Source organism: Myxocyprinus asiaticus, chromosome 3, assembly GCF_019703515.2.
Source record: "Myxocyprinus asiaticus isolate MX2 ecotype Aquarium Trade chromosome 3, UBuf_Myxa_2, whole genome shotgun sequence".
In the NCBI taxonomy this organism is placed as follows: Eukaryota; Metazoa; Chordata; class Actinopteri; order Cypriniformes; family Catostomidae; genus Myxocyprinus; species Myxocyprinus asiaticus.
In genome coordinates, this window is record NC_059346.1 from 10195848 (window position 1) to 10320000 (window position 124153).

Consider the following 124153-nt stretch of genomic DNA (forward strand, 5'->3'; position numbering starts at 1 on the left):
GGGAGAGAGATTCTGAGTAGGAAATACAGCACATGTTGTGATTCCTGTCCAGATGTTGTGGTTATAACTCTCATATGAGGGGAAGAAAATATTAAGTTATTGTTTTTTTTAGCAGAAGCATTATGAAACTTGCAAACAAACAAACAAGACACCTTTTAAAGTCATTTAAACACACAGTTACCCATGCAACCATACACAAACTACACATTGTGAACTGGTCTCTTCTTTATTTTCTGTAGATATATACATATATAAAAAATAAGGGCATATGTACAATGATAATAAATATCAACTTTTTGTACAAGCAAAATAAATTACTTAACATAATTACTTTAAAAAAACATTTATTTTTTTTTAAATGCAAGAAAATAAAAAATTATAAAACAAAAATTAAAACAGCAACCACAAAGAAACAGCAGATTTAAAGCCATGTGAGATGAAATGAACTGAGATTGTATTTCTATTTATTTATTTTTCAAAGGAAAGGAAATACTGGGAAGCAGGTTCAAGTCAGTACAAAAAAAGCCATGCATGATGCTAACAAGCATATACAACACATTCTGGTTATCTCACTGAAATTGTCATTATTAAGTCTGACTTTAGGTCATTAAACAGGCTTATCAAAGCAATGAGTGAAATTAAGAATTTCAAGATTTCAAGAGTCAGAAGTCCACCCTGAGAAGTCCTTGCAGAAAGGGTTCTGTTTTTTTGAACATACCTTTTAGTACAAAGATCTTTTCTAACCAGTGTAAACTTCCCTTTTATGCTGTGCAGCACAGATTCGATCATAGACTAGAACAGAGTTAATTGCAGAATGGAAAGCTGCTTGAGAAAACTGTAAAGCTATCATGCCACAAAGAATAGCATTCCACCAAAACAAGATTAGTAGTAACAAAGATTTCAGACAACAACACTTTAGTTCTGTGCAATGGACAAACTCCAGAATATAAAAAAGAGAAGGATAAAAAAGAGAAAGAGAAGGGACATGTCTGCAGTCTGCTTTGGCTTCACCCATGGTGAAGAGGCACAGGTAAAGAAACTTGTCTTCTTTTTTTTAATATATAGTATGAGACTATTGTTGTATTGTTGAAACTTATACAATATATTTAGCAGAACATCATGCAACAGAATATGGGCCTGGTGATGACCAACGAAGTGCCTCTTCACCCGCAGGGTCATGAAAAATCTTTATCTCCTTCATTTGTCTTCACAATCATGGTCAATGGAATTAAATGTCCTCGGCTTTCTGTTTTCGCCTTGTTTTGTGTTTAGTCTCTCATTGTTAACTCACTCTCATACTATCCATGTTGTGTATGATCTTATTTCTTCTGCAGAATACAAACAAAGATTTTTAGAAGAATATATAGCTCTGTAGGTCTATACAATGCAAGTGAATGGTGACCAAAACTTTGAAGCCCCCAAAAACACATAAAGGTAGCGTAAAAGCATTCCATATGGCTCAAGTGTTTTAATCCATGTCTCCTGAAGCGATCCAATCGATTTTGTGTGACCAGACCAAAATGTTACACATTTTTTACTGTACATCTTGCCATTGCAGTCTCTAGGCACGATCATGATTTTAAGCTTGATTACACTTTCTAGTGCTTGACGCATGCGCAAGAGTGTTAGATGGCACTAGGAAGTGTAATTGAGTTTGAAACCATGTTCGCCAAGGAAACTGCAGATGTCAAGATGTATAGTAAAAAAGGAGATACAGTTTGGTCTGTTTTCACCCAACACCGATTGTATCACTTCAGAAGTCAAAAACTGGAGTCTTATGGATTACTTTTAAGCTGCTTTATTTGCTTTTTGGAGCTTAAAATTTTGGTAACCATTTACTTGCATTGTATGGACCTACAGAGCTGAAATATTCTTCTAAATATCTTCATTAGTGTTCTACAGAAGAAAGAAAGTCATACACATCTGGGATGGCATGAGGGTGAGGAAATAATGAAAGAATTTTCATTTTTGGATGAACTATACCTTTAAAGAGTTGCAAAGCCCATACTGAAAGAGATGAACGAGAGATATAACCTGTTAGTTGAGAGTTTTTATGTTATTTAAACAGTAACAATTCAGGGTTCCCATCCTTTTTTCACCAATAAAATTCCATGACCTTTTCTAGGCGTTTATGATTACTGGATACAGATTTTTAAAAATAATTTTGATTAAGACCGATTCGCTAATGAATCATTCAGACAGATTTGTGAACCTTTTTGACCTATTCATTGACAAGAATCAACTCCCAAAAAATGTTTTGCTCACCAATCGGACATCACAATGGCTTGTGAGCAAATTTGACTCTATACAAAAGCAAAATCTAGCTGATGAGATATTTTTAGAGCTGACCAAAAATAAAAAATGTATATTCACTATAGAAATGGCCATGACTTTTCCATGACCTTTATTATTTTATCAATTTCCATGACATTTCTAAACCTGGAAATCACTCTTTGAAAATACCCTGATATTTCCAGGTTTTTTATGACTGTGGGAACCCTGAAAATTAGAAATATCAATCTTTTTGGTGTAGTCTTACCTGTTTTTCATCAGCCTGATTGGTCATTTAAGCTGGACTAATTAACATACAACTCAGCTACTCGTAGTCCTTGAAGAAAGCTGTTCATGAATATTAATTTGGCTTGAGAACGTAGGCGGAGTCATCTAAACCATTCCAGAAGTTTCATTCCATTGTGTGTCTTCATTCACCTGGTTTATCGTGTAGGCAAACACTGTGGTTGTACTTAATTTGGCAGTTCAAGCCAAATATATACAATAATGCACTTGCTGTAACATCCAATTCAGTCTTAGTACAACATTCTGTTCACACCTCCCTCATGCTACAACCACTGGTAATCCTGGATTTTGATTTGAGGTGAACAAGAACAAGCTAATTCCTTTTCACATTTCAGCTGAAACTAATAATAGTAAAAAAAAAAAAAATCCTTCTTTAAAGGTTGCAATAAACAGACAGAAAAACCTCACAATATATTAATAGTGCTGCAAGTCTCAGGACACATTCTCTGAAAAAAAAAAGACAACATAAAAAAAAAGTTGAGCTGTAAAGAAAGGCAAAGCATTCGTCCATGATTCGAGTTCTGTTTCTGTTTTACAGCTCACTCAATTGTTTTTCTCTCTTCTCTTTAACAATTTCTCCTCATTTTCTCTCCTGAGAGAAAAGCGTGATTGTCATTTTGCAATTTAAGTTTTTGCTTGTCCACTTTGTCTTCTCTCATGCTTTTCCACTCACAAAGAGTGCAAGAAACCTGCCCAAACACCTGCCTGGACTGAGGCAAGCAATTTGGACGTCAAAATAGGAGCATAGAGCTCTGTATCCTTCAGCTTGCCAAATGACTATGATCTGTTGCCAGACTCTGCCTTACACAGAACAGACTGATAGCTACATTTGGCTCGTCGGGTTCCTCTTGGAGATGTACCTGTGTTTGCCTGTTAGCCATGCTCAACACAAGGCCCTGTTGTCTGGTCCTTTAAATACAGACATTTACAAAAGGTTTGTAAGATTTTTTCAGTCTTGGTTGAGGCTCATTCTAAGAGCAACTTTGAGTGTTAGAAGTGTGAGAACCAGAATAATCGGAGGGAGTGTTGTGAAGCATGGTGGCCTTGCGGCACAGAAGATGTTTGCCATGGCAAAAGTGTTGGCAGAGAAGGAATAGTTCGCAAGAAGAGAAGAGACGGATGGAGAGAAAGTTCCCCAAGCAGGAGGGAGGTAGGAGAGGTATTCTGTGGATTCTATAAGATCTACACAGAAGACTCCTCGGGGTTGGCATCGGGCAGGACGCTTCTCTGCTGCAGAGTTCTCCGGAGCTCCTCTTTAAATGGACTAGAGTAGTCGTTCTCTCGGCTGCCCAGCCCAAGTCCGCTCCCCATGCCCATACCTGTTCCCCCGCTCCCTCTCTCCTCCCCGGCAGTGCTTAAATTCAGGCGGATGTATCCATTGGTGCCTGAGTTTCGGATGTTGGTGAGGCTTAATCTACTTGGTGAGTGAATAGGCTGACCTGGAATGGTGCTTGGAGAGGCTGAGCTGCCGGTAGAGCACATGGCATGCCCGGGCACAATTTTCAGGGACCCATCTGAATAGTAATAATTAGCCCCAGTCTCCCAGAAGCGGTCATCATCATTGGCCATTTTGCTGGGCACAAATGGCGGGCGGCTGGTTGGCTCTTTGGGTAAGGTAATGGGGTACACTAAGGTGCTCTCCAGTGGCTTCATCTCAGCCCCTTTGCCTAGGGCTAGCTTCAGTCTTCTACGAAGGTACAGGGAAGCAATAAGCAGCAACAGACAAACAGCACCCAAGGTGATCACAAGTACCCAGAATAAACCCATGCTGCCGTCAGGCGCGCGGGCCTCCATGAAGACAGGCGCGCTGGCCACCACTGCGACCTGGTATCTTTCCATCTGGAACTTCACTCCCTGCTCCTCTGAGTAGCAGATGTAGCGGCCTGCTTGAAGGGAACCGGCTTGGGGGATAACAAGGGCGCGAAGGGCTCGGTCGAATCTTGGTCCCATGGCCTCACCTTCTACCAGAGCGAGTTCGCGTTCATTTAGTTCCCAGAAGGGTTGAGCCAAGTTAGAAACCAGATTGCAAGGTAGCACCAGATCTGATCCAACGACCACTGTGACATTTCTCAACCTAGAATGATCTGAAAAAAAGACACAAAATGTATATATCCAATCTATTTTAATATGTTCAAAGCAGTGGTAACACTTTACAATAAAATTCTATTAGTTAACATCAGCAAGCGCATTAAGTACACTGATATATATATAGAACTGGATTGCTCATGATGTCATATCAGTGAAGCCACTGCGCCGCCATATTGCTATGCCCAAACATTCCAATTTCCCTATTGACTTAATAGGAAATCATCTCATTTCAGCAAGTATACGAGTCATTCAGTCACCAATTTTATATCTGAAATCTATATGTACAGTACATCCCTACAACGCAAACATCCCACTGTAATTTTTCCTGTTTCTTGAAAGCCTGAGCGAGTTATGTATATCCATATCAAACAGTATCCACCTCTAACAAACTTTTATCAGTGAAAAGATCAACTGAATGTCAACAAGTTCACTGAAACTGAGGTATGATAAAAACAGACATTTTCAGACTTACAGTATTTATTGTGAACATCAAAGTGTTTGTTCAGAGTTACTTATTTTATGTTTTTATGAAAAAGTGCCTTGTTCTCGGGGTCACTTGAATAAGAGCGCGTGCTCTCTCTCCCTCTATCACATGCGCAGCGGGTGCTGAGATTGAGGGAGACACGCAAAGCAAAGTTGGTTAAAATTAAACTGATACACTAGATTTAAATGGCAAACGAACACGTATTTATGACATGTATCCATGTATGACTACAGAGAGCACTTCAGTATGAAAACAAGCAAATCCCGGGCATTTAAGGCGATTTAGAAATCCCGGTATGACTTTTTTTAAATCCCTTTCGGGGGTAAGGACATATTTTCAGCCTAAACAAGCAGATATTACAACTTTTCCTACTTAAATTACAACTTGTGGACAGTTTTCCCACTTCCTTTGGTGATCGTTGTGCTGTCCTGATAGGCTGAACATTGAGGCAGGTGAATGCTCTGACATCGCGATCGGCGTATATCTTCTCCCTCCTAACGAATATTATCCATAACAAGCTAATTAAACATTAAACATGATTGTCACTAGAGGGCGAAATGCAACTGTCATATCTGCAGGTCGGAGATGGTGAAACGGGGGTATTTTCGCCTGTCAGTCATTGATGCTCTATGACAGTTTGGGCATACTATGATGGCCGCTCGAACACTTCCGGAGGCTGCTAGCAGTTTAACGTTGCGTCAGCGATGCAGTTCTATATACTCTATATATCAGTGATTAAGTATCATGAACTAACAATGAACAATCATTTTTTACAGAATTTATTAATCTTGGTTAAAGTTGTCATTGTTAGTTCATGTTAGTTCATATTGCATTAACTAATGTAAACATATACCATTTCAAATGTTAAATGTATTAGCAAATGTTTAAATTAACAATAACCAAGATTAATAAATGCTGTAAAAGTATTGTTAATTGTCAGTTTATCTTAACTAATGTAATTCACTAATGTAAAAAAGGTAACCTTATTATAAAGTTTTACCAAAAGATTTATTTTCACTTTTTTTATATGGTAATGTTATTTTAATGTTTTTGTACTTGTCCCATTCACTTCCATTGTAAGTGCCTAATTGTAACCACGTTTTTTGCTTTTTTATAAACAAGTGAGGGACGAGTTGACATTATTATTATTTTTTTTTTTTTTTTTTTTGTGGTAATCAACATTATGCCACAAGTACTGTCAATTGAGCTTAACATGAATTGAACCCAGAATATTCCTTAAAAGGGATGGTTCCCAACATTTTTTATATATATTCTGTCATAGTTTACTCACCCAAATGTTGTTCTAAACCCCTAAGACTTTCTTCCATGGAACACAAAAAGGCAGAATGTGACATGATATGCAGAATGTTAGTCTCCATCGCCATTAACGTTCATCGCATCTTTTTTCCATACAATGAAAGTGAACGGTGACTGAGGCTGTCATTCTACTTAACATCTCCTTTTGTGTTCCATGAAACAAAAACAGTCAAATGGTGAGTAAATAATGACAGAATGTTCTTGTTAGGGTGTGTGTGTGATCCCTAATGAAAGACTGCTAACTGCAGCCTGTAGGGGGCAGTGTATGCCTGACGTACCAGGGCTGGGGATGGAGGCCGGCTTGTCAAACTTGGCTTTTCCTCGGTTGAACCTCTCCAGCATGAGGTCCTGGGAGAGTGTGGATGTGGAGCTGTGTGGGAGCACAAATATTGACGATGTGTAAGAAGGCTGTTAGACACACTGCTTTTGGGTTGCAGCTTAAAAATACGAAAAGAAATCAGGGGAGGAGAGGAGAGCTGTTGCAAAGTGAAGAGTAAGTTTAAGTAATAGGAGAGCAGGTGGCACTTAGCAAGGGAAGAAATGAAGGGAAATAAGGGGAGGCAAGGGAGAACAAAGAAGACATGAGGAAATGAGTGAGGCTTAGAGCTCAGTTGAAAAGCGTGAATGGATCATAGCAAAAGCGTGTTAGTAGAGTGGTACAATGAGGGATGAAGTGAATACATGGAGGACAACCGAGAGATACTGTAGATGACTTTACCCGCGGTGGAGGTCGATGCGGACGCAGGCGCGTCCCTCGCTGTCCCAGGCACAGTACGGGTCTCTGGATAGCAGGCAGTCTGGCTGAGAATGATACCGGCTGCAGTTGGCCAAGGGCAGCTGAAGAACCTCAGAGCGTGAGCCAATGTACAAATACTTCTATAAAGACAGAAGGAAAGACTCAATGGAAAGATATGGGAATATGTTCATACACTGTAAGAAAACTCAAAATTCAAACTAGTCTTTTATGTTAACTCATTAACTTTAACTTTAGTTGCAAAAACTATGTTACCACTTAAACAGATGAGTTGTTAAAAACATCAATCTAACTCAATTAAACAGGTTTTGCTGTAATTTCTTATCTCTCTCTATGTGTTCAGCATGTGTACGTGGACTCAGCATCAGTGATCAAACTGAGCATGCTCAGTAGCTTGTTTTTGCTGACTTCATGCCCAAACTTAACATTGTAAGTTTGCTCTGTTTTCTTTGTTTGAAATGTAAAAGAGATAGTTCACCCAAAGATGAAAATTGTTGTTCCAAACCAATATGACTTTCTTTCTATCATGGAACACAAAATAAGTTGTCAAGCAGAATGTTAACTTCAGTCACTAATCACTTTCATTGTATGGAAAAAAGATGAAAGTGAATGGTGACTAGGGTTGCTCCGAAAATTTTGGCTTCGGTACGATACCAGCCCTGGAACCTCGGTATCGATACTAACTCAACAAATAAAAAAACCTCAGATTTTTTATGAAATTACACAGAAAATTACTTGTCTAAAAGAACTGCATAAAGTTTTAATTTGTCTGGATTCCATGTTATATGTTTTAATTAAATGTTATGATCAAATTGTGTTTAATCAAATACATACTGTACAGCTTTAATCAAGAGAAAATATAATACTTTTCAACTATATATATATATATATATATATATATATATATATATATATATATATATGCACATCAGAGCTTTACAGTATTAATGAAAACATTAACTGAAAACAATCTGATTACCTGAGGCAAAAAACTGCCATGGCTGAATCACAACATGCTGATATTCAGTACACTTGCTTATGTGATATTGATTAAAGATAATAATACTAAGAATATAACCATTTAATATTATATTATTGTAACTATGAGTATTAATGCGACTGCTTTGAATATTACACTTTTATACAGTAGTAATATTTTTCAGTCGTAATGTCTTCAATTTTACACAATCAGTTGAATAGAGCTCTTATTTCAATGGGTTCATTATATCAAACTTCCCGCGACTCACAAGCTGAAATCTCCGAGCTACAAGGAGAAAGAGTTAATTTGAGTGTTCACAGCCGTTTATACACTCAGCACACTGATCTGTGGCTCTGCAGGTGGATACTATTGGACACACTGCATGAAAATCAAGCATTAGTAGTGTGTGTAGCATGCCTTTGTGCATGTGTTCGTATGCGTGCCTGTGAGTGTGTGAAGAAGATGATAGGGCAGAGAGACGCCTCTTATTCATACTGTGGCATGCAGCACATGCGACTGTGTATTATTTCATTAAATGACATTCTTCTGCTCTTTAATGATCACACTTGGCCATATAGAGGCTTTTTTATTATTATTTTCAAATGGTCTTTGATTTTATCTCAAAACTCTCACATTACATTACATTTAGCTAATGGCAGCATACTTTAATATGGTACCGAAATGCTCAACAAGATGATATGTACATTTAGGCGTTTGACAGATGCTTTTATCCAAAACAACTTACAGTGCCCTTATTACAGGGACAATCCCCCTGGAGCAACCTGGAGATAAGTGCCTTGCTCAAGGACACAATGGTGGTGGCTGTGGGGTTTGAACCAACAACCTTCTGCTTACCAGTCCACTACACCACCACTCCTTGATATTGTACTGTTTTAAATTGTTTGGTATCACGATATTTTGTTAGTACTGGTATACCGCGCAATACTAATGGTGACTAAGGATAACATTCTGCCAAACATCTCCTTTTGTGTTCCACTGAAGAAATAAAGTAATACGGGCTTGGAACAACATGAGGGTGAGTAAATGATGACAGAATTTTTATTTTTGGGCAAACTATCCCTTTAACATTTCAAACTATCCCTTTAAATTGCTCTTACTTAATAACCTTGATTTTCATTTGGAATCTTAACTTTTAATAGATTAAATAGTTTAATGTGTAACATATACAGTAGTTTGCCCCTTAAAATAGAAGTTGGATTTTTTTTTTTCAGTATCATTATCATAAGCATGAAAAATATAGAAATGGTATTTGTAATCTGTGAATTTCTGAGGTTAATGTGATTGCACGTGAGAATTGTACCAGTTTTTTTTTTTTGAATATGTATAAATGTGTATATATACACCGATCAGCCACAACATTAAAACCACCTGCCTAATATTGTGTAGGTCCCCCTTGTGCCGCCAAAATGACAAAGTATTACGTCAAAGTCTACGGTAACTCAAATAACCACTCTGTACAATTGTGGTGAGAAGAATAGCATCTCAGAATGCTATTCTGAGATGCGGGTTGGCGCTGTTTTGGCAGCACGAGGGGGACCTACACAATATTAGGCAGGTGGTTTTAATGTTGTGGTTGATCAGTGTATATACTTTATTATATTTACATTTCTGATTGTCTTTTGACTTGAGTGTACAGAGTATAATGGCCTGTTCCAGTTATTGTAACTTATTGAAAAACAAAATACAAATACGAAAAAAGGAAGAATTTATTTATATGGTGTACAGGAAATAAAGCAGACAGTACAGGTGGAATTGTATTGGGAAAATAATTTTCAGTTATAAGTGCATTGCGTTTTCCTTCTCTGTTATGGTTTGACCAAAACCGGTTAGTTCCAGTGAGGCAATATAGTTGGGATGAAAGAGAATAGCTCAGGATCAGTATCAAGAGAGAAAACACACAGAGATGGAGAGAAATCTGAAATTACTTTGCTGTGAGAGATGGTGAGGCTGTCCACTGGTTGCCGTCGATCAAACAGCTGGATCTCTTCAATGACATGGGCCTCTGAACCCAAAATCACAACACGCTGCAGCCATCCATCCGCTGAACGACAAACAAAGAGAGAGAAGAAAAATGGGGGAAGGATGGGAAGGAAGAAAAAAAAAGACAAGAGAGGAGAGACAAATAGTCTATTAATATATCATCTGCACACGCCATATTTTTCTGTCATTGGATTTTAGGAACAAGGTTACACAAATTACCAACAGGAAAATTGAATAAGCCCCATCTGGTGCCATGACCCATCATAACTCTGTGTGTGCGTGTGAGTGTGTACTTTATCCTGTCCTCTTACACAGTGGTTGTTACAGATAATGTACCACTGACCCGTCGCAGTCTGGGAGTACAAGGAAGAGTGTGGCAAAGGGATAACGGATGAAAAGAGTGGAAGTGCTACAGGGGTCCTTTATAAATCCACATTGCTTCAAGTCAGAGTATCAGTGTTCACTCTTAATCCCAAATCCAAGACCCACAGAAACCCACAATCTGCCTCTTGACTCCAGCCCAAAATGGCCTTTTTCTCTAGGTGTTTATTTTGTCTTTAGCTCTATTCCAAAACCTAATAAGCTGCCTCACTGCCTACACCTGCCTTTTTCCTGACACTGACATTTTTCTGGTCTACAGTGTTCTGACTCACAATGGCATATGTTTTTAGCGAATACTGTGATGTTAAGCGTATTGAATCGTTTTGACAGCCAACAACTGCACAAGTTGAGCCTGAACACATTTTTGCGAATGCGCCTGGAATTTTTTGCATTAATAAGTCAGTCCACAAGGTGGCAAGACTCATAATTGAGCTGTTGCTTTCACGAAGAAGCACTAGATTTAATCGGCAGTAAACAACAGGAGACGAAGGTACCATATTGTTAAAACAACAGTGCAGCCGCAGCCCGTGCATTTGAAGTCTATGTCTTCAGTGCGATTCATGCCATTAAGAAAACACAGTTTCACAAAGAATACCGTATGCCTATCATACATTACGTGGCAGTCAACTAATAATACCAATTGACATTTTAAAAACACGTCCACACATGAAAGCCAGAACCAAGGAGGTCTAATACCAAGAAAAAGCTCTCTAATAATTTATGCTATTTAAATTTTGCTTGCTATAAATTTTGTTTCGTCGGGGTACACGGTTACTTTTGAAAACTTGATCTGACACTGAATGCTCAAGCAGCCTAATTTACACTTAGAAAACTCCTGATGTTGCTAGAACAATGCAAAAAGCACTTATCAATTTACTTGAAGTGAAAATCAGTCCTCCTTTCATGTTTAATTAATCAATCGCACGCTCATGCAGAACATCTTAGGTTTTTAAATCTATAAGGATCTCTTTCTCAATGGCAATAACAGCAGTGATGACAGCCGACTTGTCAGCAAGATCTTGCACTCTTCGCTTTCAAATAATGTACATCACTTAAAGTGTGATTGCGTCACTCAAGGCCAGCTAGAAGGCCTGGACTGGGATATATCCTAAAGACCACACCCACAATAACAAATAAATCAATCTGATTGGCTGATGAATCTGACAAACTGACTTTAGATGCCTATTCACTGCAGTGTTGAGGGTTTCTGTAGAAATTCTGAAGGCCTGATGTGGTAGAGCTCAGACTCACACGCTGCTTCGGCTAACAAGCTCAGCTTCGGCATGAGATTTGTGAAACAGTTGTCACACATTGCTTGTAAGCATTGAGTAATAAATTCTGATTGGATAAATTTTTTTGTTTTTTGCTATTCATTTGTAGATTAATTAGGAGTTCAAAGCGATTGAAAATACATAGGCAAAAAGGTCAATGAGAATGAAAGGATGAAAAAATATTTATTATTTAGGCATGTAACGCCAGCAGAGAAGGCTTTGCTGGCCCTAAGAAATTGCCACTGCAATAGTGGATATTCACATCAAGAACGCATGTGTGAGGAGTTCAGGAGATACCTGCATTTATATAACTTGAGTCTGTAGGAATATAAAGACATCTTTATGGGTCTAAATTCCTGAAGAGAAATAGTCCAGTATCTCATAGCAGTCATAGTGTGCATGCGCCAACCACCTGTGTATGTGCGCACAGTACTTTGAAAGGCACTTATAACAAAATGCACTAACATTTTTGTTTTGCTAACAAAATGCACTGACATTTTTGTTCTGCTAAGGTGTTCGTTTGGTGATATTTCCTCTGTTCGTGCACATGCCTGAAATTCTTGACCTAGGAGAACTCGGCTAGTCGAAGAGCGTTAATGATTGGTTAAAACTAATCATGAGTGTGGTTTGGATGTGACGTTCTTTACTAGAGGAGATTGTAGCTAGCTATGTTACTGGCTGCAATTGAAAGCTTAGGCAGTTCAACTGCTGCACTGTGCTACCTAATCACTTAAATGGCTTAACCGACAACATTTTTGAAAAAATTGAACTCTTAAACAAAATGGTCTCAGAACAGTTCTAAAGGCACATTTTTTTATCCTACCAACTTATACAGCTTCCGAAGGCAGCATTTTCCAGCTTTCGGATGCAGCCACTATTTAAAAACATTTTCATATAAACGCAGGCTTCATTCGCCTAGGGTACTTCAGTTAATAAAAAAAGTTTGGCTTCTTCCATTGTATAAATTAGGCTTTTTAAGTGAGTGATATGGAGTGCTCTTCATAGGCAGCAACTTCGCAAGCCACACAAATATCGCTCCTCACGTGAAGGGCACAGAAGATTCAACTCAAAATTGATTACCATAGAGATGTGACGCTCTAACAACACAATACTCTAATTTGCATAAAAATACATAGCACACACAAAATTGGGTAAAATAATACATTTTTAATTGCACTAAACTATTTTCTGTAAATAGCTTTCAATAGAAAAATGAATGACTGCAATATAAGTTGATTTATAGTTTTTCACACTTTGGCGGCCAAAAGTTTGGAATAATGTACAGATTTTGCTGTTTTGGAAGGAAATTGGTACTTTAATTCACCAAAGTGTCATTCAACTGATCACAAAATATAGTCAGGACATTACTGATGTAAAAAACAGCACCATCACTATTTGAAAAAAGTATTTTTTTATTTTATTTGTTCCCTTTTTCTCCCAATTTGAAGCGCCCAATTCCCACTACTTAGTAGGTCCTCGTGGTGGCGCGGTTACTCACCTCAGTCTGGGTGGCGGAGGACAAGTCTCAGTTGCCTCCGCTTCTTAGACAGTCAATCCGCGCATCTTATCGCGTGGCCCGCTGTGCATGACACCGTAGAGAATCACAGCACGGGAGGCTCATGCTACTCTCCGCGATCCACGCACAACTTACCACGTGCCCCATTGAGAGTGAGAACCCCTAATCGTGAACCCATTTGACTCTATCCTCCCTAGCAACTGGGCCAATTTGGTTGCTTAGGAGACCTGGCTGGAGTCACTCGGCATGCACTGGATTTGAACTCGTGACTCCAGGGGTGGTAGTCAGCATCAATATTCACCCTGAAAAAAGTCATTTCTGATCAAATCTAGACAGGCCCCATTTCCAGCAACCATCACTCCCAACACCTTATCCTTGAGTAATCATGCTAAATTGCTAATTTGGTACTAGAAAATCACTTGCCATTATATCAAACACAGTTGAAAGCAAGTTGGTTCGTTAAATGAAGCTTAACATTGTCTTTGTGTTTGTTTTTGAGTTGCCACAATATGCAATAAACTGGCATGTCTTCAGGTCAATATTAGGTCAAAAATGGCAAAAAAGAAACAGCTTTCTCTAGAAACTCATCAGTCAATCATTGTTTTGAGGAATGAAGGCTATACAATGCTTGAAATTGCCAAAAAACTGAAGAGTTCATACAAAGGTGTACACTACAGTCTTCAAAGACAAAAGACAACTGGCTCTAACAAGGACAGAAAGAGATGTGTAAGGCCAGATGTACAACTAAACAAGAGGATAAGTACATCAGAGTCTCTAGTTTGAGAAATAGATGCCTCACATGTCCTCAGATGTCAGCTTCATTGAATTCTACCCGCTCAACACCAGTTTCATGTACAACAGTAAAGAGAAGACTCAGGGGTGCAGGCCTTATGAGAAGAATTACAAAGAAAAAGCCACTTTTGAAACAGAAAAACAAAAAGAAAAGCTTAGAGTGGGCAAAGAAACACAGACATTGGACAACAGATAATTGGAAAAGTGTTATGGATCTTAACCCCATTGAGCTTTTGTGGGATCAGCTAGACTGTAAGGTGCGTGAGAAGTGCCTGACAAGACAGACATATCTATGGCAAGTGCTACAGGAAGCGTGGGGTGAAATATCACCTGAGTATCTGGACAAACTGACAGCTAGAATGCCAAGTATCTGCAAAGCTGTCATTGCTGCAAGTTTAAGTTTTTTTTTTATTTTTTATGAGAACTCTTTGAAGTAGTTTAAGAAGATTTTTTTTCAAATTGTAATAGTAATTTTTCACGTTATTAATGTCCTGACTATACATTGTGATCAGTTGAATGCCACTTTGGTGAATAAAAGTACCAATTTCTTTCCTTAAGAACAAAATCTGTACATTTGTAGAGCCGAGGAGGGCGGGGCCGGGCTGGAATGACACACGCCTGGTCCCCAATCAGCCTGATGGGGCGCGCGAGGGATAAAGGCGGCCTGGGACGACAGTTCGAAAGAGAGAGAATTACAGGCAGCTGTACTGTGTGTGTGTTTACGGTTGTGTGTTTTTGTTTAAGTTGTTCATTAAATTATTATTTAAGTTGTCAAGCCAGTTCTTGCCTCCTCCTTTCCCTCTAACCCCCCTTACAACATTATTCCAAACTTTTGGCCGACAGGGTATATATATATATACTATATATATATATATATATATTTGCCTCATCTGACTTTTTGGATTTCTTTTTCACTTTGTCACAATATACCTACATGTTTGATGCCTTAAAGGGATAGTTTACCCCAAAATTTAAATTATCTCATTATTTACTCACCCTCATGCCATTTCAGATGTGTATGACTTTCTTTCTTCTGCTGAACAAAAATGAAGATTTTTAGAAGAATATCTCAGCTCTGTCTCTCTTTCACTTTCAATGCAAGTGAATGGTGGCCAGAAATCTAAAGGTCCAAAAAGCAGATAAAAGCAGCAACAAAGTAATCCATATGACTCCAGTGGTTAAACCCATATCTTCAAAAACGATATGAATAAATAAATAAATCTCTACTTTCACATCTGAAAGTCACATGTGGCGATTTATAGTAAAAAAGGACTTATTGATCTGTTTTCTCACCCACACCTATCATATTGATTTTTAAGATATGGATTTAACCACTGCAGTCTTATGGATGAATTTTATGCTGCTTTTATCTGCTTTTTGGACCTCCAGATTTCTGACCACCATTCACTCGCATTAAAAGGACCAATAGAGCTGAGATATTCTTATAAAAATCTTAATTTGTGTTCAGCAGAAGAAAGACAGTCATACACATCTGGGGTGGCATGAGGGTGAGTAAATGATGAGAGCATTTTAATTTTTGGAAGAAAAAAATATATTTGCCAAAAGGGTAAGAAAATGAAACCTTTATTTTTCTTACACAATTGGTAAATAATTTTTTTGGGTGAACTATCCCTTTAAACTGCTGCCTTTGTAGGCAGCTGACTAGGTTTTGGAACAGAGCAATAATGTACAATCTGACAAGATATAAAACTCATTCGATGCACCAAATTAACACACACACACACACACACACACACACACACACACACACACACACTGCAGTGGCAGTCACGGATGCGGCATGCACTTAAGTGTAAGTGTGTGTATTTGAGAGTGCCAAGGCCAAATACATCTTTTACATTTTCGCTTCAATGATTGACTTTCCTGCTTGACAAGAATCAATTAGCAGAGGTGACATTACTACTTAGATACAATATTACCACTTATAAAATGGCTTCTATAGCTGATCTATCCATATTGGTGGACACAAGGACACAAGAACAAACAGGACAGTGTAAATCACCAAAATAACCCATTTAACAAACAGATGCTGCCCTTGTTAGCTGTGCTAAGCTTCATCCATCCATTTATCCATTTCACCAGTCCATACAAGCATACCTGTCCCTATGAAGAGCATGTTGTAGGATCTTTGGTCCAGTGAGCTCACTCTGTCCACAGCGAGGCGGGTGAAGTTAATCCCTTTAGTAAGGAGCAGGGGGCGAGCTTCCGCCTTCAGCTCCATTAGTGGATGCTTTTTGGCAAAGTTCAGAGTAGCATCAGGCAGCTGAAGAGAACTGTTGTAGCCATTTTCTCTATCAAAGTTTGTAATACACTGTGGAAAGACCAAAAGCAAGAAATAACTTTTTTTAAAATGTCTTTGTACATGTATTTTTTTTAACATATATTATTTAATATAGTGTTTAATTTAAGATACTTTTATATACAGTTGTGCACAAAGGTTTGCATACCCTTGGAGAATTGCTAATATACGTACCATTTTTAAAGAAAACATGAGTGAGCAGGCAAAACACTTATCTTTTATTTCTTATGGGATTCATATTCAACTGTAGGTTGTAACAGAATGGCACAATCATAAAACAAATCATGGCAACAAAGAAAAAAATGAAATGACCCCTGTTCAAAAGTCTGCATACCCTTAGTTCTTAATACTGTGTATTGCCCCCTTTAGCATCAATGACAGCGTGCAGTCTTTTGTAATAGTTGTCTATGAGGCCCCAAATTCTTGCAGGTGGTATAGCTGCTCATTCATCTTGGCAAAATGCCTTCAGGTCATGCAAAGTCTTTGGTCGTCTTGCATGAACCGCACGTTTGAGATCTCCCCAGAGTGACTCGATGATATTAAGGTCAGGAGACTGTGATGGCCCCTCCAGAACCTTCACCTTTTTCTGCTGTAACCACTGGAGGGTCAACTTGGCCTTGTGCTTAGGGTCATTGTCGTGCTGGAAAGTCCTAGAGCGTCCCATGCGCAGCTTTCGTGCAGAAGAATGCAAATTGTCTGCCAGTATTTTCTGATAACATGCTGCATTCATCTTGCCATCAATTTTCACAAGATTCCCCGTGCTTTTAGAGCTCACACCCCCCCAAAACATCAGTGAGCCACCACCATGCTTCACAGTGGGGATGGTATTTTTTTCACTATAGGCCTTGTTGACCCCTCTCCAAACATAGCGCTTATACTTGTGACCATAAAGCTCTATTTTGGTCTCATCACTCCAAATTACAGTGTGCCAGAAGCTATGAGACATGTCAAGGTGTTGTCGGGCATATTGTAACCAGGCTTTTTTGTGGCATTGGCGCAGTAAAGGCTTCTTTGTGGCAGCTAGCAAGTATTGTCGTATTGTGCTCCTTGAAACAACCACACCATCTTTTTCCAGAGCAGCCTGTATTTCTCCTGAGGTTACCTGTGGGTTTTTCTTTATATCCTGAACAATTCTTCTGGCAGTTGTGGCTGAAATCTTTCTTGGTCTACCTGACCTCGGCTTGGTATCAAGAGATCCCTGAATTTTCCACTTTTAATAAGTGACTGAACAGTACTGACTGGCATTTTCAAGGCTTTGGATATCTTTTATATCCTTTTCCATTTTATAAAGTTCCATTACCTTGTTACGCAGGTCTTTTGACATTCTTTTCTGCTCCCCATGGCTCAGTATCTAGCCTGCTAAGTGCATCCACGTGAGAGCTAACAAACTCATTGACTATTTATACACAGACACTAATTGCAATTTAAAAAGCCACAGGTGTGGGAAATTAACCTTTAATTGCCACGTAAACCTGTGTGTGTCACCTTGTGTGTCTGTAACAAGGCCAAACATTCAAGGGTATGTAAACGTTTGATCAGGGCCATTTGGGTGATTTCTGTTATCATTATGATTTAAAAAAGAGCCAAACAACTATGTGATGATAAATGGCTTCATATGATCACTATCCTTAAATAAAAGACTGCATGATCAGTCATATTTTCAAAATCAATGCCAAAATTTCACAATTTCTGCCAGGGTATGCAAACTTTTGAGCACAACTGTATATACACAGTATCTTGCAGTATTATTTTTATCATCATATTTTCATCGATACTATGTTCTAATTTAAACTGTTTGTTTATCATAATAATACATGTTTTTCAGCTAGTCTTTGTTATCAAAAAACCCTTCGTCAACAAACATTTTCATCAGTAATTTCATGACGAAATGTGGCATAATCTCAATCTATGCCTCTGTTTAAATGTTGATGTTTGTGAAATGTCTGAATGAGTACATACTCATAAATTCAGATTTTTGGGATGAAAAATTACTGTATTACTATATTTTCATATGAAAAGCTTTTGCTATTTTTAGCAGTCTGTTTAGTCACGGACACCCTCTTGCCCTTCCATCTCACCGCTCCAGGTCGTGGACTGGGCACGGTGCCAGTGTACCGGCCCCATCTCTGAGACGACTCCCTGTATTCTTTATACGGCCCGTCAAACACTGTTTTCACCTCCCCAATCTGGTACTGACACACAGCAGACACATCCACATCCCCCCTGAGAGAGAAAATAGAAAAAAAGGAGAGTGCAAAAGAAAAAGTAGTCAGTCAGTCTGAACTAAATGACTGCACTACATTGGTTGGTATATTAGAGTAATAGCTTTACTGTCAAAATAATGACAGTGCAGCATTTTCTACAGGTACACGGCTGGATGTTTGGCAAAGAGGCACTTTATATAAGCAGAGGACAGAATGACTTTCACAAGTATGTCAGAGTGAGAAATACTAATGAGACAGGCTGGTATGGCAGAAGATCTCACTCACCACTGTGCATGGAAGATTCCGTAGAAACTAGTGCTCCTCCAGTCCGCTCCAGGCAGGGTAAAGATGGCCCGCAGGTTATTAAAGGTGATGTGACGCTCTGGGAGAGAGCACATTAACTGAGCCTTCTGGAAGGTGGTCCACTTTTTCTGCAGGGTCCGTGTGCCCCCCAGGTCTCCCTGATAAGAGATGTAAGAAGTCATTTAACAGACATTTTTATCCAAAGTGACAGGACAGTTATATTACAGAGAATTCCCATACAGGGTATCTACATGTTTAAGAGGATGAAACTTGAGACCTTTTCGGACTTAAGCACTATAAATTCTCCACCCTGCCCAGTAGGTGGCGATATGCACAAAGAATGCGAATCACCAAAGATAGAAGAACTCGTAGGAGAGAAGAGCGTTTAAAGGCTTAAACATTGATCTTTTTCTCAACCACAACTATTATATTTCTTCTGAAGACATGGATTAAACCACTGGAATCGTATGGATTACTTTTATGCTGCTTTTATGTGCTTTTTGAGCTTCAAAGTTATGGACCCTGTTGACTTGCATTATGTGGATCTACAGAGCTGAAATATTCTTCTAAAAATCTTTGTTTGTGTTCAGCAGAAGAAAGAAAGTCATACACATCTGGGATGGTGTGAGGGTGAGTAAATGATGAGAGCATTTTCATTTTTGGGTGAACAATTCCTTTAAAAAAAGACTTTAAAGTCCAATTTTAAAACTTATCAAAGATACAAATTTTAATTCATTAAACAGTGAGGTTTTAACAGGGAAATAGCTTCAAACACCACAATATGATTAATTAAATTTTTTTTATATATAGATAATCAGTGTTCTGTGATGCTTAAAAGGATTATTTTTCTGAGAAGAACCATAATGTATACCAATTGATGCGTAGTAGATCAAAAATGTTTATTACAGGGCTCTCTGGAATACTTGATCCTAAACTGGTCATCTGGGGATAAAGTGATATTTCAGCCGGTCATCAGGGTATTGTGAGCCATCTTTCCTACATCTCACATCACTCTGCAATCTCAACAAGTAAGCTTATAAAATAATTAGGTCCCACTTTATATTAGGTGTCTTTAACTACTATGTACTAACATTCAAATCACACAATACACTGTATTTATTGTGTAAATACATGTTGTTCTGCAAAATACTCACAAGAGCCACATTTGCTGCTACTGAGGTTGAGGTATGGGTAGGTACCCTAAGAGTAGGGTTAGGGTTAAGGGTAAGGGTTGGAGTAGGGTTCGGTTTAGTGGTAAGGTTAACAGTGTAACTACAGATGTAATTAAATGCAAGTACATTAAATGTAAGTAAAATGCAACAACATGTACTGTATATACATAATTAGTACATTGTATCTAATGCTAAAGTACACAGTAGTTAAAGACACCTAATATAAAGTGGGTCAAATAATTATGTCTGGTCACTTTCAGTTTTTACCACTATGCCACACAACGACAAAAGAAGCAATTACTCCATTGGTTGAGGTTTGGGAAAGATGTATTTGACTTCAAAGAACCAATTGTGATTCTGTAGCACCGAAGAAGCAGGCGGTTTATGTTCTCACCTTACAAACACGTGCCACCCGTGCTACTGTCAGATCACTGTCGCAGTCCAGCTCCACTGCTCTCTCGCTAAAGAAGAAGTAGATCTTATCGTCATCTCCATCTTTACTGTTCCGGCTCTCCCGGACCAGCGCTGATCCCACAAAATTTGGCTCTGGACCAGACAACAGAGGAGGAGGTGAAAGGAGAATCGAGAGGAACAAAGAGTTAGAATTGGGGACACGGCACTGTAGAGACACCAGATAAGAGGCTGGCGATCTGATGAAACAATTACAGTATTAAGCAGGGATGTGTTACATTTTGTATATGTGTTTGTGGACTTACCATTGAGCCAGGAAGGTAGGTATTCACTCTTCATACTGTAATGTTGCTGTCCCAGGTTCCTTAGGATCACGGGCTCAGTGCCCAGAAAGTTATTAAGGGTGGCGGAGTACAACTCTTTGTCTACAACAGATGAGATGAATGCTTAGAGCTGGAACAGATGCACACGCACACACACCAGTTTATAACCATACAGTTATGAGATATTAAAGAGGGACTCCATTCATTCCCAAGTGTGGGAAGGAAGAAAGTAGGCACATCTGCAGTGTGGGAAGGAAGAAAGTAGACACATCTGCAGACGGCACCGAACAAAATAGGACACCCACACACTGATACACACACAAGAATAAATATAATACAGTAGCAGGGTTGAAAGATATGGTACATACAACAATCTCACATGTCAGAAACATGTACACATATAGATGACTCACCTACAATGAGGCCTGTATGACCCTTGGCAGGGTCGTAAGGGCACTTTCCTTTGCCGTCCTCCAGGGTGGCGCTGTCCAGAGTGAAGTGATCTGCATTCTATTAGACAAGACAGAAACAGTCACATATGGCTTGAACATGCACGCACACACACACACACACACACACACACACACACACACACACACACACACACACACACCCTTACACACTGTGCCACCGGCCATGTTTGCCAACTAGAGTTTCAGCTGCAGCTGAGCCCCTCTACATTGTCCTTCTGCCCACACACAAACCTTCATCCAACACTAAATCGTATCACAACGGCCCGCACTGTGTGATAACACAACCTCATTTACATTTGAAATATTTAATTTTGACATACTGGAAACCACCCGTGGAGACATACAGCACACACTAAAAACTCTGTCTTAAGGGGATAGTTCATCTACAAATTACAACTGTCATCATTTATTAATCCTCATGTTGTAGAGCAATTTAAGATATCTTAAAAGGCTTTATTACTAGTTACAATCACATTACATATATGTTAAATTTACATTGCCACTGGTAAAAACCAAATTACAGATATTAAAAATTAGATAGATGTAATTCAATTGTTCATATCAGGAATGGACATTTGTAGTAACAATGTAATTAATGATATGAAAAATGAATTGCTGATTTGTGAAACTGGGATTTCAACTAGCAAAAAATGTATTACAGATTTTTGTAATTGCATTCTGAATAAGAGTGAATGACAAATAATTGTGAAAATTCTACTAGACAAAATGCAATTATAGATATCAGTAATTATGTTTTTTTACTAGATGAAATTCCATATTTTTATCAAGAATGTGTATTTGTACAAGTTATAATGTCATTTTTGATAAAGAATTAAACTTTTTATCACTGAAAATGTAATTACTGATATCAAAAATTAGCACTCGCACTAGTAATTCCATTCTTTATTTCAAGAATTAGCATTTTAACTAGTGAAAATTGAATTGTTGATATGTATAATTCATCTCCAACAAGTGATTAAATGTTGAAAGGGCTTGCGATACACCATCATATTGCAGCTTGCCTCACTTGATCATGTGGGTCTGACAGATTTATCGGGTAGTAGACAAAAATCAGAGGGGACACTCACAATGTAGGTGCATTTGGGCTGGAAGGCATATGTTCCACATGTGTACAGGTGAGTGTGGTTGTAGCTCTGCAGGAAGCGAATGTAGTTGAAGCACTCAGTCTGAAAGACACAAAGAGAAAAAGGTAAAAGGGAGGGGTGAGTAAATGCAATTCACAAGGGCCATACAAAGTAAAGCTGTTATAACATAAAGGATGCAACATCAGCTAGTACCTGGTTATTCTTCCCCTTCGCTGCACACTCTTTTTTCTTTTCCAAAGGAGCAGACCACTCAATCTAAGAGAGAGAGAGACAGAGAGAGAGAGGGAGAGAGAGAAAGACAGACGTGACTTTTGCGAACAAATAGCACTCTGTATGGAAAATGTGTACTCCCTTTTGACTGCCGCAACCCGCAATTTACCGCAAATGGCTTTGGCATTGAAAGAGTGAGTCATTTTTAAATGTTGATATTTTTGAATGATAAAATGTTAATGGTCTCGTCAGTTGATGGTTTGTGGATTAGTATTTAGTGGGTGCAGAGCTTGTTGAATGAGGAAATAAGAAATGTTTTTTCTTTGTTGAAGATACCTGCGGTCGGAGCTGTCGGCTGATGTCATTGGGATCCAGAGCGAAGATGTGCTCTCGGGCTCCCACGTACAAAACTCTTTCATGTTCTGCCAGGGTCAGCGTGGTGTAGTTCCACACCCCAATAGAGTGAAACCTCGCCATACTGTCATGCACATCTGAAGAGAGAGATGATGCAATGCTATTGGGGGGTATCAAAAGGTGATCAAATGTCACGATCCAACTTGACTTATGGGCCTAAAAGGGAAAGTTCACCCAAAAATTTAAATTCTGTCCTCATGCTGCTCCAAACAAATTTTCTGTCTCAGTCATCATTCACTATAATCATATGGAAAAAAGATGCAATCAAAGAGAATTGTGACTGGGGCTAACATTACGCTTAACATCTGTTTTTGTTTTCTACGGAAGAAGAAAGTCATACAGATTTGAAACAACATGAGGAAGTAAATGATGACAGAATTTTTATTTTTGGGTGAATTATTCCTTTTAAAACTTTAATTTTAACAGAACTCCAAGCTGTAAAGACCAACTTAGACCAGCATAAACTCCCTCACAAGTTTTCCTGCTGGTCCAGACTGGTCTATGCTGATGTTGTTCACAAAGATAATTTAGCTGATGAAGTTAGTCAACCACCATGGTCTTTTTGGTGTTCCAAGATAGTCTTCTGGTTAACCCTTTAAAATCAGATTGGCCCGCGAGAAAAAAAAAATAATCGTCAAAATATTAATAACTACAGTCTTGACCAAAATAGGTATTGTTTGAAAGCTTAGAAGCTCTACTTTCATTATGACCAAAACTGAACAAGTTTTTTTTTTTTTTAATGTTCAGACAAATCGGAAGTGTTCTGTTTTGAAATTTATAAAAAAATAAAATAAATAAATAAATAAAAAAAAAAGCCACTGTACATATTTTTACAATCAGTAAAAACATCAAACTGATCAAATAGCCATGTGTCATATGTTGTTGGAAAGCTCTCAAAGAGTGGAATACAACCATCCTATTCGTTTTACTCACAGACAAATATATAGCGAGTAATAGCTAAGTATATGTCTTTGACAATTATATTGCTGTTGCTTATATGCCGCGTTTTCACATATAACTTCACAAAAAATAAATGGAACATAAAATATCACATACTGTCACATAATTAGAGTGTTTATCCATTACCATGTGATTATTTTTCAAAGGAGCCCACACACAAGGTAATCGGATGCATAGAACATTAGATAATCCACATGAAGCACAATGTTACATATGGCCACCAGGAGATGGCGCCAAGTAAATGACACAAACTCAATGCATTCTTTTTGAGTCATAAGGCACTCAATCTCATAACTAAAATCATGTCTCCATGCTATGCATACCTTTGCATGTGTAATTAGTTCTTATGTACAATTATTTGTCCTAACCCTATTTGTTTAGAGAGGCTTTTGAACACTTGGAGATGTTTTTGGACACTATGATAAATGATATTTGTAATGCTATAACTTTTGATTTCTTTGTCGTATCAACACAACATTTTTCTCAAATACAGTTGACATGATTGGGAACAAAACAACAGCAGTTTTTCGGGGCCACCTTATTTACACCCAGAGATAAATATATATATAGTATAATGTCAAATAAGAAAAATAAGAAAAAAGTAACATTTTGTCTCACTTTTTTTCTTTTCTTTTTTTATATTTCAACAGTTTCAAATGCTGAGGGTCTCAGAATGTATCATAATCTATATCATAAAAAAAATTGAAAGGTTTTCTTTACAATGATACCAAACACTTGACACTCCTTGTTTTTTTTGTTTGTTTGTTTTTTCTAGTTATAATCCTTCAATTTTGCGTATGCAACTGAAACAGGAAATCTTTAAAAACACCTTCAGAGCTTAAAGGGTTAAAGGGAAAGTAAATAATTTAATGTTGACTTTTTGCTGGCTCTTATCTGTATTCCTAAACAACTAATACAAGAGTAGTGAATTGACAAAGTTTTAGTTTATTAACTTGGTCAAATTATAAGACACAGTTGGTTATGTTACCTCAACATGGAGGTGACCCACAAGTTTTTTCAAGGTGACCGATTTGACTCGAGCCTTGCAGAAATTGTTCACCCAAAAATGAAAATTGATTCCAAGCCCATAGGACTTTCTTTTTTATGTGCAACACAAAAGGAAAAATTCGAATGTATATTGCATTCTGTCAGTTCAGTATAATGGCAGTCGATAGTGACTCACTTCAAAGATGAAAATAAATCACCTAACAAATGTATAATAGTCCATGTGGGTCTTGTGTCATATTCTGAAATATGATACACGGCCCAAGTCTTCTGAAAGCATAGGATAAGTTTTGGTGAGAAACAACTCAAAATTAAAGTCACTTTTCAGTGAAAGTCTTGACGTCCTTTGCACATTTATGAGTACATGAGAAAAGCTTGTTCACAGTGACACGCATGTTCATGCGGGAACTTGTGTTGTTTTTAGCACTAAACAACACACATTCTCGTGTGAACCAGCAAGCCATTGTAAACAAGCTTCTCTCAAAGCGTTTATGGACATGCAAAATCCTATAGATTTGGAGCAACATGAATTTTCATTTTTGGGTGAACTATTCCTTTAATCTCATGTGAGTGTACATCATTTAAAACATATATTTACATTTTATGTCTAATAATATCTTTAATATAAGACTTTTCCAAGTGAAAAATGCACTTTAAACTAGTGAAGAAGCTTTGTGGGAAAGTGGTTGTGACCAGCCATTTTGATCTATTCAGCAGGGATGTACCACCTGAATACTCTACAATAAACTACTCGCTGAACTGATTAACTGTCATGGCAGATGGGTGCAGAGATGAGAGAGAATTACAAGCAAGTGCTCCAAGAGAAGAAGGCAGAGAAGGAATCTTGGAAAGACCGTGAGTGGTGGATTCTAGCAAGAAGGAAGTCAAGAGAGTGTGTGGTTATTAGCTGGAGACTGGCAGCTTGGTAATGTGTAAGAGGGCTGAAGGAGCCAAGAGGAGAGGGAAAACAGACTTCCCCCCCAAGGGGGATGGAGAACATCTGCTGGGTTACAAACAGACAGGGAGTTGTGACACACAGATACACACATGATACACACTTCTAAATACCTGCATAATGACTCAAATGCCTTTCAGCCAGTCACAGACAGAGTTCATCAAGTCAAATAAGTTTTTCAGAGAAGCCACAATTACAGACTGAGAAGCAAGGTGCACTTACGGATCCCAACCAGACAGTGGTAGCATTGAGAAAGCCATCCACTGTTCTTTGTAGGGGTTCCCTGTTGGAAAATACTCTTAATAAAAAAAATTAAATAAACGGCTAACAAATTGAAGTAAAACAATCAATAGGGTTGACCAAGGCTTGTTATTACATGTTTTCCCTAAGTGAGTATGCAAAATGCATAGCACATGCTTTAAAGGGTCATGACACCCCACATTTGTTTTTTTGAGATGTTAAAGGTGCACACAGTAACTTTTGTCTTTGTGTCATCTTGGACTTACACTGACACCTAGTGGCTTGGATGCAGCATCATTTAAAGGTGCTATATGTAAGATTGACAACAAACATTTGAAATGGGCACTGCAGTCCAAATTCAAAATATTGGAGAGTTGTCTGCCCCGCCCCAGACTCGAAGCTCATGCGGGTTGCCAGAATGTTGACACGCAAACTAGCCAACTCAGCATCCATTTTAAAGGATTTCTGGGCTTTAAGCTGTCTCCATCTTCCAAAGGCATCTCCAATATTTATCCTTGTTTTACTACGCCTCTGGTCATGGTGGTTTTTAGATGGATGGCGAGGCTTTTTAGGTCAGGTGGAATCTGTTATCTCTGATCCAGTTCGTTTGCTGGCTTCCATGGCTGGAGCACGCAGTGTTGTTTGCCTGCAAACTTGTTCAAATCTGGCAACCCGGTGGTGTTGAAATACTATTGGTGAGTGGGCAGTGGGCGGGATCACACAGGCCAAAACATAAACAGAAATTCCGGCCCGGAACGAAAACTTCAAAATAGAATATACTGGCTGTAGCTGTGTTATCGGAGAAGCCAGTATTTCAACTTAACATTTCCTAATTCTCTAAAGTCATATTATGGTCATTTTATGATTTAGTACAGTAAAAAATATTACATATAGCACCTTTAAAATCAATAATTTTCAATTTCAGATGCCACTGTAGAAATGTAGTATTCATAGTCAGCCATGATTACTTTAATCAATGAGTGAAAGTGTCAAATAACACAGCAGCCCCCATGTGCGGACCCTCTCCATGTAGAATAAAACTATAACCTTTATAAGGTTACTGATATGACTGAAGTCTTCATTTTAATGTGAGTAGTCATGATTTCCTACATATATTGGAAAATTACAATTCATGTCGTTTGAAGTTTTTTTGAAGAGGAAAAATTACTGAGTGCACCTTTAACAGATATGTACAGGTTGCACATTGTTAAAAACAATCATGGAAATTATGTTTAATGTTAAGGGTAAAGCGTTTTTTTTAGCCATTTCATTCATCCAGTTTAAAAACGAAACTTAAAGCAACGTCATAAAATATGAGGTATATGCATACAACTCGCAAACAGTTATGACTGGCAGTCGAGTACACTAATATGTAATTCGATTCTGAGCCTTTCTCCATATTATTCATGAGAAGGAATACTTTCATCTAATAACTACCCTCCCTCACGGATGATGAGCTCGCATTACAGCGGAGAAATCGAAATCACACGTGAATGCGACAGTGGTTCCAAAAGACAATAGTAGCATACCTAATGGGGCAGAGAGAGAGTCTCTGTGTGTATGAAAAAAAAACAAAAACCCAGTAAGTAAAGACGTGCTAAAAATAAATATCACTTTGAATGAAATCCAGATGTGAGCAATACAAAAGGGAACTTTGTGTGTATGTGTGTGTGTCTTTGTCCTTCATTAGTTTTCAGCTGGACTGAATGAGAGGGCAGTGGAAGAGGGCGCTCTAGTTAGGGGAATCGAGCCGCAAAACTAAAACCAAATCAGGCTAAAGGTTGCTGTTTGCCTCTGATGTTCCTCCATGGCTCCTTACAAAGCAGTTTTGCTATAAATTCAGTCTTACCCTGCTTATAACTCATAACCGCAGCACTCCGAACACACACACTGTGCTATTAAAAACCTATTTTAAGCCCTTTGATGCTGCGACATGGATACCAAAAAAAAAAAAAACAAAAAAAAAAAAACAACTAGAAACACTGATGAGAATGGACACACACACACACACACACACACACACACACAAATTATGAAGAGAAAGAACAAGTGAGCATGCACACGCATACACAGGCTATAAAAACACCCTCATTTACTAGGACAAAGATCCAATGAAGAAAGAGAATCAATGTCTGAGGGTGACACACAAAGGAGAAAATAAAAAGAAGAAAGGGAAAAAGACATTAAGAAACACATAGGTGGTGTGTTTAGGCAGACACACAAACACACAAATACACACGCCGCGCTTAAGAGCGTGAGAGAGTAGGCAGGTGGGGGGAGAGGGGAAATGTTGTAATTGCAGTAGATTAGATGAAGGAGTGGTGGGGCTGCTACTGCTTTGGGAAGGGAAGAGTGGAGAACACAGCTCAGCACAGGAAATGGTCAGAGCGGATTACCACAACAACAGGAAGAAAAACTCACAAACCCCGCAAAAGTGGAGAATGAAATAGGTGTGGTGCAGAGAAAATGGCCAAAAGGAAAGATAAATTGCACTTGAGATTTCTTAAGTCTCAGTTTTTTTCCTCCAAGACAGCAATTTGAATAGAGAGCAAATGGAGAGTTGGTTGCTTGCTTGTCTTTCGTCTTTTGGTTCTCTGGTTGCTTTGTGAACTTTTTAAAAGTGTTTGACTTTCATCTTTTTCTCAAGATGCTGAGCTGCTGACACGTGTGTTGCGCCACCTACTGCACCGGAGTGAATTTGCTGACAAATATTTCGTTCTGCCCGAACAATTTTTTTTTCATTCTTGTCAATAGACCATTCATTACCGATTTCTTTAGCTTAGTTCCTTTGCTGTTTGGTGAGAATTGATGAAAGTTACGTTTTTATTCTAGTTTTTTTCTTGAGACATGTTTTGAAAAGTTTAAATTCTTTTAAACTTAACACAGCATCTTAAAAACTTAGACACACTAAAAAGACACTAAAAACACAGCATCACAACATCTGTCTAATGAGTATTTACATAAAAAAACAATTAAAAAAAACAGCAAGTCTCCTGCTTAGGGGTCGTTCAGAGCAAACACATTCTTGTATTCTTGTTTTTTAAAAGGTGCAAGAAGTAATTTTTTCCTCATTAAAAATATTTTACTCCTAAAGACATGAATTGTAATGTTGCAGTATATGTAGGAAATCATGACTACTCACATTAAAATTAAGACTCCAGTCATATCAGTAACTTTATAAAAGCTGTTTTATTCTATGTGGAGAAGATCCCACAGCCCCCTGCCATGTTAGAATCACATGACCAGCCAAATACTACTTGCTTAATCTCAGTAACCGTCCTGATATTTGACACTTTCATTCACTGATTTAAGTAATCATGGCTGACTGTTAATACTACATTTCTACAATGGCATCTTTTAAATGATGCTGCTTCCAAGCCGATAGGTGTCCTAGTCCACGATGACACAAAGACAAAAGTTACTGAGTTCACCTTTCATTTCTGTTAAAAAAAGCTGGATAAATCAATTTGAATGGAACTGAATATTGGTGTCTCGATACACGTTTTTTAAAGTAATTTTTTTTTAAACTTGAAATACTGTCTTAAAAACGTGGCGCTCCTGCGCAATACGCTGAAAAGACAGTGCCACTATTTCCATGTAGCACATGTTTACATAGAAAAACAATAATAATAAAAATAAAAAACCAGAAAATCTACTGCTTAGGGGCTGTTCACACTGAAGCGTTCTGGTGTTAATAAAAGCTGGACACAGTGCAATGAATGGAACAGAACGCAGGTGTCTTGAGACATATTTGTAAAAGTTGAAATTCTTTAAAATACGGCCCTCCTTCGGCACAACATCCGTCTAGCAAATGTTTACACAGAAAAACAATTAAAAAAACAGCAAGTCTCCTGCTTAGGGGCCATTCAGACCGAATGCGTTCTTGCGTAAAGAATGGAGCAGAATGCAGGTGTCTTGATAAACATTTTTAAAGTGGACATTCTTTTAACACACGATGCTCCTGTGCAAGTCGCTGAAAAAACAGCGAGACATGGCGCAACATCCGTCTAGTGCATGTCAAATAGAAAAACTATTAAAAAACAGCATATGTGTGAATGACTCCTGAGAAAACATCTTCTCACACCCCTCTACAGTTTCAGAAGAGATCTCAACAATGTAACATACTGTGCTCAGATTTGCCAAGATACCAAAGTTTGCTTTTGAAAGAACTCAATGATGAAACTTTTCTCATCAAATTCTACAAAGACCAATTATCTGAGCTGTGCTACATTTATGTTAATGGCTATTTGCTACTCTATGTCAACAATTTTCTCATTTGCTGCTACTTTTATTTCTACTTCATGCAAAAAATAAGAATCTTAAAGGAAACATAACTGAGAATTACTGTATCATTATGTCTTCAGACCTATGAAAAAGCAACATCTGAGCAATACAATTTTCCTCGAGTGAGTGAGTGGAATGCTAGAGACAACTAAAGAGGTATGGCTGCTGAGAAAATTACAGAAACTGTATGGGAGTTAAAGAGCAAGGTGGAAATAGAAAAAGGAAGATTGAGATAAAATGAAAAAGAGAGAGTGAAAGAGACAGAATGACAGTAAAAGGAAAAGATGTGCAAAAGGTTGTTGAAAATAGGCTGAAGTTTGACAGTCCAGGCGGGGAGACGGCAGTCGAGAATTGAGCTCGCAGCTTGTACTGAGCGTGACCTTTTCATGAAAGTGGCAAGCATACAAAAAATAGAAAGACTTTCTTTTTTTCTGCCCCCTTTAACAAACAGCCTCCTGGAGCATACAGGTTCACAAAGGGTATAGGGGACAAATGTATTGAATGGAAAAGAAACACAGTTTTACAGACAATGAGACGTGCAATCACAGGAGAGGGCATCTGCTTGACTCGAGAGTATAAATCACAGATAAATCAGTGTATATCTGAGTATGTGTGTGTGCTATCTGGGTGTGGGGATGGGATCTGCACAGATAGATGGATAGGACAGGCTTTAGTCCTCTTACATAAACACATACACACACTCAGCTGGCCCGCCATTTTCAACCGAGGCCGTCATTATAGTAATTGGAGGGTGAAGAGTTGTGCTGGGCAGACAGTCCCTTTCTTTTTCTCTTTCACTCTGTAGCTTTGCCGTCCTCAGCGCGTTGGACTTTGTACATTTATGCTATTCTTCTAAGTCAGCAGGAGTTTCCTCTAGCCTCCAATGACATTTCTCTTTAATTTACGTTAGACTTTGTCTTTCTCTCTTTTTATCTGGCCTCTGTGTGCTAGGTTGCCAGTTGTGGTGCTCTGTTGCCGGCAGTGGAAAGTTACGGGGTGGGGCGTGGAGAGGGCGGGATCTCAGACTCCACTTTGAACTCTTAAAGCTGTTTTTAGTGGACCACAGGGTGAGCAAGCAGAACGCTACAAGCGTGAAAGCAACATTTTAATGGCTGCCAAAAAAGTTGTGGCTCTTTGATGATAAATAAAAAAGAAAAGACGGAGAGACACGTGTTTGCGTTTCTTGCGAATCCCCAGCGTTTTTAAGTCGGGGATAATTGTGGAGGTGGGGTCTTTGGGGGGCAGGGGTGTGGAAAGTCGTAGGTAAATATTATCTCTGCTGCGATCCAGCTCCCAACCTCCAAGCGCACGCACACACACACACACACACTCACACACTACTGAAGCTCTAAATCCCTCAGACTGCCAGTCTAAGCACTCTGTACACACACAGAAGCAAACATTAAAGTGCATATCGATGCTTTGCCTGTTTTTTGTCTTTCATCCTCAGCAAAAGGTGCATGTGTGGTGCACTGGTCTAGTGTTTATGTGGTTTAGGGCCTGTACGGAGTCACACATGACCAAGAACAGTAGTTAAACACACACTGCAGACACATTGTGTACTTTTCTTTTTTGGACTTTCTTTGACGTCCCACATCTTCTTTTGCCCTCCCTTGCTGTAGCTCAACTGGCCATTTCCTGTCCATTTAAGGCAGTGGGTTCTCAGCCTGCACTCTCTCTACTGCTGGCTTAAAAGGAGATATTATCAGTTTATGAGAGTACATATCAGATTATGCCTACTGCTGTACGTTTAATGTAACTGTTTGTTTGATTATCAACAGAGATTTGGAAGCCATTTTCCACGAATAGGGTACAAAATAGGGCGATAAAAATCATTCAGTAACGGTTGCGTGCAAAATGTGTGACAGCTAAATATTACATTTGAAATAAAATGTATAATTAAAAAATACTTTTATACTTTAATTAAATATAAATTCAATAAATTGTCAATATTCTGAAATTGCTATATGGATTTTAATTGTTGGATACAGTCAAGAAGGTCAAGACTTTCGAAGTAGGACAGGCAAAAATCACAGTTTAAAGTGGAGGATACATACATTTAATGTGTTAAAATCTAGATACTTTTCATGCTAGGTTAATTAAATGTAAGAAAATAGGGTAACACCTAACAATGAGGTTGTATTCATTGACATTAGTGAACTACATTAGTTAAGATGAACTAACAATGCACAATACTTTTACAGCACTTATTAATTTTGGTTAATTTGGTTAATTTTGGTTAATATTTACAAGTACTGTTTAAAAATAAAAAGTTGCATGTGTTAACATACTGTAAGTTAATGCATTATAAACTAACAAGTACAAAAAATTTACAATTGTATCTTTATAGACTAACATTAACCAAGATGAATAAATGTTGTTAAAAATATTGTTTATTGTTAGTTATATGATACCTAATGCATTTACTAATGCTTACAAATAGAACCTTATTAAGAAATATTACCCATGTACTAATACATTTTTAAAATGAAAGGTTGTATACAATATGTTAATATTAGTTAATGCATTATAAACTAAAAATGGACAATTGTATTTTCATTAGTGCTGTCAGTCTATTACAATTTTTAATTGCGATTAATCCCATACTTTTTTGTAGTCAATCACGATTAATCACAGATTTGGAAAGTGCTGCAATTCTAATCTATATATACCCTTTTTCCTGTTAAAATGCATTTATTTGCATCTTACAAAAGAAACCAAAACAATATGTAGCAATATAATGCTTTATTAACATTTTCCAAACAAAGCCTTCCACAGTATAAAGATAGAAATGCTGTGTTTAATGTTCAAATAACAATAAATGTTTCCCAAAGTCTAAGTGGGAGTTTGACTAATTGAAAGAACTAGTCTCCATAGGTCGCATATTCATTGCAATGGGCATTAAATCTCTTAAACTTTCATCCTTCACAATTTTAATCTGCCAGTAGACTGTGGCTATCCACTTTCCTACATTATGAATCATGAAGCCACATTCATGATTCCCGTCAGGCCGTCAACAACAGCGTCAATCGGCACTTTGAACTCCATATGAAAAGCGCTTTCAGATAAAAACGTCTCATTCTGCATTTTGGTGATAGTTAAGACTTAACATGCTTCTGTGGTATTTAAAAAACACCTAAGATAGGATGAAAAATAGTCCCATCTGGGCTTGTTTTGTACAACAAATAGCATTAAGAGCTCCTTTCTCCATCATTTTATCACTGACATGGAAGTGCTTGTGTGTGTGTGAAGTGTGCGTCAGTGTAATGACTCCAGGCAGACACATCGCAAAAGTTCCACCCTTCCAACAAGTGTTAATGCTGGTTTATGCTGTATTAACGGTAAATGCATTTATCGTGATTAAGAAAAATGAACGCGTTAAACTTTTTTAATTAATCACGTTAACACGTTAATTCTGATAGCTCTAATTTTCATGAATTAAAATTATGAACTAACATGAATTATCAGTGACTTATTGTATTTTTATAAACTAACAAAGATTAATAAATATTGTTAAAAATATTGTTCTTTGTCAGTTCATGATACCTAACAAATAGAACCTTATTGTAATGCTACCGAAAATGGTTTATCTAACATATTGTGCAAAAAAAAAAAAAAAAAATACATTGGATTTATGCCTCTAATATTTTCAGAAAGTTATAACACACCAAGTTGTACCATTTTCATGAAATGTGCCTTAAAACAGGAAAAGACAGAAACCATAGAAGAAAAGGAGGAGAGATCAACAGTTGGAATAGGAACAAATGGAGTGAGTGCAGATGAATATAGAGACACAAGCACTTTTCAATAATGCAATATAAAACCCGGCAGTAACCTGATATCTCTGTGAATTCAAAGCAAAAATCACACCTCTTATCTCAAATCTGCATGCAGAATGAAGGGAGGGGTTGTATGAAGAAAAGAAGAAAGAGACGGAGTACTAAAGAAAGACGGAGTGCCATGAAAAGAGTGTGAGAAAAAGGGCATGGGACAGTGGCATTGGGAGGAACTGCTCGCAGTTCTGTATGGCCATTAGATACTCACCATTATATTTAACTGTCTTGCGTGGAACGGGGTTCCAGTTAACGCAAATCCCCTTTTCAAACCCTATCATGAACATCACAAGAAGGACTTTGGCCCAGACCATTTCACCGGTCCCACTCGCTTTTTCACTCCACGGAATGCAGATTCTGATTGGACGATGAGGCGCGGATGATCCAGATTCAAAACAGCTCCTGTCAAGGGAGATTGCAAACAACAAAACATAAACAAAAGTGATTATGGGCTCCACCTCCCCAGAGCCTCCCTGTCACTATCCCTGCAGAGCTGAAACTGTTTATAGAAAGACAAAACACAGTCAGTACAATTTAATTACAGATTTTACACTCTTTCAAAACGTACCACGATAAATGCATGTAGGCAGACCACCAGCCAAAACGTGGATGCTTGTCAAAGCACAGCAGCATCAACACAACTCACGATCGTTTATGAGGAACATGCCACATATGGAGGATGGCTTGTTTTTGACAGCCACGGACAATGAGAGATGTGTTTGTAATTAAAATTGAAGGCTGCGTTCACTGGGATGCATTATTACGATGCCCGAAGCAAAGCTTCAAGAGAAAAAGCGAAAAAAAAAAAGAAACCCTAGAGCAGTCCTGTCTGTTCAGCACTAGCCATTTTCACACATTTGCTCTAATCATCAAGTCACACCTGTTTCACTCCATTAAAAAGGGAAATTAGGGCCTTGATAATAATTGCTGATTTGAGAAAAAACCCACTGACTTTTAAATGTGCGTCAAATGTCAAATACTGTTTAGCGGCGCCGATAACAATGTGAAAACCACTCTCTGCCTGTGCAGCGTTTTAATTATTTAGCCCGAAAGGTTGTGTGAATTCAAATATTCAAGATGATAAGCAAGTTTGGAGGGGCGGCCTTTTTACCATCACTGAATTGAGATGCCGACCTGTGCAGGAGCAATCTCACAACCATTGATTTCTGTTTTTCTTTTTTCATTAGCATGAAAGAGAGAGAGCGAGCGGGAGATAAGAGAAGTGAGAGATGATGGCGATTTGGTCCAAATGAGTTGTCTTTAATAGGAGGCATTGCAATATAGCAATTCGATGACTCACATCTTCACTTGCATGCCAGTTTTTATTGGATCGATGTAGCTCTGCTTATATCCAAGTTGCAAGGGAGGGACTGGTGGGATTGGAACGTGTCAGACTATTGTATCAGGTTGACAGGATTCGAGAATTCAAGCTGTAAACTTCCGTTTGTCGTTGCTCACTAAAAGATTTCTGACCATTACAGAGAGTTGTTCATATGATCATGCATGACCTAGAGAGGGATTATGGGTAGAGCTCCAATAGCAACAGAGCAGAGGGGCCCTTAAAGAGCTTGTGTTAAATCTCCAGAAAACAACCATTTAACTACTAAGAACAGAGAGTAAAACTAACTCATCATGTGCGAACCAGAAAGAACATTCTCAGCTAGCTAATTGAAAGATTAATTTAGAAGTAGTTTTTACTGCTTTCTTAATTAGATTCTATTACTGATTAGATTCTATTACTATAAATTAAACATTGAAATCATACATAGCTCTCTCCTTTATTTGCCAAGTACAGTTTAAATACAAGGAATTTCCATCTGTGTTTTTGCCAGTGCAGTGCACTGAAAACAATTGGGCCTTAGTAAATTGTGCTTTATCAAATGTACCCCTTTTTATTCATTTAATAAAATGAAGAAATATTCCAGATTCAGTACAAGTTAAGCTCAGTCGACAGCATTTGTGGCATAATGTTGATTACCACAGAAGTTTATTCTTTAAAAAAAATTAGGTTACAGTGAGGCACTTACAATGGAAGTGAATGGGGACAATTTGTGGAGGGTTTAAAGGCAGAAATGTGAAGCATATCATTTTATGAAAGCACTTAATTGTTTTTGTTGTTGTTAAAACTCATGTACTATTTGAGCTATAAACTGGTTTAAATCACCATTTTTACAGTCATTTTAGGGTTTCGAGGGTTTGTTGACATTACATTGTCATGGCAACAATGTTTTAAAATAAATAAAATAATATCTTTACACAGAAAAGGTTAGTAAGTGATTTTATTGCAACTGGAGGGCCTCGCGCACGGGGGGCCACTCCCCTGATCAGGCAGGTCTGTTCCAGGCGTGGGAGAACCCGAGCCACCCGGACCAAACCTTAAGCATCCCTCCAGATGCAATTCGTTCGACGGGAGAGGCCTGTGCAACGAACGGGCTAACCTCACGTATGTGGGGCTCGGCTGCCACTCGAGCGGACGAGTCCATCCTGCAATCGAACGGGGGACCTCACTGCATTCGAAACGGGAAGGACCTCACAGCGGTACGAATGGGAGAGCCCATGATACAAATAAATGTGAGTAAGCTCACTCGGCATTCAAAAGGGAGGACCCCCACTGCGATTCGAATGGGAGAGCCCTTGATGTATGTGTGTGGGTGGGCCTTCGTAGTGGTACGGATGGGAGGTCTTCCGGGCTTGCCGGGGGTGGATCCTCGCAGCATCTGAACAGGAGGACCCTCCTGTGTTTTGAACGGGACAGACCTTGGATATTTGTATGTGGGAGGGCCCTCTCAGCTGTACGGACAGGAGGGCTTTTGGGCTGGCAGGAGTGGACCCTCGCAGCATCTGAACGGGAAGGCCCCCGAAATATGGACAAGGTAGAGCGAGCGGCCCCTTCTCCCTTTTTTATTTTATTAGGGCAAGGTGCGCTTTTTTAATTTGAAAATGATTTGTACATATGTAACTACTGAATGCTTCAGATGACCACCGGCCTAGTGAGTGGATTGGTGCTCGGACAGGCCATTGGGTCGCCGATACGGAAGCAATCCTCAGGCACGGGACTACACAGCGTTCAATGGGAGAGTGTGCGATTCGTGTGAGAATATTTTAGCTGTATTATACTGAGCTTGCTCGGAGCTGCGAGCGGCTGAATCCGTAGGCGTGGGCCCGCATGGCATAAGACGGTAGGACACTAGATTCTTGTGGAAGTGATATACGATGCATTTAAAGAAACTCCCTATGCGAAAAGGGCTGAATCCTCAAGTACGGGATCACACAGTGTTAACAGGAAGAGCCTGTGTTTTCATGTGAAAACTTGTGGTAGACTGTTTAGGGAAGACCTAACTTAGTGAACGTAATTGTTGCTAGATTAAATGTTGGGAACATATGTGAAACAATGTGCAATGTGCAAGGAAACATGCTTGCATGTGCATATGAACGACATCATTTAAAGTTGGTTATCATGAAATTAGAAGTCACCTGAAACCAAGTGCCCAGATGAATACCGTAGTCTGATGTTATAAACTTAAGCATATGGTTTGGAGATTTGGAGATTGTTTCCAACGTAATAATTAGCTGTGGTGAGCCTCTTGTGGAACCGAATTCGGCTCGTGTCTGTTCAGACAGAGGCAGTGTATAGTTTGTGCTTAGATTAAATTTCAACCGCATCTGGGAGAGCGTTTTTTTTTTTTTTTCGCTTTCTTTGTCTTTTCTGACTTTGTTGTGCTTTAATATCATGCAGTAACACACTGACAGAGTGACTGATGTATGTCGTCATGAAACAGTGACCTTCCCCTCCAAATCCGAACACAAGTGGTCACAGGAGACGCATTTAAGTGACCAGGTGTAAACAGCGATGTGTCTTACCTGACCACATGTGCACCCGAAACGCATCTTAATACCAGGTGGAAATGGGGCCAAACATTGGTACTCAAAACAAGAAAAAAAAAACGATTTACCAGTGGGGTAAGAAAAAATACATGTATTTCCTTACTAAACTAAACTAACCTAACCTAAACTAAACTAAAGTTAAACAAAGTTATTTTCTTGCTTTAAATGTAAACGTTACAAAATTTTGCTAGATTTCTCTGAAAACAAGCCTTAATATCTTACTGTGTGTCATTCTGCTTCTCAAGAAAATGTGTTTCATTTGCATGTTTAGATATAGGATGTTTAGATATTTTTTTTTTTACCAGAAAACAAGACAAAAATACTGAGTAAGAAAATTAATTTAGCAGTGTGTGCTTTCACTCCACCCTAAAGAAAACAGACCATTCTGTTTCTTCTGTCATTTTTTATGGATGTCCGGAAAACTGGGCAAAGGTTGAGTGATGACCAGCTTTGTCAGTCTAAAGCATTTCCCATGTCTTTTCAATCTATTCCCTACTCTCATATACTTCCTCTTGACTTCCTGTCCATAATAAGCACTTCTCTGGAACTAACATCCAAACCAATCCCCATGTTACTCATCTAAATTAAAAGTAAGTCCCTTTAAACCATGACCTATTGACCCACAAGAAACAGCAGATGTCAAGGCAATGATGGGGTCGTGACAGAGATGAAGGTTGGCTATGAAGTTGACGCCTAAACATACAGATGCAAGAGGAAACAACTCTAGCCATCTACTTAAACAAAACTTTGAGTCTAACACTGAAGAGCTTTTCTCCTTCCTTCCATCCCTCCTTTAATGAAAGTTAAACAAAAGCCTTTTGCATGTCAGTGGCCAGTGAAATAGGAAGGAAATTTCCCAACATCCTGCCACTATCTGTGTACCATGTCAACGATGACCGAAACTGACCACTCAACATCGACTACTTAGATTGGAACTGCAAGAATGAATCCCCTAAAAAGCATCTACGTCAAACCCTCTTTCAAGGTTAAGTACAGTGCAGTATGCATAAATAGAATGATCCTACTGCTGAATACAAGAGGAAATCTGCCTTCAGCACATCTATTTATTTCTGTAGAAGATCAAATGTCACTAGTCAAAACACAGCAGCATGCTTTTACCCTCTTGAGTAACAGACAGGGATCTTTTATTGTCACTTAACCAGGACAGTAGGGTGACCAACCAACTGGCCTGTGGTAAAAGGAGCCACCAACCCTCTCAAGGTCTCAGTCCTGCCCCTAAACCCTCTGGTTGCTGTTCTCAGGTCTTCATAGAGAGTCTCAGGCTTTTGAAAAGAGTCTAATACTTCCAGAGGCTGAAGCTTTGAGCACTGCAAAAATCATTTTCTTGATGTTTTTGTTGTGTTTTTCTGTAAAATACATAAATATACTTAAAGCAAGACATTTAGTTGAAGCAAAATGACACACAATATATTATGTTTTGTTGTCAGAAAAATCAACAAAATTTGGTGTCTTATAAAGACAACAAAAAAAAGTATTTACCAATTGTGTAACAAAAATAAAGGTTTCATTTTCTTACTCTTTTGGCAAATATTTTTTTTTCTTCCAAAAATTAAAATACTCTCATCATTTACTCACACTCATGCCATCCCAGATGTGTATGACTTTCTTTCTTCTGCTAAACAGAAATTGAGATTTTTAGAAGAATATCTCAGCCCTTTAGACCCATACATTGCAAGTGAATGGGTACCAAACCTTTGAGGTCCAAAAGCACATAAAGGCAGCATAAAAGTAATCCATACGACTCCAGTGGTTAAAGCCATGTCTTCAGAAGCGATATGATAGGTGTGGGTGAGAAACAGATCAATATTTAAGTCCTTTTTAATATAAATTCTCCTCCCTGCCCATTAGGTGGCAATATGCACGATGAATGTGAATTGCCAAGAACAAAAGAAGAAGAAAGTGAAAGTGGAGATTGACAGTAAAAACAGGACTAAAATATTGATCTGTTTTTCACCCACACTTATATTGCTTCTGAAGATACGGATTAAACACTAGAAACACATGGATTACTTTTATGGACCTTCAAAGTTTTGATACTCATTCACTTGCATTGTATGAACCAACAGAGCTGAGAAATTATTCTAAAAATCTTAATATGTGTTCAGCAGAAGAAAGAAAGTCATACACATCTGGGATGGCATGAGGGTGAGTAAATAATAAGAGAATTTTCAACTTTGGGTGAACTATCCCTTTAAGTATACTCACTAAACTTAGATTTCTCTGAAAACAAGACTTAATATACTGTATGTTGTCATGTCGCTTCTCAATCTTGTTTAAGAATTGTTTGATATTTGTAATGAAAAACTAGATCAAAAATATTATTAAAGAGCACCTATTATGGTTTTTCAAATATTACCTTTCATGTAGTGTGTTATATAGCTGTTTGTGAATGTAAAAAAGTCTGCAAAGTTTAAAAAATCAAAGTGACAAATGGAGTTATTGACTCCCAAAAAGAAGGAACCGATTCTGAACACCTGAAACGAGTCGTTAGTAATTTCAGACTTACTTCCTGTACTAATCTACGTAATTTGGTAACAAAAAACCCGCTTCTGGTCTTCATTGGCTGCTCGTGAACAGCTTTGACCCGCCCTCAAACACTACATTAAGCGGTCGACCAATCACAACAGACTGGGACATCTGACCAATCAGAGCAGAGTAGGTTCTCTGAAAGGAGGAGTTTAGAATGAATCCTTTAGAACGGATCATTGAACAAGTCGTTTTTAACACTGGGAAAAAAAGTAATGCTGCAATTTAAATTATGAGCAAATAAAATTGTTTTTTGACCTTGGATGCATGTAAATCTATTGTATGAGACCTTTAAAACAAAATTAGGCATGTTTAAAAACCATAATAGGTGCTCTTTAAGAAAATATATTTTTTGCAGTGCTCAAAGCTTGAAGCTCTCTAAAAGTACGGGACTCTTTCCAAAAGGCTTTTCTTGTTGTATGCATAAGTCTCACTACATTTTGTTAGATTTCTCTGAGAACCACACAAAACATTGTATGTCATTTTGTTTCTCAAGTTGTTTTAAGGATATTTAGATATTTTACAGGAAAACAAGACAAAAACACTGAGTAAGACTCTAAGAGTTTTTGAGAGAATCTCTGGCTTTTAGAAAGAGTCTCACACTTTCAAAAAGGGTCTCAGGCTTTCAGAAAGTGTCTCAGGCTTTCCGAAAGAGTTCAGGCTTTGAGAGAGGCTGACATTTAGAAAGAGTCTGACTTTCTGAGAGAGTCTAAGGCTTTCCAAAAGAGTTCAGGCTTTCAGAAAGAGTCTCTGGCTTTCAGAAAGACTCTCAGACTTTCAAAAAGAGTCTCATACTTTCAGAGAGAGTCTCAGGCTTTCCGAAAGAGTCCAGGGTTTTTGATAGAGTATATGGCTTTCATAAAGAGTCTCAGGCCTTCAGACAGAGAGTCTCACGTTCAGAAAGAGTCTCAGACTTTTTGAGAGAGTCTCAGGCTATCAGAAAGAGTCTCAGACTCTCAGAAAGGGCCTCAAGCTTTCAGAAAAGTCATTGGGTTTCAGAGACAGTTTCAGGCTTTCGAGAAAGAGTGTCAGGCTTTTAGAGGGAATTGTAGGACTTTAGAGAGAGTCTCAGGCTTTCAGAAAGGGTCTCAAGCTTACAGAAAAAGTCATAGGCTTTCAGAGAGAGTCTCAGGCTTTTAGAGGGAGTTTCAGGACTTTAGAGAGAGTCTCAGGCTTTCAAGGAGTGCCTCAGGTTTTCGTAAAGAGTCTTAAGCTTTCTGAAAGTGTCTCAGGCTTTCAGAGAGAGAGAGAGTCTCAGGTCTTCAGCTTTGTGCTGGTAAAAGTGTTAAGTGTCGATTAACAGTAATGCTCTTGTATTTGCTTTGTTTGTGACAGTGCCTGCATCTAGCATGCCTGTTTTATTTAGCATGTTCTTTTTTTTAGTGGAAGAAAGTGTGAATGTTGTTTTTGGTCAGACTGCGTGTGTGCTGTAAGTGTGACTGATGATGTTGGAAGTGGGAGTGTGTGAAAGAGTGGGAGGTTGACAGCTCGTGTGTGTGTGTGTGTGTGTGTGTTGAATGATTGTGTGTGTGCCTGTGCATGTCTGTTCTCGGGCAACGACAGGCCATGTGCTCTTTGATTAATTATGACAATAGATGAAAGTCTGATAATCAAATGGAGTTTGATCAGCTGCAGGCCTGCATCCGGTTACAGATGCATCCCACTTCCTGTTCCACAGGAAAACCTCTCTGCCACTGGGATCCCTACTCCCAGTGCTCCACGATCAAGGCCATCTGTAAATCTGAGCAAAACATCTAAACTACATGTTCAAATGAATTGAAGTTTTTTTTTTCTTTTTCTTTTTTTCAAGTTAAGAATATCGCAAATTCATTAGTCATTATAGTGTTGTTCAACAGACTTGGGTTTGGGTTCTTTTCAAAAATCCTCCTAGAGTTTTCAAGCTACATCCACCAATCTTGGCACAGACCTTCAAGCAGTTCTGGAATAGTGTGCTTTATCTTTTCTAACTAATATGAGTTTCATGTTTTCGCACAATGGATGATCAAAACTCAAACATTTCCATAGACATACATTGAGAGAATGTTAAAATGGGCCAATACTATTTAAACTCCAACTGACAAAAAATTCAAATTCATCTAGTTAATTTTGCAATTGGTGACTTTAGAGTTCACACCTTACCTTTAATTACCGAATGAAGGAGAGAAAGACAGAGATAATGTAATGAGTATGACATAACTTTTATGATGATCTGTCCTGTCTCACTTTCTGTCTCTCACTTTGTGTCTACAATTATCCAGATCTCACCTTTTTATTTTCGTTTATACTATAACATTAACTCCCTTTCTCTCTCTCTAATACCACATCTCTTTCTTTTGTCTTTCATCATCCCTCTATAAACCTGTCTCTTGATCTCTCTGAATATAATCCATCTCTCTCTCTCTGTGTCCTTGCTCTGTCAGTTGTTCTAATGATGAGGTTTAAACACAAAGTGATGAGTGAGTGTGCTTGTGTTAGGGCATGTATGAGGGAGAGTTCAAAATTGGCAATGCTCATGTGTTTCCATGCCTCAGGATTAGAGGATGCTGGGATACCCTCTCTGACCTGTCATTAATGCTGCATGTGTTCCCAATTCAATCAGCCTCATTAAAGACAACAACCGTTCATTACCCAGTTGGTTTCACATGTGTGTGTGAATTCATTACTAAGCGTAAGAAATAGGTTGATTTCACACCACACGTGAGCACTGCTTTAGTGCATGGTAGCACATCAACAGAACAACAGCAATTAGTAAACAATGCAATGGTAACCACATTGTGGGCATATGGTTCCATGGGGGCCTTTAGGAGAAGGACACGTTGGCCGGTGCAATCCTTTTAAAGACAAGAAATAGCTATACGACAGGTTTGGCTTTTACATTATGCAATAACGATTACGGTTATGTTCTACTTTTATGATTTCAGTAATGACTGCTGGAGCACATAATCATTTCAACAGAGGACTGTAGCATGTTTGGAGAGCTGCCCCGGAGTCTGGGAGGAATATTCAGCATTGTGGTGTGTTTACAATATTTTACAGGGACACGGCTGCATTAGATGCTGTTATTGTGCAGCAGCATAATATTTCTATTTACACACAAACAAGCATGGATCCTACAGCACCTCTTTTATGATTACAACACGACCCAGAAATTATGACAGAATTCACATCGTTTTTTCTCTTTCTTTTACTGTCCAGGTGCTAAAGATGTATTGTCTGTCTGTATGGATGGATAGACAGACAGAAAAACAAACAAATGGATGGGTAGACGGATGGACGGACAGACAGACAGATAGACATATAGACAGACAGATGGACAGACAGATAGACAGACAGACAGACAGATGAAAAGATAGACAGATAGATAGACAGACAGACAGATGGATAGATGAACAGATACAAAAATAGACAGATAGATAGAAGGACAGATGGACAGACAGACAGATGAATGGACAGACAGTTAGAGGGATGGATGGACAGACAGATAGTTAGACAGACAGACAGACATACAGACAGATAGATAGATATAGATCTATATAGATATTTGCCTTACAAACATTCATTGTTTCTGCCAAAATATTGTTACTATAATAAAAGTGTGGAACTGTGGTAATTTTTATAGTAGTAACAAACTGTAGTAGCTAAATATGGTATTTTGGCAGAAACCTTGTTTACCAACATACATTTTTTATATGCATAGATGGATTCAAAAAAGACAGTCCATTACATTAGAGTATGCAAAAACATGCACTAGCCTTGTGTGTACGTATAAATCTGTGTGTTTGTGTGTGTAACCCCCACTCGGGTCATTTGTGTAGCTACAGTATGCCTCACTCAGGTTCAGCACTTTTGTATGCTAATATGTCAGAAGTGCAAGACTCCCACTGTGCTCCCTCGGGGGTTAATTGTCCTGTAGACCATAATTTTCACTGTCTCTCTCCCTCCGCCCTGATGTTCCTGACAACCGGAGGTACAGAGGCCAGAAGTGGGCAGAGGTGGAGAGGCTATTTGTGTGCTCCATTCAATTACATCTACCTCTTTCAGTTAATAATAAGTGAAGGTATAGAGAGAGGAGGCCCACAATGGACCTTTGCGCCCCTCTAGTGTTTCCTGTTAGCGAAGTTAATGGGGAGTCATGTAGTGCTGCTCAGCGATTAGTTAGTGTAGCTGTACGATACAAAACTGACACCTTTATTCCATATGACACACATCCACTTTTTAATAAGGTGTGAGAGAGACAGTGTGAGAGAGAATAGAAGCATTTTAACAGACTATAAGAGAGATCTATGGGAAGTCTGGTGTTGGTCTGGATGATGTAAACAGGAAGGATCTCAGTGACGGAAAGAGGGCAGATCGGGTTTAATAAACATCCAGTCTGTTTGCTGATTTGCAAGTATCTGTAATACAGTCGCATGTCATGTTGGGACAAATTTGGTTTTCATACTGATGGTTTTGTTTTTATTTTATTTTGCTGAGAAGGCGGGTGGCGTCTACTCTGAAATGCATCTGTCCATTTCTTTCCATGTGCTTGTCTGCAGATATCTGTGGTGTATGGGTGGGCGGTATGACCATAAAAACATATATCTTAAGATGGGTTAATCTAATTTAAACATTGGATCTAACAACACAGTTACCTGTATATATTCTTCTGCTTGGTGTCAGATTTTCAAAATTGTGCCGTGCATCTCACGTGGTATACTATAAACAATAAAGCAGAATCTCCACTGTCAATACCAGAATTTCTACCATTACACTGTATATACCACCATACTACCCAGCTTTACAAATGCATGTTTGTGTGTGTTTGAAATGCATGTCTTCGCTGTCATTGATATGCAGCCACAGTAATCCGCTCTCTCTTTGACTTCTCTCTCTGTAGTTTTTGCATCTTTTATTCTCCACCGACTCAATCCCTCCCCTGCCCACTTCACTTCAGACTTCTCTCTTTATCCCTCTGTATCCTTTCTTCTCTCCTCCCTACATCCTCCTTTTATCATCTTCCTTCCCCTGCCTCCTCCTTCCAAGCATGTGTGAGAGGGAATCAGACAGTGCAAAGCTATTTATGATCTGCAACCAATGGCCAGAAATTTCAATCCATTCACTTCCTGTAGATAAAAGTAGGCCTGAGACGTAAAGGTAGATATGCAGAAACAGAGAGGGAGAGAGAATGAGAGAAAACAAGGATTGCTGTGGGTTATTTTTACTCTTTCTGTTGATTGAGAGATCCCTTCTTTTGTGTGTGAATTTGGAAGATGGCAGGAATGCAAATGAATCTGCCTCGTTTTTGTGACACTGTTATCTGAGGCAATTTGCAGAAATCTGAGGTCTTCAGTTTAACCTTTGGTTTTTGTATCGCAAACAATCGACTCTCACAACAATAATTTGTCCGTGACTTCTCTCGCAATGCCCCCACTACCTCAATCTCACCCAAATCATTCCTTAATCTCTCATTCACTATTTCTCTGTCATGTTCCTCACCCCACCATTTGTTTTACTGCTGTGTTGTGGTCAGGGGAGAGAAAGTGGTCTCTGGAAAAAGTCACTTCTTTGCTTTGACTACCTTCACAAATACCTGTAATTTTCATCTCATTTGTGGCCCCCTCCCTGTTCTTTTCTGAACTCTTTGTATATTATTTTCCTTAGATCTTCTTTTACTCAAAATTGTATCCATATCTTAAACTTTATTTCTAGCCTAGTTAAAAAAAACAGCTTGTAAAATTCTTCTTCATGATTCTCATTAAAAAACTGTTGCAGTTTATTAAATCCATTTACTTTGTAGAAGCTTAACAAATTTGGCCTGATCAAATTGAGCTGTATACAATAGTGTTGCAATAGCACTCTTAAAATAGCAAAAATCATGGTATTTAACTGTCGTTCTATCAAAAACATATGCCCAAAATTTAAGATATGCTGACTTTGATTTAAAACAAGTTGGATGGAAGGCTACAATTAAAGAATAAAGCAAAACATAGTGAGCTGCCTTGCTATCTAGTTTCTACATAGGCAGCTGCCTTCTTAAGCCCTAGGTATACTTCCATTTTAGCGTTTGCGTACTGTTGAACACGAGCCTGTCAAAGTATACTTCATATAACTGTGCGTGCATACACAGGTGGTTGGCACATGCACGCTGCGACTACTATGAGACATCAGACTTTCTCTTCAGGAGTTTAGACACATAAAGATGTCTTCATAGTCCTTCAGGCTCAAGCTATACAAATGCAGGTATCTCCAGACCTCCTCAAACATACACTCTTGACTTGCACATCCATTGTTGTTGTTTTTACCTTCATCTCCTGATGTTTAGCAGCAATTACATCTTGTTCTAGTGCTTCTTCATGACAGCAATGGCTCAAAATGTAAGTGTTGCCACGTTGTGGACCCACTACTTAGTACAATTATCTCCAGGCAAATTCGCATTATGTGCATTCAAAGACGCACAAGAAAAATTGGGCTGCGCGAGTTCAGTGTTCGTCCTGTATGCAGACGCTCAGCATTCACGTCTGACCAAATATACTTAACATACTTAAGTTCTGTAAGCATAGCCCTCCTCTTGTGAAGCCCACAAAAGACTTTACTCACAATTGATTCTAACAGAGTTTGATGTTAGCATGTTGCTAAACTAACAACGCAATACTCTAATAAACATAAAAATACATTGTCCATTCCATTAAACAGTCCATTTTTTTATTAGATTGAACTATTACTTATCCAAACCTTGTTACTAGTGGTGGGAAAAAATATAGATTTTCCAATGCATGGTGATCTTCATTTGATACTCGATATCGATTCTTAAATCCCAAGATCGATGCACAACCCTCCACTACAATGAGAGGAAATCACTCGTATTTGCAACCAAATTTTGTGCTATGCAACTTAAAATGTATATATTTGGCAACTGGCGGGAAAATGTTTACATTTCACTCACCAGTAATTGTGTAGTATATTGGTGAAGCATTCTGCAGCAAGATCCTTTCATTGCGTGTTGAGAGTAAAAGTTTATCTGTGTAATGTATCCAAAGACAAGATCCATGCAACCTATTTGTCATTGAATAATGTCTCTTTTAATACACTTTCTGTTCTCAACAGTCAGTTGTTGATAACAAATAAATAAAAAAATAAATAAACATTTAATTCTAATCATGCATGGCACAGAAGAGATTAAAGCTATTCTCTCTCATTAATATGTGCTCATCTATAGATGCTCTTTACAGAAATGCCGGTTTTGTTAAAGAGACAGTACCTGTTTTAGCACGTGTTCAACAAATCAATTTAAATACTTGCAAATAGTACAAATTATGCAATTAAACAATAAATATGTAACAAAAATAATATATGAAATATAATATCTTATTTACTGATTGGATATAAGGATGCTCATTTTTAAAAAGCCAAAATGTGACCAAAATGATGAAAAACGAATAAAATATGATTAGTAAAATTTATATTTTTCTTATGTACCTAGTTAGAAGGTCCCCTGTATAATTAACAGGATTAGCTGGAGAGAATGCCTTTCATATGTAAGCAAAAGGGACATTATAATTTAAATATACCCATATGAATCGATATCAAATCGAAATCGGAATCAAATCGAGAGTTTGTGAATCGGAATCAAATCGAATCGGTAAATCTGTATCAATACCCAGCCCTATTTGTCACTGAGCTTGTTGCATACATTCGGGGATTGTCTAAAACATGAAGGATATGCTTGATGCTGCCTTGGGCCACATTCACAATAATACGTGTTTGTTTGAAAATGCATTAATTTTGCTATGTTTATGCCTCTCATCAACACTAAAATGGCATTTTCCTTCACCGAAAATAGTATTCCAAAAACACTCTCCATTACTGCATACTTTTGATAATGATGAAGCAAAAAAATCTGATTACTGTGGATGGAGCCATAGTGTGGATTTGGCAAAAACCAGGTTTTTTTGAAGGCCAGCTGACCAGGCTAAAACCAGCAAATGAGCTTAGGCTGGTTTAAGATGTTTTTTTTTTTAAGCACAGCAGCACTAGGTTTTGGAACTGAACTTAAAAGTAAAAACGTCAGTGTTTCAACACAGGGAAAGTTTTATTAAAAATTTTAATCCAAGGCAATATTTTGCATGTCTGAATCAGTTTCATGTCAAATCTTGTTACTGTCTTATGATCGCTCCCCCTCTGTGATGTGCTGTGATATGAGTTTTCCTTATCTCGAGTCTTCTGCTTTTCACTAAAAAGTACCAAAGGACCCTTTTTTTCACTGAAGTTCCTTAGGTATTGTAAGAAACACACAGGGATAAGTGACTGAAGGTCACACTAGCCCTGGGGTGAGGGGTGGGCACTTTCAGTCAGGTTAATGTGCTCACATTACAGTGTGATCTCTCTCTCTCTCACTCTATAGAAAAACATCCACTTGAAATGAGAGAGAGATATATAGAGTAAAGATCCAAGATACTCTCTCATGACAAAAATAGGCTATGTTCACAATGAAATACTAGCGTACTGCTTACTGAATACTCTGATAAACATTTAATCATTTCACTATACAGTATACGTTTGAATCGTATTATGCTACACTGTTGTCACATGACCTCAACACATTGCCTGTTTAATTCAGCAAGTGGTGTCCAGTTACCATCTTGGAAATAAAAATGGTTATTTTGATCCAATTTTGTCTAAACATGCCTTAATTTTTGGCAGATCAAATAATGAGTCAAGAAAGATAAAAATCACAGCTGAATCTGATATTGTTTTTATCACATTGGAAATTTGTGGGATACAGTATTCCATGGAGTAAGCTCTGTTGAATAATGCTCATTGTTTGTGTGTAGATGGTCATCTGTGAATTCTATACCAAATTTGCTTACTGTGCACAGTATACATACTATGTACTGTAGCAATAATAAGAGTAGTATGTTAGTATGCTATTCCAGCTATAGTCAGCTGTCACACAACCTCAAAGACGTGTATAATACATGCAAGAATCTATACTGTAATAAGAATATAGCTCATGAAAAATGAGACGCATGAAAGAGAGAAAGAGGTAATGAAAAAGACAGGAGGGGAAGTTTAAACAGATCAGCTTTCGGAAAAGTTCACCTTTTCACCCTTTGATCAATTACAAGATTTAGTTATGCATGCTAAAATGAAGCACAGTCACGCGCTTAGCCTTCATATACATTAAAAATTGTGCATCCACGCACATAAAATGTACTTCAGCGAATGTATCTCATATCAGATTACTTTAATCAAATGACCTGCAAACTCAGTTTAAGCCATAATTAGAAGCACGACCCATCTGGGAGAGCTATGAGTCTTTCTGTGCAAGCGCGTCTGTTAAAACATTTAACCCCTAATGGAGAGTCCCTCCATCTGGAGTTGAACCTTCCACACTAATTAAGAAAATAGCCCAATGGCTTTATGATCTGTTTGGAAAAATCTAGGGCAATTCGGGAACGAATGCACACTTCTTAGAGGCAAGGAAATGTCACACTAATAGTGGTTAACTGTATGGAAAATACACACAGGCACACGCATGCACAAACAGACCCATGAATAAAATGTCTGCCGGCACATTTGCTATTGCGCTCAATGTTGATTTTCCAAAATAAACAGGCAATCCAGAAACTCTTCTATTTCCATTCCTTCTTTTCACAACCAGCTCAGAAAGAGCTGCAGCACGCACTCAAAATCTAAACACTCCATTTCGGATCTGGTGAGGAGGTTGGGAGCTTTTTTTTGGTTAAAGTAACAGGATTTAAAAAACATCTGCACACTAAAAGCAAGAAACAAACAAAGAAAGAAAAAGTTTATTTATGAAACACTTTTCCCCTTGATGACTTCCTCAACAGTCCAGTTTTTCAGATTTAGCAAACTACAGTCACTGACAAAAAAATTACATTGGTTTTACGTAATTCAGTTATGGACATCGGTTCCACATAATGAAAATACGTTTCCTTAATATGAAATGAAAAATGTAGGCTCTACTTAAATGTTTTGTGTTGCATAAACTCAAAGGAGTTAAGTCAATCTCACTTAAATTAGATCTGTCCAAATTACTCTACTCAATCTAACAGTTTGCTGCTAGCTAGCAACAATAAATATTATAGATATCTTTTTGTTCAGTATGACAAGGATGGTGTTGTTGAGGGCTACTGATCCTCAATCAGTCTGTATGATGAGATCCTTCAGTCTTTGCTTCATGACAAATGCAATATACACATATTGCTCAGCAAAGTACAATGTTGTAAATAACCCATCCTCAACTTAACCATTAGCTTCACTCTTCTCCACAAGGGTAACCTCCGAAAAATATCCACCATGACAGAAACTTCTATAAATCCCAACATAACAGAACATTAAACACTTACAAATCTTCTACTTATTTCATTTTGTGTTGAAATACATTAAAAAACAAACAAACAAAAAAACCCCACTTAATTTCAAAATGTACTCTCCCAATCCAGTCTCATGCAAAGCATGCTGGGAAATGTAAATCCCCTGTCCTGTTTCAGAAATACTTTGATACAACAAATATTTTTCACATAGTCCCAACACAATTGGATTAAGTAAACATAGTTGGATTGTACACAATGAAATTAAGTTGAGACCAATTACTAAAGAATTGTGTTGGATTAACTCAATAAATATTAAACAAATGTATTAGGTTGATTTTAAGTGTACTGTTTTAGCATATTCAATAGAGCTGCTTTCCATTTTTTTGAGTATAGGTATATTTGCACCCAATGTATGGCTAAGTTTCAAACACACACTCAGACACAAATGCACACTTTCCATGTCACTCCTCACCCCTCTCGACTCTCTCATGAATTAGGCATTTGTAACCCGGCACGCTGTTTAAAACCTCTCATTTAATAGCAAATCGACCATGGGCTACTGTAAAATAGTTTCTGGAACGGTGCTGTTATAAAACCCTCGATCGTGAATAAATTCACACCCAATCTGACCACCTTTTCACCGATGGAGAAACACAGCGAGCAGTCAGAGCTAAATTAAAACATCCCCTTTATTACACCCTGAAATCGAGCGTGACAGCAGCATAATATGGATGATTCATTAGCTGACGTCGCTAATGCTAATCACAGCCGTGCAGAGCAGAGGGAGACACCGCTGAGTCATATGAACTGATGCTTATCTCAGCCCATGGATTTGGATGAGTTGTTTTTGGACACTGGCCCCAGAACAGTGCTAATTGCAAGAGTCCTGGTTTAGCACTGACTGCATTAGTTACTTATCTGAAGTTAGTCGTGCAGCAGTGGTTTTGGCTTGGGCTTTTCTGGGAAACTGGTCCTAAATCAGTGCTTTTTTTAAAACCAAAAAAAGTTTTGTCCTGCTATCCACCCTTAATATTATATTATTTGAATTAGTGTTTCAAATCCATCATAAATTACTAATTACTTCTCTAAAATTGCAATCAGATTAATGACTTTACTAATTACTTCATCAATAAGGTAATCTCATTGCTTATTACTTTTAAGTTGCTTTCTAAAACATTTTTTCTGTTCAGCGAATTCAAAATAATGTCTATATTTAATCCTAATAAAGGGTCCAAGCTCACAGAAACACAAACAGACTTACATATGAACATAATTCATGTTTTACTCTATAAATATATGTAACCCAATTAATGTACATACGCATTTAACTTCCTTGAAAGTAACTGTAATCTGATTACAAGAATTTAAAATGTAATGCTTTACACTACTTTTGTACTTAAAAAGTAATCAGCAACTATTTACTTGGTAATCAGATAACACTCAACACTGTCAAAATATTAGTACATTGAAAATAGCATGCCAAATGTTGGTACGGATGGTATACTTTTTCTGGTGGATTTTCAAAGCATGCATCTGTGCATGCTTTTTGGCTAATATTGGCCACAATCTGTTGCACAACAGAAGAGGGAGAGTTTGTGGTGGTCTAATAAAAATTTTTTTAATTGATGACAAATGCATAAAAAAATAAAATAAAAAAAGGGGCAAAGAATGCAAGGCTGAATCTGCCACAGAAGTTTTTAAACATCTTATCCTAAATGTTAAAACTGAATTTTAAGGTAATGAATTTAACTAGATATTAATGTTCTAATACTGCAACATTGTCTTACTTCACACTCAACGGACCTTCCCAAGCAGCAGAGAGCCTACTTTTGGTGCTTAGTATAATGCAAATTGGTACACAGTTTAGCTGAAGTGCTGACTACATTATCCTCTAGAGAGAAACCTTTTATATCTATGTAAAATGTAAAAAGGTGTTCCTGAAGTTCAACTGGTAGTCAATATATACCAGGTGATTGGGCCAGATAGATTGGGGGTGCAAAGGGCACACAGCAGGTACTGATAAAATGTATACCTTTAAAGCAATTTAAGTTACTTTGGATAAAAGCATCTGCCAAGTGCATATATCTTAAATGGCATCTGTGGATATTAGAAAACATGTAAAAGCACTAGCATTGATCAAAGTGTCTTATTGTGTCCTTTGTGTATTCCAGTGTCCATCTGCCCAAGGTCAATCGTAAGGCCATAAAAGTCTGTCCCACATAAGAGGGGCATTGAGAGTCAGTGAGGCAGAAGTAGCGGCCAGTGTGTGTGTCCTCTTTGTTGAGTGACTGCACTTCTGTATCGACCTTTGACCTCCAGAACCTTCTAGAACCCAATTATTCATGGGGTCATGATGGGCGACCTTCACTTGAAATTAGCCTGCTGTTACGCTGACCCTCACTTCACTAAGGGCTCTAAAAATAGACAAAAAGGAAGGGAAAAAAAGAAAAAAAGAAACTGTGGTTATGATAAATATGTATATTTACTTGCGCAGTAACACAGCGAGAGCTGCATTCATTAGAGTGGGTTGTGGCCGTGCCGTAATTTTAGTCGATATAAGCTCGACTGAGATAATGCCGTGGGTTGCTTTTGTTATTTCTTCAACTATGCCAATGTGTGGGGAAAGAACCATGAAATACCCTCCACCTGCTGCTGGGCCTGGCAAGAAATTAATAACCCGCCAACAGAGAGCGTGGAGATGCTCTCACACACACAAATACACACACTATGACTAGACAGTGTGTGGGAGGACGGTCTCTCTGAGACGGCAGACCGAGATTCATTGTCGAGAATCTTTTGTGCTACAATAGTTTTACTCATGCGGCACATTTTTGGCAAGAGTTTCATCTTTAAAAGATGAGTTATCTTTAAAAATCTGGTATGTTTATGTTAAACAAGGTCACCCAAGCATAGGCCTGAGGCAATTACTAAATAATTGTCTGATCGCGGTTATTTGAGATAACTGAGATTAGTGTGCACTTCAAATACCAATCACATTCTACAGTCCAAATGAGGGAAACTTAAGCGAATATATATATGCCATTAATGGCACGTTTGTGTGTCAAAGTTACACACACACACACACACACACACATACATATAACATGTTTTTTATCATTGTGGGGACTCTCCATAGACTTCTATGCATTTTATGGATTTTATACAGATCTAATGATAATTTCTATCCCCTACCCCTAAACCTAACCCTCACAGAAACCTTTTTGCATTTACATAAAAAAATTAATAAAAAATGTTTAGTATGTTTAATATGCCATTTTCCTCAGGTTTTCTCAGGTTTTACTATCCTTGTGGGGACATTCGGTCCCCACAATGTAGTAAAAACATGGTCACACACACACACATACACACACACACACACACACACACACAGTACACTGTTACTCCAGTAAGTGCTCCAGTAAAACAGCTCATGCCTCGCTATCCTCCGTTGCTAGTTCTAAAGTGCCATTTTCGAACTAGCAACGAAGGCTTGAGCTGTATCAGAGCAAGACACTGAATCCGTGGCAGAAGAAAGTAGTTCCACTCACAAGAGCATTTTAGGGAGGAAAACTAGAAAATGTCTTGAGATAAAACCCTGGACGATGTCTTAAGGTGTGGTAACTGTGGTATAAGTGGAATAATTGACTCCGTCCCGTTGAATTATTGAAAAATAATGCACACCTGATACCTGTTGAATGCTTGATTCTGATTGGCTGAAGGACGTTCTTAGGTGTGCAATTATTTTTCAAGTAAACACACGGCTATGAAGTAGTACCAGGTCTTCCATATCACTATGCCAAATTATTTCAGTTATTTCAAAGAGTCCTACAGGCTACCACAACAAAATAACCATTTAAAACAAAGCCAGTGGTTAAGTACATCGGATAAGAATGACAATGTTAATAATATCCTACATTTATTTACATTTCGATTGAAAAGCGTCCTTGGGCTCCCTCTCTTTCTCTCTCTCTTTTTCACTCTCGTCTCACCCACCGACACACACACACACACACACACACACACACACACACACACACACACACACACACCGTACATGCTACCACAGCAAAATAACAATATAAACAAAGATATTGGTTACAGTAAATCAGTTAAGAATGTCAATGTCTATAATATTCTATATTTATTTCAATTTCGGTTGAAAAGATCTCTCGTTTCCCCTGCACTTACACACACTCACACACATACATGTGCACGTGCATGTACACGTGCATGTACACACACACATACACACACACACACACACATACACACACACACACACACACACACACACACACACACACACACACACACACACACATTGAGACATGTGTCACGAACAACAAATAGAGCTGCACCCCCATGACTTGACCAATACAACAGTTTCTATTATCCCAATAACTGATGTGAAACTTTTTATGTTTCAATATATTTCGCCCTAATCTGCCTCACATAGCTATAGTGGAAAACACCACGCTGCCCCTCCCCCTCTCTTTCACTCACACTCACACACACACACACACACTACCTTGTTACTTCAATGCTGAAAAGCAGCGCATCCTCCATTGCTAGTTCTAAAGTGATGTTTTCGAACTAGCAACGAAGGCTTGAGCTGTATCAGAGGTAGATACACTTGATCAGTACGGCAGCTTCTATATTATCTGAAATATCTGTGGGAAACACCCTTGTGCTCCACCTCTCCCTCTCTTAAGCTCTCACACACACACGTGGACACACATCCAGTACATATACGCATTATGCACACACTTACTCGCACACTTAGCGAAAAACAGAGCCGTCATGTCAGCGCACACCTGCATCTCAGCAGGGTTGAAAACAGTTGTGAAGGTTTACATCGGAACATCGCTGCTACTGCGAAATGCTTAAACTTACATCTTGGCGATTTTGAAGCGGTGGTACTTCTGACGAGAGCTGCAACAAATAAAGGTAATCCCACAGGCGATCTCTCTCAGTTTCTGAGCTTCTCTCTTTCGATCCCTCAAAAACAAACTCACACGCAGTTACTCCAGTACTTACTTGTTACTCCAGTAAGTGCAGTAAAGCAGCGCATGCCTTCGCTATCCTCCCTTGCTAGTTCTAAAGTGATGTTTTCAAACTAGCAATGAAGGCTTGAGCTATATCAGAGCAGGACGCTGAATCCGTGGCGGAAGAAAGTAGTTCCACTCACAAGAGCGTTTTAGGGACGAAAATCTGCAAATGTCTTGAGATAAAACCCTGAATGATGTCTTAAGCTGTGGTAGCCATAGTATAAGCGGAATAACTGACTATTATTCCTTCCTAATTCAACGGTCCGTAGTCAATTATTCCTTACATAATATAATATAATATAATATAATATAATATAATATAATATAATAAAATATAATAGCTATTCAGGTTGCCTGGTTCCAAGAATCAACATTGCAAATGTAAAATAGACCAAGACTAAAGTCGATCAAAAAGAGAGATATTTGGAAATATTTTCATATTTAAAATATTATTTTTCATGTCATTCATTCAAGTTTTTAAAGTCTTAAAGGAAATGATGTATCCCTATTTTATTAAATGATTCCAAGTTAAATATGAATAAATGACTTTATGTGAAATACACATACACCTTAAGAAGTATGACAATTAATTGTAAAAGTCCTAAAAAAGACAATTGTCATAATCGCAATTTTTTTTTTTTTTTTTTGACAATTATCGTCATCCAATTGTCATAATTGTGACAGCCCTACCCAAGCAGGTAGTTGTGTTTTGTTCCTGCGTGTTCTTATTGTATTTGAGCTTTACAGGAAAATAAACATGAAACAGCATTCACATCACAGCATTCTCATCATTGTATGAATTAGATCAGGAAAATTTGTCTCTTTATATTACAGGTGCTTTCAAAATGAGAAGGTTTGGTGACGTCAGTCGGAAAAGAGAATCATTTTTGAGGTGAAGCAAGTTATTACATTTTAAAAACATACTTTTTTTTCCTTTGTGATAATGTGCATTGATGAATTGTGCACAGTAACACCAGTAATGTGTATTAAGAAAATAAATAAGGTCAATTTTGATGCCATGTTGATTTTAAAATCACGTGTGCATGTGTTTTTGTCTATTATAACTGTACATAGTAATGAGTGTTTAGTGTGTTTGTAAGTTGATGGTGATGCATTATAAAGCATGTCAGAGGATCTGTGGCTTTTGAGAGTGGGTAGAAAGATTTTAGGTGCCTTTGCTCGGAGAGTATGTGTGTGTCTGTGTTGTGTTTATATAAGTGGGAGGATCGCAAAGTAATGCTCCGACTTCATTTCAAGCCATTTCACAACAAACCCCAGGGCTGTGCAAGATGTTATTTAAAAAAAAAAAAAGTAAAAACCAAACAAATCCCATGTTCGGAGACGCCCACTGACAAAAACAGCTGCTCGCAAGCCCTGGATTCAGCTTTGCCCCCACCAAACAAACTTTCTCTCTTTGTCTCGAGGGTACAGAATTAAGTGTTCTTGTACGTATATCCATTTCTCTCCTGTAAGGACGCCCAGGGTGAAGTTCTCATATTGCGAGGAATGAGATAGACAAAAAAGAAATTACAATGTAAAATTTGTTGTCTTGACATTTCATATGGGCAAACTTTGCCACCCAGAATTACCGACATTATTCTCAAGCATCCATGTCACAATGGGTGTAATTTTATTCTGTTTTATCTTGCATCTTTTCAGCACTTAAAAGAGAAAAATGAAAGAGACAGAACAAAAAGCAACAGATGGCGACTTTGTGTGGTGCATGAAAAACAACATTAAGTAATTTGGTTGATTTTCAATTGTTTATAAATCAGCTGGTCTTGCATTCCACACTCGGCTCTGCGATAAAACAATCAGCTCTAACTCTCTCACAATTTTCAGATTTTGACAGTAGAATAAATAATATTCTGCTAACAATGTTTCAGTTTTTCCCCCCCCATAAGCACCATGGAGGTCTACAGATGTCCACACAAGGTGAGAAAGGAGAGCTTGTGGGTCGGTTTTCCGAAGGTTACTGATATCTAAGAGACTGTAGAAACAGGAATATTTTAGAGGAGTTATATTCATGAGGTATGAATAATAGAATGTGCATATCCATTTCAAATAAGCGCATACTAACATGCTTTATTGACCATTCAGAATGTGATGGCTCACCCTCACACACACAGACACGCAGAGGTGAGGTAAGGTTGAGGTGAGCTCGGCCTCCGTCCCAGAAGAAAAGTAGAGCTTCTACACACTATAATGAGGAAAAACTAGGGTATCCAACACACCTGATTACTACCTTCTCTAATGCACCTTATTATACCTTTTCACTCTATAATAAAACACATCATCATAATAGCAACATCATTGACTCTAATTATGGTATAATGCCAAAAAGCCTTTGGTAAAAGCCTCACATACTGGTTCTAATTTCAGTAATTTTCTGCAGATGGCTGGTTTTCTCAAATTAATCAAAATTTCTTTTTAAACATCAGGTAAATACTTTGATGGCGGTCTGTCGGGTCGGGCATTAATAGTAACATTGTTCTTATAGAAAATCGGCAACTATTATATTATATTTTTAAGTTTATTATTTATTATATTTATATTATACAATATATTAGTAACATATTAATGTTTACATTTCTTTAATAACAAAACTTTATTGCAAAAGTTTACCTGTAGCTAGCTACATGTTGTCATATGAACACTAAAACAACACTGATTCAGTGAGTTCATTCAGTCAAGGATTCATCAGACTGTGCACTTAGTAATGGGGCCTACTTTTCTCTCATTATATCATTGTAAGAAGGTCATATCTTGATTTTGATTTTATTTCGATGGATCGTTCAGTCCTACACAATGCACTGTTAGAAAGACGTGTTGTTTTTGCGTTATTTCGTGACAAGCGCTCTATTTATCTGATCACATTCAATTCAGACTGCAAGCTTGAAACTTGGGTATCAATCTTTTGCCATGGCACTGGAGATTGGGTAGCGGTAGAACGCTGCTGCTGAAAAGCAGTGCAGGAAACACTGTGATTTATTCTGATTATCCCAAACATACAGGCCGATATGCAGCTGGGATTGATGAATACACAGCCCGAGTGAATCATTCACATGTATAAAAGAACTACAGCCTGACAGTGAAGGTGGGTGTATCTTGTCAAGAAACCTGTCAAAACGATGTATGAGTCATATTTTACTTCAAAATCCTAAGAAAGATTTTAGAAATCATATTTATATATATGTAAGAAAATGAAACCTATTTGAAAACCATTAAGATTATTTATTTATTTATTTGCATTGTGACTTATGGAGACAAAATTAAGGAGATATCTGAACCTTAAAACCTAGTGTAGTCAGATTGATGCACTCATATTAAATAGTACTGAACGAAATGTATTCAAATGTAATTTATTAAATTATATTAAAATTAAAATCGAATAAAAATGACTTAAATCAGTATAATAAAATCAGTTAATTTAGATGTTATTATTACATAAGGCACACGTTTAGGTTATCTGACAGAACATTTCTTTTTTTTTTTTTTTACGCAAGCTTTGCACAGTCATGGAAAACCTGGAAATAGCATGGAAATTAAAAAAATCTTGAAAATTCATGAACAATTTCTATATTTACAAAATTTTCTAGCTATGCTCAGCTCATAAATACTTCATTAGCTAGAAAATGCTCACTTAAATATACAATTATTTCATCCAGATCACAAACAACTAGAAAAGTCATGAAAGGGTCATGGAAAAGTCATGCAAATTCACTCATCAAAAGGTGTGTGATGCTAATGAATTTTTAGCATCAAATGACATCTAATGACAATCACTTTCAAAAATAATTGGAATTACAAAAAACTGAAAAGTGAAACATCAAGAAACCTTACTATAATCAAAATCTGGAAGCAAAGGAAGCTTAATTGGCACAAAAATAATATCACAATGCAAAAACCCTTAATGGACCTTAAAACAGGCTTTTTTGTCTATATGAAATATATATATATAGCCTCATAAGCTACATCATATTAACATGGGCCATTTTGCTTTATTGCATATAAATACTGCATTAGGACTTTGTTTTGTTTAATGGTTATTTATTTATATAAAGTGAACACTTAAAATTACTGTAGTGTCATAACAGTTCAGATCTAAACTCACTTCACTCTTGTCATACAACTCATTATAGTGTTATCACAATGGTGTTCTTATAGGTATCACCATAAATCTTTGAAACAAACCAAGTTATGGAGTTATGGAGCTTTCTAGCCTACTTATTTGGTACAATCTTAGATACTTTGGCCAACAGTGGTAATATGCGTCACATCAAGGAATATGGAGATAGAGTGAGAGATGAAGCTATTAAAACGAAGAAAAATACGACATAAGTAATTGTTTATTCAAATTTTAAAATAACTGTTCATTACTTTGTGTACTTAGTGTTTAACAGTTCTGAAAAAGCCAGAATGGTCAGTTGCTTCAGTTAAATAATAAGTTGCTTGTTCACTGCACAAGTCAGTGACATGCTACTCTTTAGCTGGTTTAGCAAGTGTACACCAAGATGGAGTAAGATTTATGCCATTATGCCATGCAAAACATGTTATAGATAACAATGAAAAACAACCACAATTATCAGAAACAGGCTTAACAAATATCTACTCTTCAAACAAAACCTGTCAGCCTATTTTGAGTGAGCTGTTGTCCTAGTCTAGCAGAACGATCCAAACACATGTTTATGTCTATCACTGGATGCAACAAATTCCCCACAAACTATCTTTTTATCTTAAAGATCAAGTTCATTCTTGTGCACATGGCAAATGGCTGCATTGTTAAGCCTACTTTGTGACACTGTGGAACGCAGCCAAGTTTTTAGCCTCCGTAGGGCAATAAAACTTCTCTCAGCTTCAGCAGAGGAAGATGGGATGACCAGTAGCAACCTCACCTGTGTCACATCCTCTCTGTCTGTTCACACAAGATCCCCTTCCCCTGAGTATTAAGCTCTACCCAGACTACACTTCCCAGAATCCCCTTCTTCCCGCCATTGACTCTCACACCTGAATCTCATTCACTAATCATTTCCCAGTGTATTTAGTCTCTGCTCTCACTGCACTTCACTGCGAAGTCTTGCCAATTCACCTGTTGTCTTGCATTTCTGAGCATTATAGTTATCTACTGCCTGCATGTGTTGATTATTGCCTGTCCCTTGGATTACCCCTTTGTTTACGGTCTTTGATTTGTTACTTTGTTTGGACTGCCTACCTGGTTTTGACCTCTGCCTGTTTAACTACGATTGCATTAAACTCTGCACATGGATGTTCACTCAGTGTCTGCCTCTGACTTGTTAAAACCTGGGCATCAACATGTGTAAACAGGCCCCTGACCTCCACTGGCATTTGTCTTAGAATTTCTGCAGCCTCCGCAGAGAACTTGAATGAGTATTTTGAATGAAACATGGGCAACTAAATTTTGAGTGCACCCATGTTTAACTCTGGACATGAGTATACTACCTTGTCAAGATGTCCAGAGTTAAACATGAGTGCACCCATGTTTAACTCTGGACATGAGTCGACTACCTTGTTAAGATGTCCAGTGAGAAGAACTTGCTCAAGATTTTCAAGCACAACAAGGCTCTCTTGATCAAATCGACTTGTCAGCTGTGTATCTACCGAGTCCAACAACTGAAAGTACTCTGCTCTGAAGTATTCACATGGTGATTTTGCTATATACATGTCTGTTCCTCCAAGGCATCTAGGGGGCTTTCGGACAGGAGGCATTTTTATTTCCTCAATTTCCAAAGAGGTCATCATCTTTGCTGCCTCTTCAAATTTGGCTTGATACAGGTCGTCATATCTTTTTTGCTGAAGTGTACCTTGTACACATTTCACAGCAGCATGCATTCCCCCAACTGTTTGTGCCCTGTGTTGGAGTGATGTATTCAAGCATTCCAGCTCTCCTATAATCTCAGATGCTAGCAAAAGGCTTAAGACAGTCTTCCCTTGGCTAAACTTTTCGAAGAGGCCATTACTTTTGCTGCTGTGTCTGATGAGCCTGTAGCAATTTCTTCTAGACTTGTCAGTATGGAGCTGTACTGACTCATGACAGCACTGATGGCTTTGTGGTGAACTGTCCACTGTGAGGGCACAGAGGTCTGAGCACTCTATAAGAAGTCTTATCCATTTTTGCACTACTCTCAAAGTGTTCGGAATGTACCTGACTGATCAAAGAGTGTACCAAGTTCATGCACCCACTGCAATGAGTCACGAACCACCGGACAATACGTGCAGGCCGCCTGTGTGCAACACAGTGAAGATAGAATGCTAATGGCTGATGTTTTTAGATTTGCTTGTGACCCTGAATTGTGTCCTGCCATGTTAGCTGCCCCATCATATGTCTGTCCTCTCAACCTTGATAGTGGTAGGCCTAGTCTTGTGAGTACATCTAAGGCAACCATACAAATGCTTTCTCCAATGGTTGACATTCTTTCGTAGAGACCAATGAATTCTACTCGTGGTAGCAAATCATGATCTACATATCTCAAGCAGATGGACTCCTGGTCTTTCCCAGATATATCCTGTGTTCCATCAATTATTATGCTGAATTGAAGCACAGGTACAGACTTGATAACTGCAACAATGTTTCTTATTTTGTTGCCCAAAAGTTGCAGAATCTCATTCTGTACTTGGGGGCTGGTTTAATCATGGCTGTTGAAAAGCCACTTGGAAAGAATGGGATCACTTTGTGTGTCAAACTTCGGAAGTTGGTAAAAATTTCCCTCATCTGATGAGTGACCTCTGAAGGCTATTCCCTGTCTTGCAAGATACTGTACAGAGTCTACGATTTTAATGAGAGAATGTCTAGCAACTTGCTGTTGTTCAAGAATTGCATTAGACAACTGTGTGCATATAGGTCTTGCTTCATGTGCATAAACTGTGACAGCCTGCAGATGTGCCTGACTTCTTGCATGCTGAGTAAATTTCACTATTTTCGCCAATTGTTGAAGCCCTCGCTGATAAAGGCCCTGTCAGCCTTATTGGCCAAGGGGGACTTCTTTGTTTTAAAGGCTCTGGCACAATAGAAGCGCAGCACCTCATTTACTTCAGGAATGTAATGGAGCCGTGTGTAGTCTTTGTATCACCTATTCTGGAAGCGGAGTGTCTTTCTTTGTAAGCTTTGCACAGTGATACACCTTGGGTCTGGCTGGTTTGGGTTCACATATTCTTGTGTTTCTATTGTGTACTCGGTGTATTCACTCCTGAGATTTCTGACCCTGACTTCTGTCCTGTCTGCTGTCTCTCTTTCCTATAAATCCAGAGACAACCATTCAAAAACATACAATGATAACACTTTACAATATGGTTAAAGTAAGCATTAGTTTATGCATTATGGGGCATAAAAATAATAGAAATAGAAATAATGAACTAACAATGAACCATCCATTTTAATTAAGGTTAAATGTTCATCTATATGTAATACAATTATTAAATGTTAGTTAAATAAAATTAAGACAATGTTTTGTATACAACCTTACTGAAAAGTGTTACCCCTACAATAAACCAAACTTGAAGTCTAACTATGGGAAGAATGTTTAAATATTCCTTACAATAGACCAAACAAGCCTATATGTTTTTGGCACTGCCTCAGTAGGATAACTATTCTCTCTGTAAGCTCACCTCAATCTGATTCACCTTCTTGATCTGTACATAAACCTTGCTGCATTTCAACAATTGCCTGCTGAGATATTTATGCAACATGACTTGTTTACTTTGGCCAGTTTTAAATGAACTAAGACTTTTATTTTCAACTAATATTAGGTTTATTTAAAACACAGGCTCATATAGTCTTAAAAATGTAGTATACCCTATGGTATAAGGAAGTGGTGCATAACATTCTGATGAACCTGTCAATAGCTAGCATACTTAAGACTTAAGATCATTCCGATATCTGATTTCATGGTTGCCATTTCTTCCCATTTATTCAGAAACTCTAAACCAGTTTTACAGAAAAAGAATTGTGTGAATTAATTGAAGTGTGTGTGTCTCTCACAAACACTGCAAACTGACAGAAAATCTCAGAGTAATATGAGAAGTAGGAAAGATAACTTGCAATACCCGGATATGACTAAATACCCAGATGTGTGGTTATTTAGAAACATCAGACTGCTAGATATCTATTCCAGAGGTCAGTGTGTAAAAAAACAAACTATAACATACATAATGATTACTAATTTTTAAATTTTCAGGCCTATATGTGTTTTTCTTCTTCAGCAGCAGCAGTGGAAGCTCACCTCAATCGCTGTTGATTCACCTTCTTGCTCTGTATGAACACTGTTGCATTTCTACATTTGCCTGCTGGGATAATTAGGCATGGCTTGTTTACTATGGCCAGTTTTGAATGAATTATCATAAGAACACATATATCCTTAAATATTAATTTTTCGTACTGTAAGTACCATATGCTATAAGGTAGGGTTGAACGATTCGGACAAAAAAAGTCTAATTGTGATTATTTTGACAAATATTGCGATTGTGATCTGAACTGCAATATGATAGAAATACTGGAAGGGTGTTCAAGTTTGTGTCACGTTGAATTCTTATTATACCTGTCCACTCTGTGCCTGTTTTTTTTTTTTTTTTTTTTACTTTGCGATTGGGTCTTAGTCAGGGTCAGAAATTAACTTTTCCATTAGGGGGCAAAATTCACATTTTTTTAAATGAGAGAAGCAAACGGAATATAGCACCTGACCAAACTACGCGGACTTGCGGAGTGAGAGAAGTGGCTGTCTGTGCTGGTTGACGGTGCGATATCTGCATGATGGCATGCTACAAAATTTCAAATAAAGATTGCAAAGCATTTGTAACAACATCTGATGTTAATAATAAAAAAACAAGAACTCTTTGATAAGGCATTTTTGACCCCCTATTTTGCATTTTGGGGTCATTTTTGTCAATTTCAGTTGCATTTTTGCTACGAGCCCCCGTTCATTTGTGACCCTGGTCTTAGCACGGAAACGTTCTAAAAACATGCAAACTCTGATTAGCCATGAGAAATGCATACAGAAACTACAGCAAGCAGCACTTGTAAACTATTTATTTATTTATTTAATTAAATTGCAGCCATTGATAATCACACTAGGTCATATCACAATTTCGATTTTATTTTAATTAGTCGTTCAGCCCTAGAAAGGTAATGATGCATGAAATTCTGATTAACTTGTCAATGGCTAGCATACTTATACTTTGTCGTTGACAATTAAAAAAGGTTTGGATATCTGATTTCTTGTTCGCAATTTCTTCCCATTTGTTCAAATTCAAAAAATGTGACATGATCGAAGTGTGTGTCTCTAACAAGATAAATGTCACAAGCTGACACGACACCGGCTCAATCATTGAGAGATACGACTACAAGTGGCAGCAGTAATGATGCATGTCATCAGTCCTTTTTGGGTGATACCAACACATAAAAAGGAGGGGGGACTTCAGTTTTTGTTTGATTATGACAGATGTCTTTGCAAGCATTGCCAGTATCTCATACTAGGGCTGGGCGATATATTGGATATTAACGATATAATCGAGATAATTTAGCTGACGATGTAAGATTTTAATGTGCTTTAATTTGGCCATTCACTTTCATAAAGAACGCATCAGTAGACTCATTTCACAATCCTTCAGGGCTGCACAATTAATCAAAATAACATAAAAATGGCGAGTTGGTCATATGTGATTATTAATCCATAAAAGGCTGTGATTTAAAGACAGATAAACACGGTCTGTGTGTGATTCAGAACAAACCGGTGACACACTGATCTGTGTGCACGTGCATGGTGGTGCTCTCAGATCAGTTCACATGCATTGTGAAATTCAGCATTACAATTCACCCCCTTATAAGCATTGAGCGGGAAGTGTACCCCCCGTCTCCCCTAACTCTAAGCCAGTGTCTGTTTCACATATACACACACAGAATGTGAGAGTACAGCTGAGCGTGTGAGAGTCAGAAAGTGACAGGGAGCATACATGAAAGAGAGAGGCAGACTATAAGAGTAAAGAGAACCAGAGAGAGGGTGGATGGATGACACAAAGAACAAGAACACAGAGAACATGTGAGAGACAAAGAGAATTGAAGAAAGAGGCAAGATATGAAAGTGATGGCGAAAAATGTAATGCATTGAAAGAAAGAGAAAGGGGAGGAACAAGCAAATGAAGTCCACAGAGGAAAAGTCATGGATAGAGAGGAAGTTCTCTGAGGACACAGATGAGGTCATCTTTATTAATAACACCATTACTACAGCAAACAGGCAGAGCAGACCAGTGTGTGCATAGACTGGGATGATTCAAATGGGACAATATGCCAGTGTTGCAGATGTTACTTTAAAACTATAGTATTCTAAGCTACAAGCTACTCATTATTGAGTAAACTACAGTCAATAATAGTTAGTTACACTACACACTACTAACAAAAAGTAGCTAACACTGAAGCTATTTAAGGGGGCGATATCTTTTTAAGTATATAACCATCAGATGATTTAATTTATAATTTGTTCAGAGTTGTATTTTTTGGACACAAAAGTGATAAGAGCACATGCACTGCAATACACTGATAACTACCAAAATTCAGCTTATTCAAAAACTAAAAATGTAACGACAATGTAAGAAACCGTGTTTACATGAGATTTAAAACCAGATTATTTTCTGTTTTTGACATCAAAACTTGTGCACATTGGAAAAGCCATTAAGAATGGCAGTTAAGGTGAAATCAGGGTAATGAGCACAAACGTGTGTGTGTTGATCGTTTTCCGCTTAAACCGTTTTTAACGTTTAAACTGTGTTCACATGACCTTACACGTTGTTGCCTTATTTCAGCATGTAAATTCACTCAATAAGGGGTTTTGTATGAATGAACAATTAGGGTGACAACATTAAACTTGGACAGATAAATTTACACTCAATACACATAAAATAAACACTCTAATTCATATATTTGAGTCAAAAACATAGTAAAGAACAGCAGCATTTAATTAAATATTTTGCTATAAAACAGATGAGCTTAAAGGGATAGTTCACCCAAAAATGAACATTCTCTCATCATTTACTCCCCCTAATGCCATACCAAATGTGTATGACTTTCTTTCTTCTGCTGAACACAAACAAAGATATTTAGAAGAATATTTTAGCTCTGTAGGTCTCCAAAAGTAATCCATAAGTCTCCAGTGGTTAAATCCATATCTTCAGAAGCGATATGATAGGTGTGCGTGAGAAACAGATCAATATTTAAGTCTTTTTTTTTTTACTATCAATCTCCACTTTCACATTCTTCTTCTTTTGTTTGTGCATATCGTCACCTACTGGGCAGATTGGAGGATTTATGGTAAAAACGGACTTAATATTGATCTGTTTCTCATCCACTCCTATCATATCGCTTCTGAAGATATACATTTAACCACTGGAGTCGTATGGATTACTTTTATGCTGCATTTATGTACAAATTTTGGTACCCATTCACTTGCATTGTATGGACCTACAGAGCTGAAATATTCTTCTAAAAATATTAGTTTGTGTTCAGCAGAAGAAAGAAAGTCATACACATCTCGGATGACATCAGGCTGAGTAAATGACGGGCGAATTATCCCTTTAAATGCTGCGTGGGGACTTGGAGAATCGTTTTTGTTGACCAGTTCATATAAATTAAGCGTACGAAGTTCCCTCCATTGTAAAACTGTGTGCTTAATACAATGTGACAAAACTAGCGAATATGTTGACAAACTACACCGCTATAAATAGTAGCTGGTTACTGTGTTTAGAAAACAGCTGAGCTACTCTCACGCTACTGAAAAATGTAGAAAGGTTGTACACTTTCAACTTTTAGTTAGTTACTGACCAACATCGGTGCATGTATGATTTTGTGCATTCCTTTGTGTGTGTATAATTTTGTGTAGGACATGCTGCTACTGTTATAACTCAGCGGCATTGATTTGTTCAAGAAAACTGAGTGGAGAACAGAAAGAAAGACAGAAAGTGAGAGAGAAACTGAGGTTACGCAGGGCCATGGTGGTGTTTGGAAGCTTGGATGGATTAGCGGCACATCTGTCAAAGGCTAACAGAAACAGAGAGAGTGAAAGAAAGAAAGAATAAGAGAGTAGGCTATAACACACATTCTGCTGTCTAACTCTGCCACCAACTACACATTTTACCGTCGTGATAGTACATCAGATTTCCAGTAGGCTCGGAATATGTCAGGGTATTCAAAGTTATCAGACTGACAGCTAAACCAATCTACCCTATACAGCTAAAGGCTGTGTATCACTCTCTCTCTCTCTCTCTTTTTGAGAAACTCTCAACGAGAAGAGGATTGAAACTCTATCTCTCTGCTCTATAGGCTGCTAGTCCTAACTCGTAATAGATCTCTAATAGGTAAAGAGTTTGGAAAGAGGAAACGGAGGTCCCTTTTCTATTCTACTCTGCGGATCCCACTCAGACACACGTAAACTCTCTCCCGCCTGGCTCTAATTTAATTTAGAATCGCTTTCGGTCAATGGCCTGCTAATAAACTGCTGGTAAATGTTGTTAAGTGTAAAAAGCCACTATTAAAACCCGCTACGGACCCAGAGCCAATCAATGACTGCAAAATCTTTCAGCGCAGCTAGCTCACGTCTCGGTACATGTGCATCTGTAATTGATACATTCGGTGTGAGATGATTCTTTTACAGCCAACTGGGTTCCTTCAAATGAGAATATATTTTCTGTTTAGGATGGAATGAAAAGAAAATGGCAGGAGGAACAAACAGAGAAACAAACAGAGATAAGACAGAGGGTGGGGGGGGGGGAGATGGCAAGAGGGATGCTGGTGGGCTGGCTTGGGGTCAGTGCTATGAACTGAAAAACCGCAGAGAAGTGGAAAGTCCTTCAGGTCTCCCCCTGAGAGAATGCAGACCACCTGTGCAGCATCCTTGATTATGGCAGTAGCTGGTGAATCCAAACATACTCAGCACGCATCCATTTTTTTTATTTATCAAGTGAGGAAACAGCTAGTTGCTAGACAGCAAAGGGATGCTATAGATAATTAGGGATGCACGATACAGACATTTTGCATTATATATATATATATATATATATATATATATATATATATATATATATATATATGCACACACACTGCCTGGCCAAAAAAAGTCCCCGTTTGTATTTATATAAGCAGATACTTAAGAGCCTATGATTGGATCATTATAGCAGTGATTAATATGTTTCAGCTGCAACAATTCTTTTAATCCTAACTGATGCAGTGTGTAGCTTCTCATTTCTTAAACAACCATGTTGGAAGACGTATCCTGTGGTCGTGGAAAAGATGTTACTGTGTTTCAGAAGGGGCAAATAATTTGCCTGCATCAAGCAAAGAAAACAACTAAGGAGATTGCTGAAATCACTGGAATTGGCTTAAGAACTGTCCAACGCATTATTAAAACCTGGAAGGATAGTGGTGAACCGTCAGCTTCGTGGAAGAAATGTGGTTGGAAAAAAATCTTGAATGATCGTGATCGGAGATCACTAAAACGCTTGGTGAAGTCACATCGTAAAAAATCGACAGTAGAACTCACGGCTATGTTTAATAGTGAAAGTAAGAGCATTTCCACATGCACAATGCAACGAGAACTTACAGGATTGGGACTAAACAGCTGTGTGGCCACAAGAAAACCACTTGTTAGTGAGGCTAATCAGAAAAAAACTAATTCAATTTGCTAGGGAGCATAAAGATTGGACTGTGGAGCAATGGAAAAAGTTCATGTGGTCTGATGAGTCCAGATTTACCCTATTCCAAAGCGATGGGCGCGTCAGCGTAAGAAGGGAAGCGCATGAAGTGATGCACCCGTCATGCATAGTGCCCACTGTACAAGCCTCTGGAGGCAGTGTTATGACCTGGGGTTGCTTCAATTGGTCAGGTCTAGGCTCAGCAACGTTATGCGACAATAAAATGAAGTCAGCTGACTACCTAAATGTATTGAATGATCAGGTTATATTCCCTGACGGCATGGGCATATTCCAGGACAACAATGCCAAGATTTATCTGGCTCAGATTGTGAAAGAGTGGTTCAAGGAGCATGAGGAATCATTTTCACACATGAATTGGCCACCACAGAGTCCTGCCCTTAACCCCATTGAAAGTCTTTGGGATGTGCTGGAGAAGACTTTATGGAGTGGTTCAACTCTCCCTTCATCAATACAAGATCTCGGCCCCAAATCTATGAAACTCTGGATGGAAATAAATGTTTTGTCATTGCATAAGGTTGTCAAAACAATGCCACAATTAAAGCTAAAGGCGGTTCAGCTAAATATTAGAGTATGCAGTGAATATTTTAACGTTTACAGATTAGCCGCCATTCACTTCCATTTTAAGTGCCTCAATGTAAACTCGATTTCTGCTTTTTTTTTTTTTTTCTTAAAGAAAAGGAGGGGCAAGTCAAAATAAATTTGTGTGGCAATCACTATTATGACACAAATGATATGAATTGAGCTTGTATTGAAACTGGAATATTCACATTCTTACCTTTTAAACCCTCCAAAAATATGGCCCCATTCACTTCCATTGTAAGCCTCACTGTAACCTCGATATTTGCTTTTTGTGAAGAAAAACAAGGACGAGTCAAAAAAATTTTTTTGTGGTAATCAACATTATGCTATAAATGCTATCGACTGAGCTTAACCTGTATTGAACCAGGAATATTCCTTATTTGGCTATGCAGAAAGGTATTTTGCTTTCAAAAATAAACCTACTTGATAAATATTCACTGGAGTAAAAAGTCTGACAACTAGCCCAGGTCTCCCTGTAAACATTCTTGATATGATTGCCTATATTATAAATCTGTACTGTTTTGCATTATTTTTTTAATACCGACTAAAATGGGATTTTCAATGGCAGATGCTAATACTGATAACTCAAAATTGGGGCGACCACTGGCCAATATAATGCCCATAATTTGATTTAGGCTAAATTACATACACTTATATGCTGATAATAAAACATTCACACAATATTTAATCTAAATGTCCTCAAAATGTTTAAAAAACAGTATTTGTATTTTTTTTTTTTTTTCAAAATAAATGTGCATTATCCATTTTCAAGGCAGTTGTTAGGAAATAACATAAGGGAGAGCGAACACTTCAGTTAATCAGCCATGCTAGCACAGTTATTGGCCGGTGCCAAATTATTGGCCTCTACACCTGTGTCAAGTAAAATCATGCATCGAATGAAAAGATGAATAACTGTTTCTGAAACCTTGACACAGAAAAATAAATTGTTTGATTTGGAAAAATAATCCCTGATATTATCTGTTTCTAATTTCAGATCGTTGCTGATCTTTAGACTAAGCGCTAATATCACTGATTAATTGTGCATCCCTTAAAATAACTTCTACCACAACACAACCCACATTCCATTAATACTCCAGGAAACATGGTACGTTCAATCAATAAACATCCTCTATGATATACAATCATATACTCAAGACTGCTGCAGTTATCCAGCACTCATGTGTAAGTGATACCTGTATTTCCAGGTACAGAATAATGGAGAAAAGCACTGCAGCTCGGACATGACGGCCCTGAGCACAGATTAATCCATGACAGTAACCACACACACAATACTGCTTCGTTAATGCTGGGAGGAGAACCCCAACAATACACCACAACAATACAAGTGCACACATAGCATCACACAATGATCACAACCATGACAGTTTGAGATTCAGTCTGTAAAGGAGGGCGTACACGGTGTGATTTTCGGCTGTCGTGCGAGCTTCCGACCGATTTTTTTCTAGTCGGGAGTGATCACGTGGAAATCGTTAGTACTCGTGTGGTCGCGGCTCACATCGTGTGAGAGGAATTATGAGCGGAGCTGAGCGGCTTACGAGTTTGAATTAGTGAGGTGTGTATGTTTGAACGAGCCAATTCGGCGATCTACCTGAAGTTGACCAATCAGGAGAAGGTATTACAACTCACACGATCAATGAAAACTGAATGTTCATGAAGCTTTTACACATTTGGAGAACATGGTTGTGTTAAAACTGTGTTTTTCCCATTTTATTCACGACCACATCACTGGGAAGGATTCTACAGAAATGCCATGCTGTTCTCTGCTCTTCAAACAAATAATTTGCCATACGGGTTGCGCTAGAAAACAATCTTTATAACTCTGATGGAAAAAGTTGTAATATTTCCGTCATGGACTATTTTTATTCATCATACTTGCATTCGTTTAAGTTCTAGGGTGATATTTAGGGGGGTATAGCATCTGTTATAATTGTATATACACGATAGTGGATATGTGAGAGATATTTTTCAACTCCCCAAGCATGAGTCTGGTGAAACCAAGGATGAAAGTTCTACCTGTCAATCAACCACAGCACTAAAACAAGATTTATAAACTTTGCTACGTGCGGCTTTAAAGCGCATTTACATGGACAAGCCTTCTTCAGCATGTCTGCTATCAACATGCAAGCAGTGACATGATGAGAAGGACACAGCTTACATCTAAAGCTGAATAATGTATATATATATACAGTTGTGCTCAAAAGTTTGTATACCCTTGAATGTTTGGCCTTGTTTCAGACACACAAGGTGACACACACAGGTTTAAATGGCAATTAAAGGTTAATTTCCCACACATGTGGCTTTTTAATTTGCAATTAGTGTCTGTGTATAAATAGTCAATGAGTTTGTTAGCTCTCACGTGGATGCACTGAGCAGGCTAGATACTGAGCCATGGGGAGCAGAAAAGAACTGTCAAAAGACCTGCGTAACAAGGTAATGGAACTTTATAAAGATGGAAAAGATATAAAAAGATATCCAAAGCATTGAAAATGCCAGTCAGTACTGTTCAATCACTTATTAAGAAGTGGAAAATTCGGGGATCTCTTGATACCAAGCCAAGGTCAGGTAGACCAAGAAAGATTTCAGCCACGACTGCCAGAAGAATTGTTCAGGATACAAAGAAAAACCCACAGGTAACCTCAGGAGAAATACAGGCTGCTCTAGAAAAAGACGGTGTGGTTGTTTCAAGTCTACCTGACCTTGGCTTGGTATCAAGAGATCCCCAAATTTTCCACTTCTTAATAAATGATTGAACAGTACTGACTGGCATTTTCAAAGCTTTGGGTATCTTTTTATATCCTTTTCCATCTTTATAAAGTTCCATTACCTTGTTCCACAGGTCTTTTGACAGTTCTTTTCTGCTCCCCATGGCTCAGTATCTAGCCTGCTCAGTGCATCCACATGATAGCTAACAAACTCATTGACTATTTATACACAGACACTAATTGCAATTTAAAAAGCCACAGGTGTGGGAAATTAACCTTTAATTGCCATTTAAACCTGTGTGTGTCACCTTGTGTGTCTGTAACAAGGCCAAACATTCAAGGGTATGTAAACTTTTGATCAGGGCCATGTGCGTGATTTCTGTTATCATTATGATTTAAAAAGAAGTCAAACAACTATGTGATAATAAATGGCTTCATATGATCACTATCCTTAAATAAAAGACAGTTTTTTTGCATGATCAGTCATATTTTCAAAATCAATGCCAAAATTTCACAATTTCTGCCAGGGTATGCAAACTTTTGAGCACAACTGTATATATATATATATATATATATATATATATATATATATATATATATATGGAGTGGTGGTGGTGTAGTGGACTAAAGCACTGAACTGGTAAGCGGAAGGTTGTTGGTTTAATCCCCACAACCACCACCATTGTGTCCTTGAGCAAGGCACTTAACTCCAGGTTGCTCCAGGGGGATTGGCACTGTAAGTTGCTTTGGATAAAAGCGTATGTAAAATATATATATATATATATATATATATATATATATATATATATATATATATATATATATATATATATATATATATATATATGTTGGTGCAGCTATCCTCATGAGGACTCTCTATAGACATAATGATTTTAATACTGTACGGACTATAGATTCTATCCCCTACCCCTAAACCTAACCCTCACAAAAAACTTTCTGCATTTTTACATTTTCATAAAAACATCATTTAGTATGTTTTTTAAGTGATTTGAATTATGGGGACACTATAAATGTCCTCATAAACCACATTTATAGCATAATACCCTTGTAATTATCAGATAGTAACCTAAAAAAAAGTCCTCTTAAACCACCCAAACCTACCCCCCCCCCCCCCCACACACACACACACACAGAGTGTTTAATGGTAAGCTTGTGTTATTAATGAAATAATAACACTCTGTGAGAGAGGGGGGCAGTGTGAATTTAATCAGCACACATTCATAATAGTATCATAGGGCTGGATGTGGAGGGAGAGAGATGGAGAGGTAAACCCATGCTGTGTTGATGTATCACACTCTTTCAATGTGTCTACACTGCAAGCGGGTGGCACAGTGCGACACAACAAAACTAGAGTGCTCAAATTACAAAAAAGCAAGCATTGAGCATTGCGATGCAACAAAACCACATTGCTCACATTATAATCAACAAAGTGATCTACACTGCAAGCATGCATTGTTGATAATAAATCGTTGCGCCATTCGCACTCAGTGTAGATTGGACGTCTTAATTTCTGCCGAAATATGATACAATTGGTAACCCTAGCTGCGCCACTGCGATCCAGGTACCTGAATCGGCTCTTTAATATGCTTAAAGTTTGCATGACTATACTGCTCTTTTGGATATTTGTCCAGTTATAATGTTCTTCGACATCATTTCATAAATTGCAGCTGCCAAGATCGCTAGAAATGTACACAAACGTCTCTTTTTACAAATTTACGTTTACCGCCTCATTTTTGCGGGCGGTAATAGCGCAATGTTAACTGCACAAGGCAAATAGCACTGACTTTTGTGAATACGGTGCAATCTACAATAAGCCTCATTTGCATGCAAAAGAGGCATGTTTGCACTGAAAAGAACGACAACTACTTCATTTAAATACAATGGCACAAAGTCATACCAGCACAAATAGCACCTATATAAACTGGACTGCGAATGGTTAGCAAATAAACACAAAGTATACTTAAGTTTTCCGCATGCACTACACTTGGTGCTCCATTCACTCCCATTCAAACGCATCTGAACGCAGGAGACTGGTACAAATGTTTAAGTTTGTTGAACTCCTGCAAATTTGTATGAAGAGAAGATGTGTGACCAACAGAAGATCGTAATGTCACACACTGATCTTTTGCCTCACGTTTGAAAGTGAATAGACAGTATGTTTCAACATTCTGAATATAATACTATTTGCTATTTGTGATTTATTATTTATTAAAACCCTTGCGTGTGACATCATATCCTGGGCGTTGCGGTGTCCGAAATAATTTTGCTTGCTCAAAGTCTAGTGTGACCGTCCCTTAATGCAAATTTCGTCATCAGCAGAGTATGCGGAGACAGTCCACATGCAGCTTAGTTTTTATTGACATCATGCATCCAAAGGGGCTTGCGGTCAAAAGAGTATACTTTGAAAGACTGAGCACTCGACCGTGCACAAGATGTACCAGCATGTCGAAAAAAAGAAGTATACGCTAGCCTTAAAATGCAGGTTTTTGAGCTGAAATAATACACTCTATAGTTTGTACCCCCATGTGTTTGCCTCACAGCATGTGGGGAAAACAGAGCGAAAGGGCAAAAAGGTAACCGTGTGACCTAGTCTGTTTCTCTCACCCGTCTTTCTCCATTATCTGTCAGCCTCTTTTAAAGAGATGCTTTATTGATTTTCTCACGCATGGTGGAGCCACGGCTTACTGGGGGGGTTCTCTCTCTCTCTCTCTCTTTCGCTCTCTTTTTCTCACCATCTATTTCGCAGTGGTGCTACACAATTATAATAAAAGAGTTTTTCTCTCTCTGGCTGCCATTTTTTGGAGAAGGAACTTTGCTTAATAGGCGCAAAAATTAAGCTTCTAGACAAACTGTTCCATGTGTGCTGGAGAGGTGAAAGAGAGAGAGAAAGAGATAGAGAGAGAGTGGAACAGAGGAAAAGAGAGAAAGAGCAGGCAGCATGTGGAAAGGGTCTATTACAAACACACAGGAGCACTCGGCACGAGAACCGAGGGGAAAAAAGACTCACTGGAGGGAGACTCAAAGAGATGGAGAGGGGAACAGAAAGAGAGGGAGTGACTGTGAAGATTGATGCTGTATTTGCCGTCTGCTGCTTTGCTGTTATCTCGTTTTTTCAGGTCCAGTAGTTAAGGGTGCTTCCATGCTTTGCTTCTCTATCCTCCAACCTCCCTCTCTCCCTTTCTCTCTTATTATCTTGCCACTTCTAGACAAAACACCTTATACTGTCTCTTAATGTTTTTATTTGTGCCAGACCTGCTCTCTGCTGCTTAATTTTTTACATTTTTAAATGTAATTTTCTTTGTAAAGTTCTACATTTTATTTACCACTTTTCTCGGATTTTTACATCTATATTGTTCAGATATATGTTTATGTTCTACTTTATATTGAATTAAGTTATATGTAATATGTTCCATCATTGTCTGTCACTGATGAACATTGTCTATAATACCTGGAGAGAGCTAACCATTAGCTTTCCAATTCATCTCAATGGCAGTTGCTTGGCTGGTGCATCAAGCCCTGGAAGTACGCAATCTGCATGCTGCCTTCTTTGCTTATTGGCAGACAGTTCTGGGCACAGTTTTTTAAGCCAATCAACTGAGCAGTAAATAACATGTTACTGGTCACATTTGAGCCACAGGTAAATGACGTCCTGACAATGGGGAGTGGCTGATGATACCACAAATAATGTGCACAGTATCTTGAACTGTGACATACTGTATAAAATGATAAAAGAAATACACTCACTGAGAACTTTATTAGGAACACTATTGTCCTAATAAAGTGCCCGATGTGGTCTTCTGCTATTGTAGCTCACCTGCCTCAAGGTTCGACATGTTGAGCATTTTGAGATGCTATTCTGCTCACTAGAATTGTAAAGAGTGGTTATCTGAGTTACCGTAACATTTCTGTTAGCTCAAACCAGTCTAGCCATTCTCCGTTGACCTCTCTCATCAACAAGGCATTTCCATCCGTAGAACTGCCACTCACTGGATGTTTTTGGTTTTTGGAACCATTATGAGTATACTCTAGAGACTGTTGTGCATTAAAATCCAAGGATATCAGCAGTTACAGAAATACTCAAACCAGCCTGTCTGGCACAAACAATCATGCCACGATCAAAATCACTGAGATCAGTTTTTTTCCCCATCCTGTTGGTTGATGTGAACATTAACTGAAGCTCCTGACCCGTATCTGCGTTCCCTCTAAATATGTTGCGTACCCTCACTTTAAGTTTTGTGTTCCCTTGCAATTAATTTGGGTTCCCTAGCAATAGCTACCATGCCTTATGATAATCAACCTTTTTTTTTTTTTACTACAGTAACCATAGTTTGACTTTGGCATGTATAGTAAAAAATTAAACTAACCACAACATTTTTCATGGTTTTACAACAGCTAAAACCATAGTAATAGTACAGGAAAGCCAAAACTATGGTAATAAAAATCATTAAAAAAACAAATAGTTACTAAAGTTTTGCTATAGTAACAGCATAGTTAATGGTTTGTGGTACAAGTACCATGGTTTTTATTAATAATTGCGAAAGAAACTATTTTAGAAAATAAATTAGCTCCCTGTCCTTTAACGGGCTCCATAACAAACCCCATCAATAAAGAAACATGCTTTTTGCCCCACATTATGCTTTCCAGCAGGGGCTAACTGCCCATGTTAACCACCCAAATCTTGACCCCCTGGTTTCAATGTCTATTCCTTTTCTACTCTCTTTATTTTTAGCTATTTTTTTCTCTTTAGTTCTCTACTCTCAATGCTGTCTCCATTTGCACTAGTATCTCACTATCTCTCTCTGAGTGACAGAGCTGGTGTGGCGGTGTGTGAGAGGAGCAGTAGGAGGTGTGCATTATGTAGCGATCCAGGGTTAAAGGTCATCCTGCAGAATGGGGGAGGGTGATGGGCTTAGCTCTCGCACGCACTCTTTTTTTCAGGGGCTAATGCTCCAACAACTTGGCTATTGTTACTTCATCCTGTGGGTCCTGCACATCTGGGGGATCGACTCTGACAGCTCCCTGAAAGCCCCAGGAATGGGCAGAGTAACCCTCCTTACACCAGGAGGCAGCGATCTCGGGGTGGTCCGGGCCTGTGAGGAGAAGTGTGTGGAGGTTTCTGTGGACTGATTTCCCAAGGGAGGAGGATGGCAAGGGAAGGGGCCAAGCCCAGCTGTGGAGCTTTTTCTCTGGCTGTGTTTCTGGCCCTGTGGCAAAACACAACCACATTTATTGTGTGCTGTTTCTTACAATGTGTGTGTGTTGGTGAATGCAAGTGTGCATGAATGTGTACTGCTGTTTCCTGCTGCTAATGGTTCAGTCTTCAAATCACACGGGAAGGCATTATGTTAAAGGGTAAAACTATAGCAAATTGAACTTTATTGTTACATTTTCTGAAGATAATGTGAGATGTGCTTGCCTGTGCAAAATTTGCCACTTTGATGGTACTGTAGGGTGTTCTGAGTGGTTTTTAATGTTTTGCTTTGTGGTTTCTCTGGATGCTAGGATGTCCCCCAAGGCTTGGGTCCATTCTTTAATGTAAGCCTATGGAATTTTTCACCGGTTTTATTGTCCATCAGCTGAAAATCAAAAACCAAATGCTTCGAAAAGTAATAGTACACCTCTACACAACAAACCACATTATTTGAGGTATCTTTCATTCAGCACAAATGGTAAGGAACAAGTAATATGGAAATTATTTGTTTAAAATCTCAAATTCTCGCCTTAGAAAGCAAGGGGGAAAATTGAACACCCCCCAGCTGCTTATCTGCACAGATGGATGGAAAAACATTGCAACATCATATTATGGCAGTAGCGGTTCTAGCTTGTATGGCGCCCCTTCAGCACCCCGCCCCCTCCCCCGCTGGGTGGTGCTGAAGGGGTGGTGGTGGATTTCAGGGCACCCACTTTTTTGCGTGGGCGCCTCTTGCCGCCTGCCCATGTCGCCCATGCCTAAATCCGCCCCTGCATTATGGCATGAAATAAAATCAGCACCAAATGTACCCTGCAATACAGCTGAGATTGCACCATTCAAAGCAGTCATGTGTAACAACACACTTAGGCAAATACAATTTCCAGAGCCATTTTAGAAAAGGGAGGAAATCACCCACTAATTCTGGGCAAAGAGGGGTATGAAGCACCCAAACCAGATGTAAGATAAGTAAACTACCTGAGCCTGAGATGCATTAGGGCAAACATCTGTTAGAAACTTGTGAGAAGAAGGAAAAGAGAAAAGAGAAGAGCAGCAACAAAGGAGAAAATCTGCACTTGTTCAAAGCAAAAGCACAGACATGTGATTGCTCTTCTAAACAATGTTTCTCTAAACAAAACTTTCAAAAGGACATTTAGAAAACCACTTGCACAAAAGGAAATTTTTGACCAGCCGTTTTTAATGTAGTTCAGCTCCTACCTGTGGCTGCCAAGCTTCAAATGGATAAAACACAAAAATCTGACCCTAATTCTGAAGACAGACGTCATAAAGATCAACTGAAGAAAAAGACATCCATTTGAACATGGGTGCAGTCATGTGATGGTCTCATACATAAACAACAAATGCACAGCTTGAAAAAATCAGTACATGGCCCTGCAGGGAAGAACACTAAAATAGCAGATGGTCGATACTGGTCATTTGCTAGCAAACAAGAAGGCCTACGCTCTTCACCTTTCCCCTCTGCGTGGCCGTCCATATGCAGCTCATAAAAGAAGCACTGCTCCATGTGCAAAACTGGCCCGATGAGTCCATCTCATGACCAGCAGAATGAGCCCCAAGTTGGAAGAAGCAAAAACAGGAGAATAAGGATAAGGAATGCTACCAAAGACTGCTTCAGATGCCATCTAATACAAGATGATGATTTCATTAAGGCTCAAGAGTAAGGATTTATTTCTGCTGGCCCAGTCAGGCCACTAGTTCAGATTTTTACTTGCCCTGCCAATATTTTTAATGGCCCCACCACAAAAAATCCATTTAAAAGTTTTTATTTTTATGGGAATTATACAGCTGTAGGTTTATTCCATGTCAAATCAACCAATTGTATTGTATTTTTTGTCTCTTGAAAATTAAGATTTTGTTTATGTGTATAAACAAAGGTACATTTCTAGTTTCAACATTATTTGTACTTCAGACCTTTGTTCTGTTGGACAAGACAAACTAGCTTCATAACATGTGACCCACATTTGGTTTTCGACCATTGAAAATAGGTAACATTTAACAATATTCACATTTGGAGACACATTGAAAGCCTGAATTTCTGGGATTTAACCATATAGGACCTTAAAAATTAATATACAAAAAGGAAAGTTTGTTCTGAACCAAAATCAAAAGGGATATTTATATACCTCTAATACTTCTAGTTATAGGCACTCCAACTTTAGAATATATATATATATAAAACCCCAATTCCAAAAAAGTTGGGAAAGTAAGCAAAATGACAATAAAAACAAAAAGGAGTGATTTATAAATTATATTCACCCTTTGCTATATTGAAGGGACTACAACTACACATTATATGATGATTTACCTTGTGAATTTCAATGTTTTTTTTTTATGTACAGTAATTTCAAATCAGATGATTACAACACACTCCAAAAAAGTAGAGACAGTCAAGTGTTTACCACTGTGAAACATCACCATTTCTTCTAATAACACTTATTAAGCATTTAGGCACTGAAGACACAAGTTGTTAAGTTACTTGTTAAGTTTAGAAAATTGAATTTCCCCCCATTCATCCATTATGTAGCTCTTCAGCTGCACAATTGTACAGAGTCTTCGTTGCCGTATTGTGCGCTTCATAATGTATCACACATTCTCAATTGGAGACGGTCAGGACTTCAAGCAGGCCAATCTAGCAGCCACGCTCTCTGCTTACACAGCCATGCACTTGAAATCTGGGCAGTATGTGGTTTGAAGTTGTCCTGCTGAACGTTCCGTGACGTCCCTGGAAAAGACGGCACTGGATGGCAGTACATGTTGCTCCAAAATGTGTACATATTTGTCTGCATTAATGGTGCCCTCACAGATGTGCGAGTTACCCATGCCATGGGCACTGACACACCCCTGGCCCATACAGACACTGGCTTTTGGACCTGTTGCTGATAACAGCTTGGATGATCCTTTTCCTCTTTGGCCCGGAGAACACGATGGCTGTGTTTTTCAAAACTTTTTTAAATGTGGACTCATTGGACCAAAAAACACGGTTCCACTGTTCTAATTTCAATCTAAGATGAGAACGAGCCCAGAGAAGTCAACAGTGCTTCTGGACAGTGTTGATGTATGGCTTCTCCTTTACATAGTAAAGTCTTAACTTGCATCTATGGATGCAGTGGCGAATGGTGTTCACTAACAAAGGTTTACTAAAGTAATTCCAAGCCCATGTTCATGATATCCATTACAGATGAATAATGTTTTTTAAGACAGTGACGTCTGAGGGATCAGGGCATTCAGAAGTGGTTTTCGTCTTGCCCTTTATGCACTGAGACTGGATCAGATTCCTTGCATCTTTTAACTATATTGTGCACTGTAGAGGGTGAAATGCCCAAAATCCTTCCAATTTGTCTTTGGGGAACATTGTTCTCAAAGTGCTGGATTATAGGCTGAAGCATTTGTTGGCAAATTGACAAGTCTCGAATGATCCTTGCTCTTGAAGGACTAGACTGTTTTTGGAGGCTCCTTATGTATTATGACACAATTGCCTCACCTGTTTAACATCTCCTGTTTCACATTGCCATGTTATTTTAACTTGTTAAATTGTTATTAGTCTTAAATGCCCGTCTCAACTTTTTTGGAGCATGTTGCAATCATCTGATTATAAATTACTGTATATAAAAATAAAAAAAATGAAAAAAAAAAAAAAAAATGAAATTCACAATATAATTCAATCATATAATGTTTAGTTGTAGTGCTTTCAAAATAACAAAGGGTGAATATAATTTACACATCACCCCTTTTTGTTTTTATTAGCATTTTTCATACAGTCCCAACTTTTTTGGAATTGGGGTTGTATATATGACATGGAAAGACCCTATAATGTAACTAAAAAGCTTAAAAAAAACTCATAAATGTGCTTTTTTTCCCTGGAAAACTGCAGTTTTTTTTTATTTTTATTTTTGATCCCAATTTTGAATGCCCAATTCCCACTACTTAGTATGTCCTCATGGTGGCGCGGTTACTCACCTCAATCCGGGTAGTGGAGGACAAGTCTCAGTTGCCTCCGCTTCTGCAGTTGCCATGCATCTTATCATGTGGCTCATTTTGCATGACACCGCGGAGACTCCCAGCATGTGGAGGCTCATGCTACTCTCCGTGATCCACATACAACTTACCACGCGCCCCATTGAGAGCGAGAACCACTAATCGCACAACGAGGAGGTTACCCCATGTGACTCTACCCTCCCTCGCAACCTGGCCAATTTGGTTGCTTAAGAGACCTGGCTGGAGTCACTCAGGACACCCTGGATTTGAACTCGCGACTCCAGGGGTGGTAGTCAGCTTCAATACTCGCTGAGATACCCAGGCCCCAACACCGCAGTTTTTTATATACGTATATATTTTTTGCATTTTCAACTTGTTCTAACGGATGTTTTGACTTGTTCAAAACTTTTACAAATCATTCTTGCCATTTCGACAAACACCTAATCTACAGTAGGTTAGCTTAGCTAGACAACATTAGTGACAAACAAGCACTGAAAATGCAACACTGAACTGATAGGGCAAGTGACAGTTCCGTCAGCTAGCCCCAAACTGTCTCACAATGGCAATCTGGCCATATTGAGTTATGGGTTGCTGGGTTGCTGGGTTGCTGGGTTGATTGAGTTATAGATGCTGGGTTGATGAGGTGCATTGTATACAATTTAAATGTTTCAGCTATGGGAACTTAATTTGTGCATGTTTGTGTAAATCGGCAACAGTCAAGCCTGTCTCACTTTCACAGCTCTGTGCGGATGTGTTTCTCCACCTCTGGCCCACAGCTGCGCACACACATGGACCAACACACACACACTGCATCGCATCATTTCAGCATGTGTAAACACACTGGGGGATGGTGGAAAAAAGCAGTACCCTTAGCTTCAATGCACACAAGATGCCTTCCACACACACTTATCCCCTATATTTGCAGTGCTGCCCTTAAAGCTCTCTTCCCCATCCACTTATCTAAAACATCACCCATGTCCATCTACGAACCCCTGCTGTTTTCACTCAGCCATCTCACCAGATGAGCCATCCGCCTGTGTCCACTTCAGACCATGGGCTCGGCCTGACCGTGTGACCTCTCTCCACTTTTATACATCTCTCTTGAGACCCCACACTCCTGGAACACCATTCGGCTCATTACAAATACAGGTGAAAGCAGGGAAATGGAGAGACTAACTAGAGGCAGAGAGGAAATGGCAAATAGCAGCGCACACTAATAGAAAATAATGAGGGTTCTAGTTAAAGGGGTAGCCGTCAATACGCACGACAACAAAATACATCAACTCCCATCAAAGAGAGGACAAATAACCCTTGTATGGCTTGAATAGAGAACACACAATAAGTCAGAGGATGTGGAAGGTGTTACGTAGGCCAGTCGTGATTATTAAATAATTGTCTGATCGTGGTTATTTGATCTTATCGCAGTTATTAGCGACAACCGCATTATTGGGCATTCAACTTCCAATCACATTTTAATGCACAAATAAGGGAATTTTAAGCGAATATACTGTATAAATGCCATGAATGGTACGTCTGTGTGTCATTCAGCTGAACTCAGAGTCCGAGGGTCACTGAGCTGCACCGCGGACATCAACCAGCTCCTGTCCGGAAAAGCGTGTGAACTACCGCGTTGATAGTGAACGCAAAGCGCTCCGGTTTCACTTTAAATGATCGTGAAATGGCAAATGTTCCTGGTTCATACATGCTGTGTTAATGACATGCAGTGACAAAGAGGAGGAGACGCACGCTTACTCTATTTCTGTGGAGTGATAAAAAGATTAAATGAAATCTCAAAGGTTTGGCTTCATGACAAATAAGGGCTTGTGGGTTTAACCAGAGCATTAAAATAACATGTGAAAGAAAATAAATTAGGTAATACATTTGTTACTATTGCATAATATAATAAAAATATAATATCAATATAATAAAATAATATAAAACATATATTTTATTTTTTATTTAAAAAAATTATAAAATATATGAGTTCAAAAAATAAGTGTAAATGTCAAATTGACCAAAACTAAAGTTGACCAAAAATAGAGGGACTTATTTTAAGTATTTAGAAATATTTTGATATTTAAAACATAATTTTTCATGTCATTCATAAGTTTTTAAAGCCTTCATAGTAAAATCATAGTTTATTCCTGTTTTATTATTTGATTAATATATTTGAAATTAAATATGTAAAAATGACTTCTTACGGTGTATGAAGCACACATACAGAAAAAAAGCACACCTTAAAAATATGACAATTTATATGACAATTAATCATTGTCATAATCGCAATTATTTGTTTGACAATTAATCGTCAGCCAAATTTCTAAATCGTGACAGCCCTAGTGTTACGAAAAGCAAAGCATTGCGGCTGCCAATTGATTTCCATTCATTCGAGTAGAAGCGGTTCAGGGACACGCCATGTTGGTTAGCTGTGTGTTAATTTTGTGACCGTGGGCAACATATCCATGCAAAAAATTACAAGATGCTGATCATAACAAGACCCAAGGCCAGAACATTTGCTTTGTGATGTCAGGGATGTAATCCAATAATTCATTCATGTGATATGGGTTCCTCCAGGGGCAGATAGTGAGTGCTCTAGTCCTCAGAACTTAGAAAAGAGGCTTGTGAAGTCCATGCAGGTAAGTGCAATCACATGTTGTTGACATTATACTGCATTTGTGATGCACTTGATCAATGAATTGTGACGTGTGTAATGATACTCCAGCAGATATGTATGGTTTATTCTTGGCACTGGACTTCACCGTTTAGGAATCTACAAAACTCGTCTTTATGGTTAGTTTATTAAAAAGGTTCTGATCTTCGTCAGACAGTTATATAAGCTCAAGAGTTGCCCTTAAAGGGACAGTTCACCCCAAAATTAAAATGCTGTCATAATTAAGTTACTTGAAAATAGTAATCCAAAATAAATAACTAATTATTTCTCTAAAATCTGTAATCTGATTACAATAATTTAAAATGTAATGCACTACACTACTCTTTTTGACTAAAAAGTAATTATATTACAATAACTAAGTATTTTGTAATTGGATTACAACCAACACTGGTTATTTCAAACCCATATGACTTTCTTTATATTCCATATCGGATCGTGCCTGGTCAACTGCCTTGCCTTTCAAAGTATACTCTTTTGAGTGTGTGCAAATACCAAACGCATTCGATGCATACGCACTATGATTGCTTCGTAATACTCTTTTTGTACAGTCAACGACAGGCCAGATTTTCTTTTTTGGATAAACTATCCCTTTAATTCTGAATAAACACACTGTAAAAAGTGAACATGCATGTGTAAAGAGCTATTTTTACCCTTCTGACCCTTAAAAATGACTTTTGTTAGTGTAATCCAATGTAGCCAGGTTTATTTAGCAATGTTAAATAATTTCTTTGACCTGAATAAAACCAGGTAATTAAGAGGTTACCACATAAAGTACATTTTTAGCTCACAGACCTCTCTTTGAAACATCTGACATCAAAGTCTAGATTTTAGGAGCTGGTACTGAACATTTAGTATTCTAGATTGCACATTGGGCACTTGGTCTGAATTCCAGTTATCTTCCCTGTCCTATTGAATCCATTCTTTCAATGTACTAAAACGAAAAACCTTTCATGGGAATGTGGGTATTTGTGTGTTTCAGTATTAGGTACTATTTGGCTACTGAAGGATGTTAGCCCATTGTGACACAACAATAAGTAGATCTTCTCTCCAGGAACTCAATTTGACTCTCAAAGGTTTTGAGGAACATCTGGGCTGAAGGGGTGACAGTATGTGGGCTTCCAGCAAGCTATTTGCTGCCAATTGCATTTAATGCTGGAACACTGTCCAAAGCTGGTTGGAAACAAACATGAATGGAGCTCAATTATGCAGTTACAGCTCTGCTCGCCCTCCACTTTTCATTAACAGACAATGACGAGAGCGAATGACGGCCACATGTCACAATAATAAAGAGCATTGTTTGAGGCTTCCAGTCTCTTCCACGCTAACAGAAACTGTATGAATCACTGTTATAATGGACAATCGATTGTTCTTGGATACCATGATAGACTGTGCACACCTCACCAATCTATTGTGTGATATCACACACCCAGTCAAATCAGCTTCGCTCAATTTAAAGTCATTATAATTACTACACCCTATCCAATGCATAATCCTTTTGGCATAAATAGATTTTAATTAACACATTATTTGGCCCATATACGAACTTCACAATCGATTTTAAAGGGATAGTGCAATCTAAAATGAACATTCTGTAATTATTTACTCACCCTCATGTAGTTCCAGATCTAGTTGACTTTCTTTATTCTGTAGAACGCAAATGGAAATGTTAGAAAGAATAACAGCCTCAGTCACCATTCACTTTAATTGTGCGGAAAAAAAAAGATAGAATGAAAGTGAATGGTGACTGAGACTGTCATTCTTTCTAACATTTCCTTTTGTGTTCCACAGAGGAAAGAAAGTCACACACTGTTTGGTACGACATGAGGGTGAGTAAATGATGACAGAAACGATAATTTTGGGGTGAACTATACCTTTGGTATATGTGAGAATGTTTCAGAAATGTGGCCCCCAATAGTGTAGCAAAACCATCACACATACTTCACCTTAAAACCCCGTATGTTAACCATTTCTTCGCCTGAGTGAGCAGTCAGCTTATGAAAACACCAGTGTCCATTCTCTGAGTGTTCGGTCACGCCGTAATTATAGTAATCTCCCGTGTTCCGTATGCAGTCCACATTTATTTCATTCCAGGCAAGTAGTCACAGAAAGACAAAAAAAAAAAAAAAAAAAAAACCTGACAAAGCATGATTTTGTGATTTCGAACATCACTTTTGCACATAAAATTCAGAGAATGTGTTTCTCTTTTACTGTTGGTGTCATTAAATAATGGTAAACAGGTTGCATTGAACGTTTGGGTCAGAACGGAGAGCTTTTAATGCGCTGTTCACGTGGCAGGAGTGAAAATGTCACACTACGAAAAAAGTGCTGACTTTGTGCTTAAAATACATAAGAGCTTATCATCACACAAAATAAACACGAGTTTATTCCACCATTCCAACACGATACATAGGCTACAGATTTAAACGTGTTAGGGGCCGTTCACACCAAACACGTCATTGCGTCTAAACAAGCTAGTCCGAGCGCAACTTTCTAACTTGACATGGCGTTTAAAAACGCTGCGCTTCTGCGCGAGACGCGGCGCAACGGTCAAAGACGTGTGTTTAGCGCGTGTCTATGAAGGAAAACAATAGAAATCAGCGCTGACGGATTATTATTATTATTATTATTATTATTATTATTATTATTATTACATTTTTTTGCACGGTGAGCAGAGAGCAGAGATTCGTGTTATTTAAACCGCACTGCGTTTTTTTTTTTTAGCTACTTATCCTCGCTAAATTGAAACAAGCTGCCTCTGGGAAGAAATCTGAATTGATGGGAATCTTCTTCAGTTTGCGTTTTAAACTTTAACAGTTCAAGGCAACAGTTGGAGCTCCGCCGACTGCCAGACTGACTTAGTAATGATGGTATCAAATATCCTCTCCTCTCCCATCGCTTTCACAACAAACAGCATTTTTAAAAACACAACATTCGTTCCATGGCATTGTGACGTCCATTTAAAATGGAACGGAATGTTGCGATAATAGAACGTTGCAAAAATGTAGCTGTATTTATATTGGAGGCGGCAAACTTACCTTTGGTGAGTCAGTGCGTAACACACACGGGCTGTCAGCGCGTCCAAAACGCATGAAAACACAGCGCGTCGTCTTATAACGGCATCATTTCGAAACGTGAACAAGAAATCCCAAAATTTCTCAAAGAAAGACTCTCAGTTCCCTTTGTTTTCACCCATGCTTTTTTTCTTTGACGGCTGGAAGAGCGAGCGATACGATGGTCGGTGTCGGTTTACGCAGCGGAACTCTCTTTGTACACTCCCTTTGTAGTAGTTCTTAAGAGGGAGGGTGCATTAAACCAGTCCCGATCCACTTCTTCAAAGCGGTTCCTCTCCGTTTCACCAACTCGAACCAGCCGCCCTTGTTAAAGTGAAGCCCTCTGATTCATCTGCCAGACACAAATGTAGCTCTAGCGTAAAGGAAGCACAGCTCCAGTATACGCCACACACATATACTGCATTGGAGGATATACTTCCTCCTGATGGGTATCGGTAAGCGATGAGGCGGACCGGTGGCTCACAAAAGCAGTACAAACAGGTCTCCGCCCCAACCTCCCCTGTCCTGTACCAGGAACGAGGAGAACAGAATATCATCATTCATTCAGATGGAAGTAGAATATTTGTTATTGTCTCAAGTGCTTGTTTGCTATAATGTACTACATTATAGTATGACTTTTTGGGTAATATTTTACATTACAGTATCCATGTCACATAATGTATATTACATGTAAATGTAAGTAATTACATAGGAAACAATATTAATGTGCAGTTACAAACAGCGGCAACAAATAATATGAACTGCATATACTGTAACATAAGCACTGTATAGGCTGACCCCTTTTTAATTAGACAGACAGACAGACAGATAGACAGACAGACAGATAGATAGATAGATAGATAGATGGATAGAATACCACATTTTAATATCAGATATGCTTTGGGATGTGATTGAAAGATTACAGTGGGCCTGAAGCAGCAGGAAGCCAAACAACAACCCTCAGATAATCCCGTATATTCTCATTTTAGTGGATTCAAATGGATTACGACCGGTCTCTGCATTCTCACACTTGAATGAATCTGTCTGTCTGAACCTCAGCTTAAAACACTGTACTGTACTATGTAATATACAGTATACTGTATTTGGAGATAAGCATATTGTCTTTCCCATTCCAAAGAAATGAATTCACAATCTTTACAAATTAACCTACAGTACATTGCAAGATTGAAAAAATCACAAAGAAATAAATATGTCAGACAGAAATCCTGAATGTTTTCTTTTTTTATATTTTAAATTCAAACAATAATATAGAAGTTTGGTATATGTATCCTTTTGTGTTGTCTCATATCTAGAAATGTCTCTGTAATAATTTTTGTTCACTGTTGCAGCTGAAAAAGCACATAACCTATTAAACATTTGGTAACACTTTACCACAAGTTCCATTTGTTAACATTGGTTAACAACATTAGTTAACATGAACTAACAATGAATAATACTTTTACAGCATTTATCAATTTTTGTTCATGTTAATTTCAACATATAGTAACACATCATTGAAATCAAAAGTTGCATATGTTAGTTAATGCACTATGAACTAACATGAACTAAGAATGAACAATTTTTTAATTTTTTTTATTAACTAACATTGACTACGATTAATAAATGCTGCAACAAAACATATTGTTATGTAATATAACTGCATTTACTTATGTTACAAAATTGAACTTTATTGTAAAGTGTTGCCAAACATTTTTTTTTAACACTAGCTGGGTTTAATCATGAAAACGTATTTTTAAATATCATGAAATTGAAAACACCCAGAGGTAAATAAAGTTTCCCAAATGCGCATAATTTTTTTTTCTTCAAGACATGCGCATAAATTACAATGGAAAAACATTTACCAAATATATTCCTACAGAATTTATACAGAAAAATATATGCGCATTAAAAAAGTCATGTGACTTCGCATCAACAAGCCATGTGAATACATAATTCATTTAGAGAATATCATTAATATTAAAGCATGGCATCTGAAATGTTGCTGTGGTTATTCTGAAATGCCAGAGCCTTCAAAATGTTTGGCTATTACATTCCAGAACTGTCTGACATGTTTTCATTCCTATACATAAGGCATCTGCTGCGGAACGCTTGCAAAAATAAAGTTTGTCAGAGTGTTATATCTGCACACTCCAAACCATAAGTAATTTATTACATTTAACAAATAAGTTCCAGTGGCTACAACTTTTACTTTCATATCTACTATTTTGCAGCAGTTTCCCCAGAAGTGAAGATTTGGTTCTCTTAAACCGATGAGAAAAATGCTGCTTTTTGCAAATAGTTTTTGCGATATTCTTATTTTTCGCATAAACTAAAACTGTAAATTGGATGGAAACATAGCTGCAGTAGGCCTGTCCAGAACTGTTTTCGATATTGAGTTTAGCTGTGTAGACTGAGCCTTTCATACTTCTCAATCTAAGCATGTACAACTGCAGTTGTGACACATTTGTGTAGTGCTTCATCTGTGTAATCATAATGGAAATCTTCATTATATTTGTGAGTGACACAGGCTACTTAAATAAAAGCCTCCTGCCCCAAAGGCCCATCTGATTCAGGCATAAAAGCCTTGAGTGCTTGCCTTTGGAATGGAGGAGGCATAGATATAATTTAAAATCTGTTTGGATGAAGATTTACTCTGGGAGGCGAAGCAAATGGATAATGGACAACAGTCCATGGAAGGGCCCAGGAGACCACACAGAAAAACATCTCTAAAACCCTTCAAATTATACTGAAAACAATCTCCATCAATGGAACAGAGTGAAAAGGTGAAATACTATATGCATTTTACCCTGCATATGTAGCATATTTAAAAGTAAATTTGACTAGATAAGAAGGTTTCAGTTGGATTTTCTGCACCAGGGACTAAAAACGAATTTTTTTCATTTTGAATTGTTCTGAACAGAAACTGTATTTTTTCATTTTGGTTCCAGTGTTCACAAAAAAAAAAAAAAAAAAAAAAAAAGAGTTTGTGGTGAAGTAAATATAGCAGAAAAGATTGAGCACTTTCAACACTGAATAAGTTTAAGTGTGAACTTGAAAATATTAAGTACATTCTACATTTGTACTCAAACATGTAAAAATTAATGTTCTAGCTTATGGGCTGCAAGGTCTCGTGATCCATCAACTTTGAAAACAAATCTTTATATATGCTTTAATATGTGGGCTCCAGAGCTTACAAACCCCCCCTCTACAGGGCCCATTGAATATAAGGGCCCCCAGCCCTATTATAGGACCCTTTTGCCTTCCTGTTTCTAATGACATTTTTTGAGCAACTCTTTAACCTTATAACACCATGCGTATCATATTTGATACATGACTATCTAAAGCCTCTACATCATCATCACAATGTGTATGAGATGTCCACTGTCTCCTGGTGAAAGTTTCCATGCTCTTCTGGAAGAAGAAGACCTTGTAATATTATTTCCAAAATAGATACCTTTATGTTTTGATGCACACAGCTTTTGTGTTTGAAATCTTTGCTGATTTTGATAAAGTAAAATTAACAATAACGTTTATATTATTACTGATATTTCAAAATGAGTATTTATTGAATTCAAGCAACATGCTTAAAATGTCATTATTTTATAGAAAAATAGGGTTAAACAGGTTTAAAAAATATACATTTCTGACCATTATTTCATTATTATTACTATTATAGGTGGTTGGGAAAAAGAAAATATTTATATTTTACTTTGTGTGGTTCAGAAGTACTGATTAAACTAGATACGTAAAGTTTGTCGAGACAAACTATAATGTTGGTCTGACAAAACCTTGTCTGAAAGTTTTAAATAGATTTAAATGCCTGAAGTTAGAAAGTTTTACAGGTTTTACGGTAAGAAAGAAAGAAAGAAAGAAAGAAAGAGAGAGCATCTTAAAGCAGATTTAAGACTTGTGTAAAAGTTTTGACAGCTGAAGTTTGAAATCACGAACATTCCAAAACAGACTCTGATTTTTGGACACTTTGAAAAGGCTTAAATGATGCCTTCGCAGGGCTTTTAGATGGAAGAATAATAATGGTAGCCAAGCTGTTGGGTCGTTCCAAACAGAATTTCCCAAAAAATGATCAAATTACCACTATTTTTGAGCCCCATATCTTTCCGCCCTTCGCAGCTCTCACAATGGAGGGTAAAGTCTTTGAAGGATACAGAGATGATCACTTCTGAATGGAACGCACCCCATCATTCAGATGAGTTGAAAAGATATAGCAGTGCGAGCCAGAACTGCCTGAACTCTTTGCAGAATTTCAACAAAACCTTGCATAGATACTATAGGAGCCTATTAAATTCATCAAGTGTTTTATGAAGTTAAAATATTTCATAATTTATTATGGCCCCTTTAAATATATGCATTTTGTATGCATAATTTGAAATATTTACACTGAGCTTACATTTTGTATAACAAATATAAAATGGTACTGTCTCTTTAAGAACAGTGGCTGTTCAGCGAACATGTTTCCCTTGAGTGGTTTATTTACCACATACATGCTGTGTGTTTGAATTAATCTGACTAAATAACAGAACAGGTATTAAAAGATTTTATTTGTAAAAAAATGTGTTTTTTTTTTGTTTTTGTTTTTTTTACAAAAATAACGTTTTCACTCCGGAACAATTGAAAGGGACTTTGTTCCCATTTTTGTTCTGCAAAAAAATGTGTTCGTTTTCATTCCTTGCAAGGTTTTCAGTCCCTGTTCTGCAACATAAGATGTTTTAGTAGATTATCTGCAGGGAATACTGGGCATTTGTGGTGGTGATCACATATTTAATAGTACTAAACACTGCTGTTATGACTAGGCAATTGTTCTGACTTCAATTAATGCCAATTTACAGAAATTATGAATAAACAGAAAATGTATGTACACTTGCAATTACCTTTTAAAAATAAACATCTTAAGCAGGATTAGTGCAATGTTGCGGCTTCATATTCAAAATCATTAAATCAATGACTTACAGTAGGCTACGTTCCCATAGTGCTTGGGACTGACAACCATATTTACAAACAGGTGTGACTCACGAACAGCTTACAAGAACGCTTCAAATTCTTAATGAACAAATAACTAAAGTTAAGCCCTTTTTTATTCTTCTGAAAGCTGAATAGATTAGAATGACACATGTAACCACAATGACAGTGACTACAGTAGGCTAAATATTACAAATGGCAACTTCCATAAAACCGGATAGCAATTTCACAGTTGACATGCCTTTTATTTAACAAACAGAGTCTGATCTCATGAAAATTACACGACTGTGGTGAAATTTCCACTCAGTGGCACTAAAAGAGAGTTATATTTTCTCCCAAACAGATTAGGTTTCTAGTTTTAAGTAAATAAAACCTACCTCCTTCCCTAAACCTTACCGATAGTGTCATCATTTGTTTGAATGATTTGAAAGTGTATTTAGCTCTCTATAACAGAACTGACAACTATATTCTGCTGCTGTGTTAACTTACCTCTAAACGTTACATCGTGTTTTTAAACACTATATTATCACTATGAAGTATTCACTGGTAGGCCTGGCCAGGTTTTATTTATTTTAAGGTTCTGCCCTTGAAAGAAATAAGGATTACCAAGGGTTATATTCAATTCAGATCAACATAAGGATGAGGTGAGTGTTATTCATGCAAGCAGAACCTTGAGTAAAAAAAACACCTTTCAGCACTCTGAAATGCAGAATAACTTTTTGTGAGATCTAACTCTGTCTCTGGTCGCAGTTTCTGCTTCAGCAAGGTTTTATTAGTCATGTGGAACAGGAGCAGGGTGGAATATGGCACAGAAAGCCAACAAATGTGGAAACTAGGCCAGGACAGAGAGGTAAGGTGTACACTCATTACGATGGGGTCCAGAGGTCCAATCCCAAAAGCGATAGCTCTAGATATATTACTACGGCTGATATGCTCTAATTAAGTTCTAAAACACAGTGCTGAAAGCGTGCACAGTCATGAATAAAGAAAATATGACTTCACAAATCAAGCTTATATTTACTCATTATTTTGGTGAGTGTTTAAAGGTAAAATGTGTAATTTCTGTGCCACTATCAACATTTTTTTAAATTTTTTTTTTAAATGATTTCCCAAACATCCCTCCCATCTGCCACTGGCTGAAAAAACAAAAAGCCCCGCCCCAAACTTACAACATTGGTTTAGCCGATGTTGCTATGTCAGGCTGCTCAAACAAACTGAGCAATATTTTGATAGCACCACAGAGCATCGGTGTTTCCACTATTTGGGTAAATCAGTCCACAAATGGCTTACATATAGTTGTCTCTGCACATTTAGATGAGATAAGAGAAAGTATTTTAACATAAAAAATAACCTTTAAAAAGGTGCATATGCAGATTCGGTGCTGTAGTCTGTGTAGTCATATCTCATTATGGAAACATTGCTTTAGCTATATATTCCTATATATATATTATGTATCATCAAAATATCTATAACCTTGTTTTAAAGGATTCTGTAAAGCTTTAATTATCTTTGTATGTTGTATGTATTTAAATGATGCAGAATACAGAAATAGCTAGAACAATAATATGGTCAGAGATTTTACATGGCAGTATTGTATGAATTTCAAATATAACATGCTATCATACATAAAGCAACACACACATAGCAGTAAGCAAACTACTTGACACAATATAACAAAAGTCATAAATAAAAGATAACAGACAAATTGACCATGATGTTAGTGTAATACTAAAACTAAATACGTTTTACAGTAGTTTTTTTTTTTTTTTTATATAAAAACACCAACATAATCACTTGAAAATTCACAACAGTGAAAGACTTCCAAAGACAACCTAGGCTTTTACGGAATGATTTTTGGTGGTGCATAGGAAAATTAGACTGTGTGGACTTTTAACTTTCCCAACTTAAAGGGATAGTTCACCCAACAAAAAAAAAAAAAAAACAATTTCATCATTTACTAACCCTTATGTCGTTTTAAATCCATACATTTTAAAATCTTTCATCCATGCAACACAAAGGTAAATGTTGGGTAGAATGACAGCCACCATTCACTTCCATTGCATGGAAAAAAGATGCTATGAAAGTGCACGAGGCTGTCAGTCCTTAACATTCTGCCAAACATCTCATTTTGTGTTCCATATAATACATTTTCATTTTTGGGTGAACTATCCCTTTAAGTCTTAACTTTGTCCCAACAGCTATATAAATCTATAGTGACTAGAGCATTTCCATAGCAGTCTGACTCCCAGGAGTGATGTGGATTGGTTAGCCGTTCCTGTCGTGTAACGCTATTTACCTGCAGCTGAAAGAGAAACGCTGCCAGGTTCAGCCACAGTTCAGGGAGAGAGCCAGTACGCTCAGTTCTGGATGACAGGCCTGGAATTGACTTGCACAAGCACACAGCAGGCAGATGATAAAAGAAGAATCGCAAGCCTTGCTACAAGCTAATGTAGAACAATTAAAAGGAAAACAACAAGAAAATAAGCCTGAAATATTTAGTTGGGGAAGAAATAATGCCAAGGGCTGCAGAATGAGGAGAAACACAATCACAGTGGTGACTGAGGCTACATTCTACCTAACTCGTTTTGTGTTCTAAGGAAGAAAGAAAGTCATACAGGTTTGGAACAACATGACGGTAAGAAAATTATGACAGAATTTTGCTTTTTGGGTGAACTATCACTTTAATATGGTACTGAGGGGCTACTGCAGACTCCTGGCACCATACTGATGCAGAGACACTTTCAAAGAGAATGAATGTTGATGAGAACTCGTTTTAGTCATCGGTTTTAGGTAAACAGACAGTATTTGGCACAGCATGTAGGGGCCTAATTAAGCCCTGCTTATTCACACAGATCTTTGGCTAATGCTGAAATCACCAAGCCACTCGGATTGAATGCAAAGCACGTGTGAAGGAGAATGTTGCAGAAAGAATTTAGCTATTACTAATGCCTTGTCTAAAAGCTGGGAGGTTTCACAGGATACTGGGATGGACTTAGACAGCTGTGGTAATTCCTTCTGCTTGGCACCAACTTGCTGCCAAAGTGGTGATGAATTCACTGAATGCTTGAATAAGTTCAGATATGAAAGGATTAGCCTTAGATGTTCTGGCAAGTTTTCCTGCACCCTGAAAACCAAAAACTAGCTCAGATCATTCACTTCGTATGGAGCTCTGCCCAACTTTTGAAGATTTATGCACAAAGTGCATTGGCACCATGTCGTTCACAATCTCGGGACAGAGAGTGCTGTGAGGGCTTTCCAAGAAAGTACAAATGGGCAGTGGTTCTCTCCATATCAAAGATAAACCAGAGACTCTAAAGATATGGTGGTTCAGAAGGGTAATTCAAAATGAAGGGTGATGGCATTGTTGCACCGTAGTACTGCTATGCAAAAATGTTTTCAGTAATATCTAAATATCCATAAAACAAATACATTTACTTAAGAAGCAAAATGACAAGGTAAAATAAATGTTTATGTTCAGTTACCGATGCCACTGTAAAAACGCACTATTCTCAGTCAGTCATGATTAATTTATTCTATGAGTGAAAGATACCAATTACAAGGGATTATTGAGAGAAAGTAATATTAGTAGAGAAAGTAATATTAATAGAGTATCACTTATGACGTATTATTTCTTTTTTGTAAGCCAGTTTGGATAAAAACGTCAGCCAAATGAATAAATGTCAAATGTAAATGTAGAGTAATATTTGGCTGGTTATGTGATCTCAACATGGCTCTCTCCTGATATGTAAAATAAAGATGCTATTCATCTAATTTTGGTGTACATCATTTCAAAAATACTGTACTACTATTACTATTTCTTTCTATTTAAAAGTTTAGCAATTAGCAAATAATTACTGAGCACATGGACCTTTAATCTTGTTTTCAGGGAAATCCAACAAAATTTGGGGAAAAAAACAAGAAAAAACAAAACAAAACTATTAGCAAATGGAGCAAGAAAATTTTAATGGGAAAATAAGTTCATTTTGCTTACCCTCTTGGCAAATACTGTATTTTTTTTATTCTATTTTTTGAAAACAAGACTTACTGTAATATCTTATGTTATTTTTCTTCTAAATTAAATGTACCTTGTTTTAAGTATGTTTATACTGGAAAACAAGATAAAAAATACTGGGTAAGCAGTGCATTCAGAGTGCATTAATAAAGCTCAAAGACCCTCAGACACTTTTACCAAATGAGAGCCAACAATGGAAACAGAAGGGAAAGGTGCTGGGAAAAGGGGAGGGTTGAATTCTCATTCACAGCAACAACTTGTTCTCATTTGAGTTAACACCTTTTAAACACCTGAAAAGAAGCAGATGCCTTTTTCACTGAATGCTGAAACTAAGTGCCATTAGGATAGAATATCCCAAGATGGTATGTCAAAACAACAGATTTTTTTTCTTTTCTTGTTTTCCTCTCTTTATTTTTTCCCATGATTTGTTATGTGTGCACGACAATGTTGGAAGCAAAAAAATAAAAATAAAACTTGAATGATTGCAAACCCTCTACAGTTGTGAGATGGCAGTCAAAAAAATCTAATCATGTCAGAAATGCTGCAGCCCTAAATAAGGTTGGTAAATTTTTTTTGTTGGATTTTTCCCCTTTTTCTCCCAATTTGGAATGCCCAATTCTCAGTGTGCTTTTAAGTCCTTGTGGTCGCGTAGTGATTTGCCTCAGTCCGGGTGGCGGAGGACGAATCCCAGTTGCCTCCGCGTCTGAGACCATCAACCCGTGCATCTTATCACGTGGCTTGTTGAGCGCGTTGCCACGGAGACATAGCGCGTGTGGAGGCTTCACGCCATCCACTGCGGCAATCACGCTCAACTCACCACATGCCCCACTGAGAACGAACCACATTATAGTGACTACGAAGAGTTTACCCCATGTGACTCTAACCTCCCTAGCAACCGGGCCAATATGGTTGCTTAGGAGACCTGGCTGGGATTCGAACTAGTGAGCTAGCAAACTCCAGGGGTGGTAGCCAGCGTATTTTACCACTGAGATACCCAGGCCCCCAGGTTGGTACATTTCTTAAACTACTGCTACAATCTTGGCTTTTAAAGGTGAAGAGTGTAATTTCTGTGACATTAGCATCAAACAGAATTTCAATAAGTAATGACTGTTTTCAAACATATTTCCCAAAATCTCCCCCACCTTCCATTGCTTAGAGAAACAGAGAAACCATTGGTTGAAACAATAGCTGCTTTTCCACTATCAGGCCAGTGCGAGCCAGGGCTATCAGGTGGGGCCAATAGCCTCGTACATCGAGCCTTGAGACCAAAATCGATCTGCATTCCCACCATCCGGCCAATAGCCTTGCAGCGTTGCCCTAAAATCTTAAGGGCAGGGTTAAGGGCAGGGTTACTCAAAAGGGGGCATCACTTCCACACTTGGTTAGGGAAAGGGTTAGGTTAGGGGCTCTCTATATCTTTGCCCTAGGGTTAGGGTAAGTTGCCCTTATTGGAGCTTTGCCTGCAGCTATAGCCTTCTCCAAAAACCCACCCTTAATATGCCACCCTGGTGCCAATGCCACACCCCCCCCACCCATTTCACAAGCAAGAAGGAAAATTAAGCTTAGGTATCAGACTCTGGAGATTAGCTAGCCCTTGAAATGAACGTGGATTTGTACTGTGCCTGCAATCTGTTTTTTCCTGAACCTGTACCGTTGTGCACTGGATCCACAACTTGCCAAGTTCGGCAACAATAAACTTAACCACGTCTTCGTTTTGGCTGATGATGTCGATCTGACGTTGCACATTTTCAGCAGCCCAAATGTTCAGAAGAGCCCTGATTTTGTCTAATGAATAGTACTGACAAATCTCCATTCACCATTGATCTGTTGATGTAAGCTGGTAGCTAGATATGAAAAATTGGGAAAGGAGTGCTGAAACCTCTGACTTGACTCAGCTAAACTCTGCCTTTGACACTGACTCCGCCTCAATCCCCAGTTGGCCTTCTTTGGCCCAAGGGTAATCAGCAGATCAGGGCACTTGGTCATTGGCCCCGTGTAGGCACAATGTAGCCCGGGAAGCTGGGAACACAACTGGCCCTTCCTTTATCAAATACGATACATACTGTGAAAGTATGTGATTTCGGACACAGGGCAAAAAACAGGTTTCCCTTAGATTTCTCTCATCTGCCCCATGTCAGAGAAAAAGATAGTTCCTAAACACATGCCATCGGTCAAGCCAACATCAGTATGTTATGGTGGTTGGGTTGTTCAAACAAACAGCAATGTTTTGATAGTGCCACAGGGCCTATGCTTATACTTTTTGGGGAAATCAACCTACAAATGGTTAAGTCTCTGTAATTTAAAACTAATCTCAGATCAACAGAAAATGCCAACTTGTTTTAGCTTTGTTTTACCATGAGGGGAAATATCTGTTTCTTGTACTGGTTATAAGACTATTTAAGAAGTCCTAAGGGAAATTTTAAACCCCAACAGGCTTAGTAATGGTACTGTGAAATAGATCTGTGACTCAGAACTCTCTCCTGTCATCTTGACATAGAGCACCTGTGAATAGGTCAGCTGCCAGCCACATGAGGCATACAGGGAGAATATTTGAAGAGATGTAACAAGGAGATAAATAAAACTCTTATTTATTTATTTAGTTCCTTCCTGCCCTTTCTCATTAACCCTGCGAGACATCTTGATGAATGGCCCGTAATGTTTCACAGGTGTCCAATTTACTCTGTTTTTGCTGCAGCATTTTGAAGTGTCATTTTGGATTAGTTCATCACTCATTTATGCACCAAAACACCCGACTCGCACTTCGTCAGCCCATCAGCGTTTGCAATTAATAAAACAAGAAAGAAATATTCCATCTACATTTAGAATTTACAATTAACAGTTATATGGCTGTCAACGAACCATATAAGAAGTCATGAGCAGTGAAATGGAATTGTGAAGTTTTCGAGTTGTGTACAGATATATCTCCCTGCTTGTGTGTGTAAATTTTTATCGCAACATTGACTGTTTGACAGGAAGCCAGGTCTCCTAAAATGATGAGCTGTCACTTGCCGTTACATAACAAGTGAAGTGTAGTAATTTTTTCATGCGGATATGCAGGAAGGTCGCTGAAGTATTTGAGACGCAGGTGATATTTTTCAGCATTGGCAGAAAGTACCCAAACTCATTTACATCAGAGAAAAGCTTTAAAACATGTCGGAAGGAGATGAGTTACACATTGCTCTGTGACTACAGCAGGAAATTACAAGCTGGCACTACAAGATTTCATGTGACCGCCACGTCCTTTGGATGTTAAAAATCGCAGTTCATTTTATAGCCACTTCACGGCTGAGAATTTTAAATAAACTTGCAAATACAACGCTGGGTGGCTATACTTTCTGTCGTAAAGGCCAGCATATGTTGTGTTTTAGATGCTGCTATGGCGGTGGTGTCCCTACGAGGCTTCATAATGGGTTACTTTATTGACATTTAATACTTTTTTAAACTGACCCTGATGTTGTTCAAAACCCGTTTGGCTTTCTTTCTTCCATGGAGCACAAAAAGAGAGCTAGGCAGAATTAGGGCTGGCCAATATGACGATATATATCGTGGCGATGGTATAAAGTGTTAATCGATATAGATCTTGCTATATTGTGTACATCGCAATATGTACATTTCCATGTCCATGTGCACGGGAGCCAGCTGGTACATGATAGCTGTGTAAACCTCACTCCACTGGCCTCAAGAGGTGCATTAGCGACTGACGCAAGAGGCTGTAGCCTTTAGCCTCGCTCGTTTGCACCGGTTCAAATCACACTCGGAATAGGTCAAGCAGGATCGGCTAATATCAGTGGGCAGGGCTTCACGTGAGACTGAGAGAACTGAAGAGACATGGACAGGGTTTCATCGATACTGAAAATTTCAGTGAAATTCAGCAAATTCAATGACATTCATCTTGCATTTGCCGCTTCATCTCTGGAGCATATAAATGCACACAAGTCCAACAGGCTTCCCGACAAGAGAAAGAAGAGTGCAGAATGGGAACACTCACCCCACTCAAAATCACAGCAAAGACCACAAAACTTACTTGACCCATTTTAATTCTACTAAGCTTTTTTTTTTCTTTTTTTTTTTTTTTTTTTTTACCTTGAAGCACTATGGAGGAAGTCAAACATCTCATATGGCTAGACAGCCCAACATTCTAACCACCACTGATGATGAAAACAGATACAGCACTATGTCATGCACCAAAATAAAGGCTTTTTAAACTAAAAGTCATCACCCTTACAAAAATTCTGTTAAAATGATGTTTGATATTAAGTAACAAACCAGCCATGTTTGCCTTGAGATATTCATACTGTACAGTATATTTTCCTTAGAGATTACCTAAATAATTAAAAGGCTTTAAGTGTTTATTTTCGTTGGATATTTTTTATATTTTTTTTATTTACAATATGCATTATTTTCTGTGTTTCATTTCTTTGAGATGATGTTGAGTTTCTTGAGGAAAGTTTATAATAATAATAATAATAATAATAATAATAATAATAATAATAATAATAATATTGGTCAACAACATACCAGACTGAAATATGGCATAATGGAAAATTAAGCATTATGGTAAGGTTGATTTAAAACCAAGTCGTTTTTTTTCTTTCTTCCATTGACTATGTTTGTCAAGTTCCAAATAAAAAGAAAATGATAAAAGAGGTAGTTTAGAAGTGGTTTTCATTGATATAGCACTTAATTCAATGACTGGATAATCCAAAAATAGACATTACAATATGGTTACTTGATATATAAACCAATTTTAATTACTTTTTCAAAAAAATCTTACTATATCATGAGATACTTTGTTATCATGATATAAAATTATTAATATCGTGATTTAAGATTTTGGTCATATCGTCCATCCCTTGGCAGAATGCTAGGGGTAGACTGCCTCAGTCACCATTCACTTTCATTGTATGGGACAAAGATGCAATGAAAGTGAATGGTGATTGAGGCTGTCAGTCCCTAACTTTCTCATTTGGACCATTTGGAAAAGAAACAATATGAGGGTGATGACGACAGAACAACAAAAGTGTGTCTTGGGCAACAGAAAGGAGGCTGAGTAATCACATTACAGCAGACACATTATGAAAATGCACTGATTTTGATTAAATTATCTTATATTGAACAGTGGGTGGGGAGGCTATTTACAAAGTGCTTGTTGTCAGGTGAAACAGGTGAAAAATCTCAGACCAAGTGTAGAAGATATCATACTCCTTTATATAGCCTTACACATCTAAACTGAAGAACAGCTATTTATAAAGCTCATTTCTAATCTACACCTCTATTTCTGCAGATAAAAAGTGTTTGTTTTGTCTTCACTAAGAGCTCTCAAAAAATTTCATATGCTCTGGATTTTGCACCTATTCACACTATATGCATTTATCAGATCTAACTTTAGAGCTGAGAGTACTTGGTTCATATCAGCTTAGTAAATAAAGCTGTGCTGTGCAATGAAGCCAGACCTCTAGTACATTATGCGGTGGGGAACACCGGGGAGCACAACTATGAGCTTTGGCATAATTTAGATGTCTGAGCATGCTGACATTTTGATTTTCTCAAGAAAAAAAAAAAAAAAAAGAAAGAAAAGAAAATACAATAAATTATATTAACGGCTTCACAGGTGAAATTCCATCTCTGTCCTGACATCAGTGGTCATCTCCATCTCAGAACACGGGGAGACTTCTTGAATAAGAACATTTCCTCTTTGAACTTTTATTGAAGTTTTAATAGAACTTACAGGCTTAGCTGAATTCTAATGGAATGTGTTATCATCAGAGTGCTCTGTGATGTGAGGCAACTGTAAGTGTGTGTGCTCATTAAAGTGAGCAGACAGCTAGAGACAGGCTGGCTAGGGAGGAACAGAGAGGCTGGTATAGTCCCCTGAGTCTACCCAACATGCCTCCCTCAGCACTTTTCGCTGTGCTGCACAATGAAGCAGCCAGAGGGGATTCAACCCAGTAACTCTCGAACACAGTCCAACTGTGCTCACAACTTTCCTAGTTACGTCCCACAAGACATTAGCATAACGGCACATCGCGATAATGTGGCTTCAGCAAAGTGTTGGCCTTGGTTGTGTTTCGTAAACATGAATTCTCAGTCGTGTATCTGTGATACGTCTTATCATTCTCTGTGATGAGCGGATGATCCATCCCGTGAGACCATATCTGAGCTGTTGTGAAGACTGCAAAGTGACACAAGCTGAGGATTTATGTTTTATCTGTGAATGACTGACTGCACCATTGTGCAATATTTAAAACCCTTCCTTCATATTTAAATCTAATTAAACATTATCAGATAGAATTAACATGCATTCATTAATTTGTAATTGTGCACATTAATTCTAAACACACTCTTTCCCCTCTGAGCCAAGTAATTCTATCTTATTGGAATTGTACCAGCTCAGCTGAAAAGTCTCATTTTTCATGATGGTTCAAGATGGTTTATACTGGTTAGTGCTAGTTTGGTACTGGTCTATGTGGTGGACCAACATAGCCATACGATTCACCAGCAAAAATGTCTTTCTGATGAAGCTCGTTGACCAAGGAAGGCTTGCTGTTTAAGATAGTAAAAAGAATATTCCAGATTCAATACAAGTTAAGCTCATTTGACAGCATTTGTGGCATAATGTTGATTACCACAAAAAATAACTTTGACTCATCCCTCCTTTTCTTTAAAAAAGCAAACATCGAGGTTGCAGGGAGGCACTAAAAAATGGAAGTAAATGGGGATGATTTTTTGGAGGGTTAAAGGCAGAAATGTGAAGCTTCTAATTTTATAAAAGCAATTCATGTTAAAATGCATATTGTTCCACTGTCAACATAAACATATAATGTTTTACCAAAAACATATGTGTTCATATGAGTTCATATGTGTTTTGAGTGGTATTTCTGGAAATTAGTTTTGTTTATATCACATACTGTAAATCTAACTATTCCCACCTTCCCAAAAAACTTTATGAAAAACAAAAACAAAAGAAAAAATGCCTAGTCCTGTCCTTAGATAAAGTCTTCATAAATGTCATCCTTTTGTAGTATCGTTTTCAAATTTATATCAGGACATGGTCAGACAAGTGGCTTTGGCTCCACGGTGTTTTTTTGTCATTTCCTGCCCTCTTTCATAGATTCTTTTATTGGAATCTTTTATATATAAAATAAAGACTCTAGTTACTTTCTAATATATTTGAGCTTCTCTAGTTTTTTAAAGGAAACATAATAAACAATTTGATAAAAAAAAAAAAAAAAAAAAAAAATCTGACTGGCTATAGATTAGTATTATTTAAAATTTCACAACTTAATACCACTTTCCACATATGTTGCCATCAGTTTTTAGGAAAACTATTTGCTCTAGATTATTATTATTATTATTATTATTATTATTATTTATTTTGCATGTTTATTAGGTGCTGCTAGTTACAAATCAAAAAGGGAAATGGCAAATGCACACAGCAGTCACACACGGGTCTCAGGAGGTTAAGGCAACTGATCTCATGTGCTCAGAAGAACGCAATGCAAGCAAATGTGCTTCAAGGATGCCAACAGATGCCAGTCTACATTCATAGTCATCAGCTGTTTAATACATACATGCCCCTGCACAAAAGAGCAATTCTTATTGGATAAAAGCCCTGGGCTTTGATAACCCCACCGCACCCTTGGCAATACAGGCAATGCCCACCATTGCCCTTTCATATCAATACCAGTCTGTTTCGTTGTGCAGTTGGGGTCTGTTGAAATCCATCGGCATGCACACAGTCCGAAAGGGCAAATTAGTCATCTGTGGAAAGTTCAGCCAGTATTCTTTTATTTCCACTAAATGCTCATTGGCATGAGGAACATTTCAGAAATCTAGTGTCCTCAAACGTCTTTCAGAGAACTCATGGTTTCTGAGGAGCTCTTTCGTTAGTTATAGATGTGAAGCAAACACTTATTTTAATTTCATCATGCACTGTTTTTCTTAAAGATAATTTTAATTTTGTTAATACTCCTACGTGTCGTTTTCAGCTTTAGATTTGTGCTTTCTTTAAACATCCACCTCGGTCAGAGAAATCTCTGCAGACCTGTTGGAATTAAAAGCGTAGTTAATATTCATATAGCGGCATGGAACTCTGTCTTCAAAGAGCAGGAAAAATTACCAGATAAGAGTTTGCAATAAAACTCACTAGTTGGATTAGAAAGGTAGGCTGTCGGCTTTTTACAGTATGCACGTGTTTGCGTCTGGCAAAATGTGATTTCATCAAGTAAGACATGTTCCTGGATCCACATCTTTTGTTGTGGATGGTACATTTGGTCTGTTGTTTTCATTCCTATCAAACACAGGCCAAACCCCAACACTAGTTGTTATTCACTCTCAAATCAAATTAATTCATTAATAAAGCGCTGAAATCAAATATGGCATCTCAACGAAAACATCAAACTTCATTGGTTTTTGTTAAATGTAAGCCGTTATTCACTGTTAAACCAAATCAAATCATTAGTAAAGAGTAACAATCAAATATGGCGGCTATGTTGATGATGTTAAAGGGATAGTTCACCCATAAATGAAAATTCTCTCATTATTTACTCACCCTCGTGCCATGATGTGTATGACTTTCTGTCTTCTGCTGAACACAAACGAAGATTTTTAGAAGAATATCTTAGCTCTGTAGGTCCATACAATGCAAGTGAATGATGGCCAGAACTTTGAAGGTCCAAAAGCACATAAAGGCAGCATAAAAGTAATCCACGCAACTCCAGTGGTTAAATTCATATCCTCAGAAGCGGGATGATAGGTGTGGATAGATTACTATAAATCTCCACTTTCACTTTCACTTTTACATTCTTCTTTTGTTTTTGGCGATTCACATTCTTTGTGCATATCACCACTTACTGTGCAGGGAGGAGAATTTATAGTACAAAATGAAAGAATGGAGAAAGAAAGTCATACACATCTGTGATGGCCTGAGAGTGAGTAAATGATGAGAGCATTTTGATTTTTGGGGGAACTATCCCTTTAAACTCAATGGCTCTTCTAAAATGTAAGACGTTATTCACTATCAAATCAAATTAATAATTCATTTATCATTAAAAAAAGTGCTGAAATCAAATATGCCAGCTATATCGATAACGTTAAACCTCATATTACAAATGACGTCATGACGTTTGCTCACAAGACACGATGAGAACCAGTGACATTTGATTATCAATGTAGATGCCATATTATAATTTTTTTTTAATTTTCTCTAAAAATCAGAAGGAAATTATATGTTGATAAAATATTGTATAATCCCTAACCCCAACCTTAAACCTAACCCTAACCCCTAAACCTACCTCTAAAATTAGACTGGTTGATAGGACTTTGGTTCCAGGACCAACAAGGATGTTGATTAGGGTACATGTCTTGTCAAATCAATGTAAGCGTGTCACACAAATACACTGCATAAGAGGATTTAGCTTATTGGGACATGATCCTGCATCCACTTCATTTTGTAACACTTGGGCAAATGGGCACTAGGGCAAATGTCGCCCTAGCGGCCACTAGAGGTCGACAGGTTAAGTTTAAGACTGTTAGTTTGAAATTCTGTGTATTCCTTGTCTTATCATTTGATATTCTGTTTCCCTCTTGTTCATGTATCTTGTTCTCATTGGTTTATTGTCTTGTTAACTTGTTATGAGTTCTGTTTTGTCATTGGTTGTCTTTGTCATGTGTTTCCCTTGTCTGTGTATTTATTGCCCTCATGTTCTCTCTGTCTTTGTTAGTTGTTAAACCTGTATGGATGTTTGGTTTGTTCTTCTGTTATGTTTTGAGTTACGTGTGTTTAGTTTTCTGAGTTTCTGAATAAAAGCCTGCACTTAGATCCTCCTTCTCACACCTTGTTCCTACAGATGTTACAGAACAACTGACCTCTGTTATGGATCTAGTGGCTTTTCATCTGTTTGATCTCAAACAGGGAGAGGGGACCATCGAGCAGTATACCAAACAGTTCTGCGGCCTTGCCCAGGTTCTCAATTGGGGAGATACTGAATTCAAGGACTGTTAGCGGTTTGGACTCAATGAGCCAGTGAAGTCATGTCTACCAGGAGGCAGATGTGATCTTTTGTTAACTGAATTAATTGACCACGTGCCGCTGCTAGCGCCCACGCCTGCCATGGTCACTGTCCCAGCGCCCGTAGCCTCGACCGTCCCAATGCCCGTAGCCTCGACTGCCCCAGCACCCCTGGCCACGGAGGCCACCGACAAGCCTGTCCAGTGCCCCGAGCCATCCACGGCTCTGCCCTTCCGAGTCCTCAGCTTCCCTGGCCTGTGAGCCCTCCGAGTCCTCCGCTTCCCTTGCCTGTGAGCTCTCAGGGTCCTCCGCTTCCCTGGCCTGTGAGCTCTCCAGGTCCTCCGCTTCCCTGGCCTGTGAGCTCTCCGAGTCCTCCGCTTCCCTGGCCTGTGAGCTCTCCGAGTCCTCAGCTTCCCTGGCCTCTGAGCTCTCCGAGTCCTCAGCTTCCCTGGCCTCTGAGCTCTCCGAGTCCTCAGCTTCCCTGGCCTGTGAGCTCTCCGAGTCCTCAGCTTCCCTGGCCTGTGAGCTCTCCGAGTCCTCAGCTTCCCTGGCCTGTGAGCTCTCCGAGTCCTCAGCTTCCCTGGCCTGTGAGCTCTCCGAGTCCTCAGCTTCCCTGGCCTGTGAGCTCTCTGAGTCCTCAGCTTCCCTGGCCTCTGAGCTCTCCACGGCTCTGCCCGCTCCACCCCCTGAGCCTCCGCCAGTTCCTGTCCTGGCCTGCTTGGTCTCCTGGTTCACATCGGTCTTCAGACTCCCTGTTCGTGCTGCCTGGTCCTTTTTTTAATTTTATTTTTTTGCCCTCTCATTTCCCCTGTGCTTTCTTGGACGTTGATTATCAACGTAGATGCTGTATTTATTTTTTCCTTCTCCCTTAAAATTAGGAAATTATGTTTAATCCCTAACACCAACCTTAAACCTAACCCTAACCCCTAAACCTACCCCTAAAATTAGATTGGTTGATAGGACTTTGGTTCCAAGACAAACAAGGATGTTGATTCAGGTACATGTCTTGTCAAACCAATGTAAGAAGTGTTGCACAAACACGGCATAACAGGATTTAGCCTAGTGGGACATGATCCTGTATCCACTTTTTGTAACACTTGGAACATTTGCCCTACTGGCTACTGGAGGTCGCTAGGTTAAGTTTAAGACCCTTAGTTTGAAGTTCTGTGTATTCCTTGTCTTGTCATGTGATATCCTTTTTCCCTCATGTTCATGTGTCTTGTTCTCATTGGTTTATTGTCTTAACTTGTTATCAGTTCTGTTTTGTTATTGGTTCCTGTTTAATAGTCTTTTTATTAGTTAAGTCTTGTCTTTGGTTGTCTTTGTCATGTTTTTCCCTTGTCTGTGTATATATTGCCCTCATGTTCTCTCTGTCTTTGTCAGTTGTTAAATCTGTATAGATGTTTGGTTTGCTGTTATGTTTTGAGTTACGTGTGTTTAGTTTTATGAATAAAAGCCTGCACTTAGATCCTCCTTACGCCTCGTTCCTACAGAAGTTACACTTTTATTGTTCAGGACCAACATCCGTATCAAAGAAACATAGTCCTAACCCCATCCTTAACCCAAACTATAAACTCTAAAATCAGACAAAAATTATTGGTGTATAAGAATGTTGTTCAAGACCTTAGCCCCAGCCCAAGGACTAACCCTTAACCTGACCCTAAAATCTGATTGGTTAAGATTAATGTTACATATTACATGTTCTTGGCTACACTTGGTTATTTTCAGTTTATGAAAAATCAGAACAGTCAGCTAACTCCACATTAGCTCCAAAGACCCCCACTCATTTATTAACATATAACGTTCTGCTGGCTGAAAAATATAAACATCCACACACACATGTGCTCTCTCATATGCCTTGTGCTGTATACATTACACAACCACAACCACTTTTCCAGTAGTATGTGTGCCTGGCAGTCTGTGAAACAGATGGTACAGTATCATTCAATACAGTTCAGCTTTTGTGTGAACATGAATTGTGCATTTATGACTCCCGAGCCTGCACCCTCATAACTGCTCCCACTAATAAAAGCAGGATTATTACAAAAACCATAATGTACAACTGTACTGGCTGTTGACTTTACAGGCTCCCCCATAGACTCTACTGAAATACTCCAACCTAAGTTTCTCCAACCTCAGAGGAACAATTTCCTAAAGCACAGATGAGCGTCTTTCTACCGGGAGGGAAATTAAAGAAACCTGCGACACCCCACAGGAATCTTTTGTGTTTCAGCAGTTTTTGCACTTTGCTAATGCCTGTAACTCTAGATTTCATTTGCCATGGTGGGTTAAAAAGCTCTCAAACAGGTTATGCCTACTTTTCAAAAATTCATCACAGTGCAAGTGAGTTGCAGCCAAAACGTTTTATCTGTGGCAAACGTCAGTTTAACACCTGTTTTGATTTTTTTTAACATTGGGTGAACACCCCCCCCACCCCCCCCAATGTAAATTCTGCCAAAAGAGACCCAAAGAGAATGGAAAATTAGGTCAAAGTGAGTTAGAACAAACTGTTTCTTAGTTCTGAAAACCGAATCGTAACGAGGTAGCGGGCAATTTGTGCTTATCTGAAAGTTGGGGTCCTGATGGAAGATGGGTGATGGTAGGGTTGGGGGCGGGGTTATGTGGCACTGCTGCATCAGCATTTGTGCAGTAATGCGATAGCAGACATCCTCTGCACAAAGAAAACAGGACTGCTCAAACATTCCCATCGTGGTTCCTCAGGGGGCCGGACACAGCTCTGCAGTAATTACCACACTAAACCTGCCTTAAACCGGGCCCTGTCTACAGAGGTGAGGGGACCGTGCTGGTTGGATTCTATACAGCTGGGCTGTGATGAAGGAGTCAGCATCACTCCAGATGTGTTTGAACTGGCATGGTCACCAATGTTTTGAGTGAACAGGGCCTCTGCTGTATCCTCCAAGACAGGAGGTCCGCTCCTAGGTGCTTCCTTTAGAGTGTACTTTCTTTCACTTGCACACCTGTAATGCACTCTTGGCTGCCTCTCTCCGTTTCAATTGAGTGTGGTTTATTAGGGTGAAAAAAAAATCGGTTAATTTGTATTGCTGTTTATGCATAATGAGATTGTGTAAATATAGACAAGCAATTTTAACAACAACAACAACAACAACAACAACAACAACAAAACAATACAAAATGAACCAAAACAAAAAAACTAAGCAAAACTAAATAAACAAAACTAAACTAAAGCAAAAATAAAATATAAATATACCAAAGCAAAAAACAAAATTAAACAACAGAAGACAAAACAAAACAATTGATAAACAAAACAAAACAATCAACAAAAAAACCAACCAAACAAAAAAACATAGCATACTGATTTGGATCGACTAAATATGCTAGTAGTAGTGATAATGAACAATGAACATACAATAAGTTATTTGATGGAGACATGTTCAAGATCTTTCTCTTTCTCATCTCTTTAGCTCCGGGCTCAGGCCCCAGTAAATGCTCATATGTGACAAACACACACAGCAAAATGAAAAGTTTTAATTCACAGTCTCTGAAGTCAGAGATGGACAGTGGAAAGAATGTTATCTTATTTATTCCATAAGGGAAAAATTCAGTGTATGTGACATAAGGCTGGTCACATGACTTTACCTGCAGTTTCAGTCTTTTCCCTAATGCAATATATGAGAAAATAAGGACCAATCACATTTTCTGGCAGCCCACTTTATAGCCTCAAACCAGTTCTGTTCCTTCAAATAGTCATGCTCTGTTTTTCACAGGGAATAGACAAAATAAAAAATGTGTGAAGATAAATGTGTGAACAGGTGTCTTTGTGTTAAATAGTACTCAAATCTGTAACTTTGTCATGCCCCTGCTCGAAGCTCAAGGGCCTGGTAGAAAGGAAATTTTTTTAAATGTGTTTAGAGGGGTGTAATGATATGAAAAGTGGATTTAGGGTACTGAGGCAAACAGTGTTGGGGAGTAACTAACTAAAAGTAGGGACTAACTTTATATTAATGGCGTGACAGTAGCTCAGTAGTTTTTCTGGTAACAAGCTACCTTTTCCTACTAGTAGCTGTGTACCGTGATATAGCGCTACATTGCTATTTTCGCAATACTGTATTGCATATGCAGCTTTATAGCAGAGCAAACTGAAATAATAATCAAACGTGCTCACCAAACATGTCAACTCCACTCTCTCTCATGTGAAGCATTGGGAAGTCTGATTCATTTTAGTTCATTGGTTCATTCAGTTCATTTAAATTATTGATACATCACTGATTCATTTAAAATTATTGATTCATTCGAATGCTGTTTATGAGAACAGTACTACCAGTAAAACTAGAAAACACAATTCACTGCAGTTACAGAAATACTCCAACCAGCCCATCTGGCACCAATAATCATGCCACGGTCGAAATCACTGAGATCATATTTTTTTTGTTGTATATATATATATATATATATATATATATATATATATATATATATATATATATATATATATACAGTACTGTGCAAAAGTTTTAGGCACTTGTGAAAAATGTTGCATAGTGAGGATGTCTTTAAAAATAACACCATAAATAGTGTTCATTTATCAGTTAATGTCATACAAAGTCCAGTAAACATAAAAAATCTAAATCAATATTCGGTGTGAGCACCTTTGCATTTAAAACAGCACCAGTTCTCCTAGGTACACCTGGACACAGTTTTTCTTGGTTGTTGGCAGATAGGATGTTCCAAGCTTCTTGGAGAATTCGCCACAGTTCTTCTGTCTATTTAGGTCTCGATTGCTTCTCAGACTGACACGATGTTCAGTGGGGGGCTTTATGGGGGCCATGACCTCTGTTGCAGGGCTCCCTGTTCTTCTATTCTAATCTTTTCTATTTGCAAAAGTAAAGTTTGGGAATCTAACATTTATTTTTCCTATTGACACACTAAAGCTGAAGATATAAATAACCATCTTAAGACAAATGCTTTTGTGAAACATCTTATGTGCCTAAGACTTTTGCACAGTACTGTATATATATATACACACACACACACACACACTACTGGTCAACAGTTTTTAAACACTTGACTGAAATGTTTCTCATGATCTTAAAAATCTTTTGATCTGAAGGCGTATGCTTAAATGTTTGAAATTAGTTTTGTAGACAAAAATATAATTGTGCCACTATATTAATTTATTTCATAACAAAACTAAAATGCAACAAAAAAATATATATATACTTTTTTTTTAAATTGATGACTTGGACCAAATAATAAAGAAAAGCAGCCAATATGAGCCCAACATAGATGGGAACTCCTTCAATACTGTTTAAAAAGCATCCCAGGGTGATACCTCAAGAAGTTGGTTGAGAAAATGTCAAAAGTAAATTTCTGAAAATTCTGGGCAAAGGGTGACTACTTTGAAGATGCTAAAATATAGCACAGTTTTGATTTATTTTGGATTTTGTTTAGTCACAACATAATTCCCATAGTTCCATTTATGTTATTCCATAGTTTTTGATGTTTTGATTTACTATTATTCTAAAATGTGAAAAAAATAAAAAATAAAAAATGATATATACAATATATATATATATATATATATATATATATATATATATATATATATATATATATATATATATATATATATATATATTGTATATACAAATGTTTAATTATGAATTTGTTCAAATGCTGCTTATCACAGCACCAATAAATATATATAATTTTCCAAAAGCTACACTTAGCTGTAGCGAACTACTTTAAATAATGAGTACTGTAGCTTGTAGCAGCTTGAGTAGCTCCTGTTTCAAAGTAGCTTCCCCAACACTGGAGCCAAAGGCACAGACTTTGAGAAAGAGTGAGGCAAAGAGAGAGAGAGAGAGAGATGAACTGCTGTGCTGGTTTCTGGTCTGCAGGCACTGCAGAGGATGAAACACTGGGCTAATTGTTGCGATCCTGCAGTGCCAGACCTGCGACTGAGGCTTAACTGTGTTTTCATTTAGACTGAACACATCTGGGCCTGGCAGCTCTCTGAAACATATCAGCCCTGTTCCACTCTAACAACATTTTTAAAAACATAGAAATGAGAAACAACATGATCTGTTGTCTAATAGCTTCTAGATGACTTTAGACTGATTTTGATTTTATGCATTTATTCTGCTTTCTTTTTTTCCAGGTTGTTGTTGTTCTGAAGATCATGTGAAAACTCATATGACCACTCGTTGGAAGCTTGTGACACGAGTGTGTCCTGGATGAGTGTGTGTTTGTCTGTATGTGTAATAAAGAGAGAAAGAGATGTTTTGTCATTTATCTGTGGTAAACATACCATAGAAATTTCTTCGTTTTTTCTGCCAATTTGTTTAGATAGCAATAGGATATGGAGGGGATAGAAAATGATGTGGAGAAAAGGAAGCTAAAGATTTAGGAAAATTGTGAGGCAGACAAATAAGCTACTATTTCTTCAATATGTATACTGTATGTAGAATTGTCTGTATAGAATACCACTAAAGACAATGACATTTGCCAAAATTAAGCAGTAAAGTATGAGAGGTCATGCTATATTGTTGTGAATAACTTGCTAAAAAAAAACAAAAAAAAAAAACAAAAAACAAAAAAAACAGCCTAAGGGGCTGTTTAGACTGAATACATTCTTGCATTAAAAAAAGAAGTACATTGACTGGGGTAGAATTCAGGTGTCTCGAGAGACGTTTTTAAATTCTGAAGATCTTTTAACTTGACACAATGTCTTGAAAATACATCGCAAAACACTGAAAAATCAGTAAGATGCGGCGCAACTGTCAAAGAAGTCCATCTAGCGCATGTTTACCTAGAAAAACAAATACGAAACAGTGTGAACGGATGCAAAAATGTGTTAGTTGTGAATGGCCCCTGTGGTGGCTTTTTGTAACATTTGTTTTGCAGATGTATGATTATCAACAGAGAGGCTAATTGACAACTGTTAGCTCTTAGCAGCTGTTGCTGTCACGAGTGACACGAGATACCTAGAGACGATACACGCAGTGTTTTTTTTATTTTTATTTTTTATCTTTAAATAAATCTTAAGAGCATACTTTAGAGCATATGGATTAAACTGTGTCAGCCCTCATTCCCAAATGAACATGTACAACATTAGCAAGGACACCTACATTTGCTCCAAGGTAAATAAAGATAATAACTTGACGTTAATTCATTGATGTATAGTGTAGACAGATTTATTAATTATAATGGGAGCGATCGCGTCACTTTCAGTGATATAAATTCAATTCGTCTTTTATAGAATATTGACATAAACTGAAGGAGCTGTCAGATTCAGCCAAAGCCAGATTGGTTTTGCTGAAACTAATAAGCCATTAGACTAATCACTTTCAGAAAAATAGTACAGTACCGCTGCTCCCTACACGCATATTACGCAGTCTGCGTAGGGCACCAACTCCCTAGGGGGGCACCATCATACCCTAGGGGGGCACCAGAAACTCCACCGGCAGCCCTTACTCGCATGCTACATTATTCAAAGACCCTGTAACATTAGTGGAACACAGCCGATTGCCTCGCACACACACTTTCTCATCGTGCCTTCGCACCGTGCACCACGATACCAGGGTAATGCCATGGTACTAAATGATTGATCATGTTCATATTTCATGATAATGTGATAGTACTCCAAGGTACTTTAAAAAATACCATGGTTTTACTATGACATGTCATAAACATGGGGTTATCACAGACCATGTCTGAAAATATTTAAATAAACAAGTGTATTACCATGGTGCTTTTTGTGAGAATTATAACAGAATAGGCTATTATTTGTGATAAAGGAAAAATGGAAAAAATATTATGTACAGTATATACTGTATATACAAGAAAATTGTTAAATACTCAAAAAGCAAAGAAATTATAATTACTATTCATTAAAAAATATCCTTCTGCCACTGTCCCTGCAAAGGTCTGTGCACGTCATTGCTTCACAGAATCATAGTGAGTGTTATGAGCAGTTCTGTTCACTTACAGTAATGTTATCAAATGTTTCGCCTTTTGTAGGCCACGGTTCAGATGTAATTAGTATTCTTAGGTATTTAAAACAATTCCTGATTCACAATAACAGTAAAACCCCCAACTAAAACATCCAGTATCTTCTACTTTGAAAAGAAGAGATCTGAGGAGCTGACATGAAATAGAAGCCAGGGGGAGAGGTCCTAAGATAACTTTAACAACTATTACTGTACTTGTGCCAAGTCTGATAGGACAGCTGGACACAGATTAATTCTCAGGAGGTGTGTGTGTGTGTGTGTGTGTGTGAGCTTAAGTTTCCCTTAAGATGGCTAGAGGCTCACTTCCTCTCCATCTCATCTCTACTGCACTCAGCTCTGTCTGATAGGATCTCAGCCAGCCCTCAGATTGTGATATGCCTTGCGGTTTAACAGATAAAAATGCTCCACTCAGGAGGGCAGCCTGCCCAGATTTTTTTTTTTTTTTTTTTACATTTATTATACACCCTAACGTGAGGAAAAAAGGAAAACAGACTCAGACAATGGAACAGGGAGAGAGAGCCAGACAACAAAACAGACACAATGGGGAGAGGGATGTAAATATTTAATGGGCTTATTACTGCATCGCTGTCCTACATAAAATGGGGGTGAAACCTCCACACTGACTTTTAAGGTTTGATAAGAATTTTCACACACTCCCTGTTAGAGCCATATTAAGAATCACTTTCTGATGATTTAAGAATTTTTACTTTTATTATACTGTATATTAAGAATAATATTTTGAATATTTAAGATTTTATATTTTTGAATATTTAGAATGTTTAAGTACATTAGGTTTATTTTATATTTGTATTATTTGTATTATAAATGATTTATTTTACTTATTTAAAAAACACATTTCAAATGTCCTATTCATGTTCTCACGAAAAATTGTTGTCTTTAGTGCTAAGCAATGCAAGTTCTTGCATGAACATGCAAATCACTTATGATGAAGACCTCACCGTAGTGACTTTTCCGTCATAAGTTCGACAATCTTTGGATTTATTGTGCATTTAATGTTTCATTATAGTTATAAATATATTAGTGTAGTTACATTATACTATAAAATAAATATTTTTGATCCCCTAACCCAACCCCATTCCTTAATTTAGCCATTTTTAAACAATATAAAACATGTACCAGGCAGGTAAATGTATTCACAATTTTATTTACATTAGACTATAATATTTATATTTTTGAGCACCTAACCTCACCCCTTCGCCTAAACCTAACCAATAATATAATGATATAACCAACCAACTTATGTTTAATTATGTTTAATTATGCTGCCTTCATGTGCTATATATAATAATTACGATTACGTCATGTTCAAGTGGTTTGTTGTTGGAAAAATTTTTAAATCATCAATATTTCTTAAGAAACTTTTATTTTGACACCATAAAAAATATTACTCAAATTGCAGATGTTAATGGAATTTTGGTCAAATACAAGCAATTTTTACAGTGTAAAAATGTACAACATGCATGAAATGGTTGCTGATATACATAAATGAATATGACCAAAACAGTAAGCCCTAACAATTAGCTGTATTTAGAAAAATGAATAAAATCTGTCATTCACAACAGAAACCGTACTCTCCTCCACCATGTTGAAAAGTTTAGGACTCCTCCCATCTCGGAAACTCGGGTATCAAAATTATCTCAGAGTTTCTTGTGCAACTTACAAGTGGGAAAATCGTATTTACGATAATTCCGATAGCACGTGAAGGCAGCATTAAAGTGAAACCAGAGCGCTTTGTGTTTACTATCAAAGTTTATCTTTCTTCGTTGATATTTTCACGGGAGTTTAGTGCAAGCCTCTGCTGAAGGCTTGCGCATCAGAGCTCTTGATTAGCGCTATTCCGGACAGGAGCTGCTCTGGTTGACATCTGCGGTGGGGCTCAGAGATGCTCGGAGTTCAACTGAATGACACACAAACGAGCTGTTCATGGCATTTATATATTTGCTTAAAATTCCCTTATTTGGGCATTAAAATATGATTGGAATCTGACATTTTATTTAATAGTCACGACAGGCCTAAAAGGGCTGAACAATTTGGAAAAAAGTCTTATTTTGACAAATATTGTGATTGCGATTTGAACTGCGATATGATTATTAATATAAAAATAATGTTAATAAGGTTAATATAAAAAATAAAAAAAAACACACACTCACTGAGCACTTTATTAGAAACACCTGTACACCTACTTATTCATGCGATTATCTAATCAGCCAATCGTATGGCAGAAGTGCAATGCATAAAATCATGCAGATACGGGTCAGGAGCTTCAGTTAATGTTCACATCAACCAACAGAATGGGGAAAAATGTGATCTCAATGATTTCGACTGTGGCATGATTGTTGGTGCCAGATGGGCTGGTTTGAGTATTTCTGTAACTGCTGATCTCCTGGGATTTTCACGCACAACAGTCTCTAGAATTTACTCAGAATGGTGCCAAAAATAAATAACATACAGTGACGCGGCAGTTCTGCGGATGGAACGCTTTGTTAATGAGAGAGGTCAATGGAGAATGGCCAGACTTGTTCGAGCTGACAGAAAGGCTACGGTAACTCTGATAACACACAATTGTAGTGAGCAGAATAGCATTTCAGAATGCACAACATGTCGAACCTTGAGGTGGCTGGGCTACAACAGCAGAAGACCACATCAGGCAGTTTATTAGGACCATAGTGTTCCTAAAGTGCTCAGTGAGTGTTAGCCTTTTTTTGCACCAAAAGTAAGTCATGGGCAAACATGTTCCTCTGCCAATAGAAATACGGTTTAAGAAAGGGTGTTCACATTTAAGTCCTCTTAAAAAGAACCAGACTTAAAAAAAAATATATATATATTTTTTTAAATAAATAAATAAAAAAAATACAATGAAACATAGAGGGAGGAAAACAGATTTGCATCACCTTCACAATGTATCGGTTTACTGTGTACATGTGTACTGTACTTTGGAACACAGAAAATGTGCAATCAGTTAATCTAGAGTAAATCTAGCTGCAAATTTAACATGCTCAGCTCATTAGCTTCAAGCATGCTTTGAGTTTGTGTACAGAGAACTGAGCAGCGCACATACAGTAACCACGGCGAGAAGTGTGTGTAGACCATATATTTATTCAATTAAATCGCAGCCCTTGCAGTTTGAAAATCACACTACCTCATATCGCGATTTTGATTTTATTTTTATTAATCTTTTATATACATACATATTATTTTTCCAAAAAAATGACAAAAAAAGCACTTTAAAAGTATTCCAGAAAGTATTCCCATTAAATTTCTGGTCCTTTCTCACCAAAACCTATCATATGGCTTCAGAAGACTTGGAATATGATGCACAAGTCACACTGACTACTTTTATGATATTTTGGGTCCTTTGTTAAGCTTTAAAGTGAGTCACTATCAACTCTGATTGTATACAAACAGCAATATTTATACAGGTTGGAACGAGTGAGTAAATGACAGAATTTTCATTTTTGGGGAACTATTCCTTTAAAAATTTTGCATATTGTAGGGCCTATGCAGTTTATGATACTATTTATAAATTCCATTATTTGATTTTAGGGGCATTTATATTCATTTTTGTTTGGTAAACAATAAAGTAAAATCTGGGTCATTTGACAACCACAGTTAAAATAGACTTACATATTACATGTCAAGTTAATTCTAAATAGTAAAGAGGAACATGTTTCTTTTTTTGCAAACTTATATTGGGTAAATAGCACTTTTTTGTATTCTGACAAATGTACAATATATTAAACTGAGGCACGCTACAGGTTAATGACTTCACACATCTATTTCTTTGTCGTATCCTGTAGAAATTGTGGATTTAGAGAGGAAACTGTCTCTCTAAACTGCCAATAAACTTTTTTTTGACACACACACACACACACACACACACACACACACACACACACACACACACACACACAAGAAGAGAAGAGGAGAGTCACTGTATCATGTATTAGGTGATGGGGAAAGCTTTGGGATTAGATGCCTGTCATGGCCTATCTCATCTATGTGTGTGTGTGTGGTGAGGGGGAATTGTTTCGAGTATCTTATTACCACCAGTTGCAGCATCATCCATCCTGTCAATCCCTGTTTAAGCCTTCAGTAGACACTGGTATCATCTCTCTCTCTCTCTCTCTCTCTCTCTCTCTCTCTCTCTCTCTCTCTCTCTCTCTCTCTCTCGGTCTGTCTTTCCATCTCTTTTCTTTTCCCCCACTTTGCTTCCTTTATGTCTCTCTCTGTTTCTTTCTCTCTCCCTCTCTGTCGTTCATTGTCCAGACAATGCCTGGTGTGGACAGACAAGAGCCAGCTGTCCACTGTTCCCCCCAACAGGCCGATAAACCCCCCTCTTTTCTACTCCAACCAGCCTCCACCAACATCTGCTGCATCCACTCACAATATTGCACAAATGATTGAATGGATGTTAATGGAGAAAGAGGCCACAATTGATGTGGATGCAAATCTAACATGACTTCCTGTGCCCCCGCTGTCTCAGTGGTGGGATGCCGAGTGAATGAGTCTCTGTTCTTTAAAAACTGTTACCGTGTTCCCCCTCCTTCTTCTAACCTCTGTTTCTCCATGCCTGATGCCCACTGCTTTTCTCCAGCATGCCTGAACATACACACATTAAACTCAAAGAGTACCAATCTAAAGGCCTATTCACATCGAGAACTTAAGGCACGCATGTTTGCTGCAACATAAACCTTTAAATAGAAACAATGCATCACTGTGAATGCCTTCACTGCGGGTGTGAAAATTCGGCCAGTGATGAAGAAATGTATTTTCGCTGTTTGGTTCGCTCAGCAAATGTTAACCAGTTAAGATATATAGACAATGAGCTGTCAATATTGTTAGGTATATTTGCTAAAATTTGTTTCAAAATTTTAGAATCTGGAGTGTGAATTTTCGCCATTTTTTTTAACCTTTAAATAAAAAAATAAAATAAAATGCGTCATTCCGTTTTTTGGAGATGTATTTCTCCATTAGGGTTTTTCCTGGGTCAAAAATGATTGAGTAGCGTGACTGATCACGCTGTGCGCTCTGCTGTTTCCGGAGTACAAATATCAGGAAGCTTGCTGACGTGCGTACTTACATGCTCCAGAATTAGCACACACCACAATCACGTAAAACACAAATGCAAGTGTTAGATTAGAAGCATATTTAGTGCTTTTGAAGCGTTGATCGCAAGATGAATGTCACTGAATTTGCTTGGGCAACAGCAGAACAATTTTCAATGCTGGAAAAACCCTGTGACCATATTTCTTCAAGTTTCAAGTGAAGCCCTGCTGCCCACATAGATAAGCCCATGCTACGAAGATGGATATTTACATATCCCAATATACTGTACACGATATGGCAAAATCTCTATTGGTTGATACATTATATTGTCGCCATGATATATATCGGTATATCACCAAGCCTTTGTAAGGCCTAGTCATGGAAACTTGCATCAAAACTTTGAAATACATTTTTGTCACAATATTTTAAACTCAAAAGGCATTTAATTAAAGAAAAAAATCTGAATTCCAATGAACTCCTTAACACTGTGTGCGAAAATATGTCCTGCAACAAAGCACTTTTCAAAGAAATTTTCGCTGTGTATGTCTTTTTTTTACTTTGTGTGTGTGCTTAGTGGAAAAAAAAAATAAATACAATCACTGACAATTTAAAATATAGGCTTCTGTGTTCCATATGTCTGGAAATGGCATTCCAAATAGATGTCAAGTTGTTGATATCGTAACACCTATTCACAAAAATTTGCATAAAAACTTTAAAAGTATTCACATGGGGTATGAAAAAAAATGCATCCCCATATCGTCCAAAATTCACCCTGCAACACAGCTCTTTTTAAAGTTCTTTCAAATAGTGTCTGGAAATATAAGTCTAAACAGATACCAAACTGTTACCAACCTCTTTAATCTCTGAGTAAATTTACACCAAGAGAGACACAACAAAAAGATTGCCGACAACAATTGCCAGCAAACATTTGTATTAAAACTATTCACACCAAGCATGACATTAATTTTTGCTGTTATCTGCACTCAGCCATACACTAACAAACAAACACACACAATCCCACACTTTGACCTACAGACTGTCACCTCATTTTGTATTGGAATCTCTAAGGCATGCACACCCCATTGAAACACACTGGCCTGATTCACAGCCACTTGAGTTCTGTAGGAAGAAAATAACTTGCGTATCAGCATTCAGGTCTCAGCACCATCATAAAACCGCCTCTTCAGCCTCTCCTCCTCGCATCCCTCCAGTTTTCCCCTGGACGCTGTGTGTTTGTTGTTGTGCTGTGGTATGGCTTGTGTGTCATCTGACTTACAGAACTTTTGAAAGAACTGATGTTGTGGTTTTGGCCCCAATGAGGACTTTAGGAGAGGCAGGGCTCCTGCCACAATGCTTTTAGGTCATTTTAAACACCTCTTGTCTCCAGAGAGATCCAGTCCCCTTGTCAGCCACTGGTGCGGAGCAAAGGAACGGCCCGCTGGCTGCTGACTGGAGTGAAGGCACACACACACACACACACACACACACACACACACACACACACACACATATGCACACACTTGTTGGTGCAGCTATCATTATGAGGACTCTCCATAGACATAATTATTTTTATACTGTACAAACTATAGATTCTATCCCCTAACCCTACCCCTAAACCTAACCCTCACAAAAAACTTTCTGCATTTTTACATTTTCAATAAAACATCATCTAGTATGTTTTTTAAGCGATTTAAATTATGGGGACACTAGAAATGTCCTCATAAACCACATTTATAGCATAATAGCCTTGTAATTACCAGTTTGTAACCTAAAAAAAATGTCCTCGTAAACCACTTAAACCTGGCCAGACACACACACACACGTTGGTGCGGCTATCCTTATGAGGACTCTCCATAGACATAATGATTTTTATACTGTATGCACTATAGATTCTATCCCCTAACCCTACCCCTAAACCTAACCCTCACAAAAAAAATTCTGCATTTTTACATTAGCAAAAAAACATCGTTTAGTATGTTTTTTAAGTGATTTGAATTATGGGGACACTAGAAATGTGTATTAATGTAATAATACCCTTGTAATTACCAGTTTGTAACCTAAAGAAATGTCCTCATAAACCATCCAAACCCACCCACTTCCATGCATTTTATGGATTTTACACAGATAATTTCGATCCCTTAACCCTAACCCTACCCCTAAACCTAACCCTCACAGAAACCTTTTTTAGTATGTTTACTAAGCCATTTCCCTCGTGGGGACTGCTGGCTGGGCCCCACAAGGTAGGTTATCTCAGGTTTTACTATACTTGTGCGGATATTTGGTACCCACAATGTAGTATAAACATGTACACACACACACACACACACACGTTTGCTCTCATGTCTGACAGTCTCAGATCTGAGGGCACCAGGGACAAGTATGGGGTTATTTTTGTTTCATATTAACATACAAATAGAAAGAGATTTACAAATAGAAAGTTGGTTCAAAAATAAATTGAATCAGATCAATTTAAGGAGTTTCACAAAAATGAAATGAATTAACAAAAAAAAAAAGAAAAAAAGAATGAGATTTATAAATATATGTTAGTAGTTTCACAAAAATAAAGTGAATACACAAATAAATAAAATGAGATTTGCAAGTAAAAAAATATTTACAAATATATTCTTTAACTCACAACACAACTCTGTCCAGCATTCATTTGTGAATCACGTGCATTTATTTGTGGATCGCTTCCTTTGCATTTGCGGATCGCTACACGCATTTGTCGATTTTGAAACAAATCTAGCATCAAGATGTGCACACAAATCTACAAATAGGTGGACTCCACCCATCGTCTACTCAAGCCAGTCAGATAATGGCCACATTACTTGGACCAATCGTAGCACATTCTATCTTCAAACAATCACGCTTAGTTTTACTATCAGGGCGGGACCAGAATCACAGCTCTCATGAGCATGGAATCAAGCACATACAGATAAGCTCCAAGACCGCAAACTTTTAATGAAATGGACACCATCAGAGGAATACAGTGACTTAAGGTGCGTATAATTTTCTCTCGGTTATAAACATGTGTAGTGTCTTGTTAAATGTCAACAGCTGAAAACTGCCCATTTGTAGAGCGTCCTGATCATTAGCTTTATAGCTGAGTCTGCTATTTTAATTTTAACCAAGTTTCTTGACTGAAATGTGTCATCAAAACCTTTACTCTTAATGTTACATGGCAGATCCAAACATACACACTACACTACAAAAGATCAGTAGTACAGATAGTATCTTTATAAAACATGAATCATATTAGATGATCTTAGGAGCACAAAACATAAATTAATACCCTATATTACACAGTGTGCAAGATCTGCTATGGCAATGATTTGGTTTCACATTATGTTAATGTATTTAATAAAAGCAGCTGTAAGGTAATTTTTATTAAAATTTAGCATTTTAGCACTTTTATGTGCATTTTTAGGAGTTTTTATTACGGGGTCCCTTCTTAAAATGCAGCATCATGTTCTGACAGTGATAACTGACTAGCTGAACAGTAAACATAAAGTTTAATAAAAAACTCAACATAAAACAAACATAAACAAACACAGACACACATGCAACGCAGCCGCGTGCGTCTCTCTCTCTCTCGAACTGGCACGTCTGGCTAGTCTTTATCCCCCTCCCGGCTAATTAGCCAATTCTGACTGCCCTCCTCCTTGTCACACTCCTCAATTGCCCGACTCAGGCCAGGGAATCCCCCGACATGACGCACTCCCCTCCCCTCCCTTCCTGCCGGCAGGTCTTCCCCACCTTTCTGGAGCCCTGGGAGAGACAAGGGGAGGGAAAGGGGAGAGGGAAAGAGCGAGGCAGGGCGACAGAGAGAGGAGAGAGAGAAAAACTTGCTCGCCGGCTCCCAGACACGCTGCCGCCCGGTCCTCAACCGCTCCTCCGCCCTATGGCGGATGCCAGCTCGCTCCTCCCCTGGCGGACGGCAGCGAGTCCTCTGGCCCCTGGCAAACGGATCCGCTCCTCCCCTTATTTGGTGAC

The 124153-nt window shown here is 38.0% G+C and overlaps 1 protein-coding gene across 2 annotated transcripts; it reads right to left on the minus strand.

Annotated features, from left to right (window-relative positions):
- Nucleotides 1–205: 205 nt before the first annotated feature.
- LOC127425316 (semaphorin-4C-like) lies at nucleotides 206–88522 on the minus strand. Of its 2 annotated transcripts, XR_007894600.1 has the most exons (16): nucleotides 88093–88522; nucleotides 34585–34775; nucleotides 23019–23173; nucleotides 22665–22727; nucleotides 22455–22553; nucleotides 21307–21403; nucleotides 20876–20995; nucleotides 20554–20705; nucleotides 18970–19145; nucleotides 18559–18703; nucleotides 16279–16492; nucleotides 10146–10261; nucleotides 7185–7342; nucleotides 6745–6836; nucleotides 2540–4661; nucleotides 206–2007 (listed from the first exon to the last, which is right to left on the minus strand). XR_007894600.1 is itself a non-coding variant. In XM_051671161.1 (15 exons), the coding sequence occupies exons 2-15, from the start codon at nucleotides 34685–34687 to the stop codon at nucleotides 3760–3762; spliced, it is 2592 nt and encodes an 863-aa protein (XP_051527121.1). In that variant the 5' UTR covers nucleotides 34688–34775; nucleotides 88093–88522; the 3' UTR covers nucleotides 206–3759. The 2 variants fall into 2 exon arrangements, 1 of the variants encoding a protein (XP_051527121.1); XM_051671161.1 differs by having other exon boundaries at nucleotides 206–4661.
- Nucleotides 88523–124153: the final 35631 nt, after the last annotated feature.

Bases quoted from the DNA above. Each gene is read 5' to 3' on its own strand.
- LOC127425316 (XM_051671161.1), bottom strand. From the start codon at position 34,687: ATGGTCTGGGCCAAAGTCCTTCTTGTGATGTTCATGATAGGGTTTGAA. The intron at 18,704-18,969 runs GTGAGTGAGATC...TTTCTCTCTCAG, and splicing joins GGAATCTTCCATGCACAGTG to GGGGGATGTGGATGTGTCTG. The intron at 16,493-18,558 runs GTGAGATGGAAG...GTCTTTCCACAG, and splicing joins CCAGTCCACGACCTGGAGCG to TGTATTACAAACTTTGATAG.